Source organism: Phyllobates terribilis, unplaced genomic scaffold (genome assembly GCF_046119375.1).
Source record: "Phyllobates terribilis strain yellow unplaced genomic scaffold, ASM4611937v1 Scaffold_1__5_contigs__length_1240528914, whole genome shotgun sequence".
Lineage (NCBI taxonomy): Eukaryota > Metazoa > Chordata > Amphibia > Anura > Dendrobatidae > Phyllobates > Phyllobates terribilis.
The window spans coordinates 17038335-17143848 of NW_027362761.1; the positions used below are offsets into that span (position 1 = coordinate 17038335).

General features: G+C 45.3%; 1 protein-coding gene across 2 annotated transcripts; it reads left to right on the forward strand.

The window, feature by feature from the left end:
- The first annotated feature begins 11670 nt into the window (after positions 1-11670).
- TMEM38A (transmembrane protein 38A) lies at positions 11671-70615 on the forward strand. 2 transcript variants are annotated; one of them, XM_073651291.1, is made up of 6 exons: positions 11671-11713; positions 50083-50239; positions 52130-52314; positions 61793-61880; positions 64103-64220; positions 69690-70615. In XM_073651291.1, the coding sequence occupies exons 1-6, from the start codon at positions 11686-11688 to the stop codon at positions 69909-69911; spliced, it is 798 nt and encodes a 265-aa protein (XP_073507392.1). In that variant the 5' UTR covers positions 11671-11685; the 3' UTR covers positions 69912-70615. The 2 variants fall into 2 exon arrangements, with proteins under 2 accessions (XP_073507392.1, XP_073507383.1); XM_073651282.1 differs by lacking the exon at positions 11671-11713 and adding an exon at positions 15256-15576.
- The last annotated feature ends 34899 nt before the right edge of the window (positions 70616-105514 follow it).

Sequence of the window (105514 nt, forward strand, 5' to 3'; positions counted from 1 at the left end):
AGCCAGGGACAGACGCTGTCGTACCTGCACATCTATCTGGTGGGAGTACCGTTGATCTGTCCCCCGGAAATGGGGTGAGTGTAGTGTATGCAGCTAACTGAGCCCCGTTCCACACTCCATCCTTACCCGGGAGTGGAATACCGCACCTCTGGTTCGAGGTGCAATACCCCTGTAGCAGCCGAGTCCTAGGGGTGCTACACATATGCCCACATCCTGTTTTGTGGGGGGTTCATACTTAAGCCCCGACAGGACCAATGAACCAAAATGCAGTGTGAAAGCACCCTTAGTTCTGCTGCCCCTGGCATCCTTTGGTCGGTCTAAGACATTGATAACCTGGATCTAAAGGGCCACCTTTATTTGGGGGGCACAGCGCATCCATTCATATGATTATGAGAAGACATACGTAACTTAACCCAGTGAGATTGGACCTATGGTGAACGAGACTGCTCTGCCAGAAAACATATTCTTGGTAGGGAGAAAACTAAGGCACAAAAAAAAAACTTTAAGTACCTAAAAAAAAAAAAAACTACTGTAGTTATAGTTGTATGAATACATTGAACACTTGATTTGGATAATTCCATTATTTTTAGCAGTATTTAACACTTAATGTTTTTTATGCCACCTCTGCATTTAAAAAATACAGTGGGTCCTTGGGTACTTGCTTGAGTGCCTGATTGATCAGTCTTCCCATACTTCAGCTGTTGTGAAACTGCAACTTAAATCACTGACAACTAGAAATATTTAACAGAATTCTAAACAACAAAAAAGCCAGTTGCATGTTAAAGCAAAGACGAAGCACCGCACCATGATAGGGGCCGTGAGTCCTCCAGATAATGCATATACACTGCTCAAAAAAATAAAGGGAACACTCAAATAACACATCCTAGATCTGAATGAATGAAATATTCTCAGTGAATACTTTGTTCTGTACAAAGTTGAATGTGCTGACAACAAAATCACACAAAAATCATCAATAGAAATCAAATTTATTAACCAATGGAGGTCTGGATTTGCAGTCACCCCCAAAATTAAAGTGGAAAAACACACTACAGGCTGATCCAACTTTGATGTAATGTCCTTAAAACAAGTCAAAATGAGGCTCAGAATTGTGTGTGGCCTCCACGTGCCTGTATGACCTCCCTACAACGCCTGGGTATGCTCCTGATGAGGTTGTGGATGGTCTCCTGTGGGATCTCCTCCCAGACCTGGACTAAAACATCCGCCAACTCCTGGACAGTTTGTGGTGCAACGTGACGTTGGTGGATGGAGAGAGACATGATGTCCCAGATGTGCTCAGTCGGATTCAGGTCTGGGGAATGGGCAGGCCAGTCCATAGCTTCAATGCCTTCATCTTGCAGGAATTGCCGACACACTCCAGCCACATGAGGTCTGGCATTGTCCTGCATTAGGAGGAACCCAGGGCCAATCGCACCAGCATATGGTCTCACAAGGGGTCTGAGGATCTCATCTCGGTACCTAATGGCAGTCAGGCTACCTCTGGCGAGCACATGGAGGGCTGTGCGGCCCTCCAAAGAAATGCCACCCCACACCATTACTGACCCACTGGCAAACCGGTCATGCTGAAGGATGTTGCAGGCAGCAGATCGCTCTCCACGGCATCTCCAGACTCTGTCACGTCTGTCACATGTGCTCAGTGTGAACCTGCTTTCATCTGTGAAGAGCACAGGGCACCAGTGGCGACTTTGCAAATCCTGGTGTTCTGTGGCAAATGTCAAGCGTCCTGCACGGTGTTGGGCTGTGAGCACAACCCCCATCTGTAAACGTCGGGCCCTCATACCACCCTCATGGAGTCGGTTTCTAACCGTTTGTGCAGACACATGCACATTTGTGGCCTGCTGGAGGTCTTTTTGCAGGGCTCTGGCAGGGCTCCTCCTGTTCCTCCTTGCACAAAGGCGGAGGTAGCGGTCCTGCTGCTGGGCTGTTGCCCTTCTACGGCCCCCTCCCCGTCTCTTGGTGTACTGGCCTGTCTCCTGGTAGCGCCTCCAGCCTCTGGACACTACACTGACAGACACAGCAAACCTTCTTGCCACAGCTCGCATTCATGTGCCATCCTGGATGAGCTGCACTACCTGAGCAACTTCTGTGGGTTGTAGAGTCCGTCTCATGCTACCATGAGTGTGAAAGCACAACCAACATTCAAAAGTGACCAAAACATCAGCCAGAAAGCATTGGTACTGAGATGTGGTCTGTGGTCCCCACCTGCAGAACCACTCCTTTATTGAGTGTGTCTTGATAATTGCCAATAATTTCCATCTATTGTCTATTCCATTCGCACAACAGCATGTGAAATTGATTGTCAATCAGTGTTGCTTACTAAGTGGACAGTTTGATTTCACAGAAGTTTGATTTATTTCGAGTTATATTCTGTTGTTTAAGTGTTCCCTTTATTTTTTTGAGCAGTGTATAATATGTATAATAAGTACTACCACACCATGACCAGATCACATATTAGCACCACATAGTGACCAAATAATACCACATACAAGAAACAAATACTGCCACACCATGACCAAACCACATATTACCACCATATAGTGACCAAATACTACAATACTGATCAATAATAAAAAAAACACCACAATACTAATATTACCATAAGTGCCGTTATACACAGGAGCTCTGTATACATAGTATACAGTGTAGAGTGTAAGTGTACAGGTAATACAGTGATCACCGGTGACCTTATACACAGGAGCTCCAGTGACATTATACAAAGGAGCTCTGTATATAGTGTCAGTGTACAGGTAATACAGTGGTTACCAGTGACATTATACACAGTAGCTCTGTATATAGTGTATAGTGTACAGGTAATACAATGTGAACAAAAGAGAAAAGACAGAACATAGCGATGAGAACACCTAGGTACTGATAAAACATGAATATTTATTGAGTACATAGACAACTATTAAAAACTAGTGTTGAGCAAGCACTAAAATGCTCGGGTGCTCGAAGCTCAGGCCGAGCTCGCCGTGATACTTGGGTGCTCGACCCGAGCAATGAGCCCAATGTTAGTCTATGGGAGACCCAAGCATTTTTGCGGCGGCACCCCCGGCAGTCTGTAGAAAGCCTAAAAAGTGCCCAAAACGATAGTGACAGTGCTCAAAAGACATGGGGACAACATGGGCATCGCCCCAGGAAGCATTTCTGACCCCCAGGTCACTGCTGTCAACAACGTGGTCAGAGGTATTAAGCCACTTTTACGGGCTCACAATAAAACATTCAAACTAAACAAAGTGATTTCCTGTGAAATATGTTAAGGAACATCCTTTCCAGGGTAAAGACTTGTGTATGAGGTAAAATAAATAGCCAAAAACAAAAATACTCCTCCACACCTTGGGCTATGTTCACAAGTAGCATTTTTTATGCGTTTTTGCACTTTTGTATTGCTTTCAACCGTGACAAATGCATTCACCGGGAAATGTCATTTTAACATTTTACAATCTTATCTGGCCATGTGCTGTGTGACACATGCATACAGTGCTGAAAAGACATGGGAACAGCATGGGGAAGACCCCTGGAAGCATCTCTGACACCCAGGTCACTGCCTAAAAGTGTGCCCATCAGAAGTGATCCTTTCCGCATCAGAATATGCAGACTTGCAACTATCCCCGTGCAAGTCCTTGTCCCAGGGCAGTGTTCAATTGCACCTCCCCCATTCCTTGCAATGCAAGCGCAAGTATGCAGCCTGCCACCCACCCACCCCCAGGCTGCAATACCATACTGCTAGCTTGCTTGCACTTGAAATTGGGCCTTTTAGGCATGTGGATGCAGACGCCGGCCACCATGTCATGGCTGCGTCGGCGGCCTGGCATCCATACTCAGTCCCCAGCCGCCCGGCGGCCGGGTGTCCACGCTCGGTCCCCAGCCGCCAGGGGGCGGCCGGGTGTCTATACTCGGTCCCCAGCCGCCCCGGGGCCGGGTGTCCAGACACGGTCCCCAGCCACCTGGGGGCGGCCGGGTGTCCATAAACTGTCCCCAGCCGCCCCTATTTCTCCTTGGAACATCCCCCAACACTCTTTTCTTAGCCCGGCCTGCTTTAGGGCAGCATTGGACGAGCCCACCAGAGAACCAGACTCCTCCGGTGGGCCCTGGCTTCTCCATCAGGGGAGTTGAGAGTGCCAATGTGAGGAGCATGATGATGATGATAGAAGTTAACATCTGCTTTGTTTTCTTGGAATGCAAGCGCATGTATGTAGTAGCGGCAGGCCTGAGGTGGTCAGCGTTTTGGCGCATATCCTACCTCATCTGAGGATTGTTTTCCTGCTACTATCCCAGTTCTCTGACTCCCGTTAAAACAAAGCTTCAGGTGATTAATGATGGATGAGGTGGTGGCAAAGGAGAAAGCGCAGGAGGAACAGGGACCATTCACATCAATATCAGGCCAGTCAACCACACATGTCTTGTAGGATATGTTTCTGTACCAAAAGGAGAGGTTCGGCTACACAGTTAAAGGGCATGCAGTGAGTGCAATGCCTACCAAATATTTCGAGGCACTCCAATGCCCCTTGGAAGTGACATGGAGGTCAGAGGGCCATAACTAAACCGTTTTTTCCATTTATAGCAACTGGGTCTCTTGTGCACTGTTGGCCTAAGCAGTGAATGGAAGGCTTTCCAAAAATTATGAGGAACTGCAATGCCCCTTGAAACAGACGTGGATTACAGCATACTAAAAACCTTCTACCCATTATTGGGGAGTGGGTCTCCCTTAGTGTTCGCCTATGCATTGAAAAGCAAAAGCTGACTAAAATTAGGAGGAAATGCAATGCCCGTTGGAAGAATGGTGGAGTTCACAGTGGAATAAAAAGACAATATCAATGCCCCTGGGAAAAGTGGTGGAGGTCGCAGTAGCTTAACAAGACTGTTTTAATGCCCCTTGGAAGAGCGGTGGAGGTCGCAGTAGCTTAACAAGACTGTTTTAATGCCCCTTGGAAGAGTGGTGGAGGTCACAGTAGCTTAACAAGACAGCTTTAATGCCCCTTGGAAAAGTAGTGGAGGTCACAGTAGCTTAACAAGATGGTTTTAATGCCCCTTGGAAAAGTGGTGGAGGTCGGATTACCTTAACAAGACGGTTTAAATGCCCCTTGGAAGAGACGCGGAGGTCGCAGTAGCTTAACAAAATGGTTTTAATGCCCCTTGGAAAAGTGGTGGAGGTCGCATTAGCTTAACAAGACTGTTTTAATGCCCCTTGGAAGAGTGGTGGAGGTCGCAGTAGCTTAACAAGACGGTTTTAATGCCCCTTGGAAAAGTGGTGGAGGTCGCAGTAGCTTAACAAGACGGTTTTAATGCCCCTTGGAAGAGACGTGGAGGTTGCAGTAGCTTAACAAGATGGTTTTAATGCCCCTTGGAAGAGACGTGGAGGTTGCAGTAGCTTAACAAGACGGTTTAAATGCCCCTTGGAAGAGACGTGGAGGTCAGAGTGGTTTAACAAGACGATTTTAATGCCGCTTACAAGAGCCAAGCAGTACAGCATATTAAAAACATTATTCCCATTATTGGGGAGTGGGTCTCCCATAGTCTTTGCCTATGCCTTCCAAGCAAAAGCTGCCAAAAATTAGGACGGAGGAACTTGCAATGCTGGCAACACGGACCACGGTCACCCTGGTGGTATAGTGGTGGTGGAGACCGAGGATAAGGAGAAGAGCAAAAAAAAGCCGAATTGAGGAAGCGTATACCCATGTGTGGGTGTGAAGCGGTGCATGGGAATACACCTCCCGAAATAACACAGTGGATTTGACTTTATATTACTCTGCTGTCATTTCATGGTGATTAGAAGTCTGGCCCAATCCAGCCCTTGTTCATTTTGATAAGGGTCAGCTTGTCAGCATTGTCAGTTGACAGGCGAGTGCGCTTATCAGTTATAATTCCCCCAGCGGCACAAAAAACACGCTCCGATAACACGCTAGCGGCAGGGCAGGCCAGGACCTCCAAGGCGTACAGAGCGAGTTCATTCCAAGTGTCCAGCTTGGATACCCAATAATTAAAAGGCACAGAGGAATCACGGAGGACGCTGGTACGGTCGGCAAGGTTCTCCCTCACCATCTTTTGAAACTTTCCACTCCTTGTGAGAGTACCCTGTGCCTCAGGGCCTGTAAACTGGGCGGGTCTCAGAAAACTGTCCCAGAATGTTGACAGTGTTCCCCCTGCCTCTGCTGGATTGGAGTTGCGTCTCTCTCGCCTGTACGCCTTGGTTGGGCAACGAACTGTGACCACTGCCACTAGCGTGTTCAGATGGGAATTTTTTTAACAGTTCTGCAGCAAGGGCCTTCTGGTACTGCCCCATTTTTGTAGACCTCTCCATCCCACCTCAGGAATAAGAGAGTGAAAGTTCTCCTTGTAGCGGGGGTCTAAAAGTTTCACCAACCAGTAATGACTGTCACCCAACATTTTGGCAACGCGAGGGTCACGGTTAAGGCAGCGTAACATAAAGTTAGCCATGCGTGCCAGACTGGTAACGGGCAAGACTTCCGTGTCCTCACCAAGATGACGACTGACCATGCTCTCCTCCTCCTCCTCCTCCCCCCTGTCCTCAGGCCACCCACGCTGAACCGACTGTATGACAGTTGTACAGGTACTACTGTCTACAGCGCATGATACCAGCTCCTGTTCTTCCTCCTCCTCCTCTCCCTCATTGTCCCTCAATGCACGTTGGGATGAGATGAGGCTGGGCTGTGTGTAATCACCCATTACGGGTGCTTGATCCATCTCATCATACTCTGGCTGCAATGCCTCCTCTTTAATTCTCTGCAGAGAGCGTTGCAAAAGACAGACAAGTGGGATGCTGACGCTAATGATGGCGTCGTTGCTACTCACCATCTTGGTGGACTCCTCAAAGTTTGTCAGGATGGTACATATGTCAGACATCCAGGTCCACTCTTGAGGTCTTATGTGTGTCTGACATGAATATCGACGACCTTGTTGCAGCTAGTACTCCACAACTGCTCTCTTCTGCTCACAAATCCTTTGCAACATGTGGAGGGTAGAGTTCCAACGTGTGGGGACATCACACACCAGTCAGTGTGTCGGAAGCTGCAAACGCTGCTGCAACACAGCAAGGGCGGCGGAAGCTGCAGCCGACTTGCGAAAATGAGCTGACAGGCGGCGTACTTTGACGAGCAGATCTGGCAACTCGGGGTACGATTTAAGAAACCGCTGAACCACGAGGTTAAGCACATGAGCCAGGCATGGTACGTGTGTGATCTCGCCTCGCCTCGCCTCAGAGCCGCCATCAGGTTACGGCCATTGTCACACACGACCATGCCTGGATGTAGGTTCAGCGGTCTCAGCCACAGATCTGCCTGCTCTTTCACAGCTGTCCACAACTCACAAGCAGTGTGAGGTTTATCACCTAAGCTTATGAGTTTCAGCACAGCCTGTTGCTGCTTGGCTGAGGCAGTACTGCAGTGCTTCCAGCTTGTAACTGATGTGGTGATATCTGAGATGGAGGCTGAACATGAGGAGGAGGAGGATGATGCGCAGGAGCTGTACACTGTGGGGGCAACTCTGACTGACATAGGGCCCGCAATACTTGGTGTGGGGAGGATGTGTTCCATCCCAAGGTCCGACTGGGTCCCAGCTTCCACTATGTTTACCCAGTGTGTCGTCAGGGAGATGTACCGTCCCTCGCCACAAGCACTTGTCCACGTGTCCGTTGTCAGGTGGACTCTCCCAGTAACTGCGTTGTTGAGGGCACGGCAGATGTTTTGGGACATGTGCTTGTGTAGTGCGGGGATGGCACACCGGGCAAAATAGTGTCGGCTGGGGACCGAGTACCGAGGGACGGCCACCGCCATAAGGTTGCGGAAGGATTCCGTCTCCACCAGCCTAAAAGGCAGCATTTCCAACGCAAGCAGTCATGAAATGTGCGAATTTAGGACTATGGCCTGTGGGGCGTTGACTGCGAATTTGCGCTTTCGTTCAAAGCTCTGGGATATGGACAATTGAACGCTGTGGTGGCACGTGGATGTGGACGTTGATGCTGTTTCTTGAGAAACTGCCATAACAAGTGAAGACTGAGAGGAGGGGGCATCTTTGCATGCAGTATGGACAGGGAATTGCCTTGCACGCACAACAGGGGGTTCTATTACACGCACAACAGCGGAAGAAGCAGTGGTGACACCCGCTGACACTGGTCGTGGACCCTGGGGTTCGCCCCACAAAGTCGGGTGCTTTGCTGACATGTGCCTGATCATGCTGGTGGTGGTCAGGCTGGTAGTTTTGTCACCCCTGCTGATGCTGGCATGGCAGGTGGTACAAATGGCCTTTTTGGGGTTATCAGCAGAGTCTTTAAAAAAATTCCAGACTCTGGAAGACCTACTGCTTGTACTGGCAACGCCCCTCGTGTTGGTGTTACGAGGAACTGTTGTCCGCCTTCTGTGTGCGGCCACCACACTGCTTCTTCCTGCCTGTTGGGGTACTCTGCCTCCCTCCCCCTGTGTGCTGCTGGCCTCGCTCTGCGTGTCCTCCTGCCACGTTGGGTCAGTTACTAGATCATCCACCACCTCCTCCTCTTCCACTTGCGCACCACGATCCTCCTCCTCACTTCCTGGCAATTGTGTCTCGTCATCGTCCACTTCTTGTGACAAATTGCCAGCGTCGACTTCCTCTGGCCGTGGCTGTTCAAATATTTGGGCATCGCTACATGGGATCTCCTCTTCCACCACTTCAAGCGTAGCAGGCGAGGGGCACAAATATGGAAATGGACCAGTGAATAGCTCTTCAGAGTGTCCAACTGTGGGATCAGTTGCTGTCTGACGACACTCGGCATGGTGGTAGGAAGGAGCATCAGGGTGAGGAGGAGTATGCGGTCGAGACTCACGGCTACTAAAACTTGACCGTGTGGAAGACAGACCGGAGGTGGTGGTGCCCAGGTAACTGGAAGTATTATCTGCTATCCAATTAATAACCTGTTCACACTGATCAGTTCGGAATACTGGTGTTGTAGTGTACTTCCCAAGTAATTTGGTCAAGAAGTGAGAGCGAGAAGATGTGGCTGTTGGTTGTAGCACATTTTCACCTTGGCCACGGCCCCGTCCTCTACACGCACCATCACCAGAACGTCCAGTTCCACGTCCCTTGCCACGCGCCTTGCCCATTGTAAATTAAGTAAAATAGCTTATACTCACACTATCAATGGTAAAAGGGTAATAAAAAGGAGATTTGAACCGTGGAACTGCAAAACCACAGTTCTATTTTTCTGGCCTACACCAGACTCTCTTAAACAGATATATTGGTGTCTGACCAGTCAGGGAGACACTATTTCTGTTTTTTTTTTTACGGCAAAAAATGCAAAAAGCAGGATAATACAGAGATTTGAACCGTGGAACTGCAAAACCACAGTTATAGTTAATGTGGCATACACCAGACTCTTTTAAACAGATATATTGGTGTCTCAACAGTCACAGACACACTCAATTTATTTTTTTTGGGAGGGGGGGGACCAAAGGGTTAATAAGACGCATATTTGGACAGTCTGACTGAGGAAAAAAAATAAAAAACAGCATTTAGATGAAAAAAAAAAAAAAATTTTCCTGGCCCCTGAGACCGGGGTGATAAGTCTAGCAATTTGACCAACAGGAGCACACAGGACTTTAATGCAGCGTTTGCTGGTATAACCACTGTGTCTTCTATACAGCCTGCCTGCCTGCCTGATATCTGGGATGGATATTGTTAGAACCTTGCTGTTAGGTTTTTTTTCCTTTGCTGGTCACATGACCTTGTTGGCCTATTTAATCCTGCTCCGCCCTTCTGGCTTTGCTGGACTTCATTGTATATCTACTTTCTAGCTAGCCTGTGCTCTGTATCTAACTCTGTTAGTTTGCTTGGTCTACGGACCTCTAGGTTCTATCTATTTTGTTTGTTCGTCTGTCTGCTACTATTTCTGTTAGGAGGTGTCCCATATTCCTCCCAGTCCTTAGTACTTGTAGGGATTCCCTCCCCAAATCTATAGGTCTCCGTACAGACTAGATTAGGACTTTAGCAGGTCTGATCGCAGGATCAGGTTCCCTGTTACATCGTAGGGATTCAGCTGAGTCTTATAGTAGGGACAGATCTCCTCTCTTTCCTTAGCTTTGGTAGCAGAACATAACAGATATTAGTCCTGAGAAGGACTGTTTGTTTGATTTGGCAGGCTTTAGAGACCCTACACTACCTATTTCGCACTATATATCTCTCCCTAACTCCGCAGCACTCTCCCTACACCGTCTGATCCGGAGCGACTGTGTCCAAGATGGCGGCGCCCGGTTTTAAATACTCGAGATGACGCTGTGCGGCCAGCCAATCACTGTAATGCCCACAAACAACATGGCTGCGGCATTACAGTGACTGGCTGGCAATCCCTGCATGTTCATTGGCTCTGTAAAGAGCGCCAAACGTGCAGGGCGGAGACCTGAGCTCCCGCTCGAGTAACCCGGAAATGCTCGGTGCTCGCTGAGCATCCCGAGTAGCATGATGCTCGCCGAACATCCCGAGTAGCATGATGCTCGGGCGAGTAACGAGCAGTGTCGAGCATGCTCGCTCAACACTATTAAAAACATTTAAACACCTAGGATAAGCAGGAGTATAAAGCTGAACCCTATATAAATATAAGTGCAGGACATTCCTTGTGGAGGAACAAGTAAGACCGCTTTAAGTACATTAAAAAAAGCTAGTTATAGTTACCATAGACATTGAACACTTCTTTTGGATAATTCCATTTGTTATGCACACGCCAGGGCTGACTGGCGTGTGCGTGATTTAGTGATTGCACTGTGCCATGAACCGGAGAGTGCCTGGAGGGGCGTAACTAAGTGTCAACCCGATCCGACCAAGGTCGCACGACGGCTAACGACGCCGTGCACCAGGGAGGAACAGAGCAGAGGGACCAGGTGCTACTGCAGGCCAGACCCCGGACACGGCTGTTGACCCACACCAGGGAATACAGGAACAGACTGGAAGGGAAAGGCAGAACCAGATACACACAAGATACTTTCAATGAAGTAGCGAGTGGACTCTAAACTCACAAACGGAAGTACAGCGACAACGAGTAGGAGTTAGGTGCAGGTACAGACTCTGCAGGAAAAGGGAAGGTACGGACATAGAGAAAAACAGGTAACAGGCTAGGAGAGTGTTCAGACAAGAACTGACACTGCAGCGAGATACAGGAGCGGGTCTAGGTATGTGGCCCCTAGAAGGCGGGACGAACAGGCTAGGAGCGTGTTCAGACTGGCCTGGAAATACAGCCTCCAGGAAGGCGGACAGACGGGCAAGAAAACACAGATAACAGATCTAGGTATGCGGCCCCTAGAAGGCGGGACGAACAGGCTAGGGTACAGTTCAGACAGGAACTGCTACTGAAAGAGATACAGGAGCCAGTCTGGGAATACAGTCCCCAGAGTGGCGGAAACAGACAAGAACAGAACAGGACATGGCACATTCAGAGTCAAGGTGCACACTGAATGATAGAGTTGCACAGGCACCAGCTTCCAGGTGGAGCTGGTTTAAATATCCAGTGACAGACAGCAATAGGCTGAGGACGCATTAGGGGTGCGCCAACAGCAGCTACAAGAAACAGGAAGTGACCGGGCCGCCTCCCTAAGCAGTCAGAACAGAGACAAACAGACAGCATGAATAGAAGCCAGGCTAGCAGACTGGACTGAAGATCAAGTTTGCGATCTTGCATAGTGAGAGATGGTGCACCATGCAAGCCCGCCACCAGGTATGTTACACCATTATTGTGACATCTATAGTTGAAGTCCTTCATCGTCACTTTTCTTCTTTATCCAGAGCAGCCCACTATCACTTTTTCCAGCCAGGACTCATCTCTGCAGAAAATAACACGGTTATCTAGAGCACCACATCCAGAGCACATTCCCCACTTTTTTCCCAACTTCTACACTAGGCAGCTGAATACCGACGTGCACCCACCATTAATATATAATTAGTTATTATGCAACCTACCATTCCAAATATAAATTGTAATCCACCACTGTGCCCCCCTAACTATAAATATCTGTCTTCCCCATCCAATGAATATATATATTAATTAGCACCTGTATCCTTTCCCCCAATTCAATACCAGTCACTCTCCTGCATCCTCAGCGCCCCCCCACTCTGTACCTCCCGATCTCGCAATTCATTATATTTACATGCCCCCTCCGCCCCAATTCATTATGTCATATCCTCTCTCTCTCCCACCCCCATCCTCTATTCATTATCAACTGCTTTCCCCCACCCTCAATTCATCATCAGTTGGTCTCCCCCACCATGAATACAGCATCACTTGCTCTCCCCAACACTTAATTTAGCATTATTTGCTGCTCCCACCCCCAAATCATCATCATTTGCTGTCCCCCATCCTCCATCCTCAATTCATCATCATTTGATCTCCCCAACATTCAATACATAATCCTTTACTCCCCCACCCTCAATTCATCATTATTTGCACTCCCCCACATCTCTCACCCTCAATTCATTATCATTTGCTGTCCCCCACCCTCAATTCATCATTTGCTCCCCCACCCCCACCTTCAATTCATCATTTGTTGTCGCACACCCTAAAGTCATCATTATTTGAACTCCCCCACCTCAATAAATCAACATTTATGACCCACTCCCGTCCACCACCCTTAATTCATCGTCATTTGCTGAGTCCGAGCCCCCCCCCCCTCTTTGCTTCTACTCACCAGGCCACATACACCAGTAAGGGCAGTAATGCCCTAATAGTGGCCCTGCCCAAAATATCTGGGAACACCTACATTTTATGCTCTTCCAAAGATAAACAAAGACCTTTGATAGTGTCTGTGATTAATTTCCTGACCTAGAATTGAAGAATCTACCTTACAACAAACTGTCTCAGCACTTTGCTATCATTGCGCTCTTTCATACGAGACACATCTATTCTTCTTCTAAAGCTTGAAGGCAACGTGGTTGGAGAAGAGATTCAACTGGCATCTATACATTTGGAAGCCCTTAAATAGCAGTATCCCACATAACTTTAAGTTGATAGCGGTGAAATACGTTTTTAAAAAGAAAAGGTGTCAGTCTTGCACTACACAATGCCTTCATCCTCTAATGGACTATGTACTAACACATAACTACTTCTCATTCTAACACCAGCTCACAGGCACTGCAATGAGAAGCCCCTATACCTCCATTTATGTTAACCTGCTCCTGGGCTGGTGTGAGGACACGCTTGTCTTCCAAGAGGAAGATTTGTCATGGTGGAACCCCCAGATATTACTGGAGGGGCGATATATAGATGATATCTTGGTACTGTGGTCAGGAGCTAAAGGTTCATTCAGGACAGTTGATGAAATAGCACTGAAATTCACAACAGAAATGAATAATGATTCTATCGCCTTCTTTGACATTACTATAGAGAGACACCTTGGGTTGAAACATACCGTAAACCAGCATCCATCAGTTATTTGCCATCAGCCATGCAACCTTAAAAAAGGAATTCTGAAGGTGCAGTACTATCTGGTTATGAGAAATTGTTCATCCCCTCCAGAATTCTATCATTAGACACAAGGCCTCCATGACAGGTTCTTCGAGAGGGGTACTATTACTAGTACTTAAAGGGGTGGTCCGGGACTTAGCTTTTTGACACATAGTAAAAAAAAAAAAAAAAAAAACAGGCAGGGAGGTGCTACCACAGGCACCTACCGGCCTGTTGTACCAGCGCTGGCACAGAGCGCTCATTGACTGCTCCTGCCAGTGATTCAGCTGCTCCCAGTCAACAGAGTAGCTCTTCTTCCAGGCTGCTCTGTTGATGGGGCGTAACTGCCGATGTCATGCTGATTGTTCGCCGACTCCCCCAGTTAGGCAGTCAGGAGTCAGCTGTCAATCAGTATGATGTCAACAGTCCCGCCCTGTCAACAGAGCAGTGTGGAAATTAAGCAGCTGCTCTGTTGACCTGATGTTAGCAGAAGCAGCTGAAAAGTGAAGAACTGGGCCGAGTACAGCAGGCAGGTAGTTAGCAACTACCTGCCTGTTAGTGCTTAGGCCCCCCCTTTTTTTTTTTTTTTTTTTTTTTACAAAGTTTAAAATATCCCCTTTAATGAAGCATATAAAATTGCTATGTCCAGAAACGGACTCTGTTTGCTGAGGCCCCAGGAATTGACCAACAATATTCAAATACTACATGCAAGGGTTTGGGCAGACAACCATATTTTGGGTCCAAGTGACAAAGCATCGGATCACACTTGGACCAATGTTATTCTATGCGGCAGTGAACATGTCTGATTTTGAATCCGACATGTGCACGGCCCCATAGAATCACTGAACTGACATGAATTTTCATGAACTGACAGAATGGAGAATTGTTGTCCTTCTCCACATCTGAGGAAATTAGATAACACTGTGATTAAAGTATGATTAGTATGTAATCTGAGTGTGATTAACATAATCGGCCCTATTCTCTTCGATTACAGAAAATATGGTGGTGTCACCTTAGCCTAATTGGATCTTGATGACAGGTCACATGATATGAATAAAATCTTGAATCTGCCTTAAGGATGCCCCAATCTAAGTGGTTATTTCATCATCTGTATCAATAGCATATTGCAGCTTATTCCAACCAGTCTCCTATATTGCAGTGACAAGCGGCAAAACCCCGAAACAGCTGTCTGGAATTAGAGGTGTCTTCCTTTGGAGATTCTAGTTTGGTTTTCTATCCTAGGTCATGTGACAAGGCTCTTTAAAGGGTCAATACTGACTTCTAGGATAGCTACCTCCAATAGGTGACATTGGGAACCCTGTTCTCTTCCTCTGTGAAAAGGCTATTTGCATTTTGGTGTTCTTTTTAAGAAGAAAGTTTACCCATTAGCCCCACTTTAATGGGGATGAACTGTGATCCCAGACATAGTCCATGGACATGAGTGTTTATGGGTAAAGTGCAAATCTTTTATTATAATCATGGGTAGAAAAAAAAAGGGCTGGATGCTTTCCTCAGCACTAATGGCATTGTGGGTTATAGATAATTTAGTGACAAAGAATCTACAATTGGTGGAGAAAGGTTAAACTTGATGGACCTAGGTCTTTTTACAACCTTTGTAACTATGTAATATTACTAAAAAAAACTCCAGCATAAATCGCATAAAATAAACAGCCCACAAAGTGGCATTATTGCATTTTCATTTGACTACGTGCAGGAGGTTGGGTAGACATAAGAGATCATGAATATGGAGAATATAACTATAACTGAGGAGAAGGAAGTCCTGCAATTCTCTACGGTTGTGTTCGCCCTCCCATGCAGTCAGCACAGAGGAGTGGCTTCTTGCAGTCAGCTAAATATATCCCTAACAACGTTGGTTTATTTTAGCATTGGAGAAGGTGGGAGAGGGGATCCCACACATACTGTCTGTCATCCCCCCACCCCTCCCCATAGATCCCCTCTACAGTCAGTGCAGCTTGTCACTATCCACAAGGACAGCGTGGGAAGCTAAGCCACCACCATGGAGCTGCTGTCATCTCTCAACCTGGAGGACCTGGCTGTATCTTTCTCCAAATTACCTGTCTTCCCACTGTTTGATGTGGCTTATTATATTATCTCCATCCTATATCTCAAGTATGAGCCAGGTGGGTCATTTCAGCTTAAATGATGGTATTTACTAGCTTCACATGTCTCATACATAGTTAACATTGAATGAGTTAAGTGCCTAAAGTCTGTGACTTATAATTTGCCTTTTAAGGTATACAGAAAATATAGGAAGACAATGAATGGCTGGATTGTTGGCTGTTTCATACCAGCAGGATAAAACAAGGCTTCAGAAAAATATCTAACTCTTACTGACCTGCCCGACACAAAAGCATTGTATGAACTCAGCCCTAAATTTGTGTATATTAGAAACAGTCGTAATCTGCCAGGTAATAATGGTGTTAATGGTGATGGTTCCAAAATTGTAATTTAGTACTTCAGTTAAACACCAAATGAAATAAAACATAGCATAAATGTAGCATAATTAGCCATAATAACATAATAACAACATAAAATAGTATAAAAACATTAAAAAGCACGGGCAGGAAGTGGATTTCTATTCACATAAACTGAATGTCAACCTGAAAAAGAAGAGAAGTTATCTAGGGTGGGCGTGTATAAAACTCCAGTTATAACCACACAGTGCCCATCAGCCCAGCCCATGTTTTGGCCACCATAGTCATCAGCAATGGGGACAACATCACTTGAGCCTTCAGTCAGAACCCAAAAGCCTACAATGAGATTCATAACATATTATAAAGAGGAAATCCAGTCTAAATAATCTTTTGATATGTCAGAACCAAATGTGAGAGAACTGTATTGGTGATGTTTCAGACCACTACTGATCTCCAGAAGGAAAGGGCTCACGCCCTTTGGCCCTATTCAGTAAATCTAATATGGTGCCCATGATCCCTCTAAGGGCTTGTTCACACGCTGTGTTGTTGAAGCATTTTTCAAAGGTAGAAAACGCTGCACTTTACAGTTCCAAAAAAGTGAATGAGCTTTCTGAAATCTCATGCACATGCTGCTTATATTTTCCTTGCGGATTTGAACCAGCAAAGCGTTTTTCAAATCTGCAGCATGTCAATTTTTACAGTGTTTTTGCTGTGTTTTTCACCCATTAAAAATGAATAGGAAAATATGCATATAAAAATACATTAAAAATGGGCATATTTTCTGCAGCGTTTTTCCTGCCAACACTGTTTTCTTTTTTGGACAGAAAAATCTGTTGCAAACAATCAATTCATGCACATAGTCCTTTGGTCATCCGTTATTGGAATGCAATGAGCCACACAACATGATGTCCACCAAAAAATGACATTTGATTGTAACTTTTATACTTTCGTATCTGATTTCACAATAAACAAACATGAATCCATGATAAGCATTCTGCACTTCACTCTGCATCATGTAAAGGGCTGGAGATATCCTTAGCGTTCTGCTGTAAGACCCTGGTGTAACTGCTAAACAGATGATGATAAGTATATGTATCTTTAAGACGATAACTAAATGTATCTTTAAAAAACTACTATCTCAGCCTTATAAACACGGTTTTGCGTGTGTTATGTAATATCTATCCACATTGCAAAACACAACATTTACATTGTGTCAGTTGTAAAGCTGAGGCACCTGCATGTAGTACAATTGAGCAATTCCCTAATATAGACATATGGTACAGTCTATAATCACCTAGACCTGGGATGTCAAACTCAAATACATAGAGGGCCAAAATAAAAAAAAACTTGGACAAAGTCATGGGCCAACCTTGATATCTATTAAAAAAATGTCTACAATTGAGGAAGTTTTTCCTTGTCATCAAATATAACGATGAACCTTTTCATATGGAAACAAACTTAAAGGATTTGTCCCACGAACAAAGTACATTTTAATTAATAGATCTTAGAATAAAATAAACACATAATCATAAATGGGGCCTACTGGAATAATATAATATGTTATGTAAGAGCAGTAAAAGCATATGGCCCAATGGCCTAATTTAAATATGTAATTTTAAAGGATAAAAAAACTCAAATTAATAAATATAGATGATAAAGTATGATGCCAACAAAAGTGCCTCCCAAAGTATAATACCCCGACAGAGAATTCCTCCACCGTAACCTCCACCCGCACGGTATGATGACCCTACTATAACCCCCCAGCAAAGTATGGTGACCTCAACACTGTATGATGCCCCAACTGTGATCCCCACACAGCCCTCCACAGAGTATAATGGGCACCTCATAGTCCTCCATATAGTATAATGGGCCACACCTAGTCCTCTATACAGTATAACGAGCCCCACATAGTCTCTATGCAGTATAATGGGGCCCACATAGTCTTCCATACAGTATAATGGCCCCACATAGTCCTCCATACAGAATAATGGGCCCCACATAGTCCTCCATACAGAATAATGGGACCCACACAGTCCTCCATACAGATTAATGGGCCTCACATAGCCCTCCATATAGAATAATGGGCATCACATAGTCCTTCATACAGATTAATGGGTCCCACATAGTCCTTCAAACAGAATAATGGGCCCCACATAGTCCTCCATACAGTATAATGGGACCCACATAGTCGTCCATACAGTATAATGGGCCCCACATAGTCCTCCATACAGTATAATGGGACCCACATAGTCCTCCATACAGAATAATGGCCTCACATAGTCCTCCATACAGTACAATGGCCCCACATAGTCCTCCATACAGTACAATGGCCCCACATAGTCCTCCATACAGTATAATGGGCCCCACATAGTCCTCCATGCAGTATAGTTGGCCCCACATAGTCCACCATACAGTATAATGGGACCCACACAGTCCTCCATACAGAATAATGGGCCTCACATAGTCCTCCATACAGTATAATGGGCCCCACATAGTCCTCCATATAGTATAATGAGCCATACCTAGTCCTCTATACAGTATAATGAGCCCCACATAGTCTTCATACAATATAATGGGCCCCACATAGTCCTTCAAACAGAATAATGGGCCCCATACAGTCCTCCATACAGTATAATGGGACCAACATAGTCCTCCATACAGTACAATGGCCCCACATAGTCCTCCATACAGTACAATGACCCCACATAGTCCTCCATACAGAATAATGGCCCCACATAGTCCTTCATACAGTATAATGGGCCCTACATAGTCTTCCATACAGTATAATGGGCCCCACATAGTGCTCCATACAGAATAATGGCCCCACATAGTCCTCCATACAGTATAATGGGCCCCACATAGTCCTCCATACAGTACAATGACCCCACATAGTCCTCCATACAAAATAATGGCCCCACATAGTCCTCCATACAGTATAATGGGCCCCACATAGTCCTCCATTCAGTATAATGGGCCCCACATAGTCCTCCATACAGTATAATGGGCCCCACGTAGTCCTCCATACAGTATAATGGGCCCCACATAGTCCTCCATACAGTATAATGGACAAACACCTAGTCTCTGTACAGTATAATGAGCCCCACATAGTCCTCCATACAGTATAATGGCCCCACATAGTCCTCCATACAGTATAATGGGCCCCACATAGTGCTCCATACAGAATAATGGCCCAACATAGTCCTCTATACAGAATAATGGGGTGCAGTGCCAGCGTTGTGGGCCAAATATAATCACCCTGCAGGCCAGATTTGGCCCCCGGGGCAGAGTTTGACATGTGTGACCTAGATGTTATGAATGACCTTTTTAAAGAGGGGATTGTCAATATACCGCCACTTTTAGAAGACCACTTAAGGAATACAGGTCAGCATACTGGTCATCGCGCCTGTATGGGACGGTTCTGATAACTGCATTACATTAGGGAATGACTTCACACAATGAATATTGGTCACGTATTACATATTAGAAATTAGGCGTATATTTATTAGTAAATCTGAAGCCAAAGCTGCAGAGAACATAGTAACATAGTTTTAAGGTTGAAGGAAGACTAAGTCCATCTAGTTCAACCCATAGCCTAACATGTTGATCCAGTGGAAGGAAAAAAAAACATGTGGCAAACACTAAGCTCCACATTGGGGAAAAAAATTCCTTCCTGACTCCACATACTGCAATCAGACTAGTTCCCTGGATCAACGCCCTATCAAGGAATCTAGTACATATAACCTGGAATATTATGCTTTTCAAGAAAGGCATCCATGCCCTTCTTAAATTTTAGTAGTGAATCACTTATTACAACATCATGCGGCAGAGAGTTCCATAGTCTCACTGCTCTTACAGTAAAGAATCCGCGTCTGTGATTATGATTAAACCTTCTTTCCTCCAGACGTAGAAGATGCTCCCTTGTCCCCGTCTCAGGCCTCAGAGTAAAAAGATCAGTAGAAAGGTCTTTGTACTGTCCCCTCATATACTTGTACATAGTAATAAGATCACCCCTAAGCCTTCGTTTTTCCAAACTAAACAACCCCAAGTGTAATAACCTGTCTTGGTATTGCAGACCCCCCAATCCTCTAATAACCTTGGTTGCTCTTTTCTGCACCCGCTCTAGTTCAACTATGTTTTTCTTATACACCGAAGACCAGTACTGTACACAGTATTCTAAGTGTGGTCGCACTAATGACTTGTATAGAGGTAAAATTATGTTCTCCTCATGAGCATCTATGCCTCTTTTAATGCATCCCATTATTTTATTTGCCTTTGCAGCAGCTGCCTGACACTGGCCACCAAACGTGAGCTTGTCATCCACCAATACACCCAGGTCTTTTTCAGTGACAGTTTTGCCCAGTGTTTTACAATTAAGCATATAATTATACATTTTATTTCCTCTGCCCAAGTGCATTACCATATATTTATCCCCATTAAAGCTCATTTGCCATTTATCAGCCCAAGCTTCTAGTTTAGATAGATCCTCCTGTAATATAAAATTGTCCTCCTCTGTATTGATTATCCTGCAGAGTTTAGTGTCATCTGCAAATATTGAAATACTACTCTGTATGCCCCCTTCAAGGTCATTAATAAATATGTTAAAAAGAAGGGGGCCCAATACCCCTGTGGTACCCCACTGTTAACTGAGACCCAGTGTGTTCCATTAATAACCACCCTTTGTTTCCTATCACTGAGCCAGTTCTTAACCCACATACATATATTTTCCCCTATCCCCATTGTTCTCATTTTATGTATCAACCTTTTGTGTGGAACCGTATCAAAAGCTTTTGAAAAGTCCATATACACAACATCCACTGCATTTCCTTGGTCCAGTCCAGAACTTGCCTCCTCATAAGAGAAGATAGTTCAAACATTAACTCTATTACAAGTTAGGGTTAGCAGATCACCAAAGATGGCTCGTTCATCCAGGGATTTATTCTGATGCCTTATTTGGAGATTGGTATACATTTTCCCCAATATAAGGAAAATTGACTTCTGTTTCATCAGGATGAGGATTTTTGCCTTCCTCTCAATCAACATTGCAGGCTTATGGGATGAACTGAATGTTTGTTTTTTTTTCTTCATCACTATGTTTCCACCATGTTGGCTGCAGTTTCTGTTATTTTTAGTATATCTAAGTTATATCAAACTTTGTTTTTTGCTAAAACTTATGGCTAAAACGTTAGCACTTATCTTTAAATATTTATGCACAGTCCTCCTACATGAAATACCAGCACTTGACAAAAGAGCATTAATCCATATATAGATATGAAAAAGTAGAAACTTGGAAGGAGAAGAAAATGTAAAAATGATAATTGAAGAATAGAGTACTGGGTGTTCCTTTTTATTTGTTTTTCTTATATTCAGCTTCCATTTTAGTGCAAATTTTCATGTGTTTACATCTCATTTCTATATGAATGGATGCAAATACACAATGGTTTAAATGGAGTCAACATTTGCATATTACACTAGGTGCAGTTACTGCTGCTATATGACTTGGTATAGGAATAGGCACATTTATATTGGTCTATTTAACCACCAGTGAACTGAGCAGTCCGATCTTCTAAATGGACGGGGTGCTAGCATTTGTGTAAATAATAAGGCCCTATCTACATGACAGGTGTAATATGTATCATATGTACGATATTAATGCATTTTATTGGGTACTAGACCTAGAGGGAGATCAGGGATGTTTTTATCCTTTGTCCTCTCAATGGTGAGCTCCATTGGCTTTTCTTGTGCCTGTCTGGCAAGCTCCAAATATTATCTGGGGCGTTTTTACTCCACCGGCTCACAAAATTGTGGCTGTGTAAAGTGAAAACCATATAGTTAATGCTTGAAGCACCACTCCTGCGTTTTATTTTTTTTTAATTTTAGCAATTTCAGTACTAGAGTGGTGGCACTAATGTATGTTTCCTGCACCTAGTATTATACTTATCAACCACTGTCTTCAGCTGTTCCTGGTCCTGATCCGCCATCTTCTGACTGACCGGAAGTTGGAGGTTAGGCCGGGGTCCCACTAGCGTATGGCATCGGATGCAATATGCTAATGACACTCTGCTCCAGCTCCGCAGCGAGCGTGAGCCAAGTGTCAGTGCTCTGTGCTCCGATCCTCTCGCATGAGAGAATAACAGCACAGGTGCGGAGGAGACAGAGAAAGTAATTTGTTGGTTGGAATCGCCCCCTGCACTCGGGTGATATCCAATTGCAGTGTGATGTTTTACACGCACCCATAGACTTATATGGGTGTGTGCAATCCGAATTCTGCATGCAATCGCAGCACGCTGCATTTTTTTTTGTTCAGTCCAATCTCAATCCGATGGGAGCTGAAAAAAAACCGCATATGAGCACAGAGTCATTGATTAACATTGGACCGAATGCAATCCACTTTTTTATCGGATTGCATTCATCCGATTTAATCGCAAGTGGGAGCGAGCCCTAATGGCCATACAATCTTAATGCAAGTCTATGAGAGGCTTGTTCTGGCTCTCATAGATTTACATTGATAAGTGACCTCCAGCTCATCCAGCACACACTGGAGCGATCCGGCAGTCATAAACTGCATGTATACTATAGAGCTTTTTAGAAGCCACTGTTAATTCTTAAAACAGGAAGACTGCAAATAGCATTATAGCTCTTATCATCCATAACCAATGCATTACATGGCTGTAATCGGAGACGGACAAACCATTGGTGCAACTTGTGCAGCAGCACCGGGGCCCAATAGGTAAGGGGGCCACTACCACTTCCAAAGCAGGTGGAATTGCGCATTATGATGAGCTATTGGATTGCAAAGTGCCCACATATTGTTCTTGTTCAGGGACCTCTTCTGTCTGTGTCCGCTCCTGGCAGTAATGAACAAAGCTGGACATCTTCGGCAGCTCGGACCCGCCTGTCCTGCTGCGCGGCTCGGTCCCTGGCGGCTATTAAGAGTATGTATTTCTCTTATTGGTATGGTTGTCTCTGATAGGGCAGCATGTATCAGGTGTCAGGTTCACAATAAGTCTAACTTGTATGGAGGCTTGAACTTAAAAGCTATCTAATTTTCATGCTATTTAAGGAACTAGGTGTAAAACCTAAAATTATAAGTTTCACAAATAAAGCATTAAGATTATATGTAAAGTAATATTATATTTTAGCTGGGCTTGAGTAAAATATAATATAGTAATATAAGAAAACATTGCACACTTCCTCTCCTGTAAGTCACTGATCATTTTAATGGATCAGTCATGAAAGTTTGAAAACTGAGCAGTAGTTGCAAGAATGTGGACTTGCCCTGTACTCACACATATAGCGTTACAGGTTGTTATTTTATGTCACCTGCATTACTATTCAGGGATGCTAGTAACAAGGAAACGCCTGTGGCAACTTCTTAGTTGTTTAATGAATACAGATATGGTTGTCACAGTTGATGGACTAAGCAGCTGCTGAGAGCTGCCATCCTTCTGTGCATGCCTATGGTGGATCTAATAACCGCATATTGGTAAGAATGAGGATCCATCATGGAGACATATAGTCCAATGGACAGTCCATTAAAGGGTGGTGTTCATCCCATCGTCAGTGCTTGGATAAAATAAGGAAAAGATCTGTTCCTGGGTCCAGTGCTTGGCGAGTCTTCACCACTGCTCGGTTCTTGGATTACAGCTGCAGCGGTGACATTGTGACTACAGCACACATGCGGCCTATCACTGAGCTCAGTGACTCTGCCAATACATATGGAACAAGCTGCTGAGCTCAGTGATCGGCTGCAGCGGTGATGTGCGCTTTAGTCATGACATTGCAGCCTCTAAACAAGGATCAGAGCAGCAGTGGACTCTGGGAACGTGTATCACAATTGTTTTTACTACTTTAACAAAGCACAGACTGATGGAGTGAAAACCGCTACACTCAAAAAAACCCTTTAATACTTTCCAGTACTTACTGACTGCAATTACAAAATGCCATAGAACTATAAAGTATGATTACAGTATATTGTAATTGTAGGAATAGGGATTTTTTTTTTGACAGTGAAAATCAGGGGCAATGATTATTTATTATTATGCTTTGCTTATACAGAACCATCATATTCCACAGCACTTCACAGACATTATCAGCACTGTCCCCATTGGGGCTCACAATCTAAATTCCCTATCAGTATGTCTTTGGGGTGTGGGAGAAATCAGAGAACCCAGAGGAAACCCACACAAACACAGGGAGAACATACAAACTCCTTGTAGATATTGTCCTTGGTGGGATTTGAACCCAGGACCCCAGCGCTGCAAGGCTGCAGTACTAACCACTGCGCCACCGTGCCGCCCATATGATTAAACTTTAATACATAAAATTATGCCTCTGGGCAGTGAGATGTGTACAAAGTGCCCGAGCCATAGTAGGGAATACAGATCACTGATACTCACTGCCTATTGGAGTCACTGATACAGGGCCACTCTGTTTGCCATCTCTGATTGGCACTTTGATGGGCATTCATTTAGTAATAATGCGTTAACCAGCTTGTCATAAATGAAAGGGGTGTGTTGTAGTGCCATTTTTTGTTCAATAATGTACATAGTTGGCTGAAGTTATACACCGAAAAAAATCTAAATTGGAATGATGTTACTATACACAAGGAGAAGTGAATGCACATTACATCCTGGCAGCACTTCCCTTCTCCAGAGGTCATTCCGGTTAGTGTGTAAATATGTACCTTTAGTCATTTGCATTCATTCATAAAGTAATATTCACACTATGGACAGAAGGTCAGTGAAGATTCTGAAGACACAATACATTCTTCTGCCTTCATTACTGATTTACAATGCTGATTATTCATGCTATTATGGCAAAGTATTTATAAAAGGCAATTGGCAATCAATAGATACAATTCCTCCAGTATTCATTTATGAATCACATAAGCTGAGATACAAACTTTTTCTTGTCATTTTATGTAAACTTTTACAGACTTTAAACACTTTTCCTTTAATTGACTTCAAGGATATGTCAACCACACAAGTCACATTATTGGGGGTCCAACTGCTGGGACTTTCATAAATATCAAGAACAAATGGTTACTTCTTCGGTGAAATCAGTACAAGTTCTCTGACCTCTCATTGAGCTCTATTTAGCAATCTGCATAATGGGCTGTAAATTCTCAAATATGGAAGTTGGATTGGGCAGCAGGGACAGACATTACATTGGTGCAACCTGTGCAGCTGCTGAATGGCCCAAGCAGTAAAGGGGTCCACCTCCAAATGATAAACTCTTGGACTCCTAAGGGGCCACATACTGTTCTTGCACAGGGGTCTCCTTCTGTCTCTGTCTGCCCCTGGTGGGTGGGGGATAGTATACCATACTTTTATTTCACTATGCACAACATTTTCCACTTGTACCAACTGCCCATGATATGCACTGAATTGCCTAAGATATAGTATTGGCCCTAATGCCAAGTTTTAGCTATCTTATTTCTGACTACATTGTGTATTTGCATGGTAAAACTGATAAGATTTAGCCAATGTGTCTCCACCCTAGGTAGTAAATACACAATGTCAATATGTGCATAGCTTTATGTTACAGAATGCTATCGACCAGAAACATTTCAGTCTGTGGCCGGGTAGATAGCAAAAGTTAAAATGCATATCTTGTATAACTTCAGTTGTTTTTATACTAAATTGCATTTTTTTGTAAAAAAAAAAAAATATAATCAATTAAAGAGTCAGACATTATAAATATATGTTATTACACAAAATCTGGTAACACCTTATCTAATCATGACTAGTGTTGAGCGAACATGCTCGACACTGCTCGGTACTCGCCCGAGCATCACGCTACTCGGGATGTTCGGCGAGCACCGAGCATTTCCGGGTTACTCGGGCGGGAGCTCAGGTCTCCGCCCTGCATGTTTGGCGCTCTTTACAGAGCCAATGAACATGCAGGGATTGCCAGCCTGTCACTGTAATGCCGCAGCCATGTTGTTTGTGGGCATTACAGTGATTGGCTGGCCGCACAGCGTCACCTCGAGTATTTAAAACCGGGCGCCGCCATCTTGGACACAGTCGCTCCGGATCAGACGGTGTAGGGACAGCGCTGCTGATTTAGGGAGAGATATATCCTGCAAAATAGTTAGTGTAGGGTCTGTAAAGGCTGCCAGATCAAACAAACAGTCCTTCTCAGGACTAATATCCATCCCAGGTATATCAGGCAGGCAGGCAGGCTGTATAGGAGACACAGTGGTTATACCAGCAAACGCTGCATTACAGTCCTTTGTGCTGCTCCTGTTGCTGAAATTGCTGGACTTAGCTCCAGGTCCCGGGGGCCAGGAAAAATCCTTTTTTTTTATCTAAATCCTCTTTTTTTTTCCTCCTTCACAATGTACAAATACCCATCTTATTAACCTTTTGGTGCCCCCCCCCCACCCCCCCAAAAAAAAGTGTGCCTCTATTTTCAACAGATATATTTGTGTCTAAAAAATCAGTCTGGTGTAGGCCAGAGAGACAGAAGTGTGCTTTTGCTGTTCCACGGTAAAAAATCTCTATTATCCTGCTTTTTGCATTTTTTGCTGTAAAAAAAAAAAAAAAAATAGTGTCTCCCTGATTTTTCAGACACAAATATATCTGTTGAAAATAGTCTGGTGTAGGCCAGAGAGACAGAAGTGTGCTTTTGCTGTTCCCCGGTAAAAAATCTCTATCCTGCTTTTTGCATTTTTTTGCTGTAAAAAAAAAAAAAAAAAATTAGTGTCTCCCTGATTTTTCAGACACAAATATATCTGTTGAAAATAGTCTGGTGTAGGCCCGAGAAATACAAGTGTGGTTTTGCAGTTCCACGGTACAAACCTCTGTATTATCCACTTTTGGGCCATTTGTATCTAAAAAAAACAGTTTGAGTGTGTCGCTCACTGTTCAGCCGCAAATATATATATATTTTAAAAAGCCTGGTATACACCAGTAAATTATTACTGTGGTTTTGATGTTCCACGGTAAAAAATCTCTATTATTCAGGTTTTGGTAGTTTTTTCCGTAAAGAAAAACAGTAGTGTCTCCTGACTGTTGTGACACAAAAATATATCTGTTGAAAATAGTCTTGTGTAGGCCCGACATCCCAGTGTGGTTTCGCAGTTCCACGGGTCAAATCGCTGTACTATCCAGTTTTGGGCCTTTGGTATCTAAAAAAAGAGCAGTTTGAGTGTGTCGCTCACTGTTCAGCCGCAAATATCTCTATTTAAAAAAGTGTGGTATACCCCAGTAAACAATAACTGTGGTTTTCCTCTTCCACGGTTCTAATCTACTCTTTATTACCCTTTTTCCATTGATAGTGCAAGTGTAAGCTATTTTACTTCATTTACAATGGGCAAGGCGCGTGGCAAGGGACGTGGAAGTGGACGTTCTGGTGATGGTTCGTGCAGAGGACGGGGCCGTGGCCAAGGTGAAAATGTGCCACAACCAACAGCCACATCTTCTCGCTCCCACTTCTTGACTTCCAGTTACCTGGGCACCACCACCTCCGGTCTGTCTTCCACACGGTCAACTCTTAGTAGCCGTGAGTCTCGACCGCATACTTCTCCTCACCCTGATGCTCCTTCCTCCCACCATGCCGAGTGTCGTCAGACAGCAAGTGATCCCACACTTGGACACTCTGAAGAGCTGTTCACTGGTCCATTTCCATATTTGGGCCCCTCGCCTGATACGCTTGAAGTGGTGGAAGAGGAGATCCCATGTTGCGATGCCCAAATATTTGAACAGCCACGGCCACAGGAAGTCGACGTTGGCAATCTGTCACAAGAGGTGGACGATGACGAGACACAATTGCCAGGAAGTGAGGAGGAGGATCGTGGTGCGCAAGTGGAAGAGGAGGAGGTGGTGGATGATCTAGTAACTGACCCAACGTGGAAGGAGGACATGCAGAGTGAGGCCAGCAGCACACAGGGGGAGGGAGGCAGAGTACCCCAACAGGCAGGAAGAAGCAGTGTGGTGGCCGCAGACAGAAGGCAGGCAACCGTTCCCCGTAACACCAACACGAGGGACGTTGCCAGTACAAGCGGTAGGTCTTCCAGAGTCTGGAATTTTTTTAAAGACTCTGCTGATAACCCCAAAAAGGCCATTTGTACCACCTGCCATGCCAGCATCAGCAGGGGTGACAAAACTACCAGCCTGACCACCACCAGCATGATCAGGCACATGTCAGCAAAGCACCCGACTTTGTGGGGCAAAACCCAGGGTCCACGACCAGTGTCAGCGGGTGTCACCACTGCTTCTTCCACTGTTGTGCGTGCAATAGAACCCCCTGTTGTGTGTGCAAGGCAATCCCCTGTCCATACTGCATGTAAAGATGCCCCCTCCTCTCAGTCTTCACTTGTTATGGCAGTTTCTCAAGAAACAGCATCAACGTCCACGTCCCACCGCAGCGTTCAATTGTCCATATCCCAGACCTTTGAACGAAAGCGGAAATTTGCAGCTAACGCCCCACAGGCCACAGTCCTAAATTCGCACATTTCACGACTGCTTGCATTGGAAATGCTGCCTTTTAGGCTGGTGGAGACGGAATCCTTCCGCAATCTTATGGCGGTGGCCGTCCCTCGGTACTCGGTCCCCAGCCGACACTATTTTGCCCGGTGTGCCATCCCCGCACTACACAAGCACGTGTCCCAAAGCATCTGCCGTGCCCTCAACAACGCAGTTACTGGGAGAGTCCACCTGACAACGGACACGTGGATAAGTGCTTGTGGCCAGGGACGGTACAACTCTCTGACGGCACACTGGGTAAACATAGTGCAAGCCGGGACCCAGTCGGACCTTGGGACGGAACACATCCTCCCCACACCGAGGATGGCGGGCCCTATGTCAGTCAGAGTTGCCCCCACAGTGTACAGCTCCTGCACATCCTCCTCCTCCTCATGTTCAGCCTCCATCTCAGATATCACCACATCAGTTACAAGCTGGAAGCATTGCAGTACTGCCTGCGCCAAGCGGCAACAGGCTGTGCTGAAACTCATAAGCTTAGGTGATAAACCTCACACTGCTTGTGAGTTGTGGACAGCTGTGAAAGAGCAGGCAGATCTGTGGCTGAGACCGCTGAACCTACATCCTGGCATGGTCGTGTGTGACAATGGCCGTAACCTGGTGGCGGCTCTGAGGCGAGGTAAGATCACACACGTACCATGCCTGGCTCATGTGCTTAACCTCGTGGTTCAGCGGTTTCTTAAATCGTACCCCGAGTTGCCAGATCTGCTCGTCAAAGTACGCCGCCTGTCAGCTCATTTTCGCAAGTCGGCTACAGCTTCCGCCGCCCTTGCTGTGTTGCAGCAGCGTTTGCAGCTTCCGGCACACCGACTGGTGTGTGATGTCCCCACACGTTGGAACTCTACACTCCACATGTTGCAAAGGATTTGTGAGCAGAAGAGAGCAGTTGTGGAGTACCAGCTGCAACAAGGCCGTCGATATTCAGGTCAGACTCCACACATAAGACCTCAGGAGTGGACCTGGATGTCTGACATATGTACCATCCTGACAAACTTTGAGGAGGCCACCAAGATGGTGAGTGGCGATGACGCCATCATTAGTGTCAGCATCCCACTTGTCTGTCTTTTGCAACGCTCTCTGCAGAGAATTAAAGAGGAGGCATTGCAGCAAGAGTATGATGAGATGGATCAAGAAGCTGTAGCGGGCGATTACACACAGCCCAGCCTCATCTCATCCCAACGTGCATTGAGGGACAATGAGGGAGAGGAGGAGGAGGAGGAAGAACAGGAGCTGCTATCATGCGTTGTAGACGGTAGTACCTGTACAAGTGTCATACCGTCGGTTCAGCGTGGGTGGCCTGAGGACAGGGGGGAGGAGGAAGAGGAGGAGGAGGAGAGCATGGTCAGTCGTCATCTTGGTGAGGACACGGAAATCTTGCCCGTTACCAGTCTGGCACGCATGGCTGACTTTATGTTACGCTGCCTTAACCGTGACCCTCGCGTTGTCAAAATGTTGGGTGACAGTCATTACTGGTTGGTGACACTTGTAGACCCCCGCTACAAGGAGAACTTTCACTCTCTTATTCCTGAGGTGGAGAGGTCTACAAAAACGGGGCAATACCAGAAGGCCCTTGCTGCAGAACTCTTAAAAAAATTCCCATCTGAACACGCTAGCGGCAGAGGTCACAGTTCGTTGCCCAACCAAGGCGTACAGGCGAGAGAGATGTAACTCCAATCCAGCAGAGGCAGGGGAACACTGTCAACGTTCTGGGACAGTTTTCTGACACCCGCCCAGCTTACAGGCCCTGAGGCGCAGGGTACTCTCACAAGGAGTGGAAAGTTTCAAAAGATGGTGAGGGAGTACCTTGCCGATCGTACCAGCGTCCTCCGTGATTCCTCTGTGCCTTTTAATTATTGGGTATCCAAGCTGGACACTTGGAATGAACTCGCTCTGTACGCCTTGGAGGTCCTGGCCTGCCCTGCCGCTAGCGTGCTATCGGAGCATGTTTTTAGTGCCGCTGGGGGAATTATAACTGATAAGCGCACTCGCCTGTCAACTGACAATGCTGACAAGCTGACCCTTATCAAAATGAACAAGGGCTGGATTGGGCCAGACTTCTCATCACCACCAAATGACAGCAGAGTAACATAAAGTCAAATCCACTGTGTTATTTCGGGAGGTGTATTCCCATGCATCGCTTCACACCCACACATGGGTATACGCTTCCTCATTTCGGCTGTTTTTTGCTCTTCTCCTTATCCTCAGCCTCCACGACCACTATACCACCAGGGTGACCGTGGTCCATGTTGCCAGCATTGCAAGTTCCTCCTTATTTTTGGCAGCTTTTGCTTGGAAGGCATAGGCAAAGACTATGGGAGACCCACTCCCCAATAATGGGAATAATGTTTTTAATATGCTGTACTGCATGGCTCTTGTAAGGGACATTGCAAGTTCCCCCTTCCTAATTTTTGGCAGCTTTTGCTTGGAAGGCATAGGCAAAGACTATGGGAGACCCACTCCCCAATAATGGGAATAATGTTTTTAATATGCTGTACTGCATGGCTCTTGTAAGGGGCATTAAAATCGTCTTGTTAAGCTACTGTGACCTCCACGTCTCTTCCACAGGGCGTTGATATTGTCTTTTTATTCCACTGTAACCTCCACCACTCTTCCAATGGGCATTAAAAGCATCTTGTTAAGCTACTGTGACCTCCACGTCTCTTCCACAGGGCGTTGATATTGTCTTTTTATTCCACTGTAACCTCCACCACTCTTCCAAGGGGCATTGATATTGTCTTTTTATTCCACTGCGACCTCCACCACTCTTCCAAGGGGCATTAAAACCGTCTTGTTAAGCTACTGTGACCTCCACGTCTCTTCCACGGGGCATTGATATTGTCTTTTTATTCCACTGTAACCTCCACTACTCTTCCAAGGGGCATTAAAACCGTCTTGTTAAACCACTCTGAACTCCACGTCTCTTCCAAGGGGCATTAAAACCATCTTGTTAAGCTACTGCGACCTCCACATCTCTTCCAAGGGGCATTGACATGTTGTTTTTAATTACCTCTAACCTCCACGACTCTTGCAACGGGCATTGCATTTCCTCCTAATTTTTGTCAGCTTTTGCTTTTCAATGCATAGACGAACACTAAGGGAGACCCACTCCCCAATAATGGGTAGAAGGTTTTTAATACGCTGTAATCCACGTCTGTTTCAAGGGGCATTGCAGTGCCTAATAATTTTTGGAAAGCCTTCCATTACCTGCTTAGGCCAACAGTGTACAGGAGACCCAGTTGCTATAAATGGAAAAAACGGTTTAGTTTAGGCCCTCTGACCTCCATGTCACTTCCAAGGGGCATTGGAGTGCCTCGAAATTTTTCGTAGGCATTGCATTCACTGTGTAGCTGAACCGCTCCTTTTGGTACAGAAACATATCCTACAAGACATGTGTAGTTGGCTGGCCTGATATTGATGTGAATGGTCCCTGTTCCTCCTGCTCTTTCTCCTTTGCCACCACCTCATCCATCATTCATCACCTGAAGCTTTGTTTAACGGGAGTCATTGAACTGGGATAGTAGCAGGAAAACATCCAGCAATCCTCGAAGGAGGTAGAATATGCGCCAAAACGCTGACCACCTCAGGCCTAGCTGCTACTACATACATGCGCTTGCATTCTAAGGAACAGAAAGCTAAGGAGGTGGATGGCCTCATGATCATGAATAATTTACTCGTTGTGTAGGAGGCCGACCACTGTTGCTGTCTACCTTCTGAACTTTGTGTTGAAGCCTGATTGACCCAGGACCCGCAATCCTCTATGTCTGGAGGACGTGTTGCATCCCAGTGTCCAACTGTGTCCCGGCTTCCACAATATTAACCCAGTGTGAAGGCGTCAGTGAGATGGACCATTCCTGGCCACATTCACTTGTCCACGTGTTTGTGGTTAGGCTGTCCTTCCCACTAAATGCACTGGGGAGGGCACAGGTAATGTTTTGGTATGCGCGCTTGTGTATAAGGCGCACCGGGACAAATAGGGGCGGCTGGGGACCGTTTATGGACACCCGGCCACCCCCATGCGGCTGGGGACTGTGTGTGGACACCCGGACGCGGAGTGGCTGGGGACTGAGTATGGACACCCGGCCGCCCCCTGGCGGCTGGGGACCAAGCGTGGACACCCGGCCGCCTGGCGGCTGGGGACTGAGTATGAATACCAGGCTACCGACGCAGCCATGACGTGGTGGCCAGATTCCACCTCCACATGCCTAAAAGACCCAATTTCAAGTGCAAGCAAGCTAGCAGTATGGTATTGCAGCCTGGGGGTGGGTGGGTGGCAGGCTGCATTACTTGCGCTTGTATTGCAAGTTATGGGGGAGGTACAATTGAACACTGCCCTGGGACAAGGACTTGCACGGGGATAGTTGCAAGTCTGCATCTTCTGATGCGGCAAGGATCACTTCTGATGGGCACACTTTTAGGCAGTGACCTGGGTGTCAGAGATGCTTCCAGGGGTCTTCCCCATGCTGTTCCCATGTCTTTTTAGCACTGTATGCATGTGTCACACAGCACATGGCCAGATAAGGTTGTAAAATGTTAAAATGACATTTCCCGGTGAATGCATTTGTCACGGTTGAAAGCAATACAAACGTGCAAAAACGCATAAAAAATGCTACTTGTGAACATAGCCCAAGGTGTGGAGGAGTATTTTTGTTTTTGGTTATTTATTTTACCTTATACACAAGTCTTTACCCTGGAAAGGATGTTCCTTAACCCCTTTCCGACCTGGTCAGTAATAGTACGCACCAGGTCGGGAAGGCCGGTTCAGCGGGGGCTCTGGCGGTGAGCCCGCACTGAAGCGAGCACATGTCAGCTGATTATTGGAATCGCAATCCACCCGCGGCTGTTAACATGTTAAATCTCTGACAGTGGCATTTAACTCGCGCTTCCGGGAGTGCTAAGCCCCGCCCATCAGTTACCCCGTCACGTGATCGCGGGTCACCAATGGGTGGGCATGACAACTCAGGGTCTGCAGCAGACGCCTGTGGTTGTCATGTCTGAATTGCTATGAGCGCCACCTAGTGGTCAGCGCTCATAGCAAGTGAGCATTTCTCCTGCATACAAGCGATCTGCTCATCGCTTGTATGCAATAGAAGCAATCAGACAACTGCTGCTTCTAGTCTCCTCTGGAGACTATAGAAGCAAGCAGAAAGTGTAAAAAAAAAAGTTTTTAAAAATATTAAAAAAATAAAAAATATATAAAAGTTTAAGTCACCCCCCTTTCGCCCCATTCAAAATAATATATATATATATATATATATATATATATATATATATATATATATATATATATAAAAAAACAACACATACACATATTTGGTATCGCCGCGTTCAGAATCGCCCGATCTATCAATATAAAAGAAGAATTAATACAATCAGTAAACGGCGTAACGAGAAAAAAAATTTAAACGCCAGAATTAAGTTTTTTTGGTCGCTACAACTTTGCAATAAAATGCAATAACGGGCGATCAAAACATCGGATCTACCCCAAAATGGTATCAATAAAAACGTCAGCCCGGCACGCAAAAAATAAGCCCTCACCTGGCCCCAGATCCCGAAAAATGGAGAAGCTAAGGGTCTCGGAAAATGGCGTCATTTTTTTTTGTTTTTTTAGCAAGCTTTGGATTTTTTTTTCACCACTTAAATAAAAAAGAACCTATACATGTTTGGTGTCTATGAACTCGTAACGACCTGGAAAATAATGGGCAGGTCAGTTTTAGCAATCTGTGAACGTGGTAAAAAAAAGGACCCAAAAAACAACTGTGGAATTGCATTTTTTTGCAGTTTCACTGCACTTGGAATTTTTTTCCCATTTTCCAGCACACGATATGGTAAAACCAGTGATGGTGTTTAAAAGTACAACTCGTCCCGCAAAAAATAAGCCCTCACACGGCCATATTGAACGAAAATTAAAAAAGTTCTGGCTCTGGGAAGAAGGGGAGCAAAAAAGGAAAACACAAAAACAGAAAGACCCATGGTCGTTAAGGGGTTAACATATTTCACAGGAAAACACTTTCACTTTCGTTTTTGAACGTTTTACTGTGAGCCTGTAAAAGTGGCTTAATACCTCTGACCACGTTGTTGACAGCAGTGACCTGGGGGTCAGAAATGCTTCCAGGGGCGATCCCCATGCTGTCCCCATGTCATTTGAGCACTGTCACTATCGTTTTGGGCACGTTTTAGGCTTTCTACAGACTGCGGGGGGTGCCGCCGCAAAAATGTTCGGGTCTCCCATAGACTAACATTGGGCTCGTTGCTCGGGTCGAGCACCCGAGTATCACAGTGAGCTCGGCCCGAGCTTCGAGCACCCGAGCATTTTAGTGCTCGCTCAACACTAATCATGACGTCTTATGTTAAAGAGTATGTATTACTTTATGAACCCTGTATTAAAAAAGAAATGGGTAACTTTTGGCCACAGAGAGCAGCAGTATGCATGAGTTACCCCTGCTTCCCTAGAGCTACCCTCTGTCTCCTTCATTATTCTTTTTTAATAGTTGCTTTTATGTGCTTGTTACATTCAGATTTCATGCCATATTGGTCTTGTCTGCTGATTCATACACTATTTGGTTTGGCTCTTTTTTTTATTTTGGGAATATGCTCCTGGATTGTTCCATATATATATATATTATATATATAATGTTAGGCAATCATTTCAAGGGTCTATTCTGTACCATTTTAATTGTTTTATATTTGTGTGGTCTTGGATCTAGATTAACAATTTATTTGAAGTAAACTATCAATTATGCCAATTAGGGGGGTGATGTATTATCCATTATTTGCATATTCTAAAATGTAGGTCCCTGATTATTCATTTGCATTTTGCCTTGTGGTATTCGTTGCTGCTTTTATGCTAAATTCTTCAAAATAACACACACAGGTTAGTGAAATCAAAGATGATCCTTTCTTGTCTTTTGCAGTTTTGCACATTTTTAGAGTAAAAAGTCGAATAATCTTTTAAGATGCCGTACGTTAGTACTCAAGTGCACAAAAATAAAAGTAGACTTCTTTTGAACTTCAGTAGGGTGCTGGAGTACAATTGAGTCAAAATTTTGCACCATTTTGAAAAGTTGCAAATGATGAATTAGACTAAAAATGTGAATATAGAAAACCACTGCCACATTATAAAGGTAGTTATCAGCTCACCCTGTGCAGCATAGACTAAACCAACAGAAAGCCAGCATCCAAAAGAAGTAAAATTGCTGGATACTTTATTTAGCTTCTGTAAAAACTTCTGCCATTGTCATAGACACATTATCATAAAAACAAACAGCAGCCACAAACAAGTAAGGGTAAATTAAATAAAGGTGCAAAATGAATAAGGTGCAAACATAAGTCACTATGAGAAACGTTTTTGCTAAAAAAAAAAAAAGGCACAAAGACAATATAATAATAATCTCTTTATTTATATAGCATCAACATATTCTGCAGCGCTTTACAATTCAGACAATTTACAGACATTATCGGCACTGTCCCCATTGGGGCTCACACCCTAAATTCTCTATCCGTATGTCTTTGTAGTGCGGGAGGAAACCAGAGAACCTGGAGGAGACCCACACAAACACAGGGAGAACACATAAATGCCTTGCAGATGTTGTCCTTGGTGGGATTTGAACCCAGGACCCCAGCGCTGCAATGCTAACCACTGAGCCACCGTGCTGCACGTACACATGATGAATTTGTGTTTTTTTTTTTATATAATTATCACATATTGATATTTGCAAAACTTCTAACTTATAGCTTAGTATGTGAAATCTGTGAAACAGTATTGTCAATATCTTTAAAAAATGTTCAGGTTTAATATTTAGTGTGCCTCAGTATTATCTATATTATTTGGAATATGGCTGCAAAAATTTGACAACCACCTACCCTAAGGAATAAATTCTTTTGAAAGCATCAGTTGTTACTGGACATTCTCTTTAATATACATATATATCTATATATTCTTAAAGGCAATCTGTCAGTGTGATTTCACACCCCAAACCATTTATATGCGCATGTAGCTCTTTCAAGGACAAGTTCAGCAATACCTTCACATGACTAGTCTGTTCCTCCATTACGGAGAAATCAGCATTTGAATTTATATGCAAAAGAGGCTGTAGATCTGAAGCCTCTGCCACTCCAGCTCTATTCCCCACCCAGCGCAGCCTCCTCCGGCTTGACTGACTGCTCTTTTCCTGAAGTTGCTTCATGCACATATAAATAGTTTGGGAGGAGGTGAATTCCTGCTGAAATATTCACTTAACTTGAAATTACCTATTTTTTATTTTTTTAAATTTGGCTGGAAATGTCCCACTGCATTATGCTGCTTGTTCGTGACTTGGGGTCTTTCATCTAAATGCCTATAAAATTGTAACATCTTTGTCAGTTCCAGCCCCCTCTGTTTCTGCTTCAGCCCCTGGGAGGTGCCGCGCCTTTGGGATGGTATTAATCCCATAGCTAGATCAGGGAGCTATGGGATTGTTTGGTTTTGATAACACCTTTCTGAGAGCCCTGGATGGGGCTGCCTTCTATTTAAACCCCTGGGTCTCTGATTTCAACTGTCAATCAATAAGTTCTGCTTACCTCGCCTGTAGCTCTAGTCCTTGTTTTAGTATTGTCTTCCTGATTTCTCCCATTTTCTGACCTGTGCTTGTATTTTGACGATCCGCTTGCTTTCTGATTTTGTCCCTAACCTTATCTCATGGCATTGATCCCGGATGGCGACACTTCTTGTCTTCAGCTTGCTTGATCAGCAGCTGCATCTGTGGCCCTAGACCATGGGCCCCTGAGTAAGTCCAGATCCCTGTACAGGGGTTAAAAGGTGAAGGCAAGGGCAACTCCTGGGATCTGGTAAATGGAGAGGCTTTCACTAAGCCTTTCCGTGGAAACTCTATTAACAGCTGGCAGGCTTTTACGAACAGTGCAACTGTGAAAAAAACAGAATTCAGACTTTTCCCCTTATGAAGCCATTGAGCTCAATAAGGCAAACAGGGTCCAAAATATGTAACTTTAGACTCCGCTTACCACATTTCAGTTGGTTTCTGCTTTTTGTCCCTCTACAATAGCATAGTAGACTGCACTAGCCGGACACAATGCCTGAACCTGGCATAGCAAGCACCTGATCTGGTTCATACAATGCTAATTTTCCATTAGTTTTTATACACAGCTGCCTTAGGTGAATGCACTATACTCTGAGTAGAAGTTATTAAATTCAATGGGAGCTGTATTAATTGATTTACCATATGCCTTAGTGATGGCAGCAAGTAGACAAATGTGGATTACTGTGGCTTACAGTACTTATATGACTATGTACAAAAAATGTAGAACTTTGTACCAGAATAATGGATCCTTATTCTGATAACAATATAACATAAAAGTAATAAAAGTGGTTTTCCACTATTGGACAACTCCTGCTTAGTCATTTCAGAGCTCCATAGAAAATAAAAATCTATACAGCGGCGCCATTCCAACTATGCTATTCCTAGCGGGTCATATGATATTGTCATTTCATGTGACCAATGCAGCCAATCAGTGACCACTGATTGTCTGCAGACTTTCTATTTCGAAATATAGATGAGCTGCTGCCAATCAATGGCTGCTGATTGGCTGCAGTTGTCACATGAAATAACAATGTCACATTACTTTCTGAGAATAGCAGCACTGACTTTGCAGCAGGTGAGTATAGATTAATTTGATTTTCTATGGGGCCCTGAAGTGGCTAAGCAGGGGTTGTCCAGTAATGAACAACTCCTTTAACACTTAATTTTGACAATCAAAGTAAAGACGACGTCACACATCTGTTATTTTTCTCATGATCCAGATTCATGATCTAATCATGAAAACAATTGATAGCACACAGAATAAAAACGCGTGAAACCGACCTTAGGGTATGTGCACACGTTGCATTTTTGTGGTGTTTCTTTCTGCGTAGATTTGTCCTAGTCCCAGCAAAGTCAATGAGATTTTTGAATCTCATACAATTGTTGCTTATTATTTCCTTGCAGATTTGCGGTAAATTTAAATCTGCAGCTTGTCAATTCTTTCAGCATTTTTACTGCAGATTTCATCCATACTAATGAGTTAGGAAAAATCTGCAACAAAAACTAATGTAAGAAACAAAAAGGTGCGTATTTTACATAGCGTTTTCCAGCCAAAACATCAGAAGATCCGCAGCCGGTCCGTGCATTAGCGGTCCGTGCTCAGACTGATTTGCATGGACATCTGCATGAGCCCTTAGAGTTACATTTTAAAGTAAATGAGCCCATTCTTCAAATCTTTTGACATGCTATAGACATGTCTGAATAGACCATCACCAAGAGAGAGCTCCATTTTACAGTTGAAGGCCATGGCCAACCTATCAGTATTTGGTCAGTATTCGGTCAGTATTTTTTTTTCAGGAGTGGGAGCCAAAACCAGGTGAGGAACAATCAGAGAAAAGGTATAATAGAGACAAGTCACCAATTCTGCATTTATCACCCACTCCTGGTTTTGTCTCACACTCCTGAGAAAAAATACTGACCAAATACTGATAGTAGGGCCGTGGCTGAACACTGCAATACCACAGAAAAAATGATTATCACTAGTGATGAGCGAGTGTATTTGCTACTATTCGCTATTCGCACGGATTGTATGGTATTCGTGTTACTCGCCTCGCTATATTCAGATGTCCTGTCCTGCAGTTTTGGCGCCTTCTTTGCATCACTAAACATACTAGGCTTCTTAACCGATCACAGTAATGTCGCAGACATCTTGGTTGTGGCATTACTGTGATTGGCTGGCCGACCATCGTCATAGGGTCTATTTTAGCCCTGCCGCCGCCATTTTGTGCACATTGCGTCTGGAGCCTGCATTCTATAAGCATAGGGAGAGATCGTTGAGCTGCTGGGGAGAGTGTTTAGGCCTCTTGATCAAACAAAAGCCCTTTTCAGGGCTACCTGCAGTGTATACTAGTTCTGTGTTTAAAGAAGCCTCTCACTAGCTCCATAATACCACCAAAAAATGGCTCTTTTCAGAGCTGTTGACTCACAACAAAGTCAGAGTACAGGGGAGAGCTTGTGTTAGCTAGGGAGAGGATGAAGTATTCTTCCAGCATCCATCTTAAAACAGCTCTTGTCGGAGGCAAAGCAATATTTTTCCAGCACACAGAGTAGTAGCATTTTGTGCTGCCTTTTTTTTTTAAAGTATCAGTCTATTTTCCCCGCTGTTTTTGGGGTGACAGCCTGGTTTCTGCTGTCCACATTAGTCCATTTAAAAAGGCTGTTGGTGCCCAATGCTAAGCCGTAGTCCAAACATTTCCTACTGCCTGCTACCAAGCACGCACCAGGCCATTTTACCCACTATTTTGACTGTGACAGCTGGCTTGGCTTGTGCCATCAACATCTGAAAATCTGTCAACAAAACCCAAAATGGCAAAAAAGCCTGTTGTTAAGGGACGTGGACGTGGTGTTGTCAGTGGTGCGCGAGAAGGCACTCAGTCTGTGTCAGGTCAGAAGAAGCTTGATGTATCCACTATGTTCCTGGAAAAATTTCACGGTATGGAACGTAAACGCGTGTGGAAGGCAGAAGAGCGAGAGCAGATTCTGTCTTGGATAGCAGACAAGGCCTCTACGCATCTGCCAAGCAGTTAGAAATCTTCCATGACCACACAGTCTACTGTCGATACACAGAAGGCTGGCCCATCCAATCCTGAAGCTGGTTCTCCTTCCTCCTGCCATTATCAAGTATTTGAGGACCTATGGCCAGAAGGAAGCCATTTGGAGGAATGACATTTACTGTCTCCAGAGGTTGAGGCTGATGATGATGAGACACAGTTGCCTACAATGTCAACTGGGAAGGAGGATGAGACGGAAGACGAGGTGGTCGATGATGAGTCCACTGATCTGACCTGGACCATTGGCATGCATAGCCATGACAGCAACACAGAGGAAGATGGATATGTAGCACCAGCACAGGCACCAAGGGGTCATGGTTTGCCCAGAGTGAGAACTGGGTCAACTGTTCTCAAGAGCACCCCCGCTGTGCGCCAAGTCAGGGCAAGGGGGCATTCAGCTGCTGTGTGGAATTTTTTTTCTGAAAATCCTTCAGAGAAAAACATTGTAGTCAGTAGCATCTGACATATCAATTGGGGCAGAGGCCAGGGCAAAGGCAACCTGAGTACCACCAGTATGCAAAACCACATGGCAGCCAAGCACTCCAGTAGGTGGGTGGAACACCAGGGTACCAAATCTGCGTCTGCAGGTCAAACCAATGCCATGTCGCCTGGGCTATGTCCTTCAGAATCTGCTGTTCAGGAAGCAGGCACTCATACCTCCTGCCCACAAGCTGCAGTTGCTCACACACAACAAACATCAACCACATCCACTTCCTTGTCCCAGCAAAGCGTCCAATTGTCTGTGCCTGAGAGCTTGGAAAGAAAGCATAAATACCCAGCCCGCACCCACAGGCACAAATACTAAACTCGCACATTGCCAAATTACTAGTTGTGGAGATGTTGCCGTTTAGGCTTGTGAGAACAGTCTTTCCGTGATCTCTTGGCTGTGCCTGTCCCACGATACAATGTTCCTAGCCGCCACTATTTTGTCCAGTGTGCCGTTCCTGCGTTACACAAGCACGTGTTAAACAATCTGAACCGCACTCTCACCAACGCCGTAACCGGGAAGGTCCACCTAACAGACACTTGGGCAAGTTGTTGTGGACAGGGACGATACATTTGTCATGGCACACTGGGTGAACCTGGTGGAGGGTGGGAGAAAGGCGCAAACTGGAACATCGCACAACCTACCCACGCCAAGAATAGCGGGCCCAAATTCTGTCAGGGATTCCGCCTCTTCATATTCCACTTCCTCTCTCCCCTCCTCCTGCTCCTCATCCCTTGCTGAATTACCCTACCCATCACTGCCAAGCTGGGACCTGTTCAGCAGCGCATCGGCAAAGCGGCAACAGGCTCTGCTGAAGCTTATCTGTTTAGGTCAGAAAGCACACACTGCAGCAGAGCTGTGGCAAGCTTTAAAACAGACCGATCAGTGGCTCTCCCCGCTGCACCTCCAACCCGGTCTGGTTGTCTGCAATAATGGGCATAACCTGGTGGTGGCTTTAAAGGTCGGCAAGCTGGTACACGTGGCATGCATGGCTCACGTGCTGAACCTAGTTGTTCAGAAATTTCTGAAAACTTACCGTGACTTGCCGTACCTACTTTAGAAGGTGCGCCGTATTAGCGCCCATTTCCGCCATTCCTCTACCACTTTTGCTGCTCTTACAGCGCTGCAAAAGCGGTTGAATTTGCCAAGTCACCGACTCATTTGCGACCTGCCCACGCGGTGGAACTCAATATATCATATGTTGGCGAGGATTAGTGAACAGCAGAGGGCAGTAGCTGAATACCAGCTTCAACATGCCCATCAGACTGGGAGTCAGCCACCACACATAACTGTCGAGTGGGTGTGGATCGCTGACATTTGTGAGGTTCTTGAGAACTTTGAGTACTGCACCAACCACGTGAGCGTTGATCAGGCCATTATCAGCGTAACCATCCCTCTGCTGTATCTCTTGAAACAATCACTGCATAATCTCAAAGAGGAAGCTTTGAGTGCCCATCATGTTGGAATGGAGCCAGATTTCCCAATGGGTGATACTACCCAGCCAATTTTCTGAGGCAACATTGGGTGATGAAGAGGAAGATGACGAGGGAAAGGACTTGTTTTTTTGTGCTACCGAGGGGACTCGTAATGCTACAGAGGGAATACCCAACCCAACCCAGCCTGGATGGGATGGAGAGAAGGAGGTCGAGGCGGAAACGAGTCAGCGTGAGGAGAGGATGGGTACTGTTTCTACTGTTGGGGACACAAAACATTTGCCTTTTTACAGCTTGGCCCACATGGCACAGCTCATGTGTAAGTGTCTGTGGCAAGACCCTCGCGTGATACACATTTTATCCAACAACCTATACTGGTTGGTCACCTTTCTCGATCCATGGTAGAAGGAGAAATTTCCTTCTCTGCTTTTGGAGTCACCAAGGAGTTTTACAATGGAATTGTTCAAGAGGACCATTGTAAATCAGTTGCTGAAAACATCACCCTCAGACAATGCTGGTGGCAGAGGTACCGCCTCTTTTCAACACCAAGGGATAATGGAGAAAGACACGAACACCAGCTCCAACAAAGGTGGGGGGAAAATGTGCACAAATTGGGCAATTTTCAATAAACCAGCACAACAGCAAGGGCTGTCTGTGCCTGTAACAATGCCAAGGAGGGATAAGTTGCAGAACATGATCAAGGGCTACTTAAATGACCATACGTGTGTCCTTTCTGTCTCTTCAGTTCCCTTTAATTATTGGGTGTCTAAGCTGAACACTTGGCCCGACCTCTCCTTATATGCCTTGGAGGTGCTGGCCTGCCCGGCTGCTAGTGTGATGTCAGAGCTAGTGTGATGTCAGAGCGTGTTTTCAGTTCCGCTGGGGCAATCATCACTGATAGGCGCACACGCCTCTCCATGGAATAATAATAATCTTTATTTTTATATAGCGCTAACATATTCCACAGCGCTTTACATACATTATCATTGCTGTCCCCATCAGGGCTCACAATCTAGATTCCCTATCAGTATGTCTTTGGAGTGTGGGAGGAAACCCACGCAAACACGGGGAGAACATACAAACTCCTTGCAGATGTTGTCCTTGGTGGGATTTGAACCCAGGACCCCAGCGCTGCAAGGCTGCAGTGCTAACCACTGCACCACCGTGCCGCCCACACAGAAAATGCAGACTGACTTTCTCTGATAAAATTCAACAAGGACTGGATATCTCCACAGTTTGTAATCCCTCTAGATGACAGCAAGCCAACCTAAATTCACTAAAAATGCAGATTCATGCTACTGCTGTTAACGTCACCCCCTTCCCATAAAAACCCGTTTCCTTCCTTCGTCAACCATGACTCAGCCCATAGGGCTAATTTTTACAAACCCTATGCAAATTGTGCAGTGGACAAACCAGGACAGTATTCCTACTCCAGCCTATCTACTATTTGTAATTGGAGGTCCTTGGAATGGTGGCTTCCTGCGTCAACCATGACGCAGCCCATAGGGCTAATTTTTACAAACTCTATGCACATTGTGCAGTGGACAAATCTGGAATGTACAGTGGTCTTACCAAACTAATATTTGTCATTGAAGGCCCTTGTCACAGGTTGTGCCACATTGTGACTAAGATAGGGGATACATATTCAATTGAAATGTACTGTCAGTAACCCTATTTGGCAAAAAACATGCCTGGCTTGTGCCACATTGTGACTGAGATAGGGGATACATATTCAATAGAAATTTACACTGACTGTTGATGACCGACTGATGGCCCTCTGAAAACTTGAATTGAGGGCCACAACTACTACAGTACTCCATCATAGATAATGTTTGTCAAGGGAGGCCCTTGTCATGGAATCTTCCTGCACCTATGACACAGCCCCCAGGAGTAATTTTTGGAAATACGATGCACATTCTGCACTGGACTAAGTAGTACAGTATCAAGAAGTCTTCTCTTCCTATATAATCTGGGGAATATTGACAATCAAAATCTCTGAGCCATTTGGAGAAGCTTCTCCAACCCATCCTGGAGGGGGGCACCATATATCCTTTGTCCATTGACTTGCACAAGTGTTATTTTTATGTTTCACAGAGTTCAGCCATACCTGAGGACCGCAGGCCACACTCACTGCTACCTTCTAGTTCTCCATGTATCTTGGCCTTTTTCCCTGTAGTCTCTGCCCTTAAATGAGTTAAATAATAGAGTAAGGGCCCTACAATATGAATAAGTGAGGGCACTCTCAAATGTATTGTACACAAGAGGGACCTCCAAAATCTCTAGAGGAGGGCACTTCAAAATGTATGTTACAGGGCCACACGAGGGCTCTCACAAAACTCAGCTTTCCTGCCTACTGCAGACCCTCTGAACATTTGAATTTAGGGCCACAGTATCACATGGTGGTGGAGGAGGAGGAGGGTCAAGCCCAACGCTACAATGGGCACATTGTAAACTGCTATGGAGTATGTTTTCCACTATCTGAGTGTCAATGATGGAGGGACCGCCCAAATGTCTAAGTAACAGCTGCCCCTCCAAAACGCATGTTACAGAGCTACCTGAGGCCTCTCAGGTCAAAGATCAACAGACCTACTGGTGCTTTCTAGCTGTGCTTGTAAAGTGCTGGGGAATAGCGAACTAAAAATGATGTATGAGAGAGGGACCTTCAAAATGTATAAGTCAGGGCCCTCCCAATTATAAAAGGCAAAAAAAAGCCACAACAGTATGTGTGAACAAAGGCTAAAAGGGATATTTTTTGGTTTCTCAGGTTTATTTAGCCTTATATACAAGTGATTATGCAGGAAAAACTGTTTCTTAACCTTTTTGGCCTGTTAAATGCAATTTAGGTAAGGTTTGGTAGTTGTTCTTGTGTGTCTGTAAAAGTGGCGTAATACTGCGACAAACTTATTCCCAGAAACCATATGTGAGTCAGAAATGTATGGAGGCATATTCTCCAGGCTCTTCCCATTCTGTTTCATCACTTTCCCATCCATTTCAGCCTTTTCCTCAGGCCCGCAGACCCCTTTGTAGGGTCCAGCAGAAAATTACTCGCATTTCCCATTGACTTACATTGTACTCGCTACGAATATGCAGTTATTACAAAGTACTCGTTACGAGTATAGCGATTACGAATATTACGGTACTCGCTCATCACTAATTATCGCTAATAACTGCCATTATCATTAGTGATAATCATTCTATATACACCTATCAGTCCATAGTTCTCAGTTTCCCGTTTGCACTTTCTACTCTCTTATTCTATTAATGACTCCGATGGACCCTAACAGGTGTCCCTCAGCTCTGCTCCTCTGGTGACCTATTGACTATATTTAGTTCTGTATCACAGATCAGCTGTCTGTCATCCAATATCACCTCCCCACACTGACATTACACTTGGAGGGCTATTCATTAACAATTCTGCTGCTGGTGCAACACTTCTTTGAGATATTGTGAAGTTGTTCTGGTCTCAGTGGGAAACAAATTACAAGTTTGTTACCAGCGATTGTTTTTTCTAAATGTAATTCAGGAAATGTATTTTATTTGTAACTAGTATGCAAAGTACTAGATAGTGTAGCAGCAGGTATTTTATCAGTTACTGTCTCATAAGTCTGTAAGGGGGCATAAACCTTAGAGTGCATTTTCTCTGCATGATTATTGGGAACAAGCAATGCTCATTTCCGATAATCGCACTGTGTGAGTAGACTGTTAATCACCTTATGAATGAGTGAAATGCTCGTTCATTGGGTGAAATTGTAATTTGACTGGCTAAAATATTGTCAGTCTCGGAAGCACAGCAAGCTGTTTAAACAGAACAAGTACTGTCGAGACCAATGACAGCCTATGCGCACAGACAGGGCCGGCTCCAGGTTTTTCTGGGCCCTGGGCGAAAGCGTCTCAGTGGGCCCCTTTAACACATACCACGATTCATGATGCAGAGATACGGCGGAGAAATATATATATAGTACAATGCAAAGATTTCACTTCTTACATTACATGAGTGATATCTATTGTAAATTCCACAATAGCTCAGAAACCGGTGAATCGCTCCACACAGAACACTGGCCTCCATATAAGGCTCCATACGGAATACTGGCCCCCATATAAGGCTGCATACGGAATACTGGCCCCCATATAAGGCTCCATACGGAATAATGGCCTCCATATAAGGCTCCATACGGAATACTGGCCCCCATATAACGCTCCATACAGGATACTGGTCCCCTTATAAAGCTCCATACAGGATACTGGCCCCCATATAACGCTCCATACAGGATACTGGTCCCCTTATAAAACTCCATACAGGATACTGGCCCCCATATAACGCTCCATACAGGATACTGGCCCCCATATAATGCTGCATGCAGGCTGTTACCCCCCACATAATGCCCCATACAGGCTGTCCCCCCCTTATAATGCTCCATGCAGGCTGTTACCCCCCACATAATGCCCCATACAGGCTGCCCCCCCCCCTTTTAATGCTCCATGCAGGCTGTTACCCCCCACATAATGCTCCATACAGGCTGCCCCCCCCCTTATAATGCTCCATGCAGGCTGTTCCCCCCACATAATGCACTATGCAGGCTGTCCCCCCCCCCCCTTATAATGCCCCATGCAGGCTGTCACCCCCTCTCTCTATAATGCCCCATGCAAGATGTCATCCCCTATCTTTATAATGCCCCATGCAGGATGCCACCCCCCCCCCTTTATAATGCCCCATGCAGGATTTCACACCCCCCCTCTTTATAATGCCCCATGCAGAATGCCACCCCCCCTTTATAATGCCCCATGCAGGATGTCACCCCCCCCCCCTCTTTATAATGCCCCATGCTGGATGCCACCCCCCCCTTCTCTTTATACTGCCCCATGCAGGATGTCACCCCCTATCTTTATAATGCCCCATGCAGGATGCCACCCCCCCTTTATAATGCCCCATGCAGGATGTCACCCCCCCTCTCTTTATAATGCCCCATGCAGGATGTCACCCCCCCTCTTTATAATGCCCCATGCAGAATGCCACCCCCCCTTTATAATGCCCCATGCAGGATGTCACCCCCCCCTTCTTTATAATGCCCCATGCAGGATGTCACCCCCCCCCTCTTTATAATGCCCCATGCCTCCATACATTAAAAAAATAATAATCAAATACTCACCTCCCTCCTTCTCACCTGCTGCCCGCTGCTCGGGTCCGGACTCCAGCGTTGTCGGCGTCTTCCCGCTCAGCGCTCCCTGTGACGGCTCAGGGGAGGGCGCGGTGTAAAGACGTCACCGCACCCTCTGACCTGAGACGTCACAGGGAGCGCGCACCAGGAAGACAGCGGATCTGCGGAGGCATGGGGAGAGGTAAGTATCCGGCTGCCGGGGCCCTGAGCAAGCGGGGGGAAGGGCGGGCACTGACACCGCTCTCCTCCGCCCATAGCCCAGCGGGGTGCGCGACCGCCAGTGGGCCCCTCTGCCTGCTCAGGGCCCCGGCACTTGCCCGGGTGCGCCGGGTGCTGACGCCGGCCCTGCGCACAGAACAATCTATTTCTCACTGCCCACTTTGTAAGCGTGGTTGGTCTTTCTAAATAGACTATTAAACAACAGCCGATCATCAAACATATAGCTAATCAGCTGCCGTTTCGGCTGCAGATTGTAAAGTGTAAGCCGGCACTTAGGCTAAGGACACACTGCATTTATTTCCTTTCCACTTTTGGGTTCAGTAGGTATATGGCTGACAGTGGCCACAGCCAGTATGGATGCCTAGGCATTCTTCAACTATGGGGACCCATTGTAAAATATGTATACTGCATTCCAATACAGTTAAAGAGACTGGCCAGATGTAAGTTAAGTGTGCCATTTATATGGTGAATGGAGGAATATAGGAATATTAATGTATAGATGAGGAAAAGCCCTAGACATATACTTCAGGCTCGATTCTCTGACACCATATACCATAGCCTTACCATTTTTTTTTTATAATGATACCGTTTGCGTATATGACTGTTTTCACTTTCTTCCCTTGTTACTGTTTGGATCTAATCCCACGCTAACCCCTAGACTGATTGTGCTGCCATGCCAAAAGAGATCAGAAAGGAGTGATATACAGGAGCTTGCAGCAGGAAATGAGTCAGTGTGTGGCTGAAGCCTGGCATGAGGCACAGGTTCTTGGTTAATTAGGAGAAAATAGAGAGCTTGGCCTGAGTCATAGAGCAGTAGCAAGAGATGGGACTGCAGAGGAGTCTGCTAAGTGTTGCATCTGCAGCATGTTATTTGCAAAATTGTTGTGACAGACCCCAATCCAGCTTCTGTGAGGTGTGCCTGAATAGAAGGAAATTTCTGGCACATAATGACAGCCGCCATGAGGACAGCAGGCTGCAGTGAGTGAGGAAGACTTATGAACTTTCTTCATGGGATCAGAGGGGAATTTAGCTTTAGGGCAGATTAGAAGTATTTCTCCTCTGGAGACCCCATTTCCTTTTGGAGTTTTCAGTGAGACCTCATGATGTGTCTGAGGTACCTGTCATTGGCCTGAGCTTGTTCTCAAAGTGTTTGCCAGTGGGCTGTAAGCTGAAGCAAGTGACTGTGAGTTTGAGTACAATGTGCGCTGTGGGTCTCTGAAGCAACAGCAGGAATATGGTGGTTGAGAGTTGGAGATAAAGATCCAGAGATCCAAAGTATCTGTGAAAAGTGAGCGATCGGTTGCTCTGTGGCCAGTAAAGTGGTCGGTTTGTTACAGACCTCTATCTCTAGTGAACTGGTGGAAACTAGAGGATAGGGTGTTAGCACAGTGAGTTCTTAGAAGATAAGCCAAGTGATTAAAAACGAATCACTGCTGTAAAGTGGACGGCTAAAGTATTGTACAATTTACAGCAAGTTACAGGTAATCTGGAGCAAGTTACTTGGTCTGTCAGGAAACATCTATCTACCTGTATGAGGATAATGTTTATTCTGTCTATTTCTGCTGTGCTGGGCTGTACTGATACAATTGTATTGCTTCTGTTTCTGCTAACAAGGACTAGGAATGAGACTCTTCTGAACTCTTGGTGGTCTGGGAAGTTACTTTTTTTGCGCAGAGTGTTGGGCAATCTGCATGCTTGTAGCTATGGTATTTGGGAGTAAATTTTGTGAAGGCTTTTGGCCTAGATGTCATGAGGACCCCTGGACACAACTTTATGATGTGGTTTGTGCGCCCTGCAAGAAAAGCCTGGACAGGACAGCCTGTAGCAGGGAGTAGCCTTCTCAGAATCCACAGCCACATTGTATGATGGGTGAAAGCTGGCAGCCACTTTGATCATAATCTGACACTTGGTTGACTTGTGTTACAAGTTCCACAGCCCTAGTAGAGGATTGCTTGTTAAAGAGAACCTGTCAGCATGGTTTTGTAATGTAAAGTAAAGACATGACTGTAATTGCACTGTAATACTAATTACATTGATATCTTTGGTGAAGAAATCCGCTTTGTGGTTCTCTTTTAATCACCATTTGAAGTTTTCTGCTAAATTTTTGTGGACAGGAGCCGGACTCTACACTGGGGGTCTTCTTCTCCTTGTCTGTGATATCTCAGTAGTGACCTATCATTTGCAGACTAGAGGCAGGAGGAGGGGCAGGGAATCACAGACAGGGAGGAGAAGACCAAGTGTACAGTCCGAGCAGATAGCTTCAAATGGTGATTAAAGAAGAGCAACAAAACAGATTTTTTCACCAAAGGTATCAATGTAATCAGTATTACAGCACTATTACTGCCATATCCTTACTTTACATTACAAACTTGTGCTGACTGGTTCTATTTAAGTTTGGAAACCATCAATTGTATTGTGACACCCATTTTTTTTAATTTTTAGATCCTAAAATGTATCATCTGCAGCATGCCCGTAATCTGTACAGTACTTGGTCGTGGACTTCGGTGCAGGATCTGCAATGAAAATTTGCAACAGATCATAATGACTGCCCATCCTAGAGTTTTCTCTTAAAAGGATACTGCATATAAAACTGTATCAATATGTACAGAATAATCTGACTGTAAAGCTGATTTGATGAGCCAATTCTTCACTGTTTTTTGTATTATTTTTTCTTCTAAGAAAGGCATGATAATAAGTGACGTTTCTGCTTACTGTAAATAATCAGTTGAGTATGTTATGGATGTGGAATAAATGTGTCATGTCTCAATATCACTTATATATTAATCAAAGTCCTCTTTCTCACACATAGGTGCTGTGGCTCTTTCTAGACGCAGTCCAGTAGCCTCCTGGTTGTGTGCCATGCTCTACTGCTTTGGCAGCTACATTCTTGCAGATGTTTTGCTTGGAGATTCTCCTATAGATTACTTCAGCAACAATGCCAATATACTTTTAGCTACTGCTGTCTGGTAAGTATTTCTGTACTACAGACTAATGCTTCTGTGTCTGAGTAATATTAAATGATAGAAACAGAAAACAAATTCAATTAATATACATGAGTATGGCTTCTTAAGTACAGTGGGTACGGAAAGTATTCAGACCCCTTTAAATTTTTCACTCTTTGTTTCATTGCAGCCATTTGGTAAATTCTAAAAAGTTCATTTTTTTTCTCATTAAAGTACACTCTGCACCCCATCTTGACTGAAAAAAAACAGAAATGTAGAAATTTTTGCAAATTTATTAAAAAAGAACTGAAATATCACATAGTCATAAGTATTCAGACCCTTTGCTCAGACACTCATATTTAAGTCACATGCTGTCCATTTCCTCCTTGAGATGGTTCTACTCCTTCATTGGAGTCCAGCTGTGTTTAATTAAACTGATAGAACTTGATTTGGAAAGGCACACACCTGTCTATATAAGACCTCACAGCTCACAGTGCATGTCAGACCAAATGAGAATCATGAGCTCAAAGGAACTGCCCAAGGAGCTCAGAGACAGAATTGTGGCAAGGCACAGATCTGGCCAAGGTACAAAAGAATTTCTGCATTACTCAAGGTTCCTAAGAGCACAGTGGCCTCCATAATCCTTAAATGGAAGAAGTTTGGGACCACTAGAAGTCTTCCTAGACCTGACCGTCCAGCCAAACTGAGCAATCGTGGGAGAAGAGCCTTGGTGAGAGAGGTAAAGAAGAACCCCAAGATCACTGTGGCTGAGCTCCAGAGATGCAGTAAGGAGATAGGAGAAAGTTCCACAAAGTCAACTATCACTGCAGCCCTCCACCAGTAGGGCCTTTATGCAGAGTGGCCCGATGGAAACCTCTCCTCAGTGCAAGACATATGAAAGCGTGCATAGAGTTTGCTCATAAACACATAAAGGACTCCCAGACTATGAGGAATAAGATACTCTGGTCTGATGAGACGAAGATAGAACTTTTTGGTTATAATTCTAACCGTTATGTGTGGAGAAAACCAGGCACTGCCCATCACCTGCCCAATACAATCCCAAAAGTGAAACATGGTGGTGGCAGCATCATGCTATGGGGGTGTTTTTCAGCTGCAGGGACAGGATGACTGGTTGCAATTGAAGGAAACATGAATGCGGCCAAGTACGGAGATATCCTGGATGAAAACCTCTTCCAGAGTGCTCTGGACCTCAGACTTGGCCGAAGGTTCACCTTCCAACAAGACAATGACCCTAAGCACACAGCTAAAATAACAAAGGAGTGGCTTAAGAACAACTCTGTGACCATTCTTGACTGGCCCAGCCAGAGCCCTGACCTAAACCCAATTGAGCATCTCTGGAGAGACATGAAAATGGCTGTCCACCAACGTTCTCCATCCAACCTGACGGAATTGGAGAGGATCTGCAAGGAAGAATGGCAGAGGATCCCCAAATCCAGGTGTGAAAAACTTGTTGCATCATTCCCAAGAAGACTCATGGCTGTACTAGCTCAAAACGGTGCTTCTACTCAATACTGGGCAAAGGGTCTGAATACTTATGACCATGTGATATTTCAGTTTTTCTTTTTTAATAAATTTGCAAAAACTTCTACATTTCTGTTTTTTTTTCAGTGAAGATGGGGTGCAGAGTGTAATTTAATGAGAAAAAAATGAACTTTTTAGATATTTACCAAATGGCTGCAATGAAACAGAGTGAAAAATTTAAAGGGGTCTGAATACTTTCCGTACCCACTGTAAGTGGAAACTCAAGTTTACTCACTAAAGACAGTGAAGGAAGAAGTGCCAGTGGTGGAGAACCCCTTTAAATGCTTCTATGTTGTTACACTTGAAGTGTTTTAATATTGATTTCTACAGATATAAAATGACATATTTTCTATTATTTTCTCATTTGTATAGGTATCTCTTGTTTTTCTGCCCCCTGAATCTCTTCTACAAGTGTGTCAGCTTTTTACCAGTGAAACTTGTCTTTGTTGGTATGAAAGAAGTAGTCCGTGTACGCAAAATTGCCATTGGAATTCACCATGCCCATCACCACTACCATCATGGCTGGGTTATCATGGTACTTATTGGATGGGTAAAAGGTAAGCCTGATCAAGTGTTAAAAAGTATAATCAAGGCTAGAGGCATAACACTTTTTTTACATGGATCTCTACTTCCTTAGATGTTATAGAGGAATGTGAGAAGATTGTGACAATGGGGGACTGGGCTTCAGGACCCATATTAATACCTTATAAAAAAGGGCCTTACAGAGAACGTTACATCACCGTGAGTGAAACTGTTGGGGTAGAGTTTCACACCTTGGACTTGCACTGATAATTTTTTTGACTGGTCTCTTTGATGCTTTTTATTTGATCCATGTTTTCATTAACATTAATGGTAAAAATATAAAAAAATTGGGTACAGCATAATATCAGCTTACTCTATTCTGCTTGGCAAAAATATGGCAGAACATGACAAATATTACCAATTTAATCACCACCTAAAAATCTTCGAAAAAATGGTTTCCGTTCTTAAGGGACCCCTAATGCATCAAGGAAACTAACTGTAGGTGCAGGTAAAGCATTCTGTAATTTGTGTCTTTACCCGAGACTTTAGTTTTTTTGGCTATGGGGCTAAGAACTTACCAGCAGATATCTGCTAAGTAGCTGCCTATTCTGCCCTGCGATGATATGATCCAGTTTAGAGTGGTCACAGACAGCTCCTGTTTCCAGTGATGTCATGTCGACAGAGCAGCTTCTTCTCTTCTGCAGTACTCTGTCGACGAGGCTTCACTGCCAATATTATGCTGATTGACAGCCAGCATGGTGTTGGCAGTGTCAGCCCATTAACAGAGCAGACCGGAACTGAAGAGCTGCTCTGTTGATGTGAAGTCAAATGAAGCTGGGGAATTGCCACCTGAGCCGGAACACATTGTTGCAGGGCAGAACAAGCAGGTAGTTAGCAACTACCTGCCGGTAAAATCTTAGCACCATAGCCAAAAAAAAACAAAATCCCAGATAATCCTTTTTTAAAAATTAAAATCAGTTTGCCTTTCCACTTGTTAAATTGACAGGTCCTATTTCTTTATTCGGAGGAACCTCTGATTAGGACCTAAATGGGGATCTCTGGGATTAGAAAAAATTAAATATCTAAAGTAACTGTAATTATAAATACATTCCTAAATAGTTTTAATAAGCAAATCACAACCTTTTAGACTAGGGTGGTTATCACTTTAAAATTAAAATGTCCACTGCTTTTTACACTGACAGAAACTTATGCTAGAATGTTAATAGGACAGAAGCTGAGCAGCTGTGACCTTGAGATAACAAGGCAGGATGGACTGCATTTTGAGCAGCCTCATTGTGAGTACCCCCAGCCCTGGTATATCCAGTATTAGATAAGAAAGGCAGGTTGGACAGCAGTGTGATCAGGATCTTCTTATCTCAGCACCCCTAGTATTTCCAGTATTAGGCTGTGTGCCCACGATGCGTTTTTTAAGCGTTTCCGCAGCAGCAAAAAAGCTGCAGAAACGCTTAAAAAACGCATGGTAGAAGGCCTGCCATGTTCCCCAATGATAATCCGCATGTGCTGTGCACATGCTGCGGAAATTTCCTCTGCGGATTATCATTGCTGAAAAAAACGCAGCACTACCAATTATTTTGCGGAAGTGCTGCGTTTTCGCAGCCATTGACTTGCATTAGAACGCATGGATTACGCATCACTGCATCTGTACTTGCGTAAGTGGCGCGTTCTAATGTGCGGATGGTATCCGTGTGTAGAGGAGAGGAGACTCTCCTCCACACCCAGGTACCATTAAAAAAGCTGTAAAAAAAGAATAAAATAAATATATACTTACCTTCTGGCGGCCCGCGCTGTGCTCCCCCTTGCTTCCCGGCACTTCGCGATGGAATGAAGGACCTGCGCTGACGTCAGAGTCATGTGACGGGTCACGCGACGCTGACGTCGGCAGGTCCTTCAGTTACCGCTGCCGGCAAGGGAGAACGGAGTGAAGCAGGACACCGGGGGCCATCGGAGGGTAAGTATACATTTATTTTATTATTTTTTGACATTCTCTCGGGTCACACTATATAAATCCAAGCTGTTTGCATGGATTTATATAGTGTGACCAAGTTGACAAGCACTTTCCAAGTGATGCTAAAATCGCTTGGAAAGCGCTTGTCAACCCACATGCGGAAATGCAAGTGAAGAACGCTTCATTTCCGCATGTCCCTGGCAGGAAAACGCATGTACAATCCGCATGTGTTTTTTTGTGCCAGGGAGATGCAGAAACGCTCAGGAAAAATCCTGAGCATTTCTGCATCATGGGCACATAGCCTTAGATCAGAAAGACATTGGGGATAGCAGTGTGAGCAGCCTCTTCTTCCTTAGCACTCCTGGTATCTCCAATATCAGATCAGATAGTCAGGCTGGATAGCTATGTGAGTAGCTTCTTCTTACCTCAGCAGCCCATATTCAGTATTAGATAAGAAAAACAGGATGAATAACAGGGTGAGCAACCTCTTCTTACCTCACCACTCCTGGTATCTATAGTATTAGATCATAAAGACATGGTGGACAGAACTGTGAGTGGCCTCTTCTTACCTCAGCACCTCTAGTATCTCTAGTATAAGCTCAAAAACACAGGGTGGGCAGCAGTGTGAGCAACTTCTTCTTACCTCAGTACCCCTGGTATCTCCAGTAATAGATCAGAAAGTGTTATACGCTTCACAGAGGGACCCAGCAAGACGAGCACCAAACCAGCAAAGGCGCAGCCACAAACACACTTGGCACAAGCTGCTCAGCTAGTCAAGCTCTTGAGGGCTGGGAATACTATTCACCCAGCCCTCAGTAAATGGAAAGGGGGACTATGACAGAGCCCCTCCCAGGCCACTGTTGACGGACAGCTGTCATCTGGTGAAGCGGCTGGTGCCTAGTCAAGAACCAGGTGAGTACCTCTGCAAGAACCACAGGAAGTAAAACCAGAAGAGGAAATGAGAAAACGCCTGAAAAGATAGCTAGACTAATGTGATCACTACTCACCACCAAGCCCATAGGGAACTGCAGCAAACAGCAAAGGACTGAGCAGGGAGCACGATTATATAGCCCGCCTAATGATCGGGTGTTGATTATCTCCTAATCATCACCAGACAGCCACTCCCTGCTAGCTTCAACAGCAGACTGGACAAAATCCCACCACTGCTTAGTACCAGACAAAGCAGCGAACTGTGTTGCCTGGCAACTGGGGAAGACAGCGTCCCATCTTCCCTGGCCAGAGAAATCAGTGAGAGACACGGCGTCCCGCATCCTCACGCATCTCACAACACCAGAACGCGTTTTGTTATACACATGATTTATTTCCTTTGTGTGTATTGGAACAACACAAAAAACACCGGACAAAATGTTGGCACCTTTCCAAAATTGCAGGTAAACAACTTTGTTTGAAGCATGTGATGCTCGTTCAAACTCACCTTTGGTAATTAACAGGTGTGGGCAATATCAAAATCACACACCTGAAATCTTATAAATAGGGAAGAAGTTGACTCAATCTTTGCATTGTGGATCTGTGTGTGCCACACTAAAGGCCCCGTCACACTTAGCGACGCTACAGCGATCCCGACAACGATACGACCTGTCAGGGATCGTTGCTGCGTCGCTATGTGACGCTGGTGAGCTGTCAAACAGGCAGGCTCCCCAGCGATCAGGGGAGCAGCGACATCGTGGAAAGAATCTTTCCACGATGTCCTGCTCCTGGTTACCAGCCTGCCGAAGCAGGAGCAGGCTGGTAACCATGATAAACAGCGGGTTACTAGGGGCACACGCGCACCTAGTAACCCGCTGTTTATCATGGTTACCACTCTGCTAAGGTGAGCTGGAGGTTACCGCTCACTTTAGCAGGCTCATAACCGTGATAAACAGCAGGTTACTAAGTGCGCGTGCGCCCCTAGTAACCCGATGTTTATCATGGTTACCAGCCTGATCCCTGATCCCGCTTGTCACACACAGTGATCTGTGCTGACCAGTGGGAGGGCAAAGACCAAAAAATGGTCCAGGACATTTTGCAGCGATCAGCAACCTCACAGCAGGGGCCTGATCGCTGCAAAGTGTCACACATAGCGACATCGCTGGTGAGGTCACTGTTGCGTCACCAAAACCGTGACACAGCAGCGATCTCGCTAGCGATCTCGCTATGTGAGACGGGGGCTTAAGTATGGAGAACAGAAAGAGGAGACGAACTATATGAAGTCTTGAGAAACAAAATTGTTGAAAAATATAAATAATCTCAAGGTTACAATTCCATCTCCAGAGATCTTGATGTTCCTTTGTCCTTGGTGCTGAACAACATCAAGAAGATTGCAATCTGTAGCTAATCTCCCTGAACGTGGACGGCAGAGAAAAAAAATTATGAAAGGTTGCAACGCAGGATAGTCCAGATGGTAGATAAGCAGCCCCAATCAAGTTCCAAAGAAATTCAAGCTGTCTTGCAGGCTCAGGGTACATCAGTGTCAGCGCAAACTATCCGTTGACATTTGAATGAAATGAAGCACTATGGCAGGAGACCCAGGAGGACCCCACTGCTTCTTCAATGCAGGAGAGTCTACCTGTTTTGTGTGATACAATGAAATGTAAATATATATATATAATTTCAAATAACTGATAATAAGAATCTCAGAGTGTTTTAATATACTGTATCTTCATAGAAAAGTAGGAACACAATACATTTTTTTCTAGACAAAGAACTGCAGACTGTGTGTTGTCTAGCCTTTAGACTGTGACATCATAGATATGATTCTATGATCACATCCAATGATTGTCAGTGGGTTTACGTTGTTTCCTGCACCCTAGCACGACCACCACACAGCAGATTTTGGATTTTTGGTCGCAAGTCAAAAGTCGCATGTGACTTTGCCACTATAGACACCAATGCAAGTTCCTTGAAACCACGACTTGCCTGCATACTGTATACAAGTTCTACAATTTGTACAGCCTAAGCGCAGCTCTAAAATACTTGCGTGACAGCAAATAGAAGACACGTTACACAAATGTTTTTGGTCAAATGACTTCTCTGAGACTTGCTATTGCAAGACACATGTTGGCATGTAGCCCTAGCATTAGACATTGTCTACTTTCAGCTGTGCTTGGGACAGAAGCAAAATGAATTAGTGCTTCATTCATTTTCTACCTAATCCTGAATGAAAACCTGCTCAGAGAAGGAGTAAAGAGGTGTTTTTCTCTCTCGTTATAGGTACATTTAATTACATTTTCTTAAAACCACCATTATATAAATTTATGAGTAAGCCTTAAACTGTATTTAGTGTCAAGAACATTGCTATTGATGTAATTGTAAAATCTATAAAGTCATCTCATAGTTTTCATAGTGAACATTGAATCATGTCTTCATTATGAAATGAAGGGAACAAAATCTAGCAGTCTAAGATACTCTCCATGACCCCAGGCATCTGGGACGCCCTTGCAGTAAACAGGTAATTACAGTGGATTATCTGATGGATCGCAGACCGAATTTCAGGCACAACTTATAGAATAATGTGGGAGGCAACAGATATATGGCCCTTGCATCCCTATGTCACAGAACTGCAAAATGACTGCTGTGAGTCCCTTTGTTCCCATCCCAGTTATGAACATTAAAAAAAACAATAAACAGCAAAGGTCCTACAGTTATTGCAGGCATATTTCTGGCATCGTGACGAAGTGGTGAACGCATTGACTTATATCACTGGGCGGTCACGACATCAAGTCCCAAATTACAATCTGACAGATCTGTGACAATATATGTACCATGTTTCCTGTCTATAGAAAGCTAAAATCAAAATAGGAAATATAACATTAATATCTCCCTCATGGGCGAAGATATCCTGAAAGTTGGAGATCTCTTAATTTTTGGGACCCTAGCCACATCCTATGATCAGCTCCTATATGAGCTCCCCGAAGAGAGATATGTGGGTGTGGTATTATCCAATAAAAGCGAATTTTGAGTTTTTGTCATTGTCAGTCCTTGAAGACACAGTTCGCTGTGGTGCTATACAGTTTCCCTAAAAGGAGTGCTTCCCTCCATAAAAGATCTGCACTATTTCCGTGACACAGGTTTAGTACTTTTCTTCTGTTATTCCTTTTTATTTTATACTGTATACTGTATACTGTATTATTTTGTCCATTTTGTAACATCTTTGTATATTTTTATAAACACTGCCTACTTTTCGGATTAAATATATAAAATTGAATAGCTTCATTCCTCTTGCTCTATAAACCACACCCCTGAAGCCATACTCTGTCTTTAACGAGTGTTCAATCAGCCTGTATAAACAATTGGTGGTGTCAGCTAGTTCCTTTTCTTATAAGGTAGTTTTGCAGTGACCATACTGGGGTATATATATATATATATATATATATTCCATGTGTTGGAATTGGATGTGTATATACTATAGGTTCACTGTGAGTTCCCCAATAACTGGCCTAGTAGTGAAAACAGCCGTGGCCTCATCCATCACTCGTCAGTCAATTTCATAACTGTCCAGACAACTGGAGGCAGCGGAGTGTTGGTTCCTGTGACAAATTGGTACCAGCTGGAAGATCTGCATGATCTCCCTGTTGTTCTTCCTGACAAACAGGATCAGATAACAACATGTATAATCTTTCCTTAAAGAGGACCTGTCACTTCCTAAAAAAAATGTAGTTAAATACCTTGTAAAAATCTCTGTACTCCTCTGATTTGGATTCTTCTGCTACATTGCAGAGATTTTTTTGCAGCGCAGTATGTGAAATATCGGCTTGTTGTTCAACTGGGTATTTCTTCAAAGTCTTTTCTAAGGGGGGGGCTGTTTCACCCCTCCCTCCTAGAAACTATCACAGCCCAGCAGCGTCTGAGACTGCTAGACCCCTAGAATTGAATACAGTGGGTACCGAAAGTATTCAGACCCCTTTAAATTTTTCACTCTTTGTTTCATTGCAGCCATTTGGTAAATTCTAAAAAGTTCATTTTTTTTCTCATTAAAGTACACTCTGCACCCCATCTTGACACCTGTCTATATAAGATCTCACAGCTCTCAGTGAAATGTCAGACCAAATGAGAATCATGAGCTTAAAGGAACTGCCAAAGGAGCTCAGAGACAGAATTGTGGCAAGGCACAGATCTGGCCAAGGTTATAAAAGAATCTCTGCATTACTCAAGGTTCCCAAGAGCACAGTGGCCTCCATAATCCTTAAATGGAAGAAGTTTAGGACCACCAGAAGTCTTCCTAGACCTGGCCGTCCAGCCAAACTGAGCAATCGTGGGAGAAGAGCCTTGGTGAGAGAGGTAAAGAAGAACCCAAGATCACTGTGGCTGAGCTCCAGAGATGCAGTAGGGAGATGGGAGAAAATTCCAAAAAGTCAACTATCACTGCAGCCCTCCACCATTCGGGCCTTTATGGAAGAGTGGCCCGATGAAAGACTCTCCTCAGTGCAAGACATATCAAAGCCCACATAGAGTTTGCTCAAAAACACATGAAGGACTCCCAGACTATGAGAAATAAGATTCTCTGGTCTGATGAGATGAAGATAGAACTTTTTGGTTATAATTCTAAGCGGTATGTGTGGAGAAAACCAGGCACTGCTCATCACCTGCCCAATAAAATCCCAACAGTGAAACATGGTGGTGGCAGCATCATGCTATGGGAGTGTTTTTCAGCTGCAGGGACAGGATGACTGGTTGCAATTGAAGGAAACATGAATGTGGCCAAGTACAGAGATATCCTGGATGAAAATCTCTTCCAGAGTGCTCTGGACCTCAGACTTGGCCGAAGGTTCACCTTCCAATAAGACAATGACCCTAAGCACACAGCTAAAATAACAAAGGAGTGGCTTCAGAACAACTCTGTGACCATTCTTGACTGGCCCAGCCAGAGCCCTGACCTAAACCCAATTGAGCATCTCTGGAGAGACCTGAAAATGGCTGTCCACCAACCATCCAACCTGACGGAACTGGAGAGGATCTGCAAGGAAGAATGGCAGAGGATCCCCAAATCCAGGTGTGAAAAACTTGTTTCATCATTCCCAAGAAGACTCATGGCTGTACTAGCTCAAAACGGTGCTTCTACTCAATACTGAGCCAAGGGTCTGAATACTTATGACCATGTGATATTTCAGTTTTTCTTTTTTAATAAATTTGCAAAAATTTCTACATTTCTGTTTTTCAGTCAAGATGGGGTGCAGAGGGTACTTTAATGAGAAAAAAATGGACTTTTTAGAATTTACCAAATGGCGGCAATGAAACAGAGTGAAAAATTTAAACGGGTCTGAATACTTTCCGTACCCACTGTATGTCTGTAATGGAGTGACGCAGCATAAAATGAAAAACAGCTTCAAAATCAGGGGAGCTCAGGGATTTTTACAAAGTGTTTAACTCACTTTTTTTAGCAAATGAAAGGTGATCAAATGAAATTTTTTTAAAAAAAGATTTGAGTATTTCCAATAATTTAAATTTATTAATGGATTGTTATTTACATTTACCAAATGTTTATTCTATTATTGTAGGTGAAATTATACTTTTTTTATGTATGTTTTATTAAAGATCATGCATCTTTTACATGTTATAGAAAAATGCATACAGGACATGTGGTTACTTTTGTCTGTTAGGTTATATCTGATATAGCTATGTCTGTTATACCCTTTTTACCACTAGATGTAACTATAGTTAGATATTTTATCCTGAAATTAGTACTTAAAGGGAACCTGCAACAATGTACATGCAGTCATAGTAAAGAGAAGAAGCTGAGAAGAATTATATACTGTAATTTGTTGGAAAAGTCCAGTGGGCGGACCTACTCAGTGACTGACAGCTATCTCTGCATGCACAGCCATATAGGGAAGACTGTCAGTCACTGGATAGGACCGCCCACTGGACTCATGCGCATACAAACACCAGGGATTTCAATGCATAAAATAACATTTTACTGAAATTTTTCCACAAAAATGTCCATCAATCTAATCAGCTCAACCTGCTGTATCTCATCCTACCTGCTGACAAGATACCATTTTCACACATTTTAATGGTCTGAGTCTGAACTGCCAAGTCCAGGCTTACCATGAGTTTGACCCAAACTGACCCAAACTGACCCAAATGTGTGAATCAAGCAGGATGCAGACTACAATTAACATCTGGGTTTTGGCTTCTGTTTGTAATGGAAACAAAATCATCCTATTGGCTCCATCACACGGCATATACCAATAACGTCTAATAGACTCCACATATTTGGTTCAGTTCTTTTGGGTGTCTGGCGTTTTGACACATTGAATAATGCGGCATGTGATGGATCTGCTGCCGGACACTATGACTACAATGTGAACACTGCCGAAGGCATCTGTGTAGTAAGTGTGTTAGATTCAGTTGTATACAGCTCAGATACATATTCGGGGAAGTTGAGGAAACCAAGTGCTCCGTTAACATTGTTACCCACTTCCTACAGAGCTTTTGGCACATGTATAATGGGACATATTTTATTCTTGTTAATATTAGGCTAATTATAGTAGATTACATAATGTGTACGCATGGTCGGTTATGAAGATAACATGTGGGTTTTCTCCTAGGTTCTGGTGTAGCACTGATGTCTAATGTGGAACAGCTCTTACGTGGTGTTTGGAAGCCAGAGACCAATGAAGTTCTGCACATGTCCTTGTGAGTGCACAGCTTAATACAGTTGCATAGATTTTCGTGTTGGCAAAAGCAACATACCATGTGGAACAAAGAAGGGTGCTCACTGATTTTTGGCGTTTTGTGGCTCTACATACCTAAGAGCTCATTTGTGTGAATATTCACCACTTCTATCAGTCAGTCTATGTTGTACATTTTCATTTAAATAATCATTTGGGGAAATTTATTGTAGTCTGTGCGACAGTTTTGCACTTTACTCAAAAAGAAAAGGTTTTTATATTGCTCTGTCCACTTTGCTAAAAAAAAAATAAAAAATGGTGGGCCTTGGTAGTAGGAGACAGAACCTCCTATTACACGACAGATCTTATATGATTCAACCCAGCAACTTGCCTAACTTATCACCTTGCAGAAATGATCACCTATTCATTATACGGCTACGTTCACACAACTGTATTTTCAGTCCGAGTCCTCATATGTATAGCGCTCGGACCAATGTAATCCAATAGGACTGTTCAGAAGACAGTTTTTTCACAAGGACCCAATGTCTGCATGAAAAAAAAATCGCAGCATGCACTAGTCTTCTCTAGTCTAGTCGGATGTGACTCACCCACTCAAGTCTATGGGTGCTCAAAAAAATCAGGTTCCATATGAATCAACTATATAACATCCAATTTTTGAGGATACATTGCAATACTTAACATAGGAAACCATGCCTGATCTTGCAAATTTTATTAACTGTGGATGTATAAAAACAAAAATGCCAAATGGATGGCATATGGATTACAATACAGAAGAAACATCATTCTTTTTTTCTGGGCTCTTTCACACCAGCGTATACATTGATGAGTAATATTATATATTTTTATTGGATACCACTCTGACCAATGTTATTCCATGGAGCAGTGCTGATGCACGATTTTTTTCATCAGAATCTGTCAGATAAGAAAATCGCATCATGCTGCAATTTCACTTTGAAATTGAATGCCACTCACCCAGTCAAGTCTATGGGTGCGTGGAAAACATAGGACTGCACTCGGATGACATCTGAGTCCAGTCCGATTTCCACGGACTCACACAATAGAGAAAATGGAGAAATCTTGTTCTCCAGCTTCTCCTCACAATGTGCTAAGGTTCTCTCATCTGAAAGAATCGGATCACACTAAGCTGACACTCTGAGCAAACGCCGATCAGAGTTTGATCAGAATGTCATTTAAATAATCATCCCGATTCTCTCGCATGATTGTGTGACCTCGGCCTCTGGGTGAAAATCAGACCATATATTTTATATGGTCGTGTGAAGTTAGCCTATAGGTGATAATTATTAAATCAATGTGGGTCCCACCACACATGTGTCCCCTGACTTCCCATGGTTCTAATTGTATGCCTATCTTCATCTGTGCCATTGACTTGAGAATAGAATGAAGGGTGCAAGCACAAGTGTTCTGTGCTGGCAATTGGAGGGGGTCTCAGCAGTGCGACCCACACCAATCTAATAATCATTTCCTATCCAGAGGATAGGTAGTACTTTATGTTAACTGGAGTACCCCTTAAAGTAGCAACGTTATCTGTGGGTTACAAATCTAAAAATACAATAAATATGCAAATATAAAAACATTGCCAAAACTAGACCAAATAAAAGTGAATTCTATATGGGGTTTCAGCATATAAAAAAGTGAATAGGACATGGTAAGACCACGTTCCCAAGTACAAAAACCCTGTGCTTCTTCTGCTGCATTGTTTCTCCTTGTACCACTAGCACTCTGCTCTGTTTATTGCATTTTTTGTTGTGTTTTTGTTAAATGCGTTTCCTTTTTCTACTTGATTCCGCACTTAAAAAGGCATTTGCGCTTTTAGATGAATTTTTTCATGTTCCCTATAAAAGTCTATGAGAAAAAAAGGCAACACAAATAGCACAGCTCTGCAACACTTTTAAAAGCACAGTGGCTGTGAGTTTTTATGACATCACATCCACTTTGCTGAAAAAAAGGAGCATATTTTCCGTTTAAAAAAAAAACGAGGAAAATAAATGCAGTACTTATGCTACGTGTGAACATGGCCTTACCTCATAGTCTTAAAACTTTTAACCCCAACCTGATAACCCATTCAAAGTCATCTATAGGTCACAGACATAAAATCTGAAAATGCTGATCTTCCATATATTTACATAAGCCAGTAGTAATTTTTAGCCATTTTTCTGTATTATTCTATTTTCTTGATCTTTAATATACCTTTTTTGCCCCTTACAGCCCAACCAAGGCCAGTCTGTATGGTGCTATCTTGTTCACTCTGCAACAGTCACACTGGTTACCCATTTCCAAAGCGTACCTCATCTTTTTCTTTACTCTCTTTATGGCTACTTGCAAGGTATGAACCTAGCTTCTAAATGAAAACATAAAATGTATAATTTCTACTTAAAGGGAGTCTGTCAGCAGGTTTTTGCTATGTAATCTCAAGACAGCATGCTGTAGGGGTTAAACACAGATTTCAGTGATGCCTCTCTTATCAAGCTCCATCCTGTTGTTTACTTGCAATGACTGTTTTAGCACCAGGAGCTTATCAATGGTGGGAAATAGAAGTATGTGCCTGGTAGTCTGACTCCGCCCCCTTCTGTGATCAGCTCACTGTCTATAGTGTGGGCGGGGCTAGCTTTCTCAGCTCTGCTGCATTGCTAAATTTAAAAACTCAGTTTGTGTCAGAACGGCTACACCCAGTAATCTAATTGATACATCGTTGGATTCATGGTGTCTTTGTCTACATCATGCTGCTCTGAGAGGAGGTAGCAAAAATCTACTGACAGATTCCCTTTAAACATTTGTTTACTCAAAAAATTGCACTATATGTTATTAATTTAGAATTCCCTCGGGATAATCTTTTTCTTATAGATATTATAGGGGGACTCCCCCACTCTGGAAGCCTTTTTATTTTCTTATTTTATTTTTTTTTGGGGAAGAATTGTCCTGATGAAACAATTTCTCTAAATGGTTAGTCTCCCAATGTATCATGTATCCAAGTGGTTGGACCCCAAGTAATCCCAAGATGGGAGTTTTAGAACCCTGAGTATGAGATGAGCTCATACGTGGGCTCCGCTTCATTTATTGGCTGCGGGACTACCCTCAGCTACTCCCATACCCAATAAATGGAGAGGAGGCCGCACATGTGCTCCTCTGCTCCACTGAGCATGAGGCTGCAAAGCCCTGTTCTCATGATTCTGATGCCTTACTTGGGATCACTGGGGATCGGCAAGGTATCTTATCTTATTGATAGAGGATAACTTGTCTTTTTGGGGGGAATAATTTGTTTAAAGTTGTTACAAGTAAAAATATAATTTTATTGATGTTGTAGTGTTATTAAAAAATTTTCATCAACTTGAAGTTGCTTAAACATTTTGCAACTTTTGGCATTTTTACACCTGTTCCAGCCAAAAAGTGGGTGGAGCTTGGATGGGGTATGGCTAAGGGCACCCAGCAAATTCATCATAATTTACACTATAAACACGGCTTATTTTACCACACAAATATGCACCAAATTCATTACAGAGGTGCACGGCTCTTAATAAATTTGCCCCATCTTGTGCCAGCGCTTGCTTTATTACAACTGACATACAAAAGTCTTAATGAATCAGGGGCTTTAGTGCTACACTAAGTATCACTAGGACTCTGGTTCTTCTATGTAGTATTACAAAAATATCAGTTATCTTTAAAGAGAGCCTGTCCGGAATAATGTCTGCCTATAACTAAAGGTATGGCTGCATAGGTGCTCTCATGCTGAGTATGGATACATGTGATGTATAAATCAGCCTAGTCATTGCTAAGAAATCCAGCATTGAAGTTCTGTGCAAAAGAGATGCAAGTGCACAGGTGACAAAGCACTTGCAGCTCTCCGGCCCTCACTCCTTATTCGCTGCCCGGTGCTCGACTTCCGACTCACTCTGGTTATTGTGGGAGATCTTGGTGAGGACAGCAGAATACAGAGGCTGGATAAACACTCTGGGTGAGGAATAAGGAGCTGGAAATGATTTGTCATACCCTAATGCGCTTGAACTCATTTTCACATTACTTCAATGCCAGCTTTCTCAGCAAGGTGGATTTGTACATCACAGCTATCCATTAAGGGCTCACGCACACGAGTGTATAACACGGCCGAGTGCTATCCAATGTTTTATTGTAGAACACTCAGCCCTATGTTATTCTATGGGGCAGTGCTGATCACCGATTCAGCATGAGAAAACAATTACAGCAATCTGCAGGTGCACCAGATCACACACACCCGTACAAGTCTATAAGTGTGTGCTCGCATTCAGCCAGTGCTGGCGCCACCCACGCATTTGAATTCTGCTCCCGGAACGTGCTGTAAGTGTGGGGCGCTTGCGCGATATGACCTGGCCAGCCAGCAAAGCTTGCAGTGCTGGGAGTCGCGCATGCGCTGTGACGAGCAGCCCTGACTGATGCGATGATCACACCCCTATGACTGAACGAGCAGGTAGGATATAAGTACATAGAGTGCTGTATACTCATTATATTAGCGCCAATTTTAATTAAAAGCATGTTAGTGAAGCACATTGCATCACTAACAACGCAATGGGGGCAGTTTATATTCCCTTTAAGTAGAAATTTCTCCTGACAGGTTGCCTTTAAAGTTGTGGCTTCACAGCTGTATGTGTCATATGACAGCAATGGTCAAACAAGTTGCATGCCCAAAAATACGCGTGCAACTTTTGTCACAGTATTATTTTCTAGCTGCAATTTTGCTATTAAAATGACCAAATCGCAGACAACTTGAATGTAAGTCGCAATCACGTTACTTGCATTGTAGTCAATGGCAAATACACATTATATATGAAGCCACAGTGCTACACCACGATTTCAGTGTCACGTGACACTTGTCATTGTGTAGCCCTGGCCTTATGAGAGTTGTGCTACCTTTTTATATTCATAGCTCTTATGTATACCTATGTCTTCATGGACACAGACAACAAACAATCCCTAGATAGTCTGTTTATGTAGTCATATACTTTTTTCAGTCTTTCCACTACATCCTAATAAGTAGATCAACAAGAAATGGGGTACAAATAGAAGGGTTGTATTACCTTGATCTGTCTACAAAGGGTTTGTTTTAGTCTATGGGGCTGTTCATGTGTCTGTTTGTTTGTCAGACCAAGGCCCTGAATCGTCAAGACTGGTGTTCTGTATACCACTCCTGATGAAGAATGTGCTGGAGTAATATGCATTAAATTCATTAAGAGGCGTGCACTTCTTAAAGGGGTTCTCCAAAAATCCAACTTAGTCACATGTCAGGATGTGCTGCAGTTTGAAGAAATACAGCTCTTAAGACCTATGTCTCAACTGACAGGAGCAGGATCATAAACACACAAACCTCCTTAGCTGAACACAAAGAATTTTTTTCTCCAGCCTCAGCCCTGAAGTGGTTAAAAGAAGTAACATAAGATGAAACATGGACACAGCAATATCATTTTGACATTACATGTGTTAGGCGTCGGTCTGGTTCTGGATTATAAATGGGTCCAGGACCTTCTGTGGTCTCCCATTTCAGTCCAGCCAGGGCTGATGCTGCTCAGCATCATCATCAGCCCCAACGCCTAGCTGGTCCACAAGACATACAGATTGTCTCCCATGTATTGGCACCTAGCAAGGTTAAGCATAGGTTGCAGAGGGAGACAGGGTGCTTGGAGTTTAAGTCCAGGATTCGCGGTACTGAGCATGCCCGTGACCTCGCGGATCGTGATTGGTGGTTTGGCACCCACCTGACCTGGTGACCTGGCACCGCCTGATTGGTCCACGGGTAACGTCACCAATGGCGCGTCGGTGGGCAGGGCTTAGTGTTTAAAAGGCCCGCCCACAAACATGGCGGCGCGCTCGGATCATTGAGCATGATGCTGTTGTGTGGACGACTGTGCTCCACGTGTAGTTTCCTCAGGCAGGTCTAGTGAAAGTAGGCAGGCTAGTGAAAGTAGGCAGGTAGCTTCGCCTTGCAGTCTGGCTCTGTCAGAGGGGGTCGCCTTACACCCTGAGCAGCCTGCAGACGTCCTACTTCCTGTACACACCTGTGGACCACGTGGAGAAATACTCCTCTGTCCGGTAGCACGCCGGCAGAGGGCACGTACCCGTCGGCGTAAGTTACACACGCATCTTAGCGCCAACTCCTACTGCGTAGCGCCTGTATCGAAGACAGGGCTACTGCTTTTCCCTCGGTCGCACGTCTCCCTGCGGTTCTTGGAGATTGTGTGAACCGCTGTAATCCGCTCCGTGTGCTTTAACACGGAGTGGTTTATCAGTTAAGTAGGTGCTATCCCGGACTCTCTTCTCCCGTGCAGTTATCGGTGATAGAGCGAACCGCTATACCCGTTCCTGTGTGCAGAAACACGGAAGGGTTTAACATTTAAGTTTGTCGCTTTCCTTTCCAACCGGAAAGTGTTCGGCAGCAGTCCACCTGGCTGCATTGCGGACCCCGGGGTCGGTTGCGTTCCATTTATTAAAGTTGTTTGCAACCGCCCTCCTAACAACGTGCATTATGTTCATTTTATGGGATGCCTTTCTGGTGCTTTTTCAGGCGGATTATGTGAAAAAGATGTTTCGTGCACATACCCAGACTAAGGCTGAGTGCCCACGTAGCGTTTTTCAAGCGTTTATGCTGCGGAATTTCCGCAGCATAGACGCTTGTGAAACGCTAGGTAATCCGCACCCCATGGTCCCCAAGGGGATTCCGCATGTTCTATGCACATGCTGCGGATTTTTCCGCAGCGTTTATGCTGCGTACAAAAATCCGCAGCATGTCATTTAATTTTGCGGAAGCGCAGCGGAACTCCCGCCATTGACTTGCATTGAGACGCATAGAAACCGCGACTGTACATTTTTACAAGCGGCTTCTATGCGTCTCTATGTGCGGATGGTACCCAGTTCTGGAGGAGAGGAGACTCTCATCCAGACCTGGGTACCATTGTACCTGTAAAAAAAGAATAAAATAACAAATAAAGTTTATATTCACCTGTCCGGCGGCTTCTCTCTGAATGCTGGCATCGCTTGAGGACCTGCGGTGACGTCACAGTCATGTGACTGCAGGCCCTTCACCGCTCTGTCTCGCGATATGCCGGCAGCCGGGAACCAGCCAGGAAGCAGCGCTGCAGCCACGCCGGGGCCTCGGGGGTGAGTATAGCTTTATTTGTTTTAATTTTTACGGTTCACACTGTATAAATCCATGCTATTTGCATGGATTTATACAGTGTGACCTAGTTGTCAAGCACTTTCCAAGTGATGCTATCACATGGAAAGCGCTTGTCAATCTGCATGCGGAAACGCATGTGAATCCGCATGTGGATCTGCATGTATTCTGCAGGGAGATGCAGAAATGCTGCAGAAATTTTCTGCTTCATTTCTGCATCGTGGGCACATAGCCTTAGACAGTAACTAGATTTTCAGTTTTTGCCAAATGATTCACTTTCATTAAGAGGGACAAGCCACAGAACGCAATTTACCTGAGTTGTGGTAATAAAAATAATTTTATTTACATAGCGCCAACATATTCCGCAGCACTTTACAGCTTTACAAGTAAGAAACCCAATGACTAACAGATATGCATTATGGATCTGTATCATATTTTCCATGGTAGTTTTGGGAAAATAAATGCTGGTAACTGCTTATTTTTATAAATTATGGAATAATGTATTCATGCTTTGTGTTATTTTTACAGCATAAGTAATATTTTATGGATCTTTAATATTTGATGCATTGATATTAGGGGTTCAGCTGACACAGTTATAATTATTAGTTTAATATATTCAGTACCATTGTATGTTTCCTCCTCCCCCCTCCTATGCAGATCTACATGACAGCCACCCATTCTCATGGATCACCCTTTGCTCTTCTGGAGAACTGCATCTGCTCTGTCCTTTTTGGCTCTGCAAATGGTGACAATAATGGCCATGAAGATCACCACCATCACCACCATCATGATGACCATGAAGTGTCCCATGCAAGTGCAAAATCCAAAGAGGAGCTAAACGAGGGTACTCGCAAGAGAAAAGTGAAAAAGGCCGAATGAAAGTAGAAAGGGTCTTAAATGGGTCTCTAAGACTAACAATCCATGTGGTGTAAAACAAAGTCTTTTATTTGGGATTTTTTTTAGTGTAATGGGAATGGGCATCCTGCAATATGGATACTGGATTTTTGCCTGAAATTACAATAATCTATTAACATTGTATTTAATGCACCGGTCGAATCATAAAGGAACATTTTATTTGCATATAATCCTTTATGTATCAGTTTAGCCACCTCACAGTATGGGGATCAGAGAAGCTGAATACTACAGAAAGGATCCTCTAAATGGTTGGTAGTCAGAGGGTTTAGCAATACCCATCAATCCACAATTCAGATATGGCGTCAAATTTAATATGCAGATCCTTACTAATTTTTTTTAAAAAGCCATTGAAACGCTTTCAGTATTCGCTCTCACATCCTTTTTATATTTTTTGCTTTCAAAAATTCTATTTTGTGAAGAAAAAAAAAAGAATTTACTATATTTATTATTAAAATATACTGAATTAATGTCAGAATATTTTTAAATGTGGATTTTTAACATGACATGTTCTCATAAATCTGAATTTGTACACAGTTTCATAGCTCTAACGAAGTCTTCGCAAGTGAAGACATTTTCATACCTTTTGGCCTTGTAAGTTAATTTTAGAAATGTTTGTAAATGTCCAGTATTTACCAACTCAAAATGATTAAAAAAATTTAAAGACCGAATATTGATTGAGTTCTGATTAAAACCATGCAATACATATATCTTTATATGGGAGGACAAAAACCTAAAGGTAGGAATGAAAATCATTCTATCATCAGAGAACCGTGTAAGAGTTCGCTCACACTGCCGTACATTCTCTCATGTGAGAAAATTGGGCCAATTATGCTAATAACACTCGGCTCAAACTCTGTCAGAGTGTGAGCCGAGTGTCCTCTGAGTGTGTTCCAATTCTCTTGCATGAGAAAATCGTAGCGCAGGTGTGGAGAAGATGGAGAATCTAATTTCTCCATCTTCTCCATTTTCTGTTGCCGCGGTACTTGTGTCACGCCAGGTGTGGGAAAGACTTACTGCAACACAGAGGGAAGAGGGAAAGGGAGCCCAGACACTAGGGAAAGGGGGAAGTGGAAACCTCCTAGACTGGTCTAGTGTCACCCTGTCTCAACTACCGTACCTATATTGCCTCTTCAGCAATCGCTGCACGCGTGCCTCACCCTGTCTTTCCCTGGCGTATGGCTAAGGCTAGGGATGGGAGGAGATGAACACTAGTCGATCTCCACGAAATTCTATAGACAACAAGAGTGGACAAACAGGGGGAAATTGCTTAGCTTTAGACGACTCCAGACAAATGCGCACACGTCCTCAAGCTCTAGAGAGGACAAAGTACTGCTAAGTACTTGCTAAGCCTTCATAAGTAGAAATGAATATAGTCGGCACCTACCTCTCAGACACACCAGGTATATATGCACCCAGGCCACGGAGCTAATTACCAGAGGGAGGTAGCAGCTAGATCCTAGAGACAGCCTCTCATCTAAGAAGATGTCTGTAATGCCAAATGTAGAGATCTCCTGCAACCAACTGCAGGGTGACTGTCTGTCACCTCTGATACACACGTGACAGTACCCCCCTCTACGAGTGGCCTCCGGACACTCAGGACCGGGTTTCTCAGGAAAAGAGGTGTGGAATGAGCAAACTAATCTGGGAGCGTTCACCTCTGACGCTGAAACCCACATCCTCTCCTCTGGACTATAGCCTTTCCAGTGCACCAAGTATTGTAGCGAATGACATTGGAGACGAGAATCTACAATCCTCAAAATCTGGAACTCCAGATTACCATCAACCATTACTGGGGGCGGTGGTAGAGGTGAGGGCTCAAGAGGTTCCACATACTTTTTGAGTAAGGACCTGTGAACCACATTGTGTACCTTAAGGGCCTGAGGAAGTTCAAGACGAAACGTTGCTGGGTTAATGACGGCGGCTATTTTATCGGGACCAATAAACCTAGGTCCCAGCTTCCAAGAAGGAACTTTCAATCTTATATTCCTGGTAGACAACCACACAAAGTCATTCACATTCAGGTCTGGACCTGGCAAGCGTTTTGTTTCAGCCATACGTTTATACTTGTCTCCCGTAATCTTTAAATTACTCAGAATATCCTGCCATACCGAGGAGAGCGACGAAGCAAACCATTCCCCCCTCAGGAACTCCCGAAGCTCCTCCTCCACTAAAGGTACCAAACTGTGGGTGATAACCGTATGCACCGAAGAAAGGTGACCGGCCAGTGGATTCTTCCCGATGATCATTAATGGCAAATTCTGCCAGCGGTAAGTAGGATGCCCAATCCTCCTGATTTTCGGAGACGAAACACCTGAGGTAGGTCTCCAAGTTCTGATTGACACGCTCGGTCTTGTTACGCACACACCCAGACTGACTGGCGTGAGCGTGGTTAGTGATCCCACTGGACCATGAACCGAGGAGTGCCTGGAGGGGCGTGACTAAGTATCAACTCGGTCCGACCAAGGTCGCACGGCAGCTCAGTCGACTCCGTGAACCAGGGAGGAACCGAGCAGGGGGACCAAGTGCTACTCCAGGTCAGACCCCGGTCACAGCTGTTGACCCACACCGGGGAATGCAGGAACAGGCAGGTTAGGCTGGCATACAGACAGGTGGGTACTGGCAGGCATGGCTGGTATGCAGACAGGTGAGTACTGGCCGGCACGGCTGGTGTGCAGACAGGTGGGTACTGGCAGGTAGGAACGCAGGCATGATAGGGACCTGCACAGACTGGGATACAGGAACAGAGCCGCAGGTGCGGTAGACAAGCAGAGCAGAGCAAAACCCGCAGGTGCGGTACACAAGCAGAGCAGAGCAAAACCCGCAGGTGCGGTAGACAAGCAGAGCAGAGCAAAACCCGCAGGTGGGGTAGACAAGCAGAGCAGAGCAAAACCCGCAGGTGCGGTAGATAAGCAGAGCAGAGCAAAACCCGCAGGTGCGGTAGACAAGCAGAGCAAAACCCGCAGGTGCGGTAGACAAGCAGAGCAGAGCAAAACCCGCAGGTGCGGTAGACGAGCAGAGCAAAACCCGCAGGTGCGGTAGACAAGCAGAGCAGAGCAAAACCTGCAAGTGCAGTAGACAAGCAGAGCAGAGCAAATACACACAAGGTACTTACAATGAAGTAGCGAGTGGACACTAAACTCACAAACAGAAGTACAGAGACAATGAGTTGGAGTTAGGTGCAGGTTCAGACACTGCAGGAAAAGGGAAGATATGGACATAGAGACAAATAAGTAACGGGCTAGGACACTGCTCAGACAGGAACTGAACCAGGAACAAGATACAGGAACGAGCCTGGGAACTCAGCCCCCAGGGTGGCGGAAACAGACTACAAGTCACAGGTACAGGTAACGGGCCTGGGTATACAGCCCCCAGGGTGGCGGAACAGACTAGAAGTCACAGATACAGGTAACAGGCATGGCTATACAGCCCCAAGGGTGGCGGAAACAGACAAGACACAGGATAGGATCTGGCAACTCAGTTGCACAGAACACACTGAAATAAAGTGTTGCTCAGGCACCTCCTACTGGGTGGAGGGGGTTTAAGTATCCAGTGACTCACAACAATAGGCTGGGGACTCATTAGGAGTGCGCACACAGTAACTATAAGAATCAGGCAGTAACCGCGCCGCCACCCTAAGCAATCAGACAAGAGACATGCACACAGCAGGTACTGGAGCAAAGTGTGCAGCCTGGACTGATAGGTAAGATGGCGGTCTTGCATGGTGGGAGGTGGTAAGCCATGCCAGTGTGGCACCCTGCTACTACAGGTACCACAGGACCCAAAAGGGTGCATGGATGGACTTCACCACAAGAGGCCCTCACTACAAACAGACACCTCCACCCTTCCACCTCAGACCACCAGAGGGAGCCCTGTTAGGGATATATAAACAGGAGGGTGGAGTTAGTTAGTCAGTCAGTGAGTAGTTAGTCAGTTGTTCAGTCAGAGAGCAGTCTGAGAGCAGCACGTCTGCTGCTGTACTGAGGGCCCCGAGTGTGGCCGAGGCAAGGAGAGAGGAGTTAAGGGGGCAGAGGAGCATCTGAAGCTCACCCCAGGACACAAGCCGGACACCGGGTCCGCGCCTACAGGGATCTCTACACCCAGTAAGGACAACCGGCATACCAGGAGGCTTCCAGACCCCTGGTCATCCTGAAGCTACCATCAATTACAGGACTAGGAACCACGAAGGCCCCGGCGTCCAGGGATAGTGGTTGCCAGCGAAAAGTCCTACTACCAAGCAGTCAGGTGAGAGAGCAAAACAACATAGAAGCTAGGCCAAGCTCCAGGCTGGCTAGAAGCTTAGAGAGGGGAAGAAACGGATCAGGAGGCCTTATACCCGCTCACTGGGGAGACTCCTGAAGTGCACCCTTCCTATCAAGTACCCTGGACCCTACCTGCCGTTACTCCAGTAAAGGTACTGAAGTGAATCCCCTGTGTGCGTGTCCGTCATTCCCCCTGACCCGACCGTGCCACCTCTAACCTGCATCCCTTTCATCAATCCTGCCCTGGGGGCCCGCTCCGCCTGTGGGGAGCAGAAACATCCCAGCTGCCATCCCATCACCCCCCGGAGGTCTGCAGCAGCGCTGGTAGCCATTACCAGAAACCACAGGTGGCGTCACGAAACTGTTAACAAAACCCCTTTTAAAGAGTGACCCCAGAGGACGGGCCCAGGAGCCGACTGCTGTGACATCCTACAAAGAAGATAAAGGCCCGGGTACCGAGTCTCCCCCATATACCGCTGGGCGAGTCACCAGCACACCGCCAGGGATGTTACAGGTCTGACCATTTGACTGAGGGTGAAAGGCAGAGGAAAAGGACAGCTGCACCCCCAGTCGAGTACAGAATGCCTTCCAGAACTTGGAAACAAACTGGGTCCCCTGATCTGACACCACATTGGAGGGAACCCCGTGAAGCTTTACAATCTCATTTATGAACATCTGAGCAAGTGTCTTGGCATTTGGAAGTGCAGGCAGTGCGACGATGTGAACCATTTTACTGAATCTATCTACTACCACCAAAACCACCGCTTTGCCTGCAGAAACTGGTAGGTCAGTAATAAAACCCATGGACAAGTGTGTCCATGGCCTACTAGGGATAGGTAGCGGAAGAAGAGTACCAGACGCACGGGTAAACCTTCAAACGCGTGCAAATATTACAAGCAGCTACGTGTTCAATCACATCCCAATGCAACCCCAGCCCCCAAAAATGACTTGAGAGGAGGTCTGCGGTTGCCTTACCACCTGGATGCCCAGCAAGCTCAGAGTTGTTCTTTAATTACTTTGCGGCGCAGATCAAATGGTACAAATAACTTTCCTGAAGGGCAGGAGGCAGGGGCGTCCCCCTGTGCCTTCAACACCTCACCCTCCAGTTCAGGATAAAGTGCCAAAATGACTACCCCTTTCTGTAATATCGGGGCAGGGTTCTCATGGTCACCACCACCAGGGAAGCTCCGGAACAAAGCATCAGCCTTGACATTTTTGACCCCTGGACGAAAAGTGACAACAAAATTGAACCCAGTAAAAAACAGGGACCATCTGGCTTGCCTAGTGTTGTGACGTTTAGCTGACTGGAGATATGACAAGTTCTTATGGTCAGTAATAACAGTAATAGGATGGACAGCCCCTTCCAACCAATGTCGCCATTCCTCGAACGCCAATTTGATCGCCAAAAGTTCCCTATTACCCACGTCATAATTTCTCTCAGGCGAAGATAATTTTTTTAGAAAAGAAGGCGCATGGACGTCATTTACAAGGTGACGAATCCTGAGACAACACAGTCCCAACCCCGACATCCGACGCATCAACCTCCACAATATAGGGTTGAAAAACATCGGTTGACTGAGTATAGGTGCAGTGGCAAAATGATTCTTTAAGGAAGAAAAAGCCTGGATGGAAGCATCCGACCATTTAGAAAAATCAGACCCCTTCTTAGTTATGTCAGGAAGCGGTTTCTCAATAAGAGTAATTTTGGATGAATTTTCGATAAAAATTAGTAAATCCCAGAAAACGTTGAAGAGCCTTCAGGTTCTCGGGACGTTCCCAGTCAAAGACTGCATGGATCTTCTCTGGATCCATCCGAAAACCGAAAGATGACATCAAGTACCCCAAAAACTTCACCTCTTGAACAGCGAAAACACATTTTTCTAGTTTGGCATAAAGTTTATCCCTTAATATCTGGAACACCTGCTTAACATGCCCCGATGAGTCTCAAAATCAGGTGAGTACCCAAAATATTGTCCAGATAGACCACCACAAACCTCCCCACCAAATGATGGAAAATATAATTTATGAAATGCTGGAATACCGCAGGTGCATTGGTCAAACCAAAAGGCATAACCCGACTCTTGAAATGTCCTTCCGGGGTATTGAACGCTTTTTCCATTCATCCCCTTCTCTGATTCTATCCAGGTTGTAGACTCCCCTTAAATTCAACTTGGAGAATACCTTAGCTCCCACAACCTGGCTGAACAAATCTGGAATCAGAGGAAGAGGGTATGGATCACGGATGGTAATTTGATTTAATTCCTGGAAATCTAAACAGGGACCTAGACCGCCATCTTTTTTCTTCAAAATAAAGAACCCTGCCGCCACGGGCGAAGATGAGGGTCTAATATGTCCCTTCTCCAGACTTTCTGCAATGAAATCCTTCATGGCTTGTCTCTCAGGGCCAAAAAGATTATACAGTCTGGACATCGGTAGTTTAGCTTTGGGGGGGTCAGGTTAATAGGACAGTCATAAGCACGATAAGGAGGCAAATCCTGACACCCCCCTCTCAGAAAAAACGTCCTCAAAACCAGACAGAAAAGCAGTTAAAATTTGCGTATAGACAGTAGCAAGGGAAATTTCTAAACAGTTCTCATGGCAGTAATCTCCCCGGTTTGCCAATCCACCACCGGATTATGTTTAACAAGCTAAGGTATACCCAAGACAATCAATCAGTGTGGGAAGATTGTCCAGAACATAGCAATGAATTATTTCACAATGAACTGACCCCACCCTCAGTTTTACATTATGTACAATCTGAGTAAATGCTTTCTGTGCAAGTGGCGCCGAGTCAATGGCAAAGATGAAAATAGGTTCAGCTAAAGCACAGCAAGCAAGACCATGAGTTTTCACAAACTCCGCATCAACATGCTGACTCCGGCTCCACTGTCAACAAACACAGAAATTTTCTCGGTTTTGCTCTCTAGCACCACCTCAGCTGTCAGGACAAAACGGGAACGGCAGTTGGGCCACAAATGCACCCTCTGTTTATCCAATTCCAGATGACCAAGAGTTAATCGAGTCTCCTTTTGTTTAGGAATTGACGGACAGGTCCCAACAAAATGTCCCTTTTTCCCACAAAAAAACATATGCCTATTTTCTTGTGAATCTCTGGGGAAATGTATGATGTAGAGACACCCCCTAACTGCATGGGTTCCTCCACCTCCCCCACTACTGGTTCACCCCCAGACCGCTCCCCTGGCAGAGGTACACAACCCCGACAAGAAGGCCCCATAGAAGGTGGTCTCACCCGTCTGTCCCGAAGGCGTCTATCAAGACGTATGGCCAAAGACATGGCAGCCTCCAAGGACTGAGGGGTATCATATACAGCCAAGGCATCTTTCAACTGTTCAGTAAGCCCTTCACAAAATTGACTTCTAAGGGCTGAGTCATTCCATTTGGAATCCGTCGCCCATCTACAGAATTCCGAACTGTACGTTTCCACTGACCGATTCCCCTGCTGATGACGACGTAGCCTAGACTCAGCAAGGCGACTCGGTCCGGGTCATCATAGATGAGGGCCAGAGCTCCGAAAAACCTCTCCACAGACTGGAGACAAAACGAGTCCTGCGGTAACGAATACGCCCATGACTGAGGATCTCCCTGCAATAGAGAGATCACAATACCAACCCGTTGCTCCTCATTACCAGAGGAGTAAGGACGAAGTTTGAAATACAGTTTACATGCCTCCTTAAATACAAAAAACTTGTCCCTACCTCCTGAAAACCTGTCCGGGAGGGCAACCTTTGGATTCAGGCTGGACAGGCCTACCTGCTGAGACCCCCACATTGGCAACCTGTAACCGCTGATGATGCTGCTGTACCTCACCGCGGAGGTCCTTCACCTCCAGAGACAGCCTGTGCAGCCGCTATGCAAGCTCTGCAACTGAACCCATACCAAAGGGGAAAGGAAAAAAAAAAGTACACGCCCAAAAACACACAGAAAAAAAAATTATCCGTTTTTTTTCCTTTTCAAAACATGCTCGGCCGGCTATAATGTCACACCAGGTGTGGGAAAGACTCAGGAGAAATTTCACAACAAAATTTGGGGTCAATTTTTTCTGTTACCCTTGCGGAAAAAAAGAATTGGGGTCTAAAGTAACATTTTTGTGAAAAAATTAAATGTTCATTTTTTTCTTCCACATTCCAAAAATTCCTGTGAAGCACTTGAAGGGTTGAGGATATGATATTAGATAAAGGAGGCGCTGGTAGGCTGATCACTAACAGCAGCTGCGAATTAATAGACACAGAACCACTGCGTGTCAGTGGGTAGGTGTAACAAGAGTTTAGGTTATATAATTCACGCTAAGGTAGTGAGGAGGACTCCGATTCGGTTGATGAAAGGGTCAATTTTTATTAAGTTAAAATGTAATTCTAAAATGTTGGATAAAACGTTATCATAAGCATTATCCTGTATAAAGACTATTACTTTTAAACAGAACCTTTAAGATAATGTTTATGATAACGTTTTATCCAACATTTTAGAATTACATTTTAACTTAATAAAAATTGACCCTTTCATCAACCGAATCACTACCGTAGCGCGAATTATATAACCAAAACTCTTGTTACACTTGAAGGGTTAATAAACTTTTTGAATGTGGTTTTGAGCACCTTGAGGGGTGCAGTTTTTATAATGGTGTCCCTTTTGGGTATTTTCTGTCATAAAGGCCCCTCAAAATTACTTCAAATGTAATGTGGTCCCTAAAAAATGTTTTTGTAAATTTTGTTGTAAAAATGAAAAATCGCTGGTCAACTTTTAACCTTTATTTAGTTTCTAACCCAAAAAATGTTTGGTTCCAAAATTGTGCTGATGTAAAGTAGACATGTGGTAAATGTTATTAATTAACTATGTTGTGTGACATCTCTCTGGTTTAAGGGCATGAAAATTAAAATTTTGAAAATAAAATACCAATAATACAAAAATGCACTCACTAACAACAGATTGGAACACCAGAGAGTAAAGAAACGAGAAACCAAATAGGAGAGGATGAGGAAGACAAACTCCCAGCAACAGTCTTTTTAACAAACGCCACTTCCAACAACAAACACCTCCAACACCAGGCATTATGAACTAACACTGACAATCCCTGATTGCCAGAGGACAGTATACTTAGAAGACAGGAGTGGCCAACACTGAACAGCTGAAACCATCAAGGCAGGAAAGCTCCAGGAGCTCTCAGCTTAACAGATTTACCCCCTGCACTGCTAGCAGAAATCTGCACTGTTTTATATGATAGTGAAGTGCTTCTAATCAGTACAGGAGTTCGTAAAATCAGACACCGTGGTCTTCTGGCCCCTCTTTGTTGCGGTAAACCCGTGACAGAGCTTCTGTGTAAAATGTCACTGGTGATCCCTGTATTAACTGTACACTGACACTATATACAGACCTCTTGTGTATAATGTCACTGCTGGGTCATTGAATTACCTGTACACTATACAATGCATACGATATACAGAGCTCCTGTATATAATGGCACCTATGGTAACAATAGTGTTATTAGTATTGTCTTTTTTTATTAATGATCAGTATTCGGTCACTGTGTGGTGGTAATATGTGGTCCGGTCATGGTGTGGTGGTATTTGTCCCTAGTATGTGGTATTATTCAGTCAATATGTGGAGGTAATATCTGGTCTGGTCATGGTGTGGCGGTATTAATCCCCTGTATGTGGTATTATTTAGTCACTATGTGGAGGCAAGATGTAGTCTGGTCATTGTGGGATGTTATTTTACACATATTTGCTGCTGAGGCCAAAGATTAGTTGCAGCAAACAGTCGAGGTGACATATGGACAGGTTGTCATCCTTCCAAATTTGAAAAAAGTTCCTTTGGTACTAATTTTAAAAACTTGTAGAAAATCCTTTAAAACAATCCACCATACTAAGAAGTGACTGACTGTGACTAGGACAATGTGTGCTGGACAGGAGGCAATGAAGTGGGGTAAGGTAAAGCACCTTTACTTTTAGTTACCGTTACTTGTCTTTTGTGGTTGAAAAATGGGCGTGGCTTTCTAAATGGTCACGGTTTCCTAACACAAACAGATAACCCGTTAATAAAAAATTGCATCCCACTTCTGGCTACTGGCACAGAATATTCACATGAGCTGAACCAACAGATGATCCAAAAATCATTGCTTGTCGCACAGCCGTGAGTCAGTGTATTTGTAGGTACAATATTCTCAGATAATAATTAGAATACAGCCGTGTACATGAATATCAATGCATATGTAGGGATGTGGACTGTCTTACCCTGTTCCTGCATGTGTATAGTGTCATGCGGTTTTACATGTAATAGTGATGTACGTCTTATGTAATGTATTATAGTAATGTACGGCATACAAGTCATGCAAAGTGTTAATGTATAATGTGGGTAGTGTATAATACAGGAAAAGCATAGGATTAGCTTAGGATAGCATAAGTACAGCTTATATAGTAAGTGGTTTAGCAACAGCATAGGACATAGGATAATAACAATAGGTTTAGTCTATACGATAGGAAATAGCTAATGATAGAACTAGCCCAGTGGGTGGGAACTAGTGTTGATAAACAGGGGGGCACTTCTTGATAGTGTGTGGTTAGAGAAGTGCAGTGGGCGTTTCAAGTTCAGGTGCGGTGGACTACCAGGGGCAGCATGGGCCAATTGTTCGAGGCAGTGGGAGGCCGTATTGAGTTCCCTGATGGACATTCCTGTAATGTCTGGAGCCAAGGGCACCGGCCCGATACCAAGGAATGGGCCTGGTCTTCTGACATCAAGAGGTCGGTGGACATGGAATTACGTGAGAGGCAGGTGGCCACTCCCGGGTGCACTGCCGAAGTGGACAAGGAATCCCTGAGGCTGATGGAGTCAGCGGGCTTGGGGGTAGTCCAGGACGAACGGGTGTCAGGGCTGACAAGGTACTGTACGAAGAAAGGAAGAAACGTGAATTGCTGTTCCTTATCTCACGTGTCACCACCTGATGAACTTGAACTGACTAGTAAACGTTTGCCTGTTGTAAAGAACTTGGTGTCTCCTGAACTGTGTGCGGCAGCTCCTGAGGATGTAAGCCTGGAGATAGTGGAGGCCTGCGGCCTTCAAGTGAGTGTGATGCACCCCACACCCTACAGCACACTGGGACTGGGACACCCCTTGTCTGTAAAGTGCCAGAGCGCAACCGGACAGCAGCTCGGTCATAACTACCGCTCTCGCGCACTTTCCACATAGTTAACTGATCATGATGGTGAGGTCTCCAAAGGGTAAGGTTTATGACACTAATCGCAAGACATTGCCTGAACTGAAACAGCAAATAAATATTCATGTCCTGAATATTGAATGTGGGGTGTTGCAGAAAATATTTCTGAACATGATAAGTTGTAAAAATTTTTGCATAGCTGCTCACGGAAACCATCAGCACCATTTCCTATAAGATGTAAGTACATCATTCTTATCATGCAAGTATGTCATAATTAGTGTTGAGCGAGCATGCTCGACACTGCTCGGTACTCTCCCGAGCATCTCACTACTCGGGATGTTCGGCGAGCACCGAGCATTTCCGGGTTACTCGGGAGGGAACTCGGGTCTCCCCCCTGCACGTTTGGCGCTCTGTACAGAGCCAATGAACATGCAGGAATTGCCAGCCAGTCACTGTAATGCCGCAGCCATGTTGTTTGTGGGCATTACAGTGATTGGCTGGCTGCACAGCGTCACCTCGAGTATTTAAAACCGGGCGCCGCCATCTTGGACACAGTCGCCCGGGATCAGACAGTGTAGGGTCAGTGCTGCTGAGTTAAGGAGAGATATATAGTGCGTGTTATGCACACGCCCGGACTGACTGGCGTGTGCGTGATTAGTGATCCCACTGTACCATGAACCGAGGAGTGCCTGGAGGGGCGAAACTAAGTATCAACCCGATCCGACCAAGGTCGCACGGCGGTTCAGTTGACTCCGTGAAGCAAGGAGGAACCGAGCAGAGGGACCAGGTGCTACTCCAGGTCAGACCCCGGTCACAGCTGTTGACCCACACCGGGGAATGCAGGAACAGGCAGGTTAGGCTGGCATACAGACAGGTGGGTATTGGCAGGCACGGCTGGTATGCAGACAGGTGGGTACTGGTAAGCACGGCTGGTATGCAGACAGGTGGGTACTGGCAAGCACGGCTGGTATGCAGACAGGTGGGTACTGGCAAGCACGGCTGGTACGCAGACAGGTGGGTACTGGCAAGCACGGCTGGTATGCAGACAGGTTGGTACTGGCAAGCATGGCTGGTATGCAGACAGGTGGGTACTGGCAAGCACAGCTGGAGTGCAGACAGGGAGGTATTGGCAGGTACAGCTGGCGTGCAGACAGGGAGGTACTAGCAGGTTGGAGCGCAGGCTGGATAGGATCCAGTACAGACTGGGATACAGGAACAGAGCTGCAGATGCGGTAGACAAGCAGAGTAAAGCAAAACCGCCGGAGCAGTGGACAAGGCAGTGCGGAGCGAAACCGCTGGTGCGGTGAGCAAGCAGAGCAGAGCGAAACCGCAGGTGCGGTGGACAAGGCAGAGCAGAGAGGAACCACCGGAGCGGTGCACAAGGCAGAGCAGAGTGAAACCGCTGGTGCGGTGAGAAAGCAGAGCAGAACAGGGCTGAAGGTGCAGTCAAAGAGGTCAGGGCTCTGTTCACATGGAGCAGACTGGAAAATACAGGAAGATGGTTAGAACACCGGAGGTAGATACGGAGGAAGGGAAAAGGGACAAGCAGAACCAGATACACACAAGGTACTTACAATGAAGTAGCGAGTGGACTCTAAACTCACAAACAGAAGTACAGAGACAACGAGTTGGAGTTAGGTGCAGGTTCAGACACTGCAGGAAAAGGGAAGGTACAGACATAGAGACAAACAGGTATCAGGCTAGGAGACAGTTCAGACAGGAACTGACACTGCAACGAGATACAGGAACGAGCCTGGGTGCTCAGCCCCCAAGTAGGCAGAAACAGACTAGAAGTCTCAGATACAGGTAACAGGCCTGGGTATGCGGCCCCCAGGGTGGCAGAAACAGACAAGATGCAGAACAGGACCTGGCAACTCAGAGGCAAAGAACACACTGATAGTTAGTGTTGCTCAGGCACCTCCTTCTGGGTGGAGGGGGTTTAAATATCCAGTGACTCACAGCAATAGGCTGGGGACGCATTAGGAGTGCGCCCACTGCAGCTATAAGAATCAGGAAGTAACCGGGCCGCCGCCCTAAGCAATCAGACAAGAGACATGCACACAGCATGAACTGGAGCAAGGCTTGCAGGCTGGACTGATGGGTAAGATTGCGGTCTTGCATGGTGGGAGGTGGTGCACTATGCAAGCACGCCGCCAGGGATGTTACAGTGCGAAATAGGTAGTGTAGCGTCTCTAAAGCCTGCCAAATCAAACAAACAGTCCTTCTCAGGACTAATATCCATCCCAGATATCAGGCAGGCAGGCAGGCTGTATAGGAGATGCAGTGTTTATACCAACAAACAGTGCATTACAGTCCTGTGTGCTCCTGCTGGTCATTGCTAGACTTATCCCCCTGTCTCAGGGGCCAGGAAAAATCCTTTTTTTTTTCATCTAAATCCTGTATTTTTTTTTCCCTCAGTCAGACTGTACAAATACGCGTCTTATTAACCTTTTGGTATTCCCCCCCCCCAAAAAAAAAAATTGAGTGTGTCTGTGACTGTTCAGACACCAATATATCTGTTTGAAAGATTCTGGTGTAGGCCACATAACTATAACTGTGGTTTTGCAGTTCCACGGTTCAAATCTCAGTATTATCCAGCTTTTGGCCTTTTTTCCATAAAAAAAAAACAGTAATAGTGTCTCCCTGACTGTTCAGACACAAATATATCTGTTTAAAAGATTCTGGTGTAGGCCAGATAACTAGAACTGTGGTTTTGCAGTTCCACGGTTCAAATCTCTGTATTATCCAGCTTTTGGCCTTTTTTCCGTAAAAAAAACAGTAATAGTATCTACCTGACTGTTCAGACACAAATATATCTGTTTAAAAGATTCTGGTGTAGGCCAGATAACTAGAACTGTGGTTTTGCAGTTCCACGGGTCAAATCTCAGTATTATCCAGCTTTTGGCCTTTTTCCATAAAAAAAACAGTAATAGTGTCTCCCTGACTGTTCAGACACAAATATATCTGTTCAAAAGATTCTGGTGTAGGCCACATAACTAGAACTGTGGTTTTGCATTTCCACGGTTCAAATCTCTGTATTATCCAGATTTTGGCCTTTTTTATATTTAAAAAAAAATTGAGTGTCTCGCTCAGTGTTCAGACACAAATATATCTGTTTAAAAGATTCTGGTGTAGGCCAGAGAAATAGAACTGTGGTTTTCCTCTTCCACGGTTCTAATCTCCTTTTTATTACCCTTTTTCCATTGATAGTGTGAGTGTAAGCTATTTTACTTCATTTACAATGGGCAAGGCGCGTGGCAAGGGATGTGGAACTGGACGTTCTAGTGATGGTGCATGTAGAGGACGGGGCCGTGGCCAAGGTGAAAATGTGCCACAACCAACAGCCACATCTTCTCGCTCCCACTTCTTGACCGAATTACTAGGGAAGCACACTACAACACCAGTATTGCGAACTGATCAGTGTGAACAGGTTATTAATTGGATAGCAGATAATACTTCCAGTTACCTGGGCACTACCACCTCCGGTCTGTCTTCCACACGGTCAAGTTTTAGTAGCCGTGAGTCTCGACCGCATACTCCTCCTCACCCTGATGCTCCTTCCTCCCACCATGCCGAGTGTCGTCAGACAGCAACTGATCCCACAGTTGGACACTCTGAAGAGCTGTTCACTGGTCCATTTCCATATTTGTGTCCCTCGCCTGCTCTGCTTGAAGTGGTGGAAGAGGAGATCCCATGTAGCGATGCCCAAATATTTGAACAGCCACGGCCACAGGAAGTCGACGCTGGCAATTTGTCACAAGAGGTGGACGATGACGAGACACAATTGCCACGAAGTGAGGAGGAGGATCGTGGTGCGATAGTGGAAGAGGAGGAGGTGGTGGATGATCTAGTAACTGACCCAACGTGTCAGGAGGACACGCAGAGCGAGGCCAACAGCACACAGGGGGAGGGAGGCAGAGTACCGCAACAGGCAGGAAGAAGCAGTGTGGTGGCCACACACAGAAGGCGGGCAACAGTTCCCCGTAACACCAACACGAGGGACGTTGCCAGTACAACCGTGAGGTCTTCCAGAGTCTGGAATTTTTTTAAAGACTCTGCTGATAACCCCAAAAAGGCCATTTGTACCACCTGCCATGCCAGCATCAGCAGGTGTGACAAAACTACCAGCCTGACCACCACCAGCATGATCAGGCACATGTCAGCAAAGCACCCGACTTTGTGGGGCGAACCCCAGGGTCCACGACCAGTGTCAGCGGGTGTCACCACTGCTTCTTCCGCTATTGTGTGTAAGAGAACCGCGTGTTGTGCGTGCAAGGCAATCCCCTGTCCATACTGCATGCAAAGATGCCCCCTCCTCTCAGTCTTCACTTGTTATGGCAGTTTCTCAAGAAACAGCATCAACGTCCACGTCCACGTCCCACCGCAGCGTTCAATTGTCCATATCCCAGAGCTTTGAACGAAAGCGCAAATTGCAGCCAACGCCCCACAGGCCACAGTCCTAAATTCGCACATTTCACGACTGCTTGCGTTGGAAATGCTGCCTTTTAGGCTGGTGGAGACGGAATCCTTCCGCAACCTTATGGCGGTGGCCATCCCTCGGTACTCGGTCCCCAGCCGACACTTTTGCCCGGTGTGCCTTCCCTGCACTACACAATCACGTGTCCCAAAACATCTGCCGTGCCCTCAACAACGCAGTTACTGGGAGAGTCCACCTGACAACGGACACGTGGACAAGTGCTTGTGGCCAGGGACGGTACATCTCCCTGACGGCACACTGTGTAAACATAGTGGAAGCCGGGACCCAGTCGGACCTTGGGACGGAACACAGCCTCCCCACACCGAGGATTGCGGGCCCTATGTCAGTCAGAGTTGCCCCCACAGTGTACAGCTCCTGCGCATCATCCTCCTCCTCCTCCTCATGTTCAGCCTCCATCTCAGATATCACCACATCAGTTACAAGCTGGAAGCACTGCAGTACTGCCTCAGCCAAGCGGCAACAGGCTGTGCTGAAACTCATAAGCTTAGGTGATAAACCTCACACTGCTTGTGAGTTGTGGACAGCTGTGAAATAACAGGCAGATCTGTGGCTGAGACCGCTGAACCTACATCCAGGCATGGTCGTGTGTGACAATGGCCGTAACCTGGTGGCGGCTCTGAGGCGAAGCGAGATCACACACGTACCATGCCTGGCTCATGTGCTTAACCTCGTGGTTCAGCGGTTTCTTAAATCGTACCCCGAGTTGCCAGATCTGCTCGTCAAAGTACGCCGCCTGTCAGCTCATTTTCGGAAGTCGGCTACAGCTTCCGCCCCCCTTGCTGTGTTGCAGCAGCGTTTGCAGCTTCCGGCACACCGACTGGTGTGTGATGTCCCCACACATTGGAACTCTACCCTCCACATGTTGCAAAGGATTTGTGAGCAGAAGAGAGCAGTTGTGGAGTACCAGCTGCAACAAGGCCGTCGATATTCAGGTCAGACTCCACATATAAGACTTCAGGAGTGGACCTGGATGTCTGACATATGTACCATCCTGACAAACTTTGAGGAGTCCACCAAGATGGTGAGTGGCGATGACGCCATCATTAGCATCAGCATCCCACTTGTCTGTCTTTTGCAACGCTCTCTGCAGAGAATTAAAGAGGAGGCATTGCAGCCAGAGTATGATGAGATGGATCAAGAAGCCGTAACGGGCGATTACACACAGCCCAGCCTCATCTCATCCCAACGTGCATTGGGGGACAATGAGGGAGAGGAGGAGGAGGAGGAAGAACAGGAGCTGGTATCATGCGCTGTAGACGGTAGTACCTGTACAACTGTCATACCATCGGTTCAGCATGGGTGGCCTGAGGACAGGGGGGAGGAGGAGGAGGAGGAGAGCATGGTCAGTTGTCATCTTGGTGAGGACACGGAATTCTTGCCCGTTACCAGTCTGGCACGCATGGCTGACTTTATGTTACGCTGCCTTAACCGTGACCCTCGCATTGTCAAAATGTTGGGTGACAGTCATTATTGGTTGATGACACTTTTAGACCCCCTCTGCAAGGAGAACTTTCACTCTCTTATTGCTGAGGTGGAGAGGTCTACAAAAATGGGGCAGTACCAGAAGGCCCTTGCTGCAGAACTGTTAAAAAAATTCCTATCTGAACACTCTAGCGGCAGAGGTCACAGTTCGTTGCCCAACCAAGGCGTACAGGCGAGAGAGACGCAACTCCAATCCAGCAGAGGCAGGGGAACACTGTCAACGTTCTGGGACAGTTTTCTGAGACCCGCCCAGCTTACAGGCCCTGAGGCACAGGGTACTCTCACAAGGAGTGGAAAGTTTCAAAAGATGGTGAGGGAGTACCTTGCCGACCGTACCAGCGTCCTCTGTGATTCCTCTGTGCCTTTTAATTATTGGGTATCCAAGCTGGACTCTTGGAATGAACTCGCTCTGTACGCCTTGGAGGTCCTTGCCTGCTCTGCCGCTAGCGTGTTATCGGAGCGTGTTTTTAGTGCCGCTGGAGGAATTATAACTGATAAGCGCACTCGCCTGTCAACTGACAATGCTGCCAAGCCGACCCTTATCAAAATGAACAAGGGCTGGATTGGGCCAGACTTCTAATCACCACCAAATGACAGCAGAGTAATATAAAGTCAAATCCACTGTGTTATTTCTGGAGGTGTATTCCCATGCACCGCTTCACACCCACACATGGGTATACGCTTCCTTATTTCGGCTGTATTTTGCTCTTCTCCTTATCCACAGCCTCCACCACCACTATACCACCAGGGTGACCGTGGTCCGTGTTGCCAGCATTGCAAATTCCTCCGTCCTAATTTTTGGCAACTTTTGCTTGGAAGACATAGGCAAAGACTATGGGAGACCCACTCCGCAATAATGGGAATAATGTTTTTAATATGCTGTACTGCATGGCTCTTGTTTGCCAGCATTGCAAGTTCCTCTGTCCTAATTTTTGGCAGCTTTTGCTTGGAAGGCATAGGCAAAGACTATGGGAGACCCACTCCCCAATAATGGGAATAATGTTTTTAATATGCTGTACTGCATGGCTCTTGTTTGCCAGCATTGCAAGTTCCTCCGTCCTAATTTTTGGCAGCTTTTCCTTGGAAGGCATAGGCAATGACTATGGGAGACCCACTCCCCAATAATGGGAATAATGTTTTTAATATGCTGTACTGCATGCCTCTTGTTTGCCAGCATTGCAAGTTCCTCCGTCCTAATTTTTGGCAGCTTTTGCTTGGAAGGCATAGGCAAAGACTATGGGAGACCTACTCCCCAATAATGGGAATAATGTTTTTAATATGCTGTACTGCATGGCTCTTGTAAGGGGCATGAAAACCGTCTTGTTAAACCACTCTGAACTCCACAGCTCTTCCAAGGGGCATTAAAACCATCTTGTTAAGCTACTGTGACCTCCACGTCTCTTCCAAGGGGCATTAAAACCGTCTTGTTAAGCTACTGTGACCTCCACCACTCTTCCAAGGTGCATTAAAACTGTCTTGTTAAGCTACTGTGACCTCCACGTCTATTCCAAGGGGCATTGAAACTGTTTTGTTAAGCTACCGTGACCTCCACGTCTCTTCCAAGGGGCATTAAAACCGTCTTGTTAAGCTACTGTGACCTCCACGTCTCTTCCAAGGGGCATTAAAACTGTCTTGTTAAGCTACTGTGACCTCCACCACTCTTCCCAGGGGCATTAAAACTGTCCTGTTAAGCTACTGTGACCTCCACGTCTCTTCCAAGGGGCATTAAAACTGTCTTGTTAAGCTACTGTGACCTCCATGTCTCTTCCAAGGGGCATTAAAACCGTCTTGCTAAGCTACTGTGACCTCCACCACTCTTCCAAGGGGCATTAAAACTGTCTTGATAAGCTACTGTGACCTCCACCACTCTTCCAAGGGGCATTAAAACCATCTTGTTAAGCTACTGTGACCTCCACTTCTCTTCCAAGGGGCATTAAAACCATCTTCTTAAGCTACTGTGACCTCCACCACTCTTCCAAGGGGCGTTAAAACTGTCTTGTTAAGCTACTGTGACCTCTACGTCTTCTACAAGGGGCATTAAAACCGTCTTGTTAAGCTACTGTGACCTCCACGTCTCTTCCAAGGGGCACTGATATTGTGTTTTTATTCCAGTGCAACCTCCACCACTCTTCCAAGGGGCATTAAAACCGTCTTGTTAAGCTACTGTGACCTCCACGTCTCTTCCAAGGGGCATTAAAACTGTCTTGTTAAGCTACTGTGACCTCTACGTCTTCTCCAAGGTGCATCATTAAAACCATCTTGTTAAGCTACTGTGACCTCCACGTCTCTTCCAAGGGGCATTAAAACTGTCTTGTTAAGCTACTGTGACCTCCACGTCTCTTCCAAGGGGCATTAAAACCGTCTTGTTAAGCTGCTGTGACCTCAACTTCTCTTCCAAGGGGCATTAAAACCATCTTGTTAAGCTACTGTGACCTCCACGTCTCTTCCAAGGGGCACTGATATTGTGTTTTTATTCCAGTGCAACCTCCACCACTCTTCCAAGGGGCATTAAAACCGTCTTGTTAAGCTACTGTGACCTCCACGTCTCTTCCAAGGGGCATTAAAACCATCTTGCTAAGCTACTGTGACCTCCACCACTCTTCCAAGGGGCATTGATATTGTCTTATTATTCCACTGCGAACTCCACCACTCTTCCAAGGGGCATTAAAACTGTCTTGTTAAGCTACTGTGACCTCCACGTCTCTTCCAAGGGGCATTAAAACCGTCTTGTTAAGCTACTGTGACTTCCACGTCTCTTCCAAGGGGCATTAAAACTGTCTTGTTAAGCTGCTGTGACCTCCACGTCTCTTCCAAGGGGCATTAAAACCGTCTTGTTAAGCTACTGTGACCTCCACCACTCTTCCAAGGGGCATTGATATTGTCTTTTTATTCCACTGCGACATCCACCACTCTTCCAAGGGGCATTAAAACCGTTTTGTTAAGCTACTGTGACTTCCAAGTCTCTTCCAAGGGGCATTAAAACCGTCTTGTTAAACCACTCTGAACTCCATAGCTCTTCCAAGGGACATTAAAACCATCTTGTTAAGCTACTGTGACCTCCACCACTCTTCCAAGGGGCATTAAAACCATCTTATTAAGCTACTGTGACCTCCACCATGTAACATACCTGGCGGCGTCCTTGCATAGTGGTCCATCTCCCACTGTGCAAGAGCGCGCACTTGATTTCCAGTCCAGACTGCCACTCTGGCTTCTTTCCATACTGTCTGCATTGCTCTGCTCTGGCTGCTTAGGGCGACGCCCGCTGAACTTCCTGTTTCTTGTAGCTGCTGCAGACACACCCCTAATGCGTCCTCAGCTTATTGCTGTCTGTCACCTGGTATTTAAACCAGCTCCTCCTTGGAATCCATGCCTGAGCATCTTGTTCTGTCAGTTGGCTTCTTGTCACTGATGTGCCAGGTCCTGTCTATGTTTCCTGCCTTACGGTATCAGTTCCCGTGTCTGAACTGTGTCCTGTCTGTGGACTCTAGCCAGCTGTCTGTCTGCCTTCCTGGAGGCTGTATTTCCAGGCTTGTCTGAACGCGCTTCTAGCCTGTTCGTCTCGCCCTCTGGGGGCCGCATACCCAGACTCGCTCCTGTATTTGTTGCAGTACAGTTCCTGTCTGAACTGTCTCCTAGTTTCTTACCTGTTTTGTCTTTATGTCCGTTTGCTCCCTTTTTCTGCAGTGTCTGAACCAGCACTTGGCTTTACCTAGGCTCGTTCCTGCATTTTGTTGCAGTAACTGTTCTTGTCTGAACTGTCTCCTAGCTTCTTACCTGTTTTGTCTTTATGTCCGTTTGCTCCCTTTTTCTGTAGAGTCTGAACCTGCACCTAACTTCTACTCGTTGTCATTGTACTTCCGTTTGTGAGTTGGAGTCCTTTCGCTACTTCTTTGCAAGTACCTTGTGTGTATCTGGTTCTGCCTTTCTTTTCCAGTCTGTTCCATGTGAACAGAGCCCTGTCCCCTTTGCTTTGTCTTTGTTTACCGCTTCAGCGATTTATCTCTGTCCTGTCTTACTTACCGCTTCGGCGGTTCCTGCCCGCTCAGCCTTGTCCACCGCACTTGCGGTTTTGCTCTGCTCAGCCCTGTCCACCCCATCTACGGTTTTGCTCTGCTCAGCCCTGTCCACCGCGTCTGCGGTTTTGCTCTGCTCAGCCCTGTCCACCGCGTCTGCGGTTTTGCTCTGCTCGGCCTTGTCCACCGCGTCTGCGGTTTTGCTCTGCTCAGCCTTGTCTACCGCGTCTGTGGTTTCGCTCTGTTCAACCTTGTCTACCGCGTCTGCGGTTTCGCTCTGCTCAGCCTTGTCTACCGTGTCTGCGGTTTCGCTCTGCTCAGCCTTGTCTACCGCGTCTGCGGTTTCGCTCTGCTCAGCTTTGTCTACCGCGTCTGCGGTTTCGCTCTGCTCAGCTTTGTCTACCGCGTCTGCAGTTTCGCTCTGCTCAGCCTTGTCTACCGCGCCTGCGGTTTTGCTCTGCTCAGCCTTGTCTACCGTGTCTGCGGTTTCGCTCTGCCCAGCCTTGTCTACCGCGTCTGCGGTTTCGCTCTGCTCAGCCTTGTCTACCGCGTCTGCGGTTTCGATCTGCTCAGCTTTGTCTACTGCGTCTGCGGTTTCGCTCTGCTCAGCCTTGTCTACCGCGTCTGTGGTTTCGCTCTGTTCAACCTTGTCTACCGCATCTGCGGTTTTGCTCTGCTCAGCCTTGTCCACCGCGTCTGCGGTTTTGCTCTGCTCAGCCTTGTCCACCACATCTCCTTTGCCACCACCTCATCCATCATTCATCACCTGAAGCTTTGTTTTAACGGGAGTCATAGAACTGGGATAGTAGCAGGAAAACATCCAACAATCCTTGGAGGAGGTAGGATATGCGCCAAAACGCTGACCACCCCAGGCCTAGCCGCTACTACATACATGCGCTTGCATTCCAAGCAACAGAAAGCTAAGGAGATGGATGGCCTCATGATCATGAATAATTTACTCGTTGTGTAGGAGGCCGACCACTGCTGCTGTCTACCTTCTGAACTTTGTGCTGAAGCTTGATTGACCCAGGACCCGCAATCCTCTATGTCTGGAGGACGTGTTGCATCCCAGTGTCCAACTGTGTCCCGGCTTCCACAATATTAACCCAGTGTGAAGGCGTCAGTCAGATGGACCATCCCTGGCCACATTCACTTGTCCACGTGTTTGTGGTTAGGCTGTCCTTCAAATAGGAGCGGCTGGGGACCGAGTATGGACACCCGGCCGCCCCCTGGCGGCTGGGGACCGAGCGTGGACACCCGGCCGCCGGGCGGCTGGGGACTGAGTATGGATACCAGGCCGCCGACGCAGCCATGACGTGGTGGCCAGAGTCCGCCTCCACATGCCTAAAAGGCCAAAATTCAAGTGCAAGCAAGCAAGCAGTATGGTATTGCAGCCTGGGGGTGGGTGGGTGGCAGGCTGCATACTTGCGCTTGCATTGCAAGGAATGGGGGAGGTACAATTGAACACTGCCCTGGGACAAGGACTTGCACGGGGATAGTTGCAAGTCTGCATCTTCTGATGCGGAAAGGATCACTTCTGATGGGCACACTTTTAGGCAGTGACCTGGGTGTCAGAGATGGGTCTTCCCCATGCTGTTCCCATGTCTTTTCAGCACTGTATGCATGTGTCACACAGCACATGGCCAGATAAGGTTGTAAAATGTTAAAATGACATTTTCCGGTGAATGCATTTGTCACGGTTGAAAGCAATACAAAAGTGCAAAAACGCATAAAAAATGCTACTTGTGAACATAGCCCAAGGTGTGGAGAAGTATTTTTGTTTTTGGTTATTTATTTTACCTTATACAGAAGTCTTTACCCTGGAAAGGATGTTCCTTAACATATTTCACAGGAAAACCGTTTCAGTTTCGTTTTTGAACGTTTTATTGTGAGCCCGTAAAAGTGGCTTAATACCTCTGACCACGTTGTTGACAGCAGTGACCTGGGGGTCAGAAATGCTTCCTGGGGCGATCCCCATGCTGTCCCCATTTCATTTGAACACTGTCACTATCGTTTTGGGCACTTTTTAGGCTTTCTACAGACTGCCGGGGGTGCTGCCGCAAAATTGCTCGGGTCTCCCATAGACTAACATTGGGCTCGTTGCTCGGGTCGAGCACCCGAGTATCACGGTGAGCTCGGTCCGAGCTTCGAGCACCCGAGCATTTTAGTGCTCGCTCAACACTAGTCATAATCCATTATCTTGTACATACCACACAATGGAAAATACACCCAAAATACGATGGAACATGCTGCAATTTTTAATTAAGATTCCATATGTATGATACAAAACTACATTTGAGACTTGATGAACCAGTATGGGAAACCTATTAGAGCCTTTCACAAAACAGAGCTGTAATAATTTTGTGTGCATAACTACTTAGGGTTCATCTGAAAGAAGCAGAAAGAGAAAGCAGTCGGCATGTGACCTGGTGCTCATCATGTGATGAATGCTAGGAGAGTGGAATCCTAACAGTGAGTAAATTACACCCTGTTATTTATTATGCTTGTTTATATACAGTGCTGGCCAAAAGTATTGGCACCCCTGCAATTCTGTCAGATAATACTCAGTTTCTTCCTGAAAATGATTGCAATCACAAATTCTTTGGTATTATTATCTTCATTTAATTTGCTCGCAAGGAAAAAACACAAAAGAGAATGAAGCAAAAATCAAATCATTGATCATTTCACACAAAACTCCAAAAATGGGCCAGACAAAAGTATTGGCACCCTCAGCCTAATACTTGGTTGCACAACCTTTAGCCAAAATAACTGTGAACAACCGCTTCCGGTAACCATCAATGAGTTTCTTACAATGTCCTGCTGGAATTGTAGACCATTCTTCTTTGGCAAACTGCTCCAGGTCCCTGATATTTGAAGGGTGCCTTCTCCAAATTGCCATTTTGAGATCTCTCCACAGGTGTTCTATGGGATTCAGGTCTGAACTCATTGCTGGCCACCTTAGAAGTCTCCAGTGCTTTCTCTCAAACCATTTTATAGTGCTTTTGGAAGTGTGTTTTGGGTCATTGTCCTGCTGGAAGACCCATGACCTCTGAGGGAGACCCAGCTTTCTCACACTGGGCCCTATATTATGCTGCAAAATTTGTTGGTAGTCTTCAGACTTCATAATGCCATGCACACGGTCAAGCAGTCCAGTGCCAGAGGCAGCAAAGCAACCCCAAAACATCAGGGAACCTCCGCCATGTTTGACTGTAGGGACCGTGTTCTTTTCTTTGAATGCCTCTTTTTTTTTTCCTGTACACTCTATGTTGATGCTTTTTCCCAAAAAGCTCTACTTTTGTCTTATCTGACCAGAGAACATTCTTCCAAAACATTTTAGGCTTTCTCAGGTAAGTTTTGGCAAACTCCAGCCTGGCTTTTTTATGTCTCGGGGTAAGAAGTGGGGTCTTCCTGGGTATCCTACCATACAGTCCCTTTTCATTCAGACGCCAACGGATAGTACGGGTTGACACTGTTGTACCCTCAGACTGCAGGGCAACTTGAACTTGTTTGGATGTTAGTCGAGGTTCTTTATCCACCATCCGCACAATCTTGCGTTGAAATCTCTCGTCAATTTTTCTTTTCCGTCCACATCTAGGGAGGTTAGCCACAGTGCCATGGGCTTTAAACTTCTTGATGACACTGCGCACGGAAGACACAGGAACATTTAGGTCTTTGGAGATGGACTTGTAGCCTTGAGATTGCTCATGCTTCCTCACAATTTGGTTTCTCAAGTCCTCAGACAGTTCTTTGGTCTTGTTTCTTTTCTCCATGCTCAATGTGGTACACACAAGGACACAGGACAGAGGTTGAGTCAACTTTAATCCATGTTGACTGGCTGCAAGTGTGATTTAGTTATTTCCAACACCTGTTAGATGCCACAGGTAAGTTACAGATGCTGTTAATTACACGAATTAGAGAAGCATCACATGATTTTTCAAAGGGTGCCAATACTTTTGTCCACCCCCTTTTTTAGGTTTGGTGTGGAATTATATCCAATTTGGCTTTAGGACAATTCTTTTTGTGTTTTTTCTTTGAAAACAAATTAAATGAAGAGAATAATACCAAAGAATTTGTGATTGCAATCATTTTCAGGAAGAAACTGAGTATTATCCGACAGAATTACAGGGATGCCAATACTTTTGGCCAGCACTGTAGCACTATCATATTCCACAGCGCTTTACAGACATTATCGGCACTGTCCCCATTAGGGCTCACAATCTAAATTCCCTATCAGTATGTCTTTGGCGTTTGGCCGGAAAAAGGAGTCCTTGGCAGAAGACAACACAAACATGGGGAGAACATACAAACTCCTTGTAGATGTTGTCCTTGGTGGGATTTTATCTCAGCGCTGCAAAGCAACAGTGCTAAGTGCTAACCACTCAGCCACCATGCTGTCACTGATAGGATTTAGTATGTTTCAGTTCCTTCCAAATTCTATACATGTCCCTGACAACTACTTTAAAGAAAAATACACTAAAAGGTGTAACATACCTGGCGGCGTCCTTGCATGGTGGTCCATCTCCCACTGTGCAAGAGGGCGCACTTGATCTCCTGTCCAGAATGTCTCTCTGGCTTCCCTCCATGCTGTCTGTTTGTGTCTGTTTCTGCTGCTTAAGGGCGGCGCCCGATCACTTCCTGCCTTTTGTACCTGCTGTGGGTCACACCCCTTGTGCGTCCTCAGCCTATTGCTGTCTGTCACTTGGTATATAGCTCAGCAGCTCCCTTCTATCCCTGCCTGAGCATAGTGTTTCCTTCAGTGTGTGCTTGCACTCTGAAGGTGCCAGGTCCCGTCTCTTGTCTCCTGCTTTTTGTATCAGTTCCCGTGTCTGAACTGAGTCCTGTATGTCTCCTGCTTTGCGGTATCAGCTCCCGTGTCTGAACTGTGTCCTGTATGTCTCCTGCTTTGCGGTATCAGCTCCCGTGTCTGAACTGAGTCCTGTATGTCTCCTGCTTTGCGGTATCAGCTCCCGTGTCTGAACTGACTCCTTTCTGTGTTCTCTTGTCTGTCCTGTCTGAACACGCTCCTAGCCTGTTCCTCTCGCCTTCTAGTGGCCGATTTCCTAGACCCGCTCCTGTGTCTGGTCTGTCCTGTCTGAACACGCTCCTTGCCTGTTCGTTCCGCCTTCTAGTGGCCGATTTCCTAGACCCGCTCCTGCGTCTGGTCTGTCCTGTCTGAACACGCTCCTTGCCTGTTCGTTCCGCCTCTCTGGGGGCCGTATTCCCAGACCCGCTCCTGTATCCCTCTGCAGTGTCGGTCTCCTCCGTACACTCAGTTCCAGTCTGAACTCTCTCCTGTCCTTTACCTGTTTTGCCTCTATGTCCGTTCCCTTCCTTTTTCTGCAGAGTCTGAACTCGTACCTAACTCCTGCTTGTTGTCTCTGCAAGTACTGTGTGAGTATCTGGCTCTGTCTTTCCCTTCCTGTCTGTTCCGTGTGAACAGAGCCCTGTCCTCCCTGCTCAGCCTTGTCTGCACTCTAGCTGTGCTTGCCTGTAACCCTCTGCCTGTATTGTTCCTGAGTCCCGGTGTGTACTGGGTCCTATCCCGCCTGTGTTCCTACCTGCTAGTGCCTCCCTGTCTGCACTCTAGCTGTGCTTGCCTTTACCCCCCTGCCTGCATACCCGCCTGCCTGCATACCAGTCGTGCCTGCCTATACCCTCCAGTCTGTGTGCCAGCCTACCAGCCTGTTCCTGTATTCCCCTGTGTGGGTCAACAGCCGTGTCCGGGGTCTGTCCTGGAGTAGCACCTGGTCCCTCTGCTCGGTTCCTCCTTGGTGCACTGGCGTCGTATGCCGTCGTGCGACCCTGGTCGGATCGGGTGAATACTTAGTCACGCCCCTCCAGGCATTCACTCTCCGGCACGGTCCAGTGGAATCACTACCAATCACACGCACACGCCGCTTAGCCCGGGCGTGTGCATAACAAAAGGGCTCATTTGGACCGCCATTTTTCGTGTACAAGTTTTCAGGGCCGGCTCCAGGTTTTTGTGGGCCCTGGGCGAAAGAGTCTCAGTGGTTCCCTTTAACACATATCACGATTCATGATGGATGGATACCGCAGAGAATATATATATATATATATATATATATATATATATATATATAGTACAATGCCAAAGATTTCATTTCTTGCATTACATGAGTGATATCTATTGTAAATTCTACAATAGCTCAGAAACCGGCGAATTCTCTCAATGCAGAATGCAGACCGGACAGTATAGTCCTCCTTACAGTATTATGGGCACCACTAAGTCCTCCATACAGTATTATGGGGCACCACATAGTCCTCCATACAGTATTATGGGCACCACTAAGTCCTCCATACAGTATTATGGGCACCACTAAGTCCTCCATACAGTATTATGGGCCCCATATATTGCTCCATACAGAATAATGGACCCCATATAATGCTCCATGCAGAATACTGGCCCCCTTATAATGCTCCATACAGGATACTGGCCCCCATCTAACGCTCCATACTGGATACTGGTCCCCATATAACGCTCCATACAGAATACTGGCCCCATATAACGCTCCATACAGAATACTGGCCCCCATATAATGCTCCATACAGAATACTGGCCGCCATATAATGCTCCATACAGAATACTGGCCCCCATATAATGCACCATGCAGGCTGTTCCCCCATATAATGCCCCATGCCTCCTGGGCCCCCATATAATGCCCCATGCAGGCTGGGCCCCCATATAATGCCCCATGCAGGCTGGGCCCCCATATAATGCCCCATGCCTCCTGGGCCCCCATATAATGCCCCATGGCTCCTGGGCCCCCATATAATGCCCCATGCTGGCTCGGCCCCCATATAATGCCCCATGCCTCCTGGGCCCCCATATAATGCCCCATGCAGGTGCCCCATATAATGCCCCAAGCCTCCATACATAAAAAAAATTAAAAAATAAAATACTCACCTCACCTCTCCTCACCTGCTGCTGCTGCTCCGGACTCCTCAGCCGCGACGCCGTCTTCCCACTCTGCGCTATAACTGCTCAGTAGAGGGCGCGATAGAAAGACGTCATCGCGCCCTCTGACCTGAGACGTCACAGTGCAGCAGCCGCGGAAGATGCAGGACCTCCTGCGGAGGCACGGGGAGAGGTAAGTATTGTGCCGAGGCCCTGAGCAAGCGAGGATGGGGGGCGGGCGCGGGCGCTGGCACCGCTCTCCTCCACTCACGGGTCCCATAGCGCATTGGGGTGCCCGACGCCGACAGCGAGTGGGCTCCCCCGACTGCTCAGGGCCCCGGGCACTTGCCCGGGTGCGCCGGGTGCTGACGCCGGGCCTGCAAGTTATATCTGTGTTTTTCACAGATAGCAGTCATAACTCATAACTAATATAACTAATATAGTCTATAAAACTGTTCACATGGACCAAGTAGTCTGCACAAAATCACGGAGGCGTCCGATATTGATCCGAGTGTCAGTTTAACTTGGCAATACAAGTCTGTGTGTCTGTGAAAAAATCGGACAGCATTGGGATGCCATCCGAGTGCTGCTTGTTTTCCATGGACTGCTAGATAGGAGAAGGTAGAGAAACTTTATTTTCACATCTGAAAAAACTGATGAAAATCAGACCAATCTCAGATGACACAGTGATGAAAATCCGATGAGATTCTGAACCAAAGCACTGACGAAACTAGAACCGTTTTTCTCTTACGTGAATAAAATGGACATCTGAACGAGCACTAAGGCAAATTTATTCATTTTGTGTGAAAGTCGGATAGCTTAAATGTTGACTAGATAGTCCTAAAATGCATCAAATCCTCTGTGCTGGATGATAAATTTTGTGCACTTTTTAGAATCTCTAGTTTATACTAGCTGCTAGTTGTTTTTATGCACTTTTTTGAGACAAAAGTGGAGCACACCTTAAATAAATTTGGTGTACTTTACACTCAGCTATGCCCCATTTTCTAGACACTTTCTAAAGTCATATGCCATATTACGGGCTTAAAGAAGGTAGGTGAAAACCTGTTGATTGGTGGCACCCCTACCAATTAGCATAACGGGGAACTTTTATCCCCGTTAGAATGGAGCGGCAGTGTACATGCTCTATCGCCACTCTATTCCTTTTCTATGATGCTGCCAAGTGTTACGTTCAGCTTTATCCAGCAGCTCCACAGAGAATGAATGGAGTGGTGGTTTGGCATCCAATCTGCCACTCCATTTTGTAATGAGGATAAAAGTTCCTTGTCGAGGATAAAAATTCCCGAATCTAATGGTCCAAGCGTTGTGGTACCCAACAATCAGTAAGTTATTACCGATTCTCTGGATAGGTGATGATAACTTGTTTTCATTGGACTATCACGTTAGTTTTAGACAGAATTCTGGTGCATTTCAATTGGCATTTCTCCCATTGCATTTGAAAAAGCTTGGTTTTATGTCATCAGTTTGCATATATATACCTTAAAAGAACTCTGCCAGTCAGTAAGGCCGGCGTCACATCAGCGTATGGCATGCAATGCGAGAGCATCGGATGCGATATGCTATTGACCCTCGGCTCCTGGTCTGCTGCGAGCCGGAGCCGAGTGTCATGCTTCTGTGCTGCGATTATCTAGCATGAGAGGATCGCAGCACAGGTGCGGAGGAGACAGAAAAAGTAATTTCTCTATCTCCTCCATGGCCTGACTCGCCGTATATAGGACAGCACTGAGCTGACATGCGAGTGCAGTCCGACTCTTCTTCGCACCCATAGGCTTGTATTGGCGAGTCTCGCGTGATATATGCGTACAATGGCAGCATGCTGTGATTTTGCATGCATGCAGAATACGCATGAGAAATTAAACGATGATCTGAGTTGGCCCATAGAATAACACTGGGTCGAGTTCTATGCGATGTTTTATCGCATAGCACTCGGCCGTGTTATACAGTAGTGTGCCTCTGGCCTAAATGATATGACGCGCCCCCTGGGCCAGTGTTGTTTGGGGGATACCCGGAGCCGGATCAGATGGGGGTTGTAGTCTCCGAGTGGCGGTGACCCGGTCCGTGCCCAGGGTGTCAAGCTCAGTGTGTGGCAGTCCTACAGATGTTACTGGATGTTCTTTAGTGTCGACTACGCCACCCGTTGATTTGCGGTCACTACGGCCGCCGCTGCAGCAGGGTCCGCTGAGGCTGGTGGTGTGTGTGCAGCTCAGGTAGTATAACCCCCAACGGGAGGGGTATAGCCTCAGGGGGTCAGTTGCAGAGGATGGTGGTTGTGGAGGTGCAGTGAGGATGGTAATGAAACTCAGAGTCGGGCTGTGCAGTTCAGGGTTTTTACTTACTGCTTTTGTGTTGGTCACTCCGGCCTTGAGTGACCGCCCGAGCCGTGCTGCGTCCACCAGGTCCTGGACTCGGCCAACCCCCAGGTGATTCTGGAGCGTGTTCCTGAGCTCCCTTTCTGACTTGTCCTTCTCTCTGGCCTTCCCCACCAGGGATCCACCTAAGTCCGGCTCCCTCGGGCCTCTTGTTGGTAAAACCCTTGTCTCTGGGTTCCCTGACCCTATTCTTGGTTTGCCTTCCGGGTGGATTTAGTGGGTGGTCGTGGCAGATCCTGCCCACGACCTCCGGTCTCTGGCTAAGGATTAGTGCCCTCCACCAGCTTGGGATCCGGTACCCTTGTGCCAACTCTTCACCCTCTGGTCTAATTTTGGGTTCTTGGAGTTCCCTCTTCTCCCCCTCTGGGTCCTTCTTTTCTCCTCTCTCTCACTCTCTTGGCCTTGGAGCTGGCTGAGCTGCTCTGCTTGTCGGACCAAACCTCTACAAAAGACCCTGTTCTAAGATGGTTCCCACCTTATATACTCCCTCTATGTGTGAGCTCAGGTGACCAGCACCCAATGAGCTCCTAGCATTACCCAGACTGCTCCCCCTATCTGCCCCTACACTACTGGGATGTTCCACCCCCCTCCCACTCCAGCCAGGGACAGACGCTGTCGTACCTGCACATTTCTCTGGTGGGAGTACCATTGGTCTGTCCCCCGGAAATGGGATGTATGTAGTGCATGCAGCCTACTGAGCTCAGTTCCACACTCCATCCTTACCCGGGAGTGGAATACCACACCTCTGGCTTGAGGTGCAATACCCCTGTAGCAGCCGAATCCTCAGGGTGCTACAGATATACTCGGCGTTACATCCAGTGCAGGAGGTTAGAGGGTTGCAGGAGCTTATGGGGTGCTGCATAACATACAGTCACACAGCCGAAAGTGTTGGCCCTTTGAAATTGTTCCAGAAAATGAAGTATTTCTCCCAGAATTATTGCACTTACACATGTTTTGTTATACTCATGTTTATTTACTTTGTTTGTATTGGAACAATGCAAAAAAATAGAAAAAAAGACAAATTGGACATAATTTCACACACAACTCCAACAATGGGCTGAACAAAATTGTTGGCACTCTCAACTTAATATTTGGTTGCACACCCTTTGGAATAAATAACTGCAATCAATCGCTCCCCATAACCATCACCAAGCTTCTTACACCTCTCAGCTGGAATTTTGGACCACTCTTCTTTTGCAAACTGTTCCAGGTCTCTCATATTTGAAGGGCACCTTCTCCCAACAGCAATTTTAAGATCTCTCCACGGGTGTTCAATGGGATTTAGATGCAGACTCATTGCTGGCCACTTCAGAGCTCTCCAGCACTTTGTTTCCATTCATTTCTGGGTGCTTGTTGAAGTATGTTTGGGGTCATTGTCCTACTGGAAGACCCATGACCTAGGATGCAACCCCAGCTTTCTGACACTGGGCACTACATTGAGACCCAAAATCCATTGGTAATCTTCAGATTTCATTGTGCCTTGCACACAGTCAAGGCACCCAGTGCCAGAGGCAGCAAAGCAACCCCAAACATCTTTGAACCTCAACCATATTTTACTGTAGGTACTGTGTTCTTTTCTTTTAGGCACCATTTCGTTTTTGGTAAACAGTAGAATGATGTGCTTTACCAAAAAGCTCTATCTTTGTTTCATTTGTCCACAAGATACTTTCCAGGAATGATTTTGACTTACTCATATACATATTGGCAAACTGCAGTCTAGCTTTTTTATGTATCTGTGTCAGCAGTGGAGTCCTCCTGGGTGTTCTGCCATAGCGTTTAATTTCACTCAAATGTCAATGGACAGTTCACACTGACACTGATGCACCCTAAGCCTGCAGGACAGCTTGAATTTCTTTGTAACTTGATTGGGGCTGTTTATCCACCATCCGGACTATCCTGCGTTGCAACCTTTCATCATTTTTTTCTCTGCAGTCCACGTCCAGTGCCATGGGTTGTAAACTTCTTGATTATGTTTCACACCGTGGACAAAAGAACATCAAGATCTCTAGAGAAGGACTCTTAACCTTGAGATTGTTGATATTCTTCAACAATTTTGGCAAGTTTTCAGACAGTTCTCTTCTCCTGTTTTCTGTTCTCCATGCTTAGTATGTCACACACAGACACACAATGCAAAGATTGAGTCAATTTCTGCCTTTTTTATCTGGTTTCAGGTGTGATTTTCATATTGCCCACACCTGTTACTTGCCACAGGTGAGTTTGAACAAACATCACAAGCTTGAAACAAAGTTGTTTATCCACATTTTTGGAAAGGTGCCAACATTTTTTTCTGGCTGATTTTTGGGGTTTTGTGTGAAATGATGTCGAATTTGCCTTTTTCTCTGTTCTTTGTGTTTTACCAATACACACAAAGGACATAAATACAAAGGAAATAAACAATGTATATAACAATACATGTGTATTTGCAATAATTTTCTGGGAGAAATACTTTCGGCCATAACTGTAGTTATACCATGAAACAATCTGTGTGGCTAATGCCACTCTACTTGTCTCACTGAAGCGTGGCTCTTCATATTGGTTCATGTGTTCTGAGCAACTTCTTAAAGGAAAAAGCACATCTCAACAATTGTTGCTTGGAAGAAAACTGATTACCTCTGATCTAAAGGAGCACAGAATTGGAATTCGTTCTTTCATGTTTTTATCTTTAATCTAATCTGACTAGCTTTGGATCACCTTGGATATGTGCGACCACACTTCTGTTTATTCTGGTTCCATGCTTTGCAAATACCATTTTGAAGCCATCAGCGGTTGCCACCAGAAACTGCTCCAGGATAGCAATGTAAAACGAACCGATCTCATCCCAAACGATACAGGAAATGTCTCAGGACCTGGACTCACCCAATTCAACCGAGTAGCATATCAAATATTAGTTTTAGTTTGTCTGTGAAAACTTTTTATATTCAAAATTAAGACCTCCTATGAAATCCACTGAAAAGATGGCAATAAAAATAATAATACCATGTAAAAATATGTTAGCTGGTGTTTGCTCTGAACGAAGCTAGGTTTCCTGCCTGGGCACCCATATTTATCTAGGATTCGGATTTGAAATGATCACTTCATGTTCTGCCAGTATTTCCTGTACTTCATATGTCTTACAATATTCCAGATAAATGCAGATTATGTTACTTTACACAATATGCATGAGGAAATATATACTGCATAGACTGATGACATTGAAATGTAAGCCTGGCTTGTTTAGACGTGTTTCCCTTTCCTGATGATAAAGACAAAGCATTACGTTGTAACATTAATGCTATCGGTATGACAGCAATAGCCCTTGGCAATGTAAGAAGAATCTCTCCTAATCATTATAATAGGACTGTGGCTGTTTGGAAAGACGTTTCTATCTACCAGAAATGTTCTAAGCATAGGGAAAAGTATCCAAAAATAATGATCAGCAGGTAAAAACAGAGAGTGTTTTCAGGCTAAGGACACCAGGGCATGGAATCATGCATTTAGTTAATAATGTGGCGATTTCAGGCTTCAATCCGGATTTTTTTTCCATTAAAGGGGTATTCCCATCTCCAAGATCCTATCCCAATATATAGTAGGTGTAATAATAATATTAGCAAATACCTCCAATTAGAAATGTAGTATAGTATTTTTGATTCGCTAGGTCTCTTTCCTCATGTGCAGGGCATTGCAGGACCTTAGGTATCCATGGTTACGTCCGCTGATAAAGCGACAGTTAGCTAGCTGCTAGTGGTCATAACCATGGATACATAAGATCCTGTATTGTCTGCACATGAGGTAAGTGGCATAGCGAATCAGAAAAAACTATACTACATTTCTAATTGGAGGTATTTGCTAATATTATTATTATTACACCTACTACATATTGGGATAGGATCTTGGAGATGGGAATACCCCTTTAAGTTACACATAGGATAAGAACAACCTGCTCCTAGTTTCAGGTTTCTCACTAGCTGGTGTGGATTCTTTTTTCCATTTCTATAAATAAGGTGTTCAGTTGATTTTAGATAAGTTATAGGAACACAGCTGTTTAATAGTTTTTGTCAGAACAGTTGTTTAGAATTTGTCAGCCACCCTAAACTGTTTGTGCATGTAGGTCACTGAAAAATAAACGCATTGGTATCTTTATATCTGCTATCCATTGCTTGAATCAAAAGAAATCCATGATATTCGCAATATACAAATTAGGCGTAAAGTGCTTTGTCCCACCCAGAGCACTAAAATGAACCTGTCAGGCTTCTGTGATTTGTCCTGATAAAGAAGCAGGTGTGCTTCGAAACGCGTTGATACCTTCACAGCATCTTTCACTATTGGCAGTGCGGATTTATCTCCACTTTCTCCTTTTGCACATGGTATCTTCTGTGGATCTGCAGCAGCCAATTTCTCCATCGATTACAGCGATTATGCTTGAAGGTGAGCATATTCTTTGCTTTACTTTTCGTTTTTTTCCCCCCAGATTAGACCCTTATTATCTTCCAGTTTTCATCAAAATCGTAAGGGCTTTTTACACACACTTTATTTCCAGTGTTTTTAAATCAGAAATTTCTAGTGTTTTTGCAGCACTTGTTGTTTTTTTACATTTGTAATGTCCTTTAGCATTTTTCACGACCTGTAGAGAAGCATATGGCAAAAGCCAAGAAAAAAAAGCAGCAACACAGCAATGTGTGTTTAAAAAAAATGCCATTGACCCAACAATGCCACAATCCACAGTACTCGGTATGTAGAGCGTTTCATGCTTTTCCTCTAGAAATTCATGTAACGTCTGTCTGCAATAAGTAAGGGTGCTCAGAAAAGTGCAAAATGCTGTTAGTGAAAGCAGCCTTATATTTATCCGGAAAGGTATCTCTGTAAAA

Bases quoted from the DNA above. Each gene is read 5' to 3' on its own strand.
- TMEM38A (XM_073651282.1), top strand. From the start codon at position 15,453: ATGGAGCTGCTGTCATCTCTCAACCTGGAGGACCTGGCTGTATCTTTC. The intron at 15,577-50,082 runs GTGGGTCATTTC...TCTCACACATAG, and splicing joins ATATCTCAAGTATGAGCCAG to GTGCTGTGGCTCTTTCTAGA. The intron at 64,221-69,689 runs GTATGAACCTAG...CCTCCTATGCAG, and splicing joins TCTTTATGGCTACTTGCAAG to ATCTACATGACAGCCACCCA.